The 131,404-nt window shown below is 46.9% G+C and overlaps 8 protein-coding genes, 1 long non-coding RNA gene and 1 other non-coding gene across 19 annotated transcripts; 6 read left to right on the forward strand and 4 right to left on the reverse strand.

Moving 5' to 3' along the window:
• Positions 1-2,423: 2,423 nt before the first annotated feature.
• Positions 2,424-63,356, reverse strand: LOC128064758 (uncharacterized). 2 transcript variants are annotated; one of them, XR_008201016.1, is made up of 3 exons: positions 63,307-63,356; positions 60,637-60,717; positions 2,424-2,674 (listed from the first exon to the last, which is right to left on the reverse strand). It is a non-coding gene; the product is annotated as an uncharacterized LOC128064758 (long non-coding RNA). The 2 variants fall into 2 exon arrangements; XR_008201017.1 differs by lacking the exon at positions 2,424-2,674 and adding an exon at positions 48,990-49,259 and having other exon boundaries at positions 63,307-63,342.
• Positions 13,894-13,965, forward strand: TRNAC-GCA (transfer RNA cysteine (anticodon GCA)). The gene has a single exon. It is a non-coding gene; the product is annotated as a tRNA-Cys (tRNA).
• Positions 48,312-61,003, forward strand: LOC128064757 (polyunsaturated fatty acid lipoxygenase ALOX12). Its single transcript, XM_052657690.1, has 14 exons — positions 48,312-48,446; positions 49,024-49,225; positions 50,535-50,616; positions 50,720-50,842; positions 50,960-51,063; positions 51,321-51,481; positions 52,312-52,455; positions 53,244-53,453; positions 57,227-57,313; positions 57,519-57,688; positions 58,189-58,310; positions 60,312-60,412; positions 60,534-60,704; positions 60,824-61,003. The coding sequence occupies exons 1-14, from the start codon at positions 48,312-48,314 to the stop codon at positions 61,001-61,003; spliced, it is 1,992 nt and encodes a 663-aa protein (XP_052513650.1).
• Positions 63,357-63,643: 287 nt separating the features above from the next.
• RNASEK (ribonuclease K) lies at positions 63,644-65,375 on the forward strand. Its single transcript, XM_052658195.1, has 3 exons — positions 63,644-63,837; positions 64,536-64,612; positions 64,987-65,375. Exons 1-3 carry the CDS (start codon positions 63,760-63,762, stop codon positions 65,126-65,128), a joined length of 297 nt encoding a protein of 98 aa, XP_052514155.1. The 5' UTR covers positions 63,644-63,759; the 3' UTR covers positions 65,129-65,375.
• Positions 65,376-65,615: 240 nt separating this feature from the next.
• Positions 65,616-68,413, forward strand: C19H17orf49 (chromosome 19 C17orf49 homolog). 3 transcript variants are annotated; one of them, XM_052658351.1, is made up of 6 exons: positions 65,616-65,720; positions 65,906-66,000; positions 66,634-66,735; positions 67,411-67,601; positions 67,829-67,933; positions 68,141-68,413. In XM_052658351.1, the coding sequence occupies exons 1-6, from the start codon at positions 65,700-65,702 to the stop codon at positions 68,203-68,205; spliced, it is 579 nt and encodes a 192-aa protein (XP_052514311.1). In that variant the 5' UTR covers positions 65,616-65,699; the 3' UTR covers positions 68,206-68,413. The 3 variants fall into 3 exon arrangements, with proteins under 3 accessions (XP_052514311.1, XP_052514312.1, XP_052514314.1); XM_052658352.1 differs by having other exon boundaries at positions 68,145-68,413; XM_052658354.1 differs by lacking the exon at positions 66,634-66,735.
• A 5,883-nt stretch (positions 68,414-74,296) lies between these two features.
• Positions 74,297-80,082, forward strand: BCL6B (BCL6B transcription repressor). 2 transcript variants are annotated; one of them, XM_052657989.1, is made up of 9 exons: positions 74,297-74,332; positions 74,876-75,066; positions 75,297-75,518; positions 75,629-75,973; positions 76,234-76,358; positions 77,112-77,276; positions 77,357-77,487; positions 77,602-77,739; positions 78,140-80,082. In XM_052657989.1, exons 2-9 carry the CDS (start codon positions 74,888-74,890, stop codon positions 78,254-78,256), a joined length of 1,422 nt encoding a protein of 473 aa, XP_052513949.1. In that variant the 5' UTR covers positions 74,297-74,332; positions 74,876-74,887; the 3' UTR covers positions 78,257-80,082. The 2 variants fall into 2 exon arrangements, with proteins under 2 accessions (XP_052513949.1, XP_052513951.1); XM_052657991.1 differs by lacking the exon at positions 77,112-77,276.
• Positions 80,083-82,688: 2,606 nt separating this feature from the next.
• On the forward strand, positions 82,689-86,169 carry SLC16A13 (solute carrier family 16 member 13). 2 transcript variants are annotated; one of them, XM_052658496.1, is made up of 5 exons: positions 82,689-83,255; positions 83,405-83,548; positions 84,180-84,917; positions 85,602-85,838; positions 85,987-86,169. In XM_052658496.1, exons 1-4 carry the CDS (start codon positions 83,057-83,059, stop codon positions 85,799-85,801), a joined length of 1,281 nt encoding a protein of 426 aa, XP_052514456.1. In that variant the 5' UTR covers positions 82,689-83,056; the 3' UTR covers positions 85,802-85,838; positions 85,987-86,169. The 2 variants fall into 2 exon arrangements, with proteins under 2 accessions (XP_052514456.1, XP_052514455.1); XM_052658495.1 differs by having other exon boundaries at positions 85,602-86,169.
• A 637-nt stretch (positions 86,170-86,806) lies between these two features.
• SLC16A11 (solute carrier family 16 member 11) lies at positions 86,807-89,150 on the reverse strand. 3 transcript variants are annotated; one of them, XM_052658398.1, is made up of 5 exons: positions 89,021-89,150; positions 88,540-88,772; positions 88,098-88,241; positions 87,165-87,932; positions 86,807-87,070 (listed from the first exon to the last, which is right to left on the reverse strand). In XM_052658398.1, the coding sequence occupies exons 2-5, from the start codon at positions 88,691-88,693 to the stop codon at positions 86,841-86,843; spliced, it is 1,296 nt and encodes a 431-aa protein (XP_052514358.1). In that variant the 5' UTR covers positions 88,694-88,772; positions 89,021-89,150; the 3' UTR covers positions 86,807-86,840. The 3 variants fall into 3 exon arrangements, with proteins under 3 accessions (XP_052514358.1, XP_052514357.1, XP_052514356.1); XM_052658397.1 differs by having other exon boundaries at positions 88,565-88,772; positions 89,026-89,146; XM_052658396.1 differs by having other exon boundaries at positions 88,565-88,772; positions 89,021-89,144.
• Positions 89,151-92,960: 3,810 nt separating this feature from the next.
• LOC128064763 (C-type lectin domain family 10 member A-like) lies at positions 92,961-96,919 on the reverse strand. The gene is made up of 10 exons (XM_052657697.1): positions 96,834-96,919; positions 95,524-95,714; positions 94,806-94,919; positions 94,418-94,513; positions 94,257-94,328; positions 94,108-94,179; positions 93,857-93,943; positions 93,611-93,765; positions 93,273-93,379; positions 92,961-93,117 (listed from the first exon to the last, which is right to left on the reverse strand). Exons 2-10 carry the CDS (start codon positions 95,588-95,590, stop codon positions 92,961-92,963), a joined length of 927 nt encoding a protein of 308 aa, XP_052513657.1. The 5' UTR covers positions 95,591-95,714; positions 96,834-96,919.
• Positions 96,920-115,342: 18,423 nt separating this feature from the next.
• Positions 115,343-126,267, reverse strand: LOC128064762 (asialoglycoprotein receptor 2-like). 3 transcript variants are annotated; one of them, XM_052657695.1, is made up of 10 exons: positions 126,240-126,267; positions 125,925-125,995; positions 125,436-125,713; positions 123,962-124,081; positions 123,666-123,761; positions 122,716-122,787; positions 122,505-122,591; positions 122,257-122,402; positions 116,088-116,194; positions 115,343-115,657 (listed from the first exon to the last, which is right to left on the reverse strand). In XM_052657695.1, exons 3-10 carry the CDS (start codon positions 125,557-125,559, stop codon positions 115,561-115,563), a joined length of 849 nt encoding a protein of 282 aa, XP_052513655.1. In that variant the 5' UTR covers positions 125,560-125,713; positions 125,925-125,995; positions 126,240-126,267; the 3' UTR covers positions 115,343-115,560. The 3 variants fall into 3 exon arrangements, with proteins under 3 accessions (XP_052513655.1, XP_052513654.1, XP_052513656.1); XM_052657694.1 differs by having other exon boundaries at positions 115,540-115,838; XM_052657696.1 differs by lacking the exons at positions 125,436-125,713; positions 125,925-125,995; positions 126,240-126,267 and adding an exon at positions 124,531-124,650 and having other exon boundaries at positions 115,540-115,838.
• Positions 126,268-131,404: the final 5,137 nt, after the last annotated feature.

The raw sequence follows: 131,404 nt of genomic DNA on the forward strand, positions 1-131,404 counted from the left end.
ACCAGGAAAGCCCAAACCTGCTGTGATTTTGACTGGCATTGTCTACATGACTTTTTAAGTCTTAAGCTAACTTTGTACATTTGATATGTACCTAACCCAGTCATTTTTTATATTGCTGAATTCAATTTGTTAACATTTTGCCATTTTTACCTCTATGTTATTGAGAGAAAGGTCTATAATTTTCTTTTCTTAAGCAATCCTTCTCTGATTTTTATCAAGGTTTTAACTGCCGAGTAGAGTTATTTGGGTAGGGTTTCTCTTTTTGTTGTTGTTGCTATTTTTGGAAACATCTATCTAAGACTGGAATTATCTTTTCCTAGAATATTTTACACAACTCTAAAACTTCTAGGTCTGTTTGAGTGTGTGTGTGCGTGTGATTTTTGTTGCTGTTGTTTTGTTTGCTTGTTTGTTTTGGTAGGAAGGTTTTTAACTATATGATAACATTCTTTAATAGTTTAAAATATATTTAGGTTTTCTATTCTTGAGGAAGATTTAGTTCTACTATGGGAACTTGTCAACACTTCATCAAATTTATTATCATTTTGTATTTACAATATTGTTTTATTTACCAATTACCCTCAGCAGCAAAGGACACAAGACCAGAAATGAGAGCGTAGACCTTCCCTATGAATACCTAAAACCCAGCTGCATAGAGAACAGCATCAGTACATTAGCCCCAATCTATTCCCTTTTCAAAGACCTCAGACTACCATGATAGTTAGAAAAAGGAGAAGAAAAAGATCCATAAAATATCAGGGAACCAAAACAATGAATTAAAAAATTTAAGATAATACTTTAGGAATAAAGATACAGTTGATAGTATCAATAAAGTAAAAAACTGACTCCTTGAGAAGACCAACAAAACTGACAATCTTCTGTCAAGACTGGTCAAACATAAAAAGGATGAAAGTGTAAATAAATACTTCTAGCAATGAAAAGAATCATATTAATAGCCCTAAACCTGTTCTTCTTATAACAGTTGACATAAACAGAGATAAACGACATGGAATATCAGTCTCTGATCTGGAGATAAAGATGATGAGGGGTTTGGGGGGTGGGAAAGGAGAGGGGGGCCTTGCTAACAGAGCATGAATTTCTGGGACTCTCACTTAAAACTCTGATACACACTATTCACAACAGCTCAGTGGTAAAACAATCTGCCTGCCAATACAGGAGATGCAGGAGACTCTGGTTCGATCCCTAAGTTGGGAAGATTCCCTGGAGTAGGAAATGGCAACCTACTTCAGTATTCTTGCCTGGAAAATTCCATGAACAGAGGAGTTTGGTAGGCTGCAGTTCGTGGGGTCACAAAAGAGTCAGATATGACCAGGCGACTGGGCATAGCACAGCACATTTACAATAGCCAAGGCAAGGAAGCAACCCAAGTGCCCATTAACATATGGTTGGATTAAGAAATATCATATATATACTTTTTTTTTTCTTCCCAATATACTCAGCTGTAAGGAAAAAAGAATGGGGCCTCCCTGGCAGTTTAGTGGTTAAGAATCTGCCTTCCAATGCAGGGGACGTGGGTTTGATTCCTGGTCAGGGAAATAAGATCCTATATGCCATGGAACAACTAAGCCCGTGAGCTGCAACTACTGAGCTCACATGCTTTAGAACCTGTGAGCCACAGCTAGAGAGTCCGTGTGCCACAACAAAGCAACAAAAACAACATAATACAGTGAATAAGGTAGAAACAGACACATATGGCCCATTGAAAACCACCCACTGCTGCCAACCTTTCAACAACTCAGTCACCATCTCACCCAGCAGGAGGTGGAGTTTGAGCTTAGAACTTGCCTTCTCAGAAGGATTATAAAAGACAGTCTCAGAAATAAACTCTCAGAATTTTTTCACTGGTCGTAAGCTTTTCTGGAGAAACTCTGTGAGGTAAAGATTGAAAGAACTTGAAGACTGAGTTTCAGAAGAGGAGTGAATGAAGGAGGTTAAAGGACTGAGTCTAGGTTTATGAGTATGGGCACGACTGGGCTGGAGAGAAGAAAAATTGAGTTAGATGAACAATGGACATTTATGTGAAGAAATTAAGCAGACAATTGGACCAGGATTACTGAGACCCAAATTAAACTATCAAGACTGATTGTGGGTAGGCCAAGGACTCACGCCAGTCTTCAAATCATTTCACCAAAATAAACAAGGTCCTCCAGTACAGCACAGAAAACTATATTCAGTATCTATGATAAACCATAATGAAAAATAATATGCTAAAAATGAATGTACATATATATACAACTGAATCACTTTGCTGTACAGTAGAAATTAACACAATACTGTAAATCAACTATACTTTAAAAAAAAAAAAGCCCACTATAATCTTCCAGGAGAATCTGGTACAATCATTCTTATTTTACTGACAGAATCTGCCCAGGCATCACTGGACATAACAGGCTCTAAATCTTTGTTAATGTTGATTCCTGTATGAACTCCACATCCCTAATTTTCCCACCAATCATCTTTCTCCCCTCCTTTTATACCAGGCTCAAAACAGCTTCAGGAATCCTGGTCACATCCCTTTGATGTGACCTTGATCAGTTCTTGTCTCTTAATCCATCTGTACTCATGCAGGGCAGTACTGTTGCACCAATTCCAGGTGGGCACTCACACTGGATTCTCCGTGAATGGTTTACACTGCCGTATGTAACATGGTGGCCACCTGTAAACAGTAAGAGAAAGGGTCAAGGGTTGTAATGCTAAGTGTTCTCTTTGAGCTAGAAGCTCTAGACGAGAGGTCACCATTTTGTCTCCTCTCTACAAAGGCCCAACAGCAGCTTCTGTTATTCCACTGCTGCCCCCTAGAGGGCTCTCTATTTAAACCGTGAACAATAAACTGAAGAATTAAAACGTGTGGTTCTAGAGTGTCTCATCTTCAGACCAGGTGGATCATATTTTTCACTGTGTGGACTGGCTGAAATCGAAGCAACAATTCCAATTACTTAAAAAGAGGACCGCTGACACTTAACTGAATAGAATGTTACAGCATAAACACCAGACATGGCAAAATGAGGAAGCTCCAGCAGCAGGCTCTGTAAGTTATTAGGGATTCCTAGAGCATTCCCTCTTTTCTATCTCTGCTACAGTTACTGTGGGCTGGTTTTTGTTTTTGCTTTTGTTTTAAACCTATATTGTATAAGTAATGTTTCTTTCATTCCTTCCTAATATGGCTTATTTTTATTCTCTCACTTTGTGAAAAAAAAAAATTAAGCTCGTTTGAGATTTGCTTATTTTATTGGTTTTATTTTTAAATGTTTTATGTGTATTCTTGTTTCTCCATTTCCTACATTATCAATTTGTGTTATTTGCTTCCTCCTATTCTCTTCATGTTTAAAGCCCTCTAATAATCTAAGATAAAAACTAGGTGTGTAGGTACATGAAAACTCTCAGTACAATCTTCATAATTTTCCTGTAACTCTAAAACTAATCTTAAAGTTTATTTTAAAGATTAAAAGATTGGCAAGGGTATACAACAAACTATTTAAAACAGAAGTCATGATCTTAATAACAGACAAGGTAGAATATGAGCCAAGAAAGCAAGGTTCCTTTAGAAAGCTAAAGGGTACAACTGGCAATGAAAATATAACAATTATGAATACTGATTTACAAAATAACATAAAAGTAACCTTCATACAGCAGAAATTACAAGATAAGCAAGAAAAAAGAAACAAAAACATGCTAATAAAAAGGAGACTTTAGGGACTTTCCTGGTGGTCCAGTGGCTAAGATGCCATGTTCCCAGTGGAGGGAGGGGCCTGGACTGGATCCCTGGTCAGGGAACTAGGTCACATATGCTGCAACTAAAAGATCCTGCGTGCCGCAACTAAAACCCAGCAGTCAAACAAATAAATACATTATTTATTTTTTTTAAGAGGCTTTCATTTACTTGTGTCGTCCAATTCAAAACAAGTTATAATTTTCTAAAAAGCTAAAAACAGAGTGGCCCTAAACAATGTAATTAACATAGTAGACCTTACTGCTGCTGCTGCTGCTGCTGCTGCTAAGTTGCTTCAGTCGTGTCCGACTCTGTGCGACCCCAGAGACGGAAGCCCACCAGGCTCCCCTGTCCCTGGGATTCTCCAGGCAAGAACACTGGAGTGGGTTACCATTTCCTTCTCCAATGCATGAAAGTGAAAAGTGAAAGTGAAGTCGCTCAGTCGTGTCCGACTGTTAGCGACCCCATGGACTGCAGCCCACCAGGCTCCTCCGTCCATGGGATTTTCCAGGCAACAGTACTGGAGTGGGGTGCCATTGCCTTCTCCGAGTAAACCTTACTAATATATATCAAACATTGCATCCTGAAAGTGGAGGACACACCATTTTTTCAAGTGTCCAATAGTATTTATGAAAATTCATCATATTTAAGACTTAAGGACTATTGCAACCCCCCACCTACAGAAATAATGCACAAACTATCCTATAATCACATTGCAACAAGTGAATTTAATAAGAAAATCAAAGAGTCCTCTCTATTTGGAAGTTTAAAAATAAAACTCTCTTTCATATAATTATTGGGTCAAAAGAAAAACATACCCAAAACTAAGGAATTAATGGAAATAAAAATAACATAAAGAATATATACCAGAATCTATGAAATGCAGTTCAAGTAGTACTCAGAGGAATACTTAATCACCTTAAATACATACTTCAAAACAAAATGCAGAAATCAGAGTTCCTCTTTAAAAGTTAGAAAATAATAACAAAATAAACTAAAGGAATGCTGCAGAAATGAATAAATGAAAAAACAAATTATAATAAATTTTAGAAAACAAGAAAAGCAGAACTATCATATAAACCTAAAATACTTTTTTAAAAAGTAAATAACTCATTAGCCCAAACAAAACTGAGGAAGTGAGAAAGTGCAAATACAAAAAAGAACAAATAATGGAAGGAAATAAAGAGATAGAAGATATTTAAAATACACAGAAGGGGAAAAAGTGGAAGCAGTGACAGATTTTATTTTCCTAGGCTCCAAAACCACTGTGGACAGTGACTACAGCCAAGAAATCAAAAAACGTTTGCTTCTTGGAAGGAAAGCTATGAAAAACTAGACAATGAATTAAAAAGCAATGACATCATTTTGCAGATAAAGGTCCATATAGTCAAAGCTATGGTTTTCCCAGTAGTTATATATGGATGTGAGAGTTGGACAATAACGAAAGAATTGATGCTTTCGAATTGTGGTGCTGACTCTTGAGAGTCCCTTGGACTGCAAGGAGATCAAACCAATCAATCCTAAAGGAAATCAACCCTGAATATTAACTGCAAAGACTGATGCTGAAGCTGGAGCTCCAATACTTTGACCACCTGATTTGAATAGCTGACTCCTTGGAAAAGACCCTGATGCTGGGAAAGATTGAAGGCAAAAAAAGAAGGGGGTAGTAGAGGATGAGATAGTTAGATAGTATCACTGACTCAGCGGACACGAATCTGAGCAAATTCTAGGAAACAGTGGAGGACAGAAGAATCTGGTGTGCTGCAGTCCATGGGGTCGCAAAGAGTCATGACAACGTGAGTTAGCGACTTAGCAACAATAACAAAATACCATAACTGACTGTGCTCAACATCATGCAAATAAATTTGAATTGAATGATAACTGTTTAGTGAAATAGACTGTTTTCAGCCTGGAACTTTTCATGTATACTGTTTAGGTTTTCAGTGAGTATAAATTTCCTTTCCAGGAATTCTAAATGGTTCTTTTACATGTGCTGGTTAGCAGGGAGCTAGAGTGTTGTGGAGAAAGAGAGGCAAGTTTTCAGCCTGTGTGGTCATGCAGCCAGGAAAGGCAGGGATACACAGAGTCCAGATTTCTAGGGGAATAATTTTGTAGGGGGCATTTAACCTTGAAACACCAGCATGCAACTCCTAATCTGAGCCAATACCTTTAAAGAAAGGATAAAGTGGTCTTATGTTGGAGCACTCCCTGGCTATTCCAGAAGCCAAAGTAAACACTGTCTGGAAGAAAGCTTCTTCCACATACAAAGATCAAGCAATGCCTAGGAAATCCCTTGGACGGAGAAACCTGGCAGCTAGTCCCTGGAATCACAAAGAGTCAGACACCACTGAGCATGCAGGCAATCAATCAAATCAACAGATTCACAAAGATTATCAAATATATAAGGAAGCCAGCCACTATGAGTAAAAATCAGAAGTAGCAAGAAAAAAAAACAGTGTTCGATTCCAAGGGGATAAAGCTATTAGAAGCAACAAATACAGGGCTCCCTGCTGGCTCAGGTGTAAGGAGTGCACCTGCTAAAGCAGGAGACATGGGTTTCATCCCTAGTTTGGAAAGATCCCACATGCCTCAGAGCAACTGAACCTGTGCATCAGATCTACCCTGAGTCTGTGCTCTAGAGCCTGGGAGCTGCAAGTGCTGAGCCCACAAGCCACAGCTGCTGAAGCCTGCCTGCCCTACAGCCTGTGCTCCGGAACAGAAGAAGCCTGTGCACCGCAGCCGGAGAGTGGCCCCCGCTCACCCCAACTAGAGGAAAGCCTGCATGCAGCAATGAAGACCCAGCACATCAAATCAACAAAGAAATAAAAATCTAAAGTGACAAATATAGAATATAGAACACACATACACACAGGAAATGTTAAAGGGTAAAAATAGTTGATTTACAAATGAAAGCATATAAAAAGACGATCAAGATTGAATGGATAGATCAGGAAAACATATATTCTAGAAATAAGAAAAAACAAGATTGTTGAAATTAAAGTCTTAAAGGATGGCTTAAAAAGCAGATTTGGGACAACTGAAGAAAGGATTAGAGGATTAGAAGATTTGTCAAAAGGATATATCCAGAATATGAGAAAAATAGATATGGAAACGAAAAATATAAAAGAAAGATTTAGAGACATGGAGGATAAAATGAGAAGGTATACCATAGAAATAACTGGAGTTTTGAAAGGAAAGTATGGTCATAAGAAACAACAGAAATATTTTAGCCAACATCGGTTAACAGTATTCTAGAACAAATGAAGCATTAAAACTCACAGATCAGTGTATCCCAAAGAGGAAAAAATGAACATAAATTCATAACCAGAAACATTAAAGTAAAATTTCAGAATGCCACAGATGAAAAGGTCCTGAAAACAGCCGTAAAGAATGAAAGATCATAACCAAGGGCAAGAGTTAGCATGACAACAGAAGTCTCAGCAGCAACAACGGAAGCCAGAAAACAATGGGACTGGGTATTTATCACATTGAAAGAACACACAGGTGAACCAAGAAATGTGAACACGCCAAAACTCCAACGTGTTTTCAAACCAAAAAATAATAACAAAGAGGAAATTTACTCCTAAAAATATACTTGAAAACAACTTCTGGAGTCTTCCCTAGTGGTCCAGTGGCTAAGATTCTGGGCTCCTGGTGCAGAGGGTCAGGGTTTGATCTCTGGTCAGGGAACTAGATCCCACATGTTTGTATATCACAACTAAAAAAAGACCCTGCATGCCACAATGAATATTGAAGATCCCACATCCTGCAACTAAGACCTGGTGCAGCCAAATAAATAAATAAAGATAAATATTAAAAAAAAAGAAAAGAAACAATGGAGGCCAAAATAAGGTAGAATCATATTTCCTTAAGGGCTGAGAGAGGGAAGAAAAAACCTGTTAACTCAGAATTCTATATCCAGGAAAAAAAAAACAAACAAACAAACCTGGAGGATGATGATGAAATAAAGACATTCTCAAATGAAGAAAAACTAAGAGAATCCATTGCCAACAGAGCTGCTCCAAAAGAACTGATGAAAGAAGTTATTCAGACAGAAGGGAGATTATATGAGCAGGAAACTTGGGTCATGGGGAATAAAGAACAACAGAAATTTTAAATATCCTCTCCTAGTGAATTATTCACGACTGAAGCGACTTAGCAGTAGCAGCAGTAGTAGTGAATTATTCAACATGTTTGATGGCTGATAGCCTTAGAAAGCATCACTATGAACAAAGCTAGTGGAGGTGATGGAATTTCAGTTGAGCTGTTTCAAATCCGGAAAGATGATGCTCTGAAAGTGCTGCACTCAATATGCCAGCAAATTTGGAAAACTCAGCAGTGGCCACAGGACTGGAAAAGGTCACTTTTCATTCCAATCCCAAAGAAAGGCAATGCCAAAGAATGCTCGAACTACCGCACAATTGCACTCATCTCAAAAGTAATGCTCAAAATTCTCCAAGTCACCCTTTAGCAATATGTGAACCGTGAACTCCCTGATGTTCAAGCTGCTTTTAGAAAAGGCAGAGGAACCAGAGATCAAATTGCCAACATCCGCTGGATCATGGAAAAAGCAAGAGAGTTCCAGAAAAACATCTATTTCTGCTTTATTGACTATGCCAAAGCCTTTGACTGTGTGGATCACAATAAACTGTGGAAAATTCTGAAAGAGATGGGAATACCAGACCACCTGACCTGCCTCTTGAGAAACCTATATGCAGGTCAGGAAGCAGCAGTTAGAACTGGACATGGAACAACAGACTGGTTCCAAATAGGAAAAGGAGGACGTCAAGGCTGTATATTGTCACCCTGCTTATTTAACTTCTATGCAGAGTACATCATGAGAAACACTGGACTGGAAGAAACACAAGCTGGAATCAAGATTTCCGGGAGAAATATCAATAACTTCAGATATGCAGATGACACCACCCTTATGGCAGAAAGTGAAGAGGAACTAAAAAGCCTCTTCATGAAAGTGAAAGAGGAGAGTGAAAAAGTTGGCTTAAAGCTCAACATTCAGAAAACGAAGATCATGGCATCCAGTCCCATCACTTCATGGGAAATAGATGGGGAAACAGTGGCAGACTTTATTTTTTTGGGCTCCAAAATCACTGCAGATGGTGACTGCAGCCATGAAATTAAAAGATGCTTACTCCTTGGAAGGAAAGTTATGACTAACCTAGATAGTATCTTCAAAAGCAGAGACATTACTTTGCCGACTAAGGTCCGTCTAGTCAAGGCTATGGTTTTCCCAGTGGTCATGTATGGATGTGAGAGTTGGACTGTGAAGAAGGCTGAGCACCAAAGAATTGATGCTTTTGACCTGTGGTGTTGGAGAAGACTCTTGAGAGTCCCTTGGACTGCAAGGAGATCCAACCAGTCCATTCTGAAGATCAGTCCTGGGATTTCTTTGGAAGGAATGATGCTAAAGCTGAAACTCCAGTACTTTGGCCACCTCATGGGAAGAGTTAACTCATTGGAAAAGACTCTGATACTGGGAGGGACTGGGAGCAAGAGGAGAAGGGGACGACCAAGGATGAGATGGCTGGATGGCATCACGGACTCGATGGACGTGAGTCTGAGTGAACTCCGGGAGTTGGTAGACAGGGAGGCCTGGCGTGCTGCAATTCATGGGGTCGCAAAGAGTCGGACATGACTGAGCGACTGAACTGAAGTGAACTGAGCAAGTATTATAGTGTTACTAGGGCTTCCCAGGTGGCAGGGTGCCAAAGAATCCTCCTGCCAATGCAGGAGACATGGGCTAGATCCTGGGTCAGGAAGATCCTCTGGAGGAGGAAATGGCAACCAACTCCAGTATTCCTGCCTGGAGAATCCCGTGGAGAAAGGAGCCTGGTGGGCTACAGTCTGTGGGGTTGCAGAGTCGGACACCACTAAGTGACTGAGTGCACACACACACATTGTAACATTATAATGGGTTTTAATCTATGTAGACGTGACATAACAGGCTGACCTCTGATTCCATCTGCTTCTCTGAAAGCAACTGCTTCTCCCTCTGCTCAGCATGTCCTTTCTCTGCCATGTGGCTTCTAGTTTTTTCTGTAACTCCTGTTTCCTATGGTCATCTTGGCTTCTCTGCCTTCTCTCCATCTTTGACGCTATGGCTACTGCCTGATTCTGTCTGTGGTTTCCATACCATTGCTGCCACCACAACCATACACACTCACTTACATCATAGCGAGAGACTGGCCCTGTTCCTTCTGGTTGGGTCAGTTGTTCCACTCAAGTGTAACTCTTAGAGCCCTAGACAGCTTATGATTTGCCTGTGGCTGAACAGCAGTTTCATTTTGTGTAAAGTAAGAACACCCAGAGCTTCCCCTCAGCACAGGCTGTGGATGGGGACTATTTCCTTCTAAGGGGATGGCAGGCCTGATGGCTGCCAGGTGGAGTACAGCTGCACTAAACTGTTAGTCTGAGAACCATGTCATGCACTTTCACCCTTCTAGGCCTTTATATGGTCTATTATTTCTTTCTGGAATGTCTTTTCCTCTTCTCTGCCCAGAAAACTTTAAAACTCAGCACAAGTCACTCCTTTTCCCCGTGAGTCCTTCTTGCCCATTACACCCATTCTATTCAAGCATTTAATATGCTATTTGACCCTGTCTGTGCATTTGTCTCCCCAAGCTTTTGGGATTCAGGAGATACTTGTTGCTATTTTCATTACCAAACATGTTCATTCATACATTTAGTCAGTCATTCAACAAACACTAATCAAATGTCCACTGTGTATCAGTCACTGTATCAGGTATTGGGATGCAAATGTGAACAAGGCAGATAGACTCTCTCTCCCCTTGGAGATTAGTGTGTGTTGCACCGTGTGGCACATAGTAAATGCTCAATAACTTATTTTGAATTGAATTGCACTTGCTTATAGTTCCTCTACCAAAGAAGAACTTTTGGCAGGTAACTTTTGACCTTTCTCAGACATCAAAGCCTTACACATGCAAAGCAGTGGACAGTAAAGTGGGCCATGAGGTACCCATCTACAATTTCAAGAGGTTCTTCAAGCTTTTTTTTAATCTTCTCTTTTAGTGTTTATTTATTTGGCTGTTTCAGGTCTTGGTTGCAGCATGCAGGCTCTTCCTTGCAGTGCGAGGGGTCCTCTAGCTGTGTCGCACAGGCTTGAAAGCACTCAGGCTTAGTTACCCTGCAATATGTGGGATTCTAGTTCCCCGACCAGGGATCGAACCTGCGTCCCCTGCACTGGAAGGTGTCTTCTTAACCACTGGACCATCAGGGAAGTCCTGGTGCTTCAAACTTGACTTAATCAAAACCCAACTTGATTACACTTCCCAGTCCTTCCTTACATGTCCCACATGTCTGTAAATGACACCGTCATACACCTACTTGCCCCAGTCAAGAACCAGGGAGTCATGCTGGATCAATCACTTTGGCCATCTCTGCCTCTTCTCTGCCCTCTCTCTCTTCTTTCTCTCTCCCTACCATCACCAGTGGAACAACAGTCTTGACAATTCCACTTCCTTAGCATCTCTTTCGCCCTCCCCCATCTCTGTTCCTACTAACCCTGCCCCGTTTCTGGTCCTTATCATCTCTCACCAGCACGCCAAAGAACTTTTCTCATGGGTCTCCTGTTTCCTTTGCAACCACATCACTTATCTCTTCCTGGCCCCAACCTCATGGATTTCCCTGAAATTTCACCAGCATCCTGGAACTCTTGCTGCCTATTTGCCCAGAATGCCTACCTTCTCCCCAACTCTCCTCCATCTCTGCCAACCTGGCAGATGCCTACTCAAATTTCAAGACTCAGGACAGCTTGCTCCCCAAGAAGTCTCTTCTGTCTCCCCAACATAACCTGACCCCCCCTGCCTTGTGCTCCACATCCTACACAGAATTCATTCTTCACAGTAGTACACAGTTGAATTTATTTTTTTATCCTTTTGTTTCCCCCACCAGGCTAGGAACTCCTTGAGGGTACAAATTCCATATTTTTGATGGCTTGTGTATAATAAGGGCTTCCCAGGCAGCTCAGTAGTAAGAATGTGCCTGCCAATGCAAGGAGATGCAGGAAATGAGGGTTCTGCCCCTCGATGGGGGAGGAGTGCAGTAGGAAATGTCAACCCACTCCAGTATTCTTGCTTGGAGGATCCCATGGACAGAGGAGCCTACTGGGCTACAGTTCATAAGGTCACAAAGAATCAACATGACTGAGCACGGAAGCATATAATAGGTGCTCAGTAAACACTTTGTGAATGAATCCAGTAAACAAACAAAATACTTTCCTATCTTTATCCTTCTTTTTCTGTGAAACAAGCAACCAGTCCTGGGGAACTTCCCTGGTGATCCAGTGGTTGATAAAAATCTGCCTGCCAATTCAGGACGTGGGTTTGATCTCTGGTCCAGGAAGCTCTCACGTGCCACAGAGCAACTAAACCCAAGTGCTGCAACTAGTGAACCTACTCATCACAACTAGAAAGTAGTCCCCGTTTGCCTTCAACTAGAGAAAGCCTGCATGCAGCAGTGAAGACCCAATGCAGCTAAAAATAAATAATCAGTTCAGTTCAGTTCAGTCACTCAGTCGTGTCCGACTCTTTGCAACCCCATGAATTGCAGCATGCCAGGCCTCCCTGTCCATCACCAACTCCCGGAATTCACTCAAACTCATGTCCATCCAGTCGGTGATGCCATCCAGCCATCTCATCCTCGGTCGTCCCCTTCTCCTCCTGCCCTCAATCCCTCCCAGCATCAGAGTCTTTCCCAATGAGTCAACTCTTCACATGAGGTGGCCAAACTACTGGAGTTTCAGCTTTAGCGTCATTCCTTCCAAAGAAATCCCAGGGCTGATCTCCTTCAGAATGGACTGGTTGGATCTCCTTGCAGTCCAAGGGACTCTCAAGAGTCTTCTCCAACACCACAGTTCAAAGGCATCAATTCTTTGGCGCTCAGCTTTCTTCACAGTCCAGCTCTCACATCCATACATGACTACTGGAAAAACTATAGCCTTGACTAAATATAAATAATAAATGATATTTTAAAATTACCAGCAATGCAAAGAGGCAAGAAAATATTACCAATAATTAGAAGAAAATAAAGTCAATGGAAATAGACCAGATATGACAGAGATGATGGAATCAGAAGACAAGGGCTGTAAAACAACTACTCTAAGTATTACAATAAGATAATAAAGAGAGAATTAAAGATACAAAATAATCAAATGGTAGATCGAGAGAAGATAAATATAACTACAATAAACATTTCATGAGACACACGGACTCACAGATTTAATACCACACTCTTCTGTGCATAATAGGATAATAGAGTGATCACAGTCTCAAACATTGCTGCTGCTGCTAAATCACTTCAGTCATGTCCAACTCCATGCGACCCCACAGATGGCAGCCCACCAGGCTCCCCCATCCCTGGGATTCTCCAGGCAAGAACACTAGAGTGGGTTGCCATTTCCTTTTCCAATCAAAAATTGCTAGTGGGGATGTAAATAGATATCATCCTTCTGAAGGGCAATTTGGTAACATCTAACAAGATCATGGGAAATAGATGGAGAAACAGTGTCAGACTTTATTTTTGGGGGCTCCAAAGTCACTGCAGATGGTGACTGCAGCCATGAAATTAAAAGAGGCTTACTCCTCGGAAGAAAAGTTATGCCCAACCTAGATAGCATATTCAAAAGCAGAGACATTACTTTGCCAACAAAGGTCCGTCTAGTCAAGGTTATGGTTTTTCCAGTGGTCATGTATGGATGTGAGAGTTGGACTGTGAAGAAGGCTGAGCACCAAAGAATTGATGCTTTTGAACTGTGGTGTTGGAGAAGACTCTTGAGAGTCCCTTGGACTGCAAGGAGATCCAACCGGTCCATTCTGAAGGAGATCAGCCCTGGGATTTCTTTGGAAGGAATGATGCTAAAGCTGAAGCTCCAGTACTTTAGCCACCTCATGTGAAGAGTTGACTCACTGGAAAAGACCCTGATGCTGGGAGGAATTGAGGGCAGGAGGAGAAGGGGACGACCGAGGATGAGATGGCTGGATGGCATCACGGACTCGATGGACATGAGTCTGAGTGAACTCCGGGAGTTGGTGATGGACAGGGAGGCCTGGCGTGTTGCGATTCATAGGGTCGCAAAGAGTCGGACACGACTGAGCAACTGAACTGAACTGAACTGAACAAGATCACAGGCTTCCTGGGTAGCTCAGACGGTAAAGCATCTGTCTGCAATGCAGGAGACCCAGGTTCGATCCCTGGGTCAGGAAGATCCCCTGGAGAAGGAAACGGTAACCCACTCCAGTACTCTTCCCTGGAAAATTCCATGGATGGAGGAGCCTGGTGGGCTACAGTTCATGGGGTTGCAAAGAGTTGGACACAACTGAGCAACTTCACTTCTTCAACAAAATCACTAGTGCATCTACCCTTTGAACCAGCAGTAATGTTTCTGAGAATTCATTATTCAAATCTACTTGCACACAGGCAAAATAATGTGAGGGGAAGGTTAATCATCTCCTTGTTTGCTTTAGCAAAAGACTGGGGGAAAACTTTAAATGTCCATCATTAGATGAGTGGTTAAGTACATCATAGTAAATTTATTCAATGGAATGTTCTACAGTTGTAAAAAGAATGATGAAGTACTCTGTTCTGATATAGAAAGATCTTCAAAATACAAATTTAAAAGCCAAAATTAAGAATGGAGTGTTTAGTATGCTCTCTTTACATGTATTCATTTTGCTGGCTTGTTCATGAGAAACTCTAAATCATATGAGAAATGAATACCATGGTCTCCAGGAAAGATGTGTGTAGGAACCAGAAAGATTGGAACAGGAAGAAGGTTTTCATTCTCTACCTTTCTATTTATTCTAAAAATGAATTGAAGTGAAACTAAAGCAATTATAGGTTCTTGGAGACCATAGGTATTAGTACTATCTTATAGGAAAAGATTTGTCTTTAGGGGTCCGGAAACAACAATATACATGACCTTTTCCCCATTAATTCTTCTCCTGGAAATTTACTCTCCAGAAGGAATTCAATAGGGACTTCCTGGGTGGTCCAGTGGTTATGAATCTGCCTTCCAATCAATGCAGGGGATGGGGGTTCGATCCCTGATGGAGGAACTAAGATCCCACATGCCACACGGCCAAAAAAAAAAAAAGTTGAACTCATAGAAACAAAGAATAGAATGGTATTTGCTAGGGGCTGGGGGATATATATATCTAATGTATAACACAGTGACTATAGTTGATAATGCTGCATTGTATGACTGAAATTTATTAAGAGAATAGAACTTTAGTGTTTGCACCAAAACAAATTTGTTGTTGTTGTTGAGCAGCTCAGTCGTGTCTTACTCTTTGTGACCCCAAGGACTGCAGCACACAGGGCTCCTCTGTCCTCCACTATCCACGGAGTTTGCTCAAATTCATGTCCATTGAGTTGGTGATGCTATCTAACCATCTCATCCTTTGCCGTTCCCTTCTCCTTTTCCCAATAAATAAATAAGTGATAAATATGTGAGATGATGGATGTGTTAACTCAATTGTGGGAATCACTTCACAATATACATGCATAATCAAATCATTACAGTGTACACTTTAAATCTATTAATGTTAAAATTTTATTTATCAATTATATTTCAATAAAGCTGGAAAAAATATTTGGGAGCCAAAGTACTTTTATGGGGGTAGCCACCTCCGTATCCTCTGATATAGCTTATTGTACATGTGTACCACTCTCTCATTTACTTTCTAAATATGGCATGCTAGAGATTTTTCTTCATGCCAAAACAACATTGCAGAAAATGTAGGTAATGTGAATGAACAAAAGAGAAGAAAAAATAATGTGAAAATCACCCAAAATTATACCACCCAGTGATGTCACCTTTTTGTACACTTCTTTTCCATGTAACCAGGGAGGAGCCCTACAGTGCATACTCCTCCTTCTAAAACAATTTCCCCTCTTACAGCCCCCGCTAATGCTGCCTTAGTTTATACCACATAACTCCATCCCACAGGTCACCAGGATTAGACATCCTCCCTGTATTAGTCAGGGTTTAGTCAGGAAAGCAGACGCCACCCTGGGTTTTTCAAACCAAATAAAGGAAATTGGTTCCACAGGAAATGGAAAAGCTGAGAAGCCAAACACAGGATGGTGAGGAGACTGAAGGTTAGCAACTGGCCAGAAACAACTGCTGCTCTAGGCAGAAGGGACAGCAGGAGAAGGAGGTTTTATCAGAGCACAGAGTTCGGGGCCAGTCAGAAGGAGTCAGAACCAAGGAGGGGGATTTCCAGGGAGCTGGAATCACAGAGGCTGGGTCTGTTTGTTGGGGAGAGGAGACTTCTTGGGAAAGAAGTAGCCACAGTCAAGGACCTCACAGGAAGAGAGAAAGAGCGGGAACTATCCCAGCCTTTTCCCTCCTCTTGTTCTCTAACCATCTGTCTTCTCTTGGCCGAACTTACCTAGAAGGCTCTGGGCTAAGGAGCCTGAGGACTGATGGGGAAGGGGACCAGGGAAGGGCATGGGTGAGTACAAATAGGCAACTGGCCAGCAATTATCTAAAAGCAGCCAATCAACCGGTTAGCCACACATCACCTATGTAGTATTCTTTTTTTTTTAGTTAATTAATTAATTTTGGCTGCACCAAGTCTGGAGAAGGCAATGGCGACCCACTCCAGTATTCTTACCTGGAAAATCCCATGGGTGGAGGAGCCTGATAGGCTGCAGACCATGGGGTCGCTAAGAGTCAGACACGACTGAGCGACTTCACTTTCACTCTTCACTTTCATGCACTGGAGAAGGACATGGCAACCCACTCCGGTGTTCTTGCCTGGAGAATCCCAGGGACGGGGGAGCCTGGTGGGCTGCCGTCTATGGGGTCGCACAGAGTCGGACACGACTGAAGCGACTTAGCAGCAGCAGCAGCAGCACCGAATCTCAGCTGCAGCTTGCAGGATCTTCCATCCTCCTTGTGGCATGTGGGATCTTTAGTTGCAGCGTGTGAACTCTTAATTCCCACACCAGGGATTGAACCCAGGCTCCCTGCATTGAGATCACGGAGTCTTAGCCACTGGACCACCAGAGAAATCCTACCTATATAGCATTCTTACCAAAAAGGTTTAAGCTGAATCTAATCAAGAGGAAATAATCAGGCAAATCAAATTGAAAGAAATTGTGCAAAACAGCTGGCCTAGTCTCTCCAGGAAGTCAATGTCACAAAAGATGAAAAATAGCCAGAGAACTTGTCTAAACTAAAGGACACTGGGGAGACATGAAAACTAGTTTCTGTGTGAGCTCATTATTTGAATACTGGATCCAAAAAAATCATATGTCAATTGTGGAAATATGAATCTGAGTAGCAGATTAGATTACATTGTTTATAATTGCTAAACTTCTTGGTGTGACTGTTTGACTGTGGTTATGCAGGAGAATGCCCTTGATCTCAGGAGATATATACCAAAGTATTTGATATCTTCAACTGACTGCATATGTATATACATGGAGAAAGAAAGTGTGATCAAGCAAATGTAGCAAATGATAAAATCAGTGACTCTAAGGAAAGGGTCTATAGACTTGCAATGTACTATATATGCGACTATTCCAAAAACTGAACGGCTTTCAAACTAAAAACTTGAGAAAAAAAATAGGCTTTGACCAGTGGCATAAGGAGAAAAAGATGAACTGAACCAATCAGTTCTTAGGAATTAGAACCTAAAAGCATAAAAAGAAACTGCTGGCTCCAAGGGAAGTAGGTACGCTGCAGATGTGGCTGGCTGGTGGGGTGGCAGATCCCACCTTTGAGGAAGAAAATGAAGAAACTGGAGGAGGTACATCAGATGGACAGGGTAAAAGAAAGAGATTTTTTTCTAAAGAATTAAGGTGTATGATGTATGGGTTTGGAGATGACCAGAATCCTTATACTGAATCAGTAGATATTCTTGAAGATCTTGTCAGAGTTCATCACTGAAATGACTCATAAGGCAAAGTCAGTTGGAGGAAGTCATGGTCGGGTACAAGTTGAAGATATCATCTTCTTGATTCAAAAGGATCCAAGAAAGTTTGCTAGGGTTAAAGACTTGCTTACTATGAATGACGATTTGGAACATGCCAGAAAAGCATTTGATGAAGCAAACTATGGATCTTGACACCTATTGTACTTTCTGAAGCTTCACTATCTTCTGGGGAAACTATACTTAGTAACTATATTTTCCACAGTAAGGTCCAGATACCTAACCATGTGAATGAAAAACAGAGAACCACAAAGTTTTCAGGCTTTATTTTCACATCTTCAATTTTAGAGTGATATGTGAGCCTTTAATTGCCTACCATTATATTACCATACTTGAATTACTTATTGGATTTTAATGACCACATGTAAGTCTAAGTATCTTTCGTTTGCAAACCATTCAGTTTCTTCTGACTCTTGACCATGTCGATGAATTAATATTTATATATGCCATTAATCATATTGTGCCATTGTAGGTTGTACTGCAGCTGTTTAATATGTGAAATCTAAATGGCACCTTTGACTTTGATAGCTAAGATGTATTTCATGTATTTCTAAAGTTTTTAGACTACAGTAGTGTAAGTTATTAAAAGGTAGTGAAATGGTTTGTGTTTCTTTTAAGGAGAAAATGATATTAGAAAATACAGCCTTTTGTAGGAATGTTTGTTTGCCTTAAGATAATTTAATACTCTTCTTTAGATAACAAGAGTGATTTAATTTTAATTTTTTATTTTTTGAGAAACTAAAAATTTCCTATGAATGTTTCTGTGTTGGAAGACTTACTGGATTAAAAATCTCTGGGGTTTATAATACACTATTCGTTAGATTTTAAAAGAACTCATTTCCCCAAGTCAGATTAAAACTTCTGAAAGTGCTTTCAGTAGCAGGAATGGTATTGCTGAAAAAGTTGATGGCAGGTAAGCATTTGGGGTTTCATTAACGTATTTGTTAGTATTTATTTATTGTGAAAATGTGTACTTGACTAAAACCATGTGTGGCTGTGGAAACCACTTTTGTAGTTCAGGATATACAAATTTTGTGTGTATTTGGCTCATTGTATTATTCCTGCACTTAGCTTAAAGTAAGGATTAAAATTGCATTTAAAGGGATCACTGGATACTACTCTTTGTGAAACTGAATATTTTGTGTGTCACTTATAAACATTATCTATGAGTCAGTACTTAGGAAGATTTCACTTTCTTAACCTATTAATATAAGGAATAAAGTATGAAAAATTAAAAAGATTACTTAAAAAAAAAGAAACTGCTAGTTAGCAATAAAGTTGTACGTGACAGAAAAACACAGCTGGATTTAAATGAAAGAAAATGAAAGTTGCTCAGTCATGTTCAACTGTTTGTGACCCCATGGACTGTATCCCACCAAGGATTGTCCAGGGATTGTCCACTGGATTGTCTAGGCAAGAATACTGGAGTGGGTTGCCATTCCCTTTTCTAGGGGATCTTCCTGACCCAGGGCCATCTGAGCCACCTGGGAAATCCAGCACAACAGCAAACTAGGGAATTCCCCAACAGTCCAGCAGTTAAGACTGTACTTCTGCAGCAGGGCAGCAGATTGAATCCCTGGTTGGAGAACTAAGATCCTGCATGCTGCAAGGGCAAAAACAGAAACCAAATAAAAGGCCCCAACAAACTAAAATTATATGCAAATCAAAATTATGAGGTGGGAGAATGCTACATAGCACTGTTTGAAAAACAGCAGCCAAGTATTCCTCCCATCTCTGTAGCACATGCCACTTCCCCCATCAGGAGGTGAAGTCTATTTCTCCTCTCTGATATGAACTTGTTTGGCCAAAGATATGCAGCAGAAGTGACACAGTGCCAGCTCTGGACCTAGAGCTGAAGGCGCCTGACTGCTTTATTCCTCTTGGAGCCTTGAGTCACCGTGTAAAGAAGCCCTGCTGGAGAGACTGGTCCAGCCAGCTCCCAGCTATTCTAGACACCCTAGCTGAGAAGCCACACTTGTCAGTGAAGCCAGCATCATCCTCCAGCCCCAGTCAAGCTGACCCAGCCAACACCTGACAAAGCAAGGATGAGCTGTCCCTGTCAACCCCTTCTTAAATCACAGTATATGAGCCAATAAATAAATGGCTATTGTTGTTTTAAGCTAAAGAATTTGGGGGAGGTTTACTATGTAGCCAATAGGGAACAGAGTAGACAATCAAGGACACAGAGATGCCTATAAGGAGAGTGAAAAAATTCCTGAGTTTTATCATTCTAGGTCATTCCACAGGTAGACACAAAACAACCCCCACTCCTTTCTTGAATTAAATTAAGCAGGGAGGGATGGATTGGGAGTTTGGGATTAGCAGATGAAAACTATTATATAGAGAATGGTCCCAAAGTATAGCACAGGGAACTATATGTGATAAACCATAATGGAAAATAACATGAAAAATGTATATATATATATAACTGAATCAATTTGCTGTACAGCAAAAATTAACACAACAATGTAAATCAACTATACTTCAGTGAGTTTTTTTTTAATGCATTAAGCAGGTCTCTGTTCTCTGTAATAGAATGAGCCAGACACAAATGTCCCCTCCTATCTTTTCTCTTTGCAAATGTTCTCATTTTTCAAAGAGTCTGATGAATAGCTCTTAGTTGTGCTTGTCCCCACTCATTTCCTTATTTATTAACAGCACCTGAGTTTTTCAACAGTTTGTTGTGAAATGCATCATCAAATAAAAGGGGGGATAAAATCATTCATGCAACCTAAATATAATTATAGTGTAAACAACCATCCACTAAATTTGAGATATAAAACAAAGCCAGTCTTTCCAAACTCTCTGTTTACTCCTCTTCTCTACCTCCCAGCACTAAACACTGTGATGATTTCTGCATTGATCATTTTTTCTCTTCATTTTTCCACCTAGACATTTTTCCCTAAACATGACTTAGTTTTGAAAATCTGAGTAGCAAGCACCAGTGAAGGAGGGTAAGGAAAGGGTGATGCTGCAACTGTTGAAGGAGATGAACTCAACTGTCTCTAGGTCATTGTCTGGGCTTCAGCTTCCTTGAGCATTTACGAGAGACTTTTATAGGAAAATCATGAGTAAGATGATGAGTAACACTGGGCATGGGGCTCAGCACCGTTGAGACGTGAGCCAGTGCCACAGCATGGGCCAGTGTTTAGGTGTTCAGCCAGAACACAGTCAGAAGGAAAGGCTGTTCTGTATCTTCTGTTCATCAGGACGTGCCCTCCAATTCTTCCAAGAGGTCAAAGCAGAGCATTTCTAGACACTATCCACAGCAGGTCAGGCAGCAGGGCATGCAAGAGTGATCAGCGGATTGATGAAGTTCAGAGAAAAATTTGGGCCAGACTCTCCGGGCATTTTGTCCTTGATTTACAAGTCTGTATGAGAGTGGGGTAGGGGGGCAATGGTGGTGGTGGCCCTCCACCATGTTGTCTCTCTCTGGGGTTGTACTGCTTCAATCTGTTTCCTTCCGAATCTAGTGCATAGCTGTCATCCTCAGATTCCTTTCACCTTTCTCCCATGTCAGATTCCTATTTATGGTATTCCATGCTGGAGGAGGAAATGAAAAACTACTCTAGTATATTTGCCTGGAGAATCCCATGGGCAGAGGAGCCTGGCGGGCTACAGTCCATGGGGTCACACAGACTTGGACATGACTGAGTGGCTGAGCTTGTATGCACACCTTCCTCTTGGTATATTCTCTTGTTCAAAAAGCATAGCTTCCAGTAGCTTCTTCAGAAAGCATGCATGGGAGGGAAATGCATCCTTGAAATCTTGCCTATCTGAAAATGTCTTTATTTACCCTCAAATTTGACTGATGACTTAGTTAAGTGGAGAATTCTAGATTGGAAATCATTCTGCTTTGATATTTTTTAAAGATTTGCTTTATTAATTTTTTAGCTGAGCTGGGTCTTCATTGTGGTGAATGGGTTTTCTCTAGTTGCAGTGTGTGGGCTCAGTAGCCCCTCAGCATGTGGAATCCTAGTTCCCCAACCAGGGATTGAACCCAAGTCCCCTGTATTGGAAGGTGTATTCTTAACTCCTGGACCACCAGGGTAAGTCCCTGCTTCAGTATTTTGAAGGCATTGCTCTGCTGTTTCCAGGGTTATTCACTGAAGTATGAAAAGTCAAACCTAATTCCTGATCTCCATCTCTTTTTCTCTCTCAAAGATTTTTAAATCTCTTTGACCCTGTGTCCTGAAATTTCATGATGCTGTGTCCGGCTGGGTGGGACTCTTTTCATCCTTTTTTCTGAGCAGTCAAAGGACCCTTCAGTCTGGAAACTCATGTCCTCGAGCTTGGTAAATTTTTCTGTACTGTTCTACTGATGGCTCAGACAGTAAAGAATCTGCCTGCAATGTGGGAGGTCTGGGTGTGATCCCTGGGCTGGGAAGATCCTCTGGAGAAGGGAAAGGCTACCCACTCCAGTATTCTGGCCTGGAGAATTCCATGGACTATACAGTCGGAAAGAGTTGGACATGACTGAGCGACTTTCACTTTCACTTTTATTGGTGACTACCTCCTTCAAATGTTCTCTGTTCTGTCTAGAGCTCCTGTTATTCAGATATTGAACCTCCCAGGCTTATACTCTAATATTCTCATCTTTTCTCTCCTATCCATCTCTTCATCTTCTTCAGGATTTTTTCAAGTTTATCTTCCAACTCTTCTATTACTTTTTTTCAGGTCTATTATCCTGCCTTAATTTTTAAGGCTCTTTTTTATTCTCTTAATATTTATAATTATATAATCCTGTTCTTACAACAGGCCTCCCAGGTGGTTCAGTGGTAAAGAATCTGCCTGCCAATTCAGGAGACACAGGAGACTCAGGTTTGATCCCTGGATCAGGAAGATCCCCTGGAGAAGGAAATGGCAATCCGCTCCAGTATTCTTGCCAGGAAAATTCCCTCAGAGGAGCCTGGTGGGCTATAGTCCATGGGGTCACAAAGAGTTGGAGACAACTGAGTGAGCATGCATACGTGTTCTTACATCATGAATTCGATATATTCTCTTATCTTTAGGAATTTATTAGTGAGAGATTTTTAATGTATTTATACCCCTGTACCCTGTGTGGTTGTTTTGCTGTGTTTTTTCTTTTGTTTTTAACTCTTATCTTCAATGTCAGAAGCAGGATCTGATTCTTTTGCAGGGAACTTTCTTCCACTCACATTTTCAACCCATACAAGTTGACTTACCATTTGCTAATTCTTTTGTCCTGAATAATATACTTAACTTGCCTGGGCTTTAGTTTCTTCATCACTTAAATGAAGATGATGATAGAATCTATTTTATTGGGTTGTCGAGGATTAAGTAAAATAATACAGAGGACACAGATTAAGTGCCTTTTCAAGCTTGGGAAGTCTAAATTGTCCAAGGTTACACATCTAATCATAGAAAACTCAGACTCAGATTTATGATTTGACACATAATTAGTACTCCATAAATTTTGCTATTATGTAATAATAGTTTAGAAGAGAGGAGCACACGATCCAAGCCTGGCCAAAGAGATTCAGCACTGGGATGGTTACTGGAATGATTTGAAAGGAAAGACTCTTTTCTTATTAGGTTATTAAATTGATAAAACACCATCCCAGAGCTGCTACTAGCCTTCTGTGATGGTTAATGTTTTATGTCAAACTGACTATGCACTGGATGCCCAGGTAGCTGGTTGAACCTTATTTCTGGGTGGTCCATGAAGATGTTTCCAGAAGAGACTAGCATTTGAATGAGTGGGCTGAGTAAAGCAGAAGGCCTTCCCCAATGTGGGTGGCTTTATCCAATCCACTGAGGGCTGACTAAAACAAAAAGGTGTGAAGAGGCTGCACTCTGCCTGACTATCTAAATAGCCCTCAAGCACTCCTAGTCCCCAAGCCTTCAAACTCAGACTAGAACCTATGCCATCAGCTCTCCAGCTCTCTGGCCTCTGATGCACCATCGGCTCTCTTTGGTCTCCAGCTTACAGACGGCAGATTATGGGACTTCTCAGCCTCCATAATCACATGGGCCAGCACCTTATAATAAATCTCTTTCTAGTATTCATAGTCACATATAATTTACAACAATATATAATTTAAGATTCCCTAATTTATACAGATAAATATCCGGGGACCATGTAGGAATGGATAATAAGGGTGTGAGATGATAGTGGAAGGAACATAAAATTGATCAGGCCAAATATATTGCCATGGGCTCACTAAGCAGAGATTCTGCATTTAGTCTACAGCTTGGGAAGTTAGAAAGGGCTCTGACAGTTAGGTTGATTGGCTGAAATACGGGCCAAGAGGGGTGGGGGGGGTGGTGGCGCAGTGAGTGAACTAGAAATGCTGAACCCACCTTGGTTAAATGTGGAGGAAAGGATTCAAAGGATTGGGGAGATGGGAATGTTACAGGGGATCTGTCATTTATGGCTTAGCCACCTGGGAGGGTCTGGAAGACAGCACCACCGCTACTGTAAGAAGCAAACTTGTGAGGGGAGCCTCCTCAGAGCCTGGAGGAGCTCTGAGATCGCTCTTCCCGATAGGCTAGACCTCCCAGGGGGAACTGCAGCCAATGAACTGGGAAACCTAAAGGTGATGGGAATAGGAGACCCGGGTTCAATCCCTGGGTCAGGAAGACCCCCTCGAGAAGGAAATGGCAACCCACTCCAGTATTTTCGCCTGGGAAATCCCATGGACAGAGGAGCCTGGCGGGTTACAATCCAGGGGGTCGCATAAGAGTCAGACACGACTTAGTGACTGAACGACAACAACAAAAGGCGACAGGGGTAACTGGATTCCAGAACGGTGAAGGCCAGGTTGTAGCACGCAACTCCCCAAAGGCAAGAGGGGCTTGATTGCCATAATGGACAGCAGAGTCAAAGTATTAATCAGACTCTCACTGACCTAGTTGGATGGTTGATGATGGTGTTCCAGAAGTGAAACAGATAGGAAGCCTATTAAACTTGATTTGTGTAAGCGAAAGAATTCCAGGTCAAGTGAACAAAATGTAACTAGAATAATGGTTCAACAGTCAATTCCCAGACTTGGGCCAGTTTACAGACCCAGAACCCCATGAATGAAGGGGAGGCCAGTCCCCTTGAGGAAAGAGCCTGGTATGCTACCCAAAATTTATGCTGTTGATCTTTCTCCCAGCCTTCCCCTAAGGGGACCTATAGCTTTTACCAGAGTAACTGTGCATCGGTGGAAAGGAAACAACCAGACCTTTCAAGACTTTGGGGCATTGGCTCTGAACTGAAGTTAATTCCAGGAGACCCAAAATGTCATTATGAACCCACCAGTTAGAGGAGAGCCTAATGTAAGACAGGAGATCAATGGAGTTTTAACTCAGGTCTGTCTCATAGAGGTTCAGGGATCCTTGAGCCCATCTTGTAGTTATTTCCTCAGTTCCAGAATGCTTAATTGCAATAAATATGCTCAGAAGCTAGCAGAACCCCCTCACTGGTTCCCTGAAACTGTGAAATGCTAGCTAATATGGTGGGAAAGGCCACGTGGAAGCCCCCAGAGCTGCCTCTATGTAGGAAGGTAGTAAACCAAAAGCAATACTGCATTCCTGGAGGCATCACAGAGATCAGTGCTACCATCACGGATGTCAAGGATAAAGGGGTGTTGATTCCCACCACATCCCCATTCAACCTGCTTTTCTGGTCTGTGCAGAAGACAGATGGGTCCTGGAGAATAACAGTGGATTATCATAAGCTTAACCAGGTGATAACTCTGATAGCAGCTACCGTACCAGAGGTGGTTCCTTTGACTGAGCAAAGTAACACATCTCCTGGCACCTCACCTGCAGCTACTCATCTGGCAAATGCCTTTTTCTTCACCTCATCAAGCAGTCTGCTTTAGGTGGCACTGCCAATAATAGACCTTTACTGTCCTACCTCAGGGATATTTCACCTCTCTAGCCTAATGTCATAATTTAGTTCATAGGAATCTTGATCACCTTTCCCTGGGGCTTCCCTGGTGACTCAGACATAAAGAATCTGCCGGCAATGTGGGAGACCCAGGTTCAATCCCTGGGTTGGAAAAATCCCCTGGAGAAAGGGATTTTATCCCTTTATGGTAACTCTCTCTGGTATTCTTGCCTGGTATCCCATGGACAGAAGAGCCTGGCAAGCTACAGTCCATGGGGTTGCAAAAAGTCGGATACGACTGAGCAACTAACACTTCACACACTTCCTTTCCACAAGCTATCACTCTGGTGCACTACACTGACATTATTCTAATCAGACTAATGACTAGAGCACTAGTAAGCAAGAAGTAGCAACTACTCCACATTTGGTAAGACTCTTGCCCACCAGAAGGTGGGAAATAAACCCAACAAAAATTCAGTGAGTAGAAGGTAGTTATCAATACCAGCCACATGGCTAGTCAGAGTAATGAGGATTGTTAACTCATAGAGGTTTCCTTCTTATTTTGTTATGATTGTGTGTGAGTTATCTTTTCTTTCCTCTCTTATTTCCTTATCATGCAACATAAGATGTGCTGACTTGAGACCATAGTATTTAAGTATTGTTAATTCTACATCATACCGTTTAAGTTAGAGGATAACAAGGAGAGTAAACATCACTCAGGGGCTTTACCTCCTCTTCTGAGGAAGGGGCTAGTGCATTTTCTGTTGTATTGTGGCCGGTGGAATTAAACCTTTGTTATTCTTTACTTGGAGATTAGTATGGTTTAAGAAGATACACATGAGCGTCAGCTTAACAGAGGGTGGACGTGTGATGGTTCATTTTATGTGTCAACTGGATTGGGCCACAGGGGTGCCCAGACAGCTGGCTACAAATTATTTCTGGGTGTGTTTGCCTGAAGGTGTTCCAAGAGGAGATTAGCTTTTTGAGTTCTCGGACTGAGGAAAGAAGACGGCCCTCCCCAGTGTGGGTGGGGCTCATCAAATCCACTGAGAGCCCAATAGAACAAAATGCTGGAGGAAGGCTGCATTCACATTCCACCTGATCCTTTAGGTCAGGACTTCAATCTTTTGCTTTCAGCAGTTCGCGTTCTTGGGCTTCAGACTCAGCCTAGAGTCTGTACTGTCAGCTCTCTGGCTGTCAGCCTTTGAATTACACCATCAGCTTTCTGGGTCCCCTTGGCTCTGTTTATCTGGAGAAAACTGACTAATACACTCTCTTTAACAGCTCTCAAGGAGAGTCTATGTAAAAGTAAAACCAACACAAAATAAGAATTAAGAGATGGAAACAGATTACTCATGATGATGTGAGTCCCCAGATCCAACCTGCCTGAGGTATTACGTGCCCTGACTTTCTAGTACTATGAATCAATACATTTCTTTCTCTGAAGCCACTTTTAGTTGAGTTTTCATCACTTGCACAGACAAATTGCAACACAATGAGAACATACCATTTTGAACTTATGTATTTCACTTAACATATCATTACCATATTTTCATGTTATTAAAATTATACTCCAACATTATTTTCTTTGAAGATGTTTGCTCCTTGGAAGGAAAGTTATGACAAACCTAGACAGCATCTTAAAAAGCAAAAACATCACTTTGCCAACAAAGGTCCATATAGTCAAAGCTATAGTTTTTCCAGCAGTTATGTATGGATGTTAGTTGGACCATAAAGAAAGCTGAGTGCCAAAGAATTGATGCTTTTGAGCTGTGGTGCTGGAGAAGACTCTTGAGAGTCCCTAGCAAGGAGATCAAACTAGTCAATCCAAAAGGAAATCAACCCTGAATATTCATTGGAAGGACTGATGCTGAAGCTGGAGTTCCGATACTTTGGCCACCTATTGTGAAGACCCAACTCATTGGGAAAGACTGATGCTGGGAAAGACTGAAGGAAAAGGAGTAGGGTGCTGCAGAGGATGAGATAGTTAGATAGCATCACTGACTCAATGGACATGAATTTGAGCAAACTCCCAGAGATAGTGGAGGACAGGGAAGCCTGGCGTGCTGCCATCCGTGGGGTCGCAGAGAGCCGGACACGACTTAGTGACTCAACAGTAACAACAAATCAGAACTAAGAGACACTCAACAATTTCCACACAAGTTTTAACCCTCACTGGTGAGATACTTTTTTTTTCCCCTAACCCTTTCAAGTATTTTTGAGGCTCCATCTTCCTGAAGATTGCCTCCAGACTCAGGAGGAACAAGCAGGTAAATCCTTCAAACAGACAGAAATGATAGTGGTGATGGCCACCTAACTCCACGTGTGAACATCCATCCATGACTGTTCTGTTACTGAAGACGGGTGTGGTGGGGTGGGGGGGCCAGGGCAGGTTCAAGGAAAACTCCCTCTTATTCTTGAATAGCAACAAAAAGTTTAAGTAAGCAAATTCAAAAGCAGAGACATTACTTTGCCGACTAAGGTCCGTCTAGTCAAGGCTATGGTTTTTCCAGTGGTCATGTATGGATGTGAGAGTTGGACTGTGAAGAAGGCTGAGTGCCGAAGAATTGATGATTTTGAACTGTGGTGCTGGAGAAGACTCTTGAGAGTCCCTTGGACTGCAAGGAGATCCAACCAGTCCATTCTGAAGGAGATCAACCCTGGGATTTCTTTGGAAGGAATGATGCTAAAGCTGAAGCTCCAGTACTTTGGCCACCTCATGCAAAGAGTTGACTCATTGGAAAAGACTTTGATGCTGGGAGGGATTGGGGGCAGGAGGAGAAGGGGACGACTGAGGATGAGATGGCTGGATGGCATCACTGACTCGATGGACATGAGTCTGAGTGAACTCCGGGAGTTGGTGATGGACAGGGAGTCCTGGTGTGCTGCGATTCATGGGGTCGGACTGAGCGACTGAACTGAACCGAACTGAAGCAAAGCTGAACAGGATTTATATTCAAAGAGCTCAAGTAGGAATTCTGCAACAAAGTTCTTCCTTTGTTGCGACATTTATCTTTTGCAAGGAGGGTAGAACTTTGTGGTTATTTGTTTAATATGTAGTCTGTCATCGCCATCTTTTTCTCTGGAAAGGAAAAAAAACAATTTTATGACTAATGTCAGAGAGTTTTTCTGCTTATAAACAGGATTTTAAACAGTGTTTCCTGAGAGTCATAGAGTAGGAATATTTTGAGTACGGGTCATACAAATCCACTTGAACTAGCTTAGATTTGTGAAGGAAACTGTATTTTAAGTACCTGGAGTTAGCCACAGAACTCAAGGGCAGAGATCTGGCTGGTCCTCAAAAACAGGCTCAAAAGAGTCTGGAATCAGGGATTAGATGCTTCCGGAGACACCTGAAGTCCTGTTTATCTCATCAGTCTGAAGTCTCAGCCTTCCAAATTCCTGGGAAGGATTGGCCAGCCACAGTCAGGTACTTATCTCTAAAGCAATCAACCTCACCCAAGAAAAGGGTATGAACCTGAGGATTGGGGGAGGTCAAATTCCCAGAAACCTGCTATTGGGAGAGTCCCTAAACCTCACAGAAGAAAAAGCTTGTAGTTCAGTCGCTAAGTTGTGTCCAACTCTGTGACCCCATGGACTGCAGCACACCAAGCTTCCCTGTCCTTCACAAATCTCCTGGAGTTTGCTCAAACTCATGTCCATTGAGTTGGTAATGCCATCCAACCATCTCATCTTCTGCAGCCCCCTACTCCTTTTGCCTTCAATCTTTCCCAGCATCAGGGTCTTTTCCAAAAAAAAAAAAAAAAAAAAACTTAGAGGAGGGGAAAAAAATAGGGAAGGGGAAGACTTCCTGATTTGATCAAATATTCTAGACACTCCCTTTCGGGTGGAGGAGGCTGGATTGAGTCCTGGCATCCTGGCTATTTCCTTATTTAGCAACCAGGTGCAGGCAGTGCCCCGTGGGTCAGGATTCTGGCCATGGCCATCTTCTCTTCACATAACCATCCTTGGCAAAGTTCATCTATTTCCAATGCCTTGAAACACCATCTTTATGTTGACTGTTATTGTTCTGTTTCTCAGTAGTGTCCAAATTTTGCAACCATGGACTACAGCATGCCAGGCTCCCATGTCCTTCACTATCTTTCAGAGTTTGTTCAATTCATGTCCCACCGAATTGGTGTTGCCATCCAACCAATTCATCTTCGGTCGTCCCCTTCTCCTCCTGCCCTCAATCTTTCCCAGCATCATCAGGGTCTTTTCCAATGAGTTGGCTCCTCGCATCAGGTGGCCAAAGTATTGGAGCTTCAGCTTCAGCATCAGTCCTTCTAATGAATATTCAGGGCTGATTTTCTTTAGGATTGACTGGTTTGATCTTCTTGCTGTCCAAGGGACTCTCAAGAGTCTTCTCCAGCACCACAATTCTTTCAACTGATGAAAGCATCAATTCTTCGGCTCTCAGCCTTCTTTATGGTCCAACTCTCACATTTGTACATGCCTATTGGGAAAACCATAGCTTTGACTATACAGACCTTTGTTGGCAAAATGGTGTCTCTGTTTTTTAATATGCTGTCTACGTTTGTCATAGCTTTCCTTCCAAGAGGAGTCTTTTAACTTCATGGCTGCAGTCACTGTCCACGGTGATTTTGGTGCCCAAAATTTTGACAGCAGAGTCATCCATACAGCAGAGCATAAGCCTAGAGGCACTGGGAGCCAACACATACGGAAGCCTTCTGGGAATGGATCCAGCCATAAGAACCCTAAATAATTCAGATCAATTGCCTTTGGTGTGGTAAATGAATCAGATGCAGGTCAGAGGGGGTGGGCAAAGGTCGACAAATTAGGGTCCTGCTGCAATAGCCCAGACAACTTCAACAGGGAAAAAGATCATGGAGATGCAGGGATACTAAAGAATTCAAGAGACATTTAAGAGAGAAAATCAACAAGGCTTGCAAAAGGGGAGGAGACAAGAGTAACTTCTAGATTTTGACATGCATAACTAATATCTGATGAAAATGATTCTGAGGTTGGGAACACTGGAATAGGATTAGGTTTTGGGAGGAAGATCATGAGTTCAGGCTGAATGTGTTGAGACTGATAAGTCTTTTAATAGTGAAAAGATGATACACAGCAGGCAACTGTGTACAGGGAACCTCGGTGGAGAGGTGTGGGCTGGAGGTATAAATGTAATCTTGTTAAAATTAATTTATTTGTAATTGGAAGATAACTGCTTTACAATATTGTGTTGGTTTCTGCCATATATCAACATGAATCAGCCGTAGGTATATATATGTCTTCTCCCTCTTGAACCTCCCTCCCACCTCCCACCCTATCCCATCCCTCTAGGTTATCACAGAGCACTGGTTTGAGCTCCCTGTGTCATACAGTAAATTTCCACTGCCTATCTAATTTTACATACGGTAACATGTGTGTTTCAATGCTACTCTCTCAATTCATCCCACCCTCTCCCTTCCCCTTCCCCAAGTCTGTTCTCTATGTCTGCATCTCCACTGCTACCCTGCAAATAGATTCATCTGTACCATCTTTCTAGATTCCATATGTATGTGTTAATACATGATATTTGTCTTGCTCTTTCTGACTTACTTCATTCTGTATAATAGGCTCTAGGTTCATCCACCTTATTAGAACTGAGTCAAATACATTCCTTTTTATGGCTGAGTAATATTCCATTGTGTATATATACCACAATTTCTTTATCCATTTATCCGTTGATGGATGTCTAGGTTGCTCCCATGTCCTAGCTACTCTAAATAGTGCTGCGATAAACACTGGGGTGGCATGTGTCTTTTTAAATTATGGGTTTCCTCAGGGCATAGGCCCAGTAGTGGGATTGTTGGGTCATATGGTAGTTTTATTCCTAGTTTTTTAAGGAATCTCTATACTATGCTCTATAGTAACTGTATCAGTTGCTGGGGGGTGTGGAGTAAAGGGAACATGCTTGCACTGTTGGTGGGAATTCGAACTAAACGTAATCTTAATCCTTGTCACCATGCAGTGCTCTAGTCCAGCCCCAGCTTCCATCATAGCCTCCTGACGGTGTTGCCTAATCCACTGGTCTCCAGTCTACTGACATGGAAACTTCAGTGAATGGTTCAGAATGTCACTCCCCAGTATGGGATCCTTTCCATTAATTTCATGATAGAATTTCCCAGCAGGGCACAGATTCCTGGGATTTGCCTGACTACATCAGACTGGACACAACAGAAGGTCAGATAATAATCAACCTGACACTGGTATAAAAGGGCAGGATTCAATAGGACACAATCAAAAATCTCTTTATTCCTTTCTTTAAAAAAAATATGTATATACAGGGCTTCCCTCATGACTCAGTAGAAAAGAATCAGCCTGCCAATGCAGGAGACACGGGTTCGATCTCTGGTCTAGGAAGATCGCGCATGCCGTGGAGCAACTGAGCCCGTGCACCACAACTACTGAGCCTGTGGTCTAGGAGCCGGAAGCCCAACTACTGGGCCCACTCGATGGTGCCCTAGTGCCAGTGCTCCGCAACAGGAGAAGCCACTGCGATGAGAAGCCCACACACCACAACCAGAGAGTAGCCCTTGCTCTCCAGAATAAGAGAAAGCCTGTGCAGCAATAAAGACCCAGTCCAGTCAAAAACAAATTTAAAAATTATTTTCAAATATGTATATATAAATCCCATTTTGTTTTTAATTTTATTATTTTAAAATTATTTTTATTTATTTGGCTGTGCCAGTTCTTAGTTGCAGCATGAGAACTCTTATTAATGGTTGCACCATGTGAGATCTAGTTCCCTGACCAGGGATTGAATCTGGGCCCCCTGCATTGGGAGGACAAAGTCTTAGCCACTGAACCACCAGGGAATCCCCAAATCTCTTTCTTCTTAACCCTCCACTGTTCTCAGATCTGCTGTGTAGCATCTCCCTTCTGGACCTCTGGATTATATTACCACCTGTAGCTTTCTTTTAAATTGGTATCAAAATATAAGATACATATAGAAAAGTATACATATCATGTATATACAGTCCAGTGAATTTTCACAAACTGAATAGACTTACATAAGTAGCATCTGAGATCCTATAGCCCGTTGTGTTACTTTGGCTGTTCGAATTATGATAATTTCAGATATTAAAAGGCCTAGTCTAATCTATTACTAAATTTGCATTTCTCATCCAATTCAAAGTATATTCACTTCCTCCCAGTTCAGGTTTGAGACTCAGAAACCCCACAAAAAGGAAAATGGAGGGAGTAGTCTATAACTTTAAATATTTTCTTTCTGGTTTTTCCCTTCCTTCCTCTCCCCTACCTATACTACTCTGGCTTCTCCAGAATCAGGATGAGGAAAAGGATGAAAGGTGAAAGAGCAAAGATCAGGTGCCTCTCTGCTTACCTCCCCAATCTCCAGATGGTGTAAGTAAGATTATCCCAAGAATTCTTTCTCCACACTTTCCTCATATCCAGGAAGCAGCACAAGGCAGCCTCCTTTTTGTGATTCAACCAGCACCCACTTAGGAAGGAGAGGGGGGATCCTCTTGGAAAGCACCCTAAGTCTTACTTTTATTTTTTGGCTGGCCGCACCATACAACATGTGAGATCTTAGTTCCCCGGCCAGGGACCCAACCTGCACCCCCTGCTTTGGAAGCATGGAGTCTTAACCACTGGATTCCATACCACCTAACTTGGCTACACTGAGCCACCAATTCTTCAAAAAAACGACTGCACACTTTCTTCCTGATTAACACCTTTCTTCTGTTAAATATAGATTGGAATAGAAGAATTACAGTTCATAAGTACAAAAGCAAGGACAGAACATCACCATTTTGTAATCCTTGATGAAGGATTACAGATCTAGGTAACAGCCCTAACAATTAGTAAAATCATTAGGCAAATGGTCAACATAGTGGATCAAGCTGATAACCTACCCTATTATTACATATTAATATATGTTAATTTATGGAATAGCAACATATATAGTGTGTGTGTGTTTGGTTGCTAGCAGTATATTGGCATAAGGATAAATGTATAAATCACTGGAATAGAGTACAGATATAGACCCATATATATACAGTTAATTGATCATGAACAAAGATTCTGACATAATTTAGGACAGGTTTTTCAACAAAAGATTAGTCTTCTCAACAAAAAGTCCTGGAATAATTGGATGTGTGTGCATGCTCAGTCATGTCCGACTCTTTGCAACTCCATGGACTGTAACCCGCCAGGCTCCTCTGTCCACGGAATTTTCCAGGCAAGAATACTGGAGCAGGTTTCCATTTCCTTCTCCAGAGGATATTCCCGACCCAGGGATCAAACCTGTGTCTCTTGCGTCTCCTGCACTGGCAGGCAGATTCTTCACCACTGAGCCACCTGGGAAGCCCAGAATAATTGGATATCCTTATGCAACCCATTTTAGTATTCTTGCCTGGAGAATTCCATGGATAGAGAAGCCTGGTAGGCTACAGTCCATGGGGTCACAAAGAGTCAAACATGACTAAGCAACTAGCACACGCACACACACACACACACACACACATGATGCAAAAGAACGGATCTCAACCCTTACCTCATACCATACACAAAAACAACTCAAAATAAGTCATAAGTTTCAGTAATAACTGAAACTATAATATGTTTAGACAAAAACGGAGGAGAATTTTTTAGTGTTGATTTGGGTAAAGTTTTCTTAGGTAAGACAAAAAATGTATCAACTATGAAAGAAAAAAAAAACTGATAAATTAGACTTCATCAAAAACTTCAAAAGACACTATTAAGACAATGAAGATGCCACCGCTGAGACCAAGATGACCACAAGAGTCGCAGCCTTCCTTAAGAATGTCTGGGCCAAGGAAGCAGTGCTAGCGGCATCCTTCTCCCTTGGGGGCCTGGCTGTAATTCTGCCTGCACTCAGTCCCTACACCGAGTGCTCATTCACCATCAACCAGGCCACACCCTACAACTACCCAGGGAGAGGCCCCCTCCTCTGTGGCACCAAATAAATATGTGAAAACCACACACACACACACACACACACACACACAAAAGACAAGGAAGAGACATGCCATAGACTGGGAGAAAATATCTATAAAACATGTACCTAATAAAAGAATTGCATCCAGAATATATAAAGAACTTTTACAATTCCATAATAAGACAAACAACACAATAAAACAAAATAGGTCAAATATTTTAACAGCCACATAACCAAAGAGGACATATGAATGGCACACAAGCATATGAAAGGGTGTTCAAGATCATCAGTCACCAGGGAAATGCAAATTAAAACTGGAATGACTAAACCTTAAAAGACTGTCAATACCAAATGTCGATGAGGACGCAGAGCAACTGGAACATTGCTGGTGGGAAAGTCAAATGGTACGACTACTTTGGAAAACAATTGCAGTTTCTTATAAAGTTAGACGTATAATTACCATATGACTCAGCAATTTTACCCCATGTGTTTATCCAAGATAAATGAAAACATGTGTCCACACAAACCCTTGATGATGTATATTCATAAAAGCATTAAATCATGTTCAAAGCAGAATTATTCATAAAGCCCCAAATTGGAAACAATCCAAACATACATGGACAAGTAACTGAATAAACCAACTGTGGTATTTCTATAGAATAGATTACTACTCAGGAAAAAAAAAGTGTCAAAAAAAAGGAACAAATTGAAGATGAAATAGATACACTTCCTCCTCTACTTCCCACTAAGTACAGCTAAAAACTATGAACATCATACATAAAAAAAATTAAGACTCTAAAAGGTAGAGATAATAAGACAGACAACCTAGGGACCTTGGGAACAACATGGCAGTGAGTTTCCTGGGTTTTCGTTTTGCCTCACATAGCTCAGTCTGGACGCTGGAGAAGCTACCAACCTGGAACACCAATGGGCACAAACAAAATAATCCCCAAGAAATCTATCTGGTCAAAAGAATAGAAAAGGGGCAAATCAGCAAGACAAAAACCTCCTTCCTTCCTTCCTATTCCAGCCAGACACCATGGGAAGAACCATAGCCCCATCACCACTGATATCAGCTGAATGGGGAGCCCAGACTTCCACTCTTTTTCTTTGTTTTAAACATTCATTACTTATTTATTTAGCTGCACCTGGATCTAGTAGCAGCACATGGGGTCTTCAGCCTTTGTTGCAGCATGTGGGTTCTGCAGTTATGGCACACAGGATGTTTATTTTAGTTGTGGCCTGTGAACTCTCAGGTGCGGCTTGTAGGAGCCAGTTCCCTGACTAGGGATCGAATCCAGGGCCCCTGCACTGGAAACATGGGGTCTTAGCCTCTGGACCACCAGGGAAGTCCCCAGACTTCCATTCTTGCCTGGCTGTAACAAGGTACCTCTAAGGTACTGCTGGGGTGGTATGGGAGAAGATGTGGTAGAGATCTAGGACTTTCATCCCTACTTGGAGCCTCCCTTCACAAGGTGATCACAGACTCCCATTCCTACCCAGTGATAACAAGGTGCTACTCCCACTCCCCACCAGACTCAGAGGAGGCCAAGGGCATTGATAGAGTAGATTAAAAAACATGACTCAGCTAGACGCAAGAACACTATGCTGAGTGAGAAAAAAAATAAGCCAGTCTCAAAAGGCCATATACTGTTCATTCCATTTGTATAATATTCTAGAAATGACAAAATTACAGAGATGGAGAATAGAATCGGTGGTTGCCAAGGATCAGGGATGTTGAGGGGAGGAGGGAGAATGTGAAACCAGGGAGGATGCATGCCTGTGTGCTCAGTCATATCTGACTCTTTGTGATCAAACCCTAGCATCTCCTGCATTGGCAGGCGGATTCTTTACACTACATCACCGGGGAAGCCCTGAAACTGGGAGACCTCTGGGTTAAGGGAACAGTTATGTATCTCACTTGCAGTAGTGGTTACAATGATAAAGAATCCTCCTGCAATGTGGGAGACCTGGGTTCAATCCCTGGGTTGGGAAGATCCCCTGGAGAAGAGAAAGGCTACCCACTCCAGTATCCTGGCCTGGAGAATTCCACAGATTGTACAGTCCATGGGGTCGCAAGGAGTCAGACACGACTGAGCGACTTTCACTATATACACCTATTGTGCCAGTGTTAATTTCTGGGTTTTGATCTTGTACTATAATTAACATTAAGGACCTCTTTGCAGTTTCCTGTGAAACTATAAATATTTCAAAATAAAAGTTTTTAAAAAATGAATGAACTAATGATACCCATAATAAAGTAGAAATCACAAAGACATAATGTTGAGTGGATAAAAATATGATTCCATTTATATAACTCTAGAAAAGAGAAATCTAATCTATAGTGACTGAAAGCAAACCAGTGGTTGCCTGGGGCTAAGGAGGTTGACAGGTGTGGGGCACAAAAGAACATTTTAGGTTAATAAAAATGTTCCATATATTTATGTGGTCACAGATAGAAGGTCAAAGCTCATGGGAATTTACACTTAAAATGAATGCGTTTTATTGTACCTAAACTATTCCTCACTAAAGCTGATTTAAGATCACAATAAATGAAAGAAGGTTATCAAATCAAAGAAAAAAGAAAATATTTTAATGTACAGTAAGATTAAATTTTATTTTCATTATAAAATATGGCATTTTTTGGCCATTTGAGTATAAGATGGATGAGAAAGTCACATCTAATTTTAATACCCAATATTTACATAAAAGCCTTGCTAATACTGACACTTTGCATAGATTTTCCAGGTAGTATTCGGACATTGTATACCCTCAGATCATCCTCAAAGACTGAGAGCTGGAGCCTTCAAGGCACATGGGTTGATCAATTACTTCACTAGCTATGTATGGTGTAGGCCACCTGAAGCCAGAAAGTGACCACAGTTGCACAAATATAATGGAGGGAAAGCGATTTTTCAGTGTAAGGGTTGCTTGATATAATTCAGTCTGATTACAAGAGAGAGAGGGTAAGATCTAGCCACCGCCTGAAACAGTCAACTTAGTACACAGAAGTACAGAGTCACTACCATATAACCCCAGAGAGAACCCTCAATTTAAAACTTTTCTAAAAAACGGCAAATTATTGATGACAAAATCTCTACACTACCTTCACAGTTTTCCTGTAAATCTAAAACTATTATAAAATTAAAGTTTACCTTTTAAAAAGAACTTATTCCTTTATAAAATAACCCACTGAACTTTATATACAAATACTGTTGACGCTGCGACCTGAGCAGGAGTTGTGACATTTTTGAAACATGAATCGGTGAAACCTTCATGACGTCACCGGCTATACATGCTGCTTTTTGATGTTAGGTGGAGACCACAAAAGTGCTCATAGATGCATGCTCTAGAGTGGATTTGTGGAAGAGAGAAAACTGCACTCAAAATACACCCCCCAAAACCTATCAGTTAACTATTGCTGCTGCTCATAAAAATGCTTTTAGATGCCAGGAACGATGGAAAAGATAACCAATACTAATATAAAACTAACCTAAACTTGTTGACCAGTGGACAGCTGCTCTCTGCCTACTGATGAAAAGATCTGGAACAATAACTGTGAACAAATACAAATTGAATGAGAGAAACCACGTTAAGGAGACCTACTTTTTTCTTTACTGAAGTATGGTTCATTTACAATGTTATGTTAATTTCTGCTACACAGCAAAGTGATTCACTTATACATAAAATGTATTCATTTTCATATTCTTTCCCATTAAGGTTTATCAGAGGATACTGAATATAGTTCTCTGTGCTATGCAGTAGGGCAGTGTTGTTTATCCATCCTATAAATACTAGCTTGCTTCTAACCCCAAACTCCTAGTCCTTCCCTCTCCCACCCCCACTCTTGGCAGCCACAAGCCTATTCTCCATGTCTGTGAGTCTATTTCTGTTTTGTAAATACACTCATTCGTAAGGAGACTTACTTTAAAGTAGCTCATCCGGGCCAGCTGGTGGACAGAACTGTCCTGCCACCCCTCCAAAGCTAGAGAGGTAGGCACTGGGACAAAACCCACTCCCCTCAAAAAAATACCTACCACAGTTGTTCAGAAGGAAAAAAAAACCACCCAGAATTTCTACTGCCAATTATATATAAGAGGAAAGAGGAAATATTAAATAGTGACTCAAAGTGAAAATATAAGGCCAGTCACTGGGCAGTCTTCCCATAGCCAAATGCAATGCCTTTTAAACTAACTGACTCACCCAAAGAGTTTCTAGAAATAGGAAAAAAGTCAGGAGATGCCAGGTTCCCACCCCTGAGAGGAGAAAGTCCCAGCAATTAAGAAAAGAGTACCAGGACTTCCCTGGTGATCCAGTGGCTAAGACTCCAAGCTTCCACTGCAGGGGGCCTGGTTCGATCCCTGGTCAGGGACCTAGATCCCACTTGGCACAACGGTGAGTTTGCATACCAAAATGAAGATCAAAGATCCTGTGCACCACAACTAAAGACCTGGCACAGCCAAATAAATAAATAAAAATAAATATTTAAAAAGGAAGAGTACAACTTAGAAAAGGACCCTAGAAAGAGAGTGAGAAATCCATATCCAAACCCACTTATACATATTCCAGGCTGCCTGGAGAGAATGGCACTCACAGGCTAACATCATGTTCTAAGTCACTATCTCTTGAACTCAGTCCACAGGTGCCCAGGTGCTCCAGCCTACAGACTGTCACTGCCCTGCACTTCACATTATTAGCATTCTTTGTATCCATGTATCAGAAAGTCAATTCAAAGCGGCTTTTAAAAAAAAGGAAAAGACATTGATTGGTTCCTGTAATCTGAAAAGCCAGGAGCAATCTGACCTCAAATGTGGCTGAATGATGGGGTTCAAACAATACCGTCAGGATTCAGTCTCTCCTGCCATGATTCAGCTTTGCTTTCCTGGACGTGGGCTACATTCTCTGTTAGGTTTTTTTAAGTGGAGGCCACTGCCGTCAACAGGGCTATAGTCTGCAAGTTTGGGAGCCACCGTGGAAACACAGAGACTTCATTTTTTCCATTTTCATCCAAGTCCCAGAAGCAAGCATCTTTGGCTCTGATTAGCCCAGCTTGGGTCATGTGTCCACTTCTTAAGCAATCACTGCCCAGGAGGATATGTTACTGTCGTTGACTGGTGTTCAATGGGTCACTTACTAATAGACAAGGATCAAAATCATTAGGCAACCTGAGATTCACCAACAATCCACATCTGAGTAAGAGCAACAACAGTCAACACACACACAACACCCAGGCCTCTCTGGCAGACTGAGCAGTCTTTCAGAGTTTGTTCTCCTCAAGATAATAATAATAAGCATTATACTTTAAAAAGCTTCCCTGAGGAGTCTGGAATTATTATGAGCTGCTGCTGCTGCTAAGTCACTTCAGTCGTGTCCTACTCTGTGCAACCCCATAGATGGCAGCCCACCAGGCTCCCCCGTCCCTGGGGTTCTCCAGGAAAGAACACTGGAGTGGGTTGCCATTTCCTTCTCCAATGTATGAAAGTGAAAAGTGAAAGTGAAGACACTCAGTCGTGTCCGACTCTTAGCGACCCCATGGACTGCAGCCTACCAGGCTCCTCCATCCATGGGATTCTCCAGGCAAGAGTACTGGAGTGGGTTGCCATTGCCTGAGCTAATATATGTAAAAAGCACTTACAAGAATGTCTGACCCAATGTAAATACTACAGAATTGTTAATTATCATCATGGAAGAAGGATCCTGGAGAAGGAAAAATATCATAACAAGCAGGATGGAGGTACAGAACAGTTTAAGTACTGAAAGGAGGGACTTCCCTTGTGGTCCAGTGGTTGAGACTTCACACTTCCACTGTAGGGAGCACGGGTTTGATCCCTGGTTGGAGAACTGAGATCCTGCATGCCACGGAATGGTGTGGCCAAAAAAAAACTGAAAGGAGTGTGACCTAATTTTGTAACAAACTGGTAAAGCAGGATATATTGGTTAAACTACTTTTTGCTTCTTTGATCCAGAGTTTGCCACAAGATTGTTTTAAAATATGTTTCAGTCATCTCTACAAGGGGATTTGGGAGCAAATAAATACTCAATACTGATTACAGGATGGTGGACTGATAGATGCTGGAGTCCACCCTCCTACAGCAAACTCTACCCATAATGGAAATGAATCTGAAAAAAAAAAAAACGTGCACACACACACACCTAGATCACGCTGCTGTACACCTGAAACTAACACAACACTGTACATCAACTAAAGTTCAATTAAAAAAAGAATAAACAAAATAATGGATGATTTTTTAAAAAGTCAAATGGCTCCAGGGTATGTGTGGAGCAATCAGCTCAGGTCCCCAGAAAGGCTCAGAAATTAGAGTTCCAACGATCCCTGAAGACAGGGGTGCAGGTTAAGACTGAACACAGTAAGACTGACTGAAAATCTGTATGAAAAGCAAACAGCCTCCATTAATCCCTGGGTTAATGAGCTGGGGCTCAAGTTCTTCAGAGAGAAATTTCTGGTGGCACAAATGATGGCAAAAAAATTTCAGAATACATGGAGATAGCTAATATTAAGTCTTTCAACTGATCCTGTCTTTATTTAAAATTTTGATATTTTGTCAACTGTTAATTTTTTGCACTAATTTTTATTTTTTTCAAATAGTGCATTAAAATACTATTTACCTTGATAACCGGGTTTTGAGGCACCCAAGCTAAGTGTCTCACTTGCCTCTCTCTAGTCTTCACCTAGGTTACTGCCTTTTCAAACCTTTAGTACAAATCTGTTACAAGGAACAGCTTTGGATTAGTGATCGCTTTTAAACATGGTCCAACACAGGGTGGAGCGGAGATTCATCAGCAGTGGACAAGACAACAAAATCATCTAGAAATCAGTGTGACTAAGAAATCTGGGGCGTTCCTGGTGGCTCACTGGTAAAGAATCCACTTGCCAATGCAGGAGGCACAGGTTCAGTCCTCGGTCTGGGAAGATCCCACATGCTGAGGAGCAACAAGGCCCATGTGCCACGACTTCTGAGCAAGCCTGTGCTCGAGAGCCCAGGAGCTGCACCTACTGAGCTCAGGTGCTGCAAACACTGAAGCCCACATGTTCTACAGCCCATGTTTTGCAACAAGAGAAGCTACTGCAATGAGAAACCAGTGCGCTGCAGCTAGAGAAAACCCCGTGCAGCAATGAAGACCCAGCATAGCCAAAAATAAATAAATAAGATTATTTTTTAAAAAAAGAAATTTGAATACATAGAATTAGAACAAAGAGTTTAGGCTGGTTTTGGGTATTGGCAGGGATCCCAGAGAAGGGGTGGAATTTCTGTGTTCCCTATACCCTCTGATGAACCCCACAACTCATTTGTCCCTTAATCTTTGTCTCCAAGATGGAGTGAGAAGCCTGAGATGCCACGGGTCTGGGCTTGCAGTTCAGTCCCGAGAAGAGAGTCGAAGGGTTTGAGACTGGATCCCTGAGGAACAGAGATAAGCAGTGGGGGCTGGAGAAAGGCCCAGGATTAACCTTACAACGTCTTTACAGAAATGTTGAGAAAAGTCAGTGTCAGAACAAGTAAATCCAAGTAGTTTCAAGACCTCAACCTAGTGGAAAGGGATTCTGAGATGCCTTTCTTGATAAAAGGTTTACATAAAATGCTAATTGGTAACATAAAAGTGAGGCTCCCTGCCTGCTCTACCAGTGATGCTGGGGAGATAACGATGAGGGAGGGGCTCACATCAGCCTCTGCCAGACGGAGTCTCAGGATAATGTTCTGGATGATTCCAATCTTTGATTTTTCTTGCATTAGCAACCAAGCAGTGAGTACTGCTAGGGGTATCACACCCCAAGTCATGTTTCTCTACCTTTTTTCTGTGATTGCCCCCTTACAAAGCCTTTACCGTCGTGTATCTGCTTATGGCCCTCTAAGGGCCATAAGCCATAATAGAATCTATGATGTTGTGGCTCCACCCATGAGAATGCATGGCTTGTAGCCAGTTCCTCCCCACACTTTCTGGATTTTATATCCCCCTCAGGGTCTTCCCCTCATCATTTACACTCTTGTTTCTCCACATCTCAACCTTTCCACCCACCTCCAGCCATGGCCCCCTCTCTGTTCCCTGCCTGGCCCTCTTTCTTTCTTTCAGGAAATTCTGGTTTAATTGAAATGGGGTGTAAATGAAAGGCCTTGTGCTACACTGTTAGGTTTAGAATTTTAGATGATTTACTTTAAAAAAAATTTTAAGGGTAATACATTGTAAATAAGTTTTATTTTTATTTTAGTTTCTGGCTATGTGGCATGAGGGATTTAGGACCCTGACCGGGGATGGAACCCATGCCCCACGAAATGGAAGCATGGAGTCTTAACCACTAGACCACCAGGGAAGCGCCAGCCTTATTTCTTGGAGGGCATGCTGCACTCTGATCTGCATTCTGTCTCCTTCTCTCTACTGAACCTGTTCTCCGTAATATCACAAATGAACTCCAAGCCCCCGACCTCAACACATACTCTTCCACCCAGCAATCTCCATGTCAAAGAAACCTTACCAGCATGTGCCTAGAAGATAGCAAAACTGGACACTATGTTTCACCACAACTCTTCCTAACCAGCCGGATTTTAAATGGTTGTGAATATTGAGTAACATTACTCTGCCCAATCCTTAGTGGTCCTAACTTAAGATCCCTTGGAACAACAGGACTTGTCTCCACTGTGTACAAACCTATGGACTCTCTCCAGCCTCTCCAGGGTACAACTTGCAACTTTTAATCATCATAAACATTAAGAACAGCCCCTTTCAAGCAGTCAGAAATCCCTGACTTAGGCTCCTCCCTGAATAATTCAGTTAATGTCTTCGCTAGTGTGTTCTTCTGCCTGACAAAAAAAGACACTTAATTTTGTTGACTGTTTTTATCTGTTCATTTTATTTTGTTCTTGTTTTTTTAATGGTGGTCTTTCACCCTTTGTAACTTTTCTTGAACTTTAACCCATAAAAATAAAGCCACCAAGTATATAAGGATATAAATACAAACATGCTCTCTATAACATTCATCAAATGTCTAAAAAGTGTAAACTGAATGATCACTGGCAGAGGAATGGTTAAAACCAACGTGGAGCACCATGTAGCTGTTAAAGAAAAAGTCCAAGGAGTTCCCTGGTTGTCCAGTGGTTAGGACTACATACTTCCACCGCAGTGGGGTATGCGTTCAACCCCTGGTCAGGGAATTCAGATCCCACGTGCCAATGGCCTGGCCAAAAAAGAATGAGTCCAGGGTATAACTACAGAACCACAGAGATGTCCATGAGAGAGAGCTCTTAAATGAGGAAGAAGTATACAGTATGGCACAGATTTGTTAAACAACAAAAAACAGCCACTCCTAGAAGCGTACTCATGATTGAAGATGATTCTATGCAACCCACAGAAACCTGAGCAGACTCTCTTTGGGCTTGACTTGGGGATACTTGTTGGGATCAAGGCAGCAGAGGTGGTGGGGACAGGTGGCAAGGCACCAAGAATCTGCCAGCTTTCTTCTCTCTGAATGGACATAGCTCCCTGGGAGTAAACCTTCTTTGACTCTCCTCTGAGCCTTGAGCATTCCCTCACCAGCACCCGTTTGAGGTCCCACAAAGGCTCTTCCCTCTTAGTCCCATCCCAAAACTCCCTTTGTAGGCAGAGATGGTGGATGAGAACGAGGGGGCAAATATGCCTCATGGACCAAGACTCTACCTGGAAGAAAAGAGATTGAGACTGAATTCTTTTTCACACTGTTTGATATGAATAAAGTTCTCTCTGAATGTTGAGAAGGTTCCAACAGAGATCCACTGGCAGGAAAGAACCCTAAAGTTCTCCAAAGGGAAGCCCCTGTGAGCAAAGTCATCTGGTCAAATGACCAGGCTCAGCATCAAGACTCAAGGTTTAAGGGGTTGAGGCTGGACAGGGGCCCTGACCCTGGCCCCTGGTACCACAGTCACTCTGGGAGACCCTCTGTGAGCTAAGAGCTGGGAAGCCCAAGTGTGGGTCACTCTTGTGGCCTGTGCAGCAGGCCCATGCAGCACTAGAAATGACCCATCAGATGGTGCAGGAACAACGTTTCCCTAGTGCCACCAGTGAACAAGAACAGAAGTGAGTACCACACTCAGAGAGGGGAGGTGCTGGGCTTCCTGCACACTGGGAAGGGGTACTCAAATTACCAACTGGAAAAATATGTGATATAAAGTCTACCCTCAAATCAGAGCCTATATTTAAAGTTACATAGTTTATAATGCTGTGTTTGTATGTCCAATTTGTCCTCAAGGAATAAACACAAACTTCTGTAGTCCTGTACCAAATATGGGCTCCAAACACTCATGGAGTGGGGACAGTGGGGTGACCCTCTAGCCAACTGAAGTCTAAGCCACACTGGTACAGGAGATGAGAAGAGAATGAAATTGCTCTTGTGTTCAGAACACTTAAACAAGACTTTTTGGCTATGAAATGCAAGGTCCATCCCCCTCGCCCACAGTCCCTGGGGAAGTATCTAATGAGAGAAGCTTTGACCAAGAAGCTAAATTGTCCTGCAAAGAGTGGTGGTAGAAAAGTGAGACAGAAAGCAGGACCCTGGGGATCTGGAAGAAGAGGAGAGTTCAGCTTTGGGGTGCACATATGGGCTTCCCTACTGCAAAACCCAGCCCCTGGTCCTTCCTGTGGTAAACAGAAGAGCAAATGGTAACTGTAAGGACCAGTAAACATTTTAAAATAAGAAGCTTAATTCTCCCTGTTGAAAATAAGAGACTTCTTCCAACCTTTTCTTTTATTTTACTATTTATTTATTTGGCTGCGTCAGGTCTTAGTTGAGGCACAGGCAAATTTTCGACCTTCATTGCTGCATGTGGGCTGTTCAGCATGAGACCTCTTAGCTGTGGCATGTGAGGTCTAGTCCCCTGTCCAGGGATGGAACCCGGACTCCCTGCATTGGGAGTGTGGAGTCGCAGCCACTGGACTCACCAGGGAAGTATCTCCAATCCCTTCCTTAGAGCATTAATGTTAGACAACTTGTAAGTTCTTTCTCTGTCTCTTTGAAATGTATGGGAATCTTTTTAGAAGCTAAACCAGTCTCTTGCAGCTTTATGACCCAGGAATGTCTCTCTCCTAAGGCCCTGGCAGTCATCTCTTTGAAATGGAAAAATCAGGAGAGAGAGCACCCCTACCTCCCAGTTTCTGTGAGAGGACAGGACCCTAACTGAGGTGAGCACCTTGCTCTGAGATGCAAAACTACCTCCTGTCATAAAGATATGAGGATATTGGTTTTCCTGTGATTAACCCTATTAATAACACCAAGGATCACCAATCACCAGGTTAAGTTAGGATGAACGGTGTGTGACAAATGGTGCTCTCAAGCCTCTTACTTGAGAACTAGTTACTGTTTATCTTGAGAACATGTGTAAAGGCTGCATCTGTTTGGCACTATAACAGGACGGGATTACTTTATCTTTACAATCTCTTAGCAGATGGCCTGTGACGCACATCACATTCTGGTAATGCTTATTCAAGTATAAAACTATTTTCTTTCCTCCACTGCCTTTGTGGAGAGCTTTTCCTGGGTTGGGAAATCTTGTTTTTCATTATATTTCCCAATATAATGCATGAGCTGAAAAAGAAAAAAAAATAAGTGAGAAGGTTTTGAGGAGTAAGACATCTAAATGGAAAGGATGTGGAAAAATAGTATGGGGTGAGGAGAGGCAGAGAAAGTTCTAGAAACACTGATGCTGACATTCAATTGAAAACTGTTTCCAGAATGTAAGTAATAGAATAATAGCAATGAACACATAAGGAGACTACTGCCAGGTATTGTTCTGTTTTAAACATTAACTTATTAGCATATGTAGTAGCTTGGATTATTGTTCTTAATTATCCATCCCCACTTCCACCCTACCTCTGAGTATGCTCCAGCAGGCAGAAAAGGTGTCACTGAACAGCAGAGAAGCAGGCTGAAGTATGGACTAGTCTTGGAAGTATCACACAAACTTTCTTTTTAGGTAAAAGTGACACTTGAAGGGCACGTGCGGAAAGGCCAGGTTCAGCTACTACAAAAGATGGGGAATGTGAGCCACACTATTTGGATATTACAGGATACCCCAAACTGGAGGAAACTGGGGGCCAGCAGACACCAGCCCGGAGCGCTGAGGATGCAGTAGGCGGGAGTGGGCCCAGAAGATAAGGGGAAGGGCACCCAGTAAGGATCAGACACTTCTGTAAGGTCTGGAGGCTGGAAGGTAGGACTGGAATCCCTCTTACGCCCACCAAAGACCAACATGTTGGGTCATTTTTGAGGGTCTGGCTCATGAAAGCAGGTTTACCCTGCCCTGGCCTAGCCCAGGCTGCCAACCACGTCCACTGTGAGCCAAATGCTTATAAAGACTAGGGCCAAGAAGACTTGGGTAGGGACCAGCAAGAGGCTTCCTGGGTGGGTGCTAAAGCTTGAGTCCTGAATCCTCCTCCTGACAAAGTCCCACCGCTGCTCCCTGGTTCCCCAGTTTCTCGCTCTGAGTGCCAAAAACGACCAGGAGACAGTGGGGGTGGGGGGATGTGTTTCAAGTGGGATAAAGACAAGGGGGAAGATGAAAGTAGAACTTCATGACTAATAAGAACTTTACACCTGAGTCTTTTAGCAGAAAATTGGATTCTTGTGGGGCAAGCAAGCACCAGGGTCAGTGAGGCCAGAATAAAAATGTACCTGGAACATATAGAAGAGAAAGAGGCTGCATTCATTCTGGAGGGACAAAGTCCATGGGAATCGCCCAAGGATGCTGGGTCCCTAAGTGGCTCCACATTGCACCCTCACACCTGGGTCCCTAACATTCTCTGCACCCACTGTGAAGACAGGAGAAAAGGAAGCACTCACTGCCCTGCCTCAGTTAGGCCTCCCTCAGTATCTGAAGGGGTTGGCAGGTGGCGCTAGCGGTAAAGAACTCATCTGCTAATGCAGGAAACATAAAGTGATGCGGGTTGGATCCCTGGGTCCGGAAGACCCCCTGGAGAAGAAAATGGCAACCCGCTTCAGTATTCTTGCCTGGAGAATCCCTGGGACAGAGGAGCCTGGTGGGCTATAGTCCCTAGGGTCCCAAAGAGTCAGACACGACTGAAGCGACTTAACATGCATAGCATGCAATATCTGACGTGTATGTGTGTGTGTGGGGGGGGGGGGGGGGGTGTCCTAACCCAGCCATGTTTGACGAGGTTGGGGGTGGGGTGAGGGGCAAGTCTCTCAGCCGTTACTTTTCCAAGTTTTAGGCAACCTGGGGAAACTCTGGTCATTTATTGAAGGACTGCGCCCAAATCAGGTAGCAATCAGAAACTGAAGACTGACTGGGCTGCACTGGGTCCGGAGAAGCCCACTCTCCAGGAATGCCCCAGCGCAGCCACCCAGGTCGACCTTCCAGGGCTCGGCCCACGGTCTTCCCCAGGTCCCAGCCCACAAAAGCAGGGACTTTCTCCTCCGTTTGGAAGACCGACACACTCCGTCTTCCTTCGAGCTCCCCAAAAGTCCCGCCGACCTCGGGGAGTGTCCTCGTCCTGCTCCCTTCAACGCCGAGGCCCCTGACCTCCTCGGGAGGAGGAGAAACCCGGGCACATCCGTCCTCTCGGCTTCCCCCGGGCCGCGGTCCCTTTATCTCCCTCGCAGCTGCGCTCGGGCCGGGAGGCGCGGCTCTTCCCCACAGCCGGCTCTGCGGCGGCTCGCAGGTTCGGGCTAGTCTGGGGCGGAGACTGGGAACGCCAGAATGTGGTGAGGAGGGCGGGGACGCGAGCCCATCTTTAAAGGCCCGGGACCGGCCCTGAGGCGCCTGGACACCTGCCGGCGGCCCCGGGCGGCCTCGAGAAGCGCGCACGAACCCGGCTTCCCTCGCTTCAGCCGCCGGGGCGGCCATGGGCCGCTACCGCATCCTCGTGGCCACCGGGGCCTCGCTCTTCGCCGGCTCGCACAACCGCGTGCAGCTGTGGCTGGTCGGGGCGCGCGGGGAAACGGAGCTGGAGCTGCAGCTGCGGCCGGTGCGGGGCCAGGTCAGCGGGCGAGCCGGGACGCGGGAGGCCGGCGAGGGGGCGGGATAGGGGGCGAAACGACGGCAGGACCGTGTCCGCTGGGGCTTTCAGGTGTTGGGCCGCCGGTGCCTGGGCGGAGGGGATCGGGAGCCAGGGTCCAGGCAGGGCGCATACCCTTCTCGCTCCCCGACGGCCCTGGTCCTCACAGCCTCCAACTCCTTCTTCAAGTGACCCGTGCCAGTGTCAGTAATAGGATCTGAAGTCAAGCAGGATGCTCCTAGTAAGGAGGGCGCGGGGGGAGCTCAATTAAAGGACCGATTGAGGTGCTGATGCTCAGACATCAATTCAAGACACTGCGAGCCACACGCCGGGCTCCCTCATTCTGCCGGTGCGATAGGGGTGAGACCCACCGCGCAAGCGTTCGGAGGCAGAACGAGGAATGCTGTATTTGGAGGCCTTGCCAACCGAGGCTCCACAAAGGTCCCCTCCTCTCTTGTCCACCCCCCCCCCCCCCCACCGCATTACTTACCCCCCACCCACCCCGGCAAAATGGCCTTTCCTGGAACCCTGCTACTGTCTCTGGGTTTTGGTCCCACAGAAGGAGGAGTTTGAGCACGAAGTTCCGGGGGACCTGGGGCCTTTGCAGTTCGTGAAGTTGCGCAAACACCACTCCCTGGTGGACGACGCGTGGTTCTGCGACCGCATCACGGTGCAGGGCCCTGGAGCCTGCGAGGAGGCCGCGTTCCCGTGCTATCGCTGGGTGCAGGGTGACGGCGTGCTGTGCCTGCCAGAGGCCACCGGTGAGGGGCAGTGTCGAGAGGAGGGGTGTAGGTCCTGGAGAACAGATGGGAAAGGAGGGGGGTTGGAGCTGAGAAAGGTCAGAGGGCCTTGAGGAAAGTGAGCGTTCAGCAAGTTAAATGTGGGGAAGGCAGGACACTGGAAAGTTATAAAATACCAAATTTATACACAGGAAAAAAAAAAGCTGCAAGTGGAGCTGGACAGGGACATAAGTTCACGTGTAAATCCCACCCTCCAAGAAGATGAGGGCAGGGGATGGGAGTCGCAGCGATGATGGGAAACAGAAGCACCGAAAGTGCCGAAGTAAAAGCAGACAGGAGATCTGTATGGGATGAGGAACAAGTTGGGGCAGGGCAGGTACAGGTAGCATGTGGGATAGCGGATGGAGGCGACCCTGAGAGGAGACAGTGTGGGAAATAATAAACAATGTGACTGGGAGAGCTGGTTTGGTTGGAAAAACACGGAAGCAAACCATGAGGGACAGGGTGCACACTGACAGCGGGCAGGGGTGAATGAGGACAACCAATACAGAATCTGTTATCATGGGAAATAGTAAGAGAGATGATCACGGAGGAAAATGCAGGCCAGGGCAAGTAAGGATAGAAAGACATCACTTTGACACTGGTGAATAAACATGCAGCTAAGAGCAGGAACAAGGTGATAATAGACTCTGAGGGTCTCAGCAGAGTGAAGTCAGAGAAAGAAAGCAAAGAGCTGTTCCTCATAGCTTTCCAGACGGCTGAGGTGTGGCAGGTGAGGTTCAGCACATATGAAATTAACCAAGGCAATATATAGAAGAAAACAGGTAAGGACATATGGGTGACTAAGACTTTACCCCCCCCACCCTTTTTTTTTTTTTTTTTGGCTGCACTGCTCAGCATGTGGGATTTTAGTTCCCCAGCCAGGGATTGAACCCGTGCCCCCCGCAATGGACTTGCAGAGTCTTAACCACTGGACTGCAAGGGATTCACAAGATTTTATCACCTTAATTACAGTGATTTTTCCAACAATAGATACTGATGAAATAGGATCAAGCGGGGAAAGGCGAGTTAACGGACAAGAAAAGATGTCAAACATGAGATTGTCTCAAGGCAAGAAATGAGGGTTGAGATTAACAAAACCCAGAGTACACAGTTGGCAATGACAAGGTAAATGTGTCTCAGAAATCAATGGAGTGATGCAAGGCCAGAGATAAAAGCAACAGAGCAGAACTGAACACAGGGCCCATGACTGCTGAAAGGAAGATGAAGACAAGCGGGGGAGAGCCCAGGACCACACAGACTGTGGCCAACTGTCTTAACATCTCCACAGCCCGCCTGGCAGGAAACAATGCATTGGATGTGTTCCAGAGACATCGAGAGAAGGAGCTGAAAGAAAGACATAAGATATACCGGTGACCACCCACCCACAGGGCCTCTCAGTGGTACCCCCTTCCCTGACCCCACCCCCACTACTGACCTGGGCACCCTTCCTGAAGCCTTGTCCCCATTTCCTAGGTGGGCCACCTGGAAGGAAGGGTTACCCCTGACAATAGCTGCAGGCTGTGAGGACGATCTACCTGCAAATATGAGATTCCATGAGGAGAAGAGGCTGGACTTTGAGTGGACACTGAAGGCAGGGTGAGAACAGGCCTGGAGTTCAGAGTGGTGAAAGGGCCGGGAGATCTAAAAAATGGTGGTAGATGGTGAGGGGCTGAGGGATGGGCGAGTGGGTTCACACCTTGATTCCTGTCCTAGGGCTCTGGAGATGGTCCTCAAACGTGTTTACACCCTCCTGAGCTCCTGGACCAGTCTGGAGGATTTTGATCTCATCTTCTGGGGCCAGAAGAGCCCCCTGGCTGGTCAGTGGTTCCCCAGGTCTCTATAACCTGTTGATGGCCTCTCCTGATGTCCCGACCTTCACACTCCACAGTCCCTCATAAGTGTTTCATAGATGAGACTATATTGTGCTGGGTCATTTCTCAGAGGCCTCAAGATGAAAAGATAGGGACTGGATATGGGGTGGTCACATGCCTATATTGCTGGGGTAGGGCCTGGAAGAGGGACATCCCGAGTGTGTAAACCTCCTCCTCCACTCCACTCCACCCCGACCCCACAGAGAAGGTTCACCAGCGCTGGCAGGACGATGAGTTGTTTGGCTACCAGTTTCTCAATGGCGCCAACCCCATGCTGTTGAGACGCTGCACCTCTCTGCCTTCCCGGCTGGTGCTGCCCTCGGGGATGGAGGAGCTACGGGCCCAGCTGGAGAGAGAACTCCAGGTATCCCTCCCACCCTGCACTGTTCTCACCTTGGCAGTGCAGCCAGAAGTGATGAAGGGGAGGGACCAAAGATGAGTTGAGGAAGGGAGGCTGTGGTAACCCTTGGTCCAGACTCCAGTGCTGGAAAAAACTAGAGGTGATACAGTATGTGGGGAAAACTCTGAGGAGCTCCTAGCATGGAGGAGAAGCAGGATGGATCCCCAGGGTACAGACAGGCTCAGTGGTGTTACCAGGGACAGTGTCGTCTCCTGGTTGATGTCAGTGCCCTGGACACCAGTGTCCAAAGGGAGGAAGAAAGATGGAAAATGTGCCATCAGCAGGGGAGAACTGTGGAGGTTACCTGGGTTTGGAGGAGGTGAGCTGCATATGAGGATGATGAGCGAGGCCAGATGTGAGCGTGTCATGGGCATGTGTGCACTGGACTGGGCAGCAGTGCTGGCAGCGGATTCCTTGACACAGGAGGTGAGTTTTGGAGAGGGAGTGAAAGAGCGTCTGCTGAGCTGGTAACAGCTGAACATAGGGAGCAGGTCACTGCAGGATGGTGGGGTAAGGGCCTGGCCATCTGGACAAGGGGCCAGCGTGCACACTGGACTAGGCAGGCCCATTTTGAAATCGGATGTGCACAAGACGTCTACCTTCACTAGGCTGTTTGTCACTTAAAATGAGAGGAATCAGGCCAGATGCTCTGGTTCTGCCAATAAGACTCCGTAACTGACACAGGATGATGGCAAGAATCAAGATAAATATCTTGAAATGTGTTCCCCCTTTGCCCCTGCCCTCTCGGGTTAGACTTTAAACTCAAAGGATGGATACATTCCTCCTTTCCCCAGAACGGTTCCCTGTTTGAGGCTGATTTCATCCTCCTGGACGGAATTCCAGCCAACGTGATCCGAGGAGAGAAGCAGTACCTGGCTGCCCCCCTCGTCATGCTCAAGATGGACCCCAGTGGAAAGCTGCTACCCATGGCCATCCAGGTGAGGTGCCCCAGGCACCCCCTCCCAACTCTGCTGCTGTTCACCTCCACCTCTGCACCTGAGGACCCAGCCCCTTGCTCCCAAGCTCCATCCTCACACAGTGAGACCTGTCCTCATGTCACTCTGCTTACAGCCCAGTTTTTCCTGACTTGCCCAACTGGAAGGACTTGTTCAAGAGTCATAATGGCCTTTTGGAGTTCTCATCCTATACCCAGTGGTTCTCGAACTGCAGTGTGCCTCAGAATGACCTAGAGGGCTTGTTAAAACAGTTTGCTGGGTCCCAGCCTGAGATTTTCTGATTCAGTCTGTCTGGGATGGGGACTGAGAATTTGCTTTTCTAAGTTCCAAAGTGACGTGGATGCTTCAAGATTGGAAACACATTTTAAGAGTCACTAATTAATCCCTCAGTCCACTCTCTTTTCTCCCACTGTTCTCAATAGTCAGTTTAACAAACCCTGTCAATTATCTCATACACCCAGCTTCCCCTTCCATCTCCCACCATAACTCAGACCCCCATAACGTTTCTCCCAAACCACCATCAGGACCTCCTCACTGGACTCCCTGCATTCAGACCCCCTGCATTCACCCTGAAGACCATGATGGGTGCACGGTGCCACAGCAGTAAGAGGCAGGGTGGAAGGGGCCTCATTCTTCCTCCTCCTAATCCTCTAGATTACAGCCTCCTGGGTGGCAAAAATCGTACTTACTCATCTGTTTCCCCAAGATGGCTGACCATAAGGTCACACAGAAAGTGGGAATTCAATGAAGGCTTAATTTCTTTTTCCCAGATCCAGCCTCCCAGCCCCATCTCCCCAACCCCACCACTGTTCCTGCCCTCGGATCCTCCACTCGCCTGGCTCCTGGCAAAGACCTGGGTCCGAAATTCAGATTTCCAACTGCATCAGCTCCAATACCATTTGCTCAACACCCATCTGCTGGCTGAGGTCATTGCCGTGGCCACCATGAGGTGCCTCCCAGGGCTGCACCCTGTCTTCAAGGTACCACCTCTACCCTCCACGTCCTACTTCATTCAGACCCCAAAGAAAGGAAACAGGCCAATATCATATGATACTGCATGTGTGCATGCTAAGTTGCTTCAGTCATTTCTGACTCTTTGCAGCCCTACGGACTATAGCCCACCACGCTCCTCTGTCCATGGGATTCTCCAGGCAAGAATACTGGAGTGGGTTGCCATGCCTTCCTCTGGGGGACTTTCCTGAACCAGGACTTTTACATCTCCTGCACTGGCAGGCAGGTTCTTTATCACTAGCACCACCTGGGAAGCCCCATCATATGATATTATAGCAGGAAAAAATTTTTATCACTTTGTAAAAGAAGGGAGAACAGAAGGAAAAAGACTGTATCAATATTTTGAGACTTGTGTTTTAATTGAGTCACTTAACATTTCTTCAGGACATATTACAAAGGAACCCTCTGAAATTCTCAGATCTGACAATCTAGCAATGGGCCGAGAGTATAGCCAGAATATTGCCAGTAAAACAAAAGCCTTGTTCCTGCCTTAGTAGATTTATGATTTAGCCAGAAAGACACATGGTGCCCACAAGAACTACCCAGAGAACAATACCTGGACCTAGAATTTGAAATCACGAGACAGCTGGTAAACACTAGAATATTGATGGAGAACGTTCCACCCCAACTGAGAGTGCTAAGTAGGAACAGAGCAATAGGCGAGGAGAGCGGCCCAACAGGGTGCTTATCCCAGCCCAAGAGAGAAATGGAGAAAGACATGTGTTGGCAAGGTGGTGACAAGAATTAAAAAAAAAAAAAAAATCAAGGACTTTCCTGGCTGTCCACTGGTTAAGACACCACACTTCCACTGCAGGGGGTACAGGTTCAATCCCTGGTCTGGGAATTAAGATCCCACATGCCACATGGCTCTAATCATCAGACTTGGGGAAGGGAAGGAACAGTAGCTGCAGCAAGCCTGGGTATCAGAGCAGAGACAGAAAAGTCAGAGGTCTATGCTTCTACAACACTCAAGAGCCCAAGGGTGGGTGTGGGAGACTGACCTAGAAATTCTGTAATTTTATAAAAGAGTGAGCTCAGCATCTACTGCTCAGCTGACAGCAGCAACATAAGGCTCATGCTTGCTTTAAAATGTCCTCAAAATCTTGATGACATTTTAGATATAGGGAACAAGGCAAAAGGGACAAACCTGCATACGAACATATGCATATGAAACAAGCATATGAACCAGAGCAATTGTCAGAAACAGGAAAGCCAGGAAAGAAGACAGCTGGGAAGTGAAGATGAGATTCAGTTTGAGGTTCATGGAATTGGAAGTGTTGGCAGGACACACAGGTGAGCACCTGGCAGGGAGAAGGACTGAACTGTACTTCAGCCGGGGGCCCGCCAGGTCCCTGAAAGCCTGGCCAGCAGTAGCTGTGGCCTCTTGGGAGGCTGGGGAGGCACCGACAAGATGGAGTCCAGTGTGATGAGCAGAATCTTGGATTTTACTCATCTCATGGTGCTCCTGCACCACTATCTTCTGCTCACCTTGGATAGGCTAAGCCTCTTTTCACACTGAAAATATCTCCCCTTTACGAGTTGAGCCCTGTGCCCACCTGTCTCCACTCCCAGAGCAAAATCATGTCAAAGAGCTGCACTGTTATCAGCACACACAGGAGAGCCAAGCCGGCCAATGTCCCAGTGGTGATCTGTGCAGGCTCTGGATTCAGACTGCCAAGGCCTTTGTACAGGTGTGAGCTCAGTGTCCTCATGTCTTAAAGGGGACAAAAGGAACACCATCGTGGGGCTGCTAAAGGATAAAATGACCTAATAGCATGACACAGGCTAAAAGCTAGAAAAAAATTAGTTCTTGCAATTTTTGTTATTATTACCTTTAGGGGGCGGGGAGCTGGGCTGGGTCTTCATTGCTGTGCACAGGTTTTCTCTAGTTTTGGTGAGTGGGGGCCACTTTCCAGTTATGGTGCGTGGGCTTCTCACTGCAGTGGCTTCTCTTGTTGTGGAGAACGGGCTCTAGGGCAAGTGGGCTTCAGGAGTTGCAGCTTGTGGGCTCTAGAGCTCAGGCTCAGTAGACGGCTTAGCTGTCCCCCTGACATGTAGGGTCTTAGTTCTTGGACCAGGGATCAAACCAGTGTCCCTGAATTGGCAGGCAGATTGTTAACCACTGGACCATAGAGGAGGTCCCGATTATTATTAAGAATTGTTTGTCCTCGGGCTTCTCCTCTCAAGTGGATGTTGGGCTTTCTATGACACTCAGCAACTTTCATGAACTTTCTGAAGTTTCAGCCCAATGTAAGCTGCTTTGACCTGCTGACCCCATAGTTCTCTCTGGCTCATTCTGTCTCCAGCAACAACTACTTAGATAAATACCAACCCTTTGTGAAATCTGTACATAAACTGGGTGGAAATGAAAACAAAATAGTCTGAGATAAAAAGAAATGCATGGAAGATCAGGTGGCCTTTTTTAATAGCTAAGGAAAAGTTATTTCTTGAAAAGCTTGCAAAATAGAGGGAATCTAACTGCCTAATTTGGGGTGGGAGGAGATTTGATGACAGCCTCTCTGCTGCCCTGGTGGCTCAGCTGGGAAAGAATTTGCCTGCAATGCAGGAGTCCTGGGTTCGATCCCTGGGTTGGGAAGATCCCGTGGAGAAGGGAACAGCGACCCACTCCAGTATTCAGGCCTGGAGAATTTCATGGACTGTATAGTCCGTGAGGTCGCAAAGAGTCAGACATGACTGAGCGACTTTCACTTCACCTCTGCTGCTTACACAGGTGACAAAGTATGGCTCCTCCTCACTGAAGGTACCCAACTCTACCCCTCAAAACCTGACAGTGAAGCAACCAGGGGATAGAGGTGTGACTTTGGAAATGAGCAGAGAGACTAATTTAAACTGTGAGGATGACAGAGTATAAAAGCAAATCAGCTGTGGAGTAGGAAATGGCAACCCACTCCAGTATTCTTGCCTGGAAAATCCCATGGACAGAGGAGCCAGGTGGGCTACGGTCCATGGGGTCGAAAACAGTTAGACATGACTAAGTGACTGAGCACATCAGCACATACTATGATTTAAAATGGTTGTTTTCTTTTGTATTCCTACTAGAAGAGTCTGGGACTTCCAATGCTTCCATATCCTTGCCAATATGTTTAGTCTCTTTAAATTCTGACCTTATTAATAAATGTGTAATATTTTTAAAAAAGCAAATTAGGGGCCCTGGTGGTCCAGTGGTTAAGACTCCTGCATTGTAAACCCTTGCTTACAATGCAGGGGCTGCAGGTTTGATCCCTGGTCAGGGAACTAAGATCCCACATGCCACACAGCCAAAGAGGGGAAGAAAAAAAGTAAAAGCAAATCAAAAGGGGCTGATTCTCAAAGGCCACCTACACTCCAGGTGGAAATCATCAAGATAAATAACAGCTGCTACTCAAGGGCATCACTCATGTAAGCATCACTGTAGCCTCCTAAGACAAAAAACAAAAGACCCTATAATTAGCCACCGTTATCACATGAGGATAGGAGATGAGAAAGGTCAACACTTAGAGGGTCCTATACCTTGGACAAATATAAAATGACTGCTGAAGTGAAAGCCAGGTCAGCGTGGCTGGAGAGGATGATGACTCACAGAGGTGACAAGATCATGAGATGGCATGATCATAGAAACAGGAAGAGACCAGCCTGTCAAGGGAGGAAAGCGCCAAGAGAAGAGAAGGCCATCATGCTGCCTACAAGGAAGGACCTGAGCATGTCCCCCATAATCGACCCCCTCTATTCTCCCCCATCCCAGCTCCTGATGCCACACATCCGCTACACGATGGAAATCAACACCAGGGCACGGACTCAGCTCATCTCAGATGGAGGCATATTTGATAAAGTAAGTGGGGCTGCATCACTGCCTGACTTTCTACCATCTCTTGCCACTTTGAAGATCCCAGACCAACCTGGATAAATGTCCTGACCCTTAAACCTATGAGCCCTTTATATCCATGTCTCTAAAACGTGAAAACCCCACATCTGAAAACCCCTTATATACTGTGCACTGGCTTCTTCCTCAAGGCCTTGCATCTCTCTTGTCCCAGGCTGTGAGCACCGGTGGAGGGGGCCATGTGCACTTGCTCCGCCGGGCCCTGGCTCAGCTGACCTACCGCTCCCTCTGTCCTCTTGACGATCTGGCTGATCGCCACCTGCTGGGAACCCCAGGTGCTCTCTACGCCTGTGATGCTTTACGGCTCTGGGAAATCACTGCTCGGTGGGTGAGGGCGAAGCCAAGAAAGGAGTCGGTGGAGGGGTGAGATGGGGAGAAGGCGAGTGGGGCTCTGGTCCCAAGGTCAGCATGGGGCAGAAGGAATATGAAAACAAGAAGGTCCAGACAGGAGAAGCAGAGGAAGGGATCCTGGGGAGAGATGAGGAAGGAGTGATGGGTGGGGTCTGAGGAGCAGACTGGGGACAGAGAGCATAGATTGGGAAAGCTGTGGATGCAAAGGCTGAGGGACCTGGACAAATCAGCGGTTTTGTTAGAAAGAAAGGCTTTCAACAATGTCTGGGAATGCCTAGAACTAAGGACCCACGTGTCCTTCCTCTCTAGGCTATTTTGTAGAAACAGCTAGGAGTGACCCAAAAGGCAGGCCTAGAAGACTCTATACTCAGACACAGCAACAGTCAGCTGGCCAGAGACCATGGAAAAGTGTAGAGGTCAGAGGCCGGAGCCTTCTCCTCTTAAGGAGCTCACCTCCCTTCTCCCCGGGGCAGGTATGTGGAGGGGATTGTCCACCTCTTCTACCACGGGGATGACGTTGTAAAAGGGGACCCTGAGCTGCAAGCCTGGTGTCGGGAGATCACTGAGGTGGGGCTGCGCCAGGCCCAGGAGCGAGGTGAGATCCCTCCCAGAGATGGGAGCTCCTCAGACACTCTGCCCAGAGCAGAGTCTGAGTTCAGTACCCCGCCCGCTCATCACACCCTCTGCCCTCCACACTTCAAACATCTTAATACCATTTCTACCTCCTAAGACTCAGGACAATTCCCAATGCCCATGGATCAGCCTCCTCAAAGACCCTGGCCATCATCCTTCACTTTCACCCCCTCCCCTAACCTGCCACAGCATGGCACCCCCCAGGAACAGTGGGGGATCTTCCCAAGCCCTGCTGGGGTTCACGTTCTCTCCTCGTGGCTGTCTATACCTTCCTGAGGATATAAATGGGAAGAGTTTTCCACCAAAGTCCATGATGACCCCTTCTGTTTTCCCTCTTCTCCTGCCTCCCACTGTCCAGCACAAACAAAGAAAGTCCAAGCCAACTGCACAATGACCACAGTGCAAGGTCATTTCTAGATGTAAACACAATGTTCTACAGGCTTTGTATCAACCCTGAAGTCAGTGCCCCCTTGGGGCTCATGTCGCTTTGGCCGATCCAGCCTCCCCCACAATCAAGTCACTGCCTTTATCACCCCTACTGGCATTCTACCCTCTGGGGAAGAAGCAGCCTTTCTTGGCTCTTCCTGGCTTCCTCCTCCTCTAACACACATGGACCAGCATGGCCTGCTCCAAATCTTCCTTCCGTCCCTGTACCTCACATTTCACACTGACATCTCGGCCTCTGTGAGGCAACTACAGATATTTACTGGGGAGCCGCTATGGCCAGCCTCTGGGGGTGCCGTGAGCACTAGTCTGACACTCGCCCTCAAGAGGGAGCGTCCCTCTGGAGCATCAGTGGCTGCACCACCCCCCTTCCAGGACCAAACTTTCTCTGCAGGCTCCCGGGAGACCCCTCCTCCTCTCCTTGGCCATCTTTTCCCCAACCAGCATCTACATTTGGAAAATGAAAACAAACATCCACATGTCAACTTTAGCCTCCAATAAGTGCTTCTCATTCTCTCTTCATCCACTCTCCCTCAATTCTCACAGCTCATTTTTGCCTCATTTTCTCAGCAGACATTTTAGAAAAAAATGTGCTAAAATAAAAAGAAACCTGAGATTAGCAGTTAGGAACCCAAGTTCAAGGTCAGCCTCTGCCTTTTCCCAATTACCACAGTCCTGTTGTTTGTTTAGCTGCTCAGTCGTGTCCAACTCTTATGAGATGGCCCAGTCTGTAGCTCACCAGGCTCCTCTGTCCATAGGATTTCCCAGGCAAGGATACCAGAGTGGGTTGACATTTCCTTCACCACGGGATCTTCGCCACCCAGTGAACTGAACCCATGAACCCACATCTGCATCGGCAGGTGGATTCTTTATCACTGAGCCACCAGGAAAGCTCTTCTACAAGCAGTTTAATCTCTTTTGTCTTTGATTTTTTTTAATCTATAAAAAGGGAGTGTTACATTTGTTCACCTTAACTGGCAGGATTACTGGGACTCTGAGCCCCCACCTCCACCATAAATTGAGTGGCTTGAGCATAATCTTTGCAGAAAGCCTCTCTTGCCTGTGACATTGTAAATCTATAACTTTGCTTATCTTTCATATTATAAATTAGATACCTGCAATTCCCTGTCTGAAAACAGAAGGGAACATCCCTAAATTCTCAACTGTTTTTTGAGGCAAAGGGTTTCTGATCACTCAAACCTTTTCAGCACCCCCCCCCACCCTTCCAAAATAACAATAATTGCTTATTGGAAGACTTATTCCATACCAGGTGATTAACTCATTTATAAAGTAGGTATCACTCACATTTTACAGGTCAAGAAATTGAGGTTCAGAGAGGTTAAGTAACCCAACTGTATTACTTGAGTCTGAGTTGAAGCCCACGTCTGATGCAAATATACTTGAACAAATGAACTAAACAAACATCCATCAATTCCAAAATCTAGACATCTGAAGACATCGGCCTTTATTTCTCTCCTCTCAGACTGTAGCCTCTAAATCCTGTTCCTTTTCTGCCCAGGTTTCCCTGTCTCCTTCCAGTCCCAGAATCAACTCTGCCATTTCCTTACCATGTGTGTCTTCACGTGCACTGCTCAGCATGGGGCCATCAACCAGGGCCAGGTATGGAGCGCTGAAAGCCCAGATCCCTGAAGGCAAGTGTTTGGACTTGGGATGCCCATGGGAGAGACGGCGGTTCAAACCCTAAGTACTAGGATCCTAGGGTTGCAGTTTCTTCCCCCAGCTGGACTGGTATGCCTGGGTCCCTAATGCCCCATGCACAATGCGGATGCCCCCACCCACCACCAAGGAAGATGTGACAATGGCCACCGTGATGGGCTCACTACCTGATGTCCGACAAGCCTGTCTTCAAATGGCCATCACGTGGCATCTGGGTCGCCGCCAGCCAGACATGGTAAGAGAGGACTCTGGGGAAATGGAAATGACAGTTGGAAGGGAACAGCAGAGTAGGGCAAGGTTCTAGGTGTGTCTGCCTTTGAACTCAAAACTGACTGATCCTTTGTTCTTTCTTAGGTGCCTCTGGGGCATCACAAAGAAAAGTATTTCTCAGACCCCAAGGCCAAGTCTGTACTAAATCAATTCCAAACAGATCTGGAAAACTTGGAAAGGGAAATTACAGCCCGCAATGAGCAACTTGACCTGCCCTATGAATACCTAAAGCCCAGCCACATAGAAAACAGCGTCACTATTTGAGCTCTAGGGCGCCCCCCATGGGCAGACTGCAGATCAGCTATGGGACTGACAATTCCATCTTGAGTTTCAGTTCAGTTCAGTTTAGTTCAATCCCTCAGTCGTGTCCGACTCTGCAACCCCATGAACTGCGGCACGCCAGGCCTCCCTGTCCATCACCAACTCCCGGAGTTCACTCAGACTCACGTCAATCGAGTCGGTGATGCCATCCAGCCATCTCATCCTCTGTCGTCCCCTTCTCCTGCCCCCAATCCCTCCCAGCATCAGAGTCTTTTCCAATGAGTCAACTCTGTGTTGCTGTTCACTTGCTAAGTCGCGCCTGACACTTTGCAACCCCCTGGACTGTAGCACACCAGGCTCCTCTGTCCTCCACTATCTCCCAGAGTATGCTCAAATTCATCCTGCTGCTGAGGTTATTTCCTTTCCCAATTAAACCACCTACATCTGTATCCTATGAGCCCAAGGGCCTTTGCAGGCGTGCAAGCTGAGTCACTCAGTCATGTCCAACTCTTATGCGACCCCCATGGACTGTAGCCCACCAGGGTCCTCTGTCCATGGGATTCTCCAGGCAAGAATACTGAAGTGGGTCACCATTTCCTATTCCAGGGGATCTTCTCAATACAGAGATCAAACCTGCATCTCCCGCACTGGCAGTTGGATTCTTTACCATTGCACCACCTGGGAAGCCCCTAAGGAAAGGGTCTGATAATATGTTAGGTTTTGGAGGCCACACTGACTCTTGTCACAGCTATTCAATTCTCCTGTTGTAGCACAAAAGCAGCCACAGGCAACGTGTAAATCAATGTGACTATGTTCCAATAAAACTTTATTTACGGACAATGAAATATGAACTTCTTGTGTCACAGAATATTCTCTGTTCAGTTTAGTCAACCATTTTAAAATGTAAAAAACACAACAACAAAACCCTGTGGATTTTCGCCCTCAGGGGCAGTACCTGCACCAGGGTGCCCCTGCAGCAGCCTGAGGTACTGACCTTATCTGAGAAACATCCAGAGAATGCTAGGGAGTGGGGGGGATGGTAAGGGAGGGAGGGCGGGGAAGATTTCTTGGAGAAACCGACAACCTCAATTCATCCTCCTTTCCCAGAAGCTTGACTTCACGCTTGGTGGCCAACTTAAAAATTCCTGACTCTACCTTGGCAGCTTTCCCTCCACCCGTTTCTCCTATTCATACACCTACCCCAAAGTCCCTGCATGAGAATGGTGCTTCTAAGGCAAAAGAAAAACTTTCACTCCAAAATGATGTCCTTCCAGACAGTCTCAAACAAAAGAGACACAAAATACAAGTCTGAAGGTCACTTCCTCAGGAGCTTCAGTGCCCTGGGGTCTCTAAGTGTTTCCCAAGTTCCAAGTTCTCTTTCAGGATCCTTTAAAGAACAATATGTACAAAATAAAGGGGAAAATATCACAAAGTTATGCTAACCACTGGCAGTGTCTGTCTGGTTCTGGGGTCTTGGGATCAAAATGACCCCTCTCAATTATACTATGACCACTGCCCTCACTAGAAAAGGTACAAAAAACTCAGTGAAAAATTATGTTCTTCAAACACCACTATTTCCCTGAATAATGTCTATAGACCTGTTTTTCACCAGTGCTGCTGCTGCTAAGTCGCTTCAGTCGTGTCTGACTCAGCGACCCCATGGACTGCAGCCCTCCAGGCTCCTCCGTCCCTGGGATTCTCCAGGCCAGAGTACTGGAGTGGGGTGCCATTGCCTTCTCCGTTTCACCAGTGAGGTATACAAAATTTTTCTTTGGAAGGTATATAATCTATTCATATCTTTAAAATCTTGGACTCTATCATGTTCAAACTTTCCGTTTTCTCGCTTACAGTAAGGAAGAAAACTGACATTTCTGTGCACTTATTGCCTTCTCCAGCACACTTGGCAGGGCCACTCACCTTAACAGTTTGTTCACTGAGTCCGCTTCCCCTGGACTTTTCCTAACGCCCATATTTTTCCTGGATTTGGTATCCAAAACTCTTCAGTATTCCATGTTTGGTAACAAAACGTTACTTAAGGATTTCCAAAGCCAAGAACTCTCAGCAATTTTAAAGCGTTCTAGCCACGACAGCACGCCTGGGCTTGGGAAGGGGTTGCCATCTCCTTTTACCGTGTCAGAGTGTCTATTTCAAACGGTATGGATGAGTAGAGAGGAGACAGAGGCGTTCTCTCGGTGTAAATCTATCTCAATTACCATTTTCCCAGCGCAGAACACCACTCAAGACTAAGGTATCTGAGACCAAAATGACATAATCCTCGGCTGCTGACAGCCCATCGCCAAGTTTACCTGGAGCTCCGCCAGAGATAAACGCTGTTCCAAGACGGGGCTACCCATTCTTCCTCGTCACGTGACTTGACAAACTTGGTCACGTGATACCCTGGCTCCTCCCATTCCAAACTAGAGAGGGGGTAGCCAAGAAACCGGAGGACTTTGCTCCTACAAAACTCGCGCCCCAGTTATTGATTCATATTGGTCAATAATGGACTCTAATTTGAGAAACACCGCCCTTCCCCTCGGAAGTCCCGAGAGGACCCGGAGGCTCCAGAGTTCTCCGCCTGGTGCCTCCCCCCCGGCCCGATGGTTGAGGCCGGAGGCCACGCCCCCTCGTTCTCCCTCCGTACTCTACGTCCTCCGCAGCTCGAGCCCTCAAGTCCCCCTCTCTTTTCCGAGCTCCTAGGGCCTTCCTCTCACCGATATCCTATCTGGCCCATATCTAGGCGATTCCCAACTCCTTTCTTCATGGCGTCGCTTCTGTGCTGTGGGCCCAAGCTGGCCGCCTGCGGCATCGTCCTCAGCGCCTGGGGAGTGATCATGTTGGTGAGGGGACTGCCGGGCGACTACCGGAGAGAGGGCCTGAGGGGCTCAATGTCGGAGGGCTGGAAGGCTAGGAGACTCCAGGCCTTGAAAAGCAGCAAACAGGCTGGGGGGGTGGGGGGTGGTTGATTAGCCTCTGGAGAATAAGACAGAACTGGATTGAGAAATGAGGATTTGGAGGGGAGAGGGGAAGCTGGAGCTTGGAATGGGAGCCGGGGCTGGTAAATCTGGAGTGTACCCTCAAGGTAAGAGGAAGGAGATCTAGGTTCTTGAGAGATCCTTGAGCTGAATAGAGGGCAGTGGGGAGAGGGACCGCTTGTTCCCGAAATGGATAGGTAGGCCTTATTTCCTCAGGACTCTACCCGCTCTACTAAAGGGAGAAATAATATGGAGAAGTGCCGATTCCCTCTACCCCCCTCTTCGCCCTGTCCCGTGATAATGACGCCTCCAGAGAGGAGGATAACCAGGGTTCCTGGGTTGTTCACTATTCCTGCCCTTGCCCCAACCACGTCTTCTCTGTGTCACCATTCAAGCTCTATTCCAGGTGACCGGATTCCAGATCCGGGAACAACCATCCCTAATCCCAGCTCATTCTGGTAATTCCCAGACCCAGATGTGGCAACATTCGAAGTGGGAGGAGTTCAGGCAGCGACCAGGTCAGTTGCCTGAGTTAAAACAACCTACCCTTTCTCTTTTTTCAGATAATGCTCGGAATCTTTTTCAATGTCCATTCTGCTGTGTTAATTGAAGACGTCCCCTTCACGGAGAAAGATTTTGAGTAAGTGGAGAGGCAGGGGATGTGGTCAGAATTGGGGGCGGAGAATCGCAGGAGGCGAGACACTTGGGCCGCGGTGGCTGGGAAACTGGGTGCTCTCTCTAGCACCCAGGAACAGTCTTGGGAGTCAGACCTCAGAGACCATCCTAAACCACCGCTTTAGATGTGGCTGTTAAGAATTTTACTGGACTTCTCTGTGCCTCCGTCCACCCCTGCAAAGTGGATGCTATAACAGAACTCTCCCCCAAAGGGTTATGAAGATTGAATAAGATAATACACGTTAAAGCGTTTAGAACGGTACAGGGCACATAGTAAGTGTTCCGTAAATGTGTGCTGTTAATGTTTCTGATATTTCTCTGCCTAATCCCCACCCCTAGGAATGGCCCCCAGAACATATACAACCTTTACGAGCAAGTCAGCTACAACTGTTTCATCGCGGCGGGCCTTTACCTCCTCCTCGGAGGCTTCTCTTTCTGTCAAGTTCGGCTCAATAAGCGCAAGGAATACATGGTGCGCTAGAGCACGGTCGCGCTCCCCCTCTCCAGCCCCCTCCTCTATTTAAAGACTCTCCCCACCAGGTCACAGCCCCCTGCCTCCCATTCTGGTGCCCTCTGCGGACTAGGTTTTCTTGGCGAGAGACTCAATCCCTTGTTCTCCAATCTCTGGCGCCCGGCTTCTGTGGAGGGAGGTTGGGGTTGGCCGTTCCCTATCCCTCCGGCCCTCTCGCCTCGTCCCGTTCCACAATAAAGAGAAACTGCTCTCTTAAGACTTGTGTGTGTGTCTGGGTTAGGAGGCGGGTACCCGGGCTAGAGGTCGGTCTCCAAATAGGGAATCCCGACCCCTCGACGGAAGTGGAGTGAAACCGGGCCGGAAGTGAGGCGGTGTCTTCCACTCTCCTTCCCGCGCGCCGAGGCGGCCTAAGTAACCGCGGCTGGTGAGGCCGTGAGCGCCCGAACTGGAGCCAATCAGCTGCGGGAAGGGGCGGGACTTCCTGCGCGGGGGCTGGAGCCGTTGCACCGCCTTGCTGTTCGCGGTCCCGGCTCCGAGGTAGCGGCGGCGGCGGCGTCTCCGTGAGGAGGCGCGCGGGGCCATGACGTCAGCGTCCACAAAGGTTCGACCTCCCTCGCGGACAGCGCTCCCTGGCGGCCACGGGAGGGCGGGCCCCCCAGTTGGCTCGCGGCTCTTCCGTCCCGGGCGGGGGGCGGGCGGGAGTCCAACCTGGGGTGGGGCTAGGGGCTCCGGGCGGGACGGCGCGGGGCTGTGCGCCGGCCCCCCGTAACGCTGCCCCGCCCCCAGGTCGGAGAGATCTTCTCCGCGGCGGGCGCCGCCTTCACGAAGCTCGGAGAGCTGACGATGCAGCTGCATCCCGTGGCCGATTCTTCCCCCGCGGGGTACGTGAGCCCGGGCTGGGGACCTGGACGCTGAGATCAGACGCTGGGACTTGATCACAGACACCGACACTCTCTAGGGCAGGGACAGATGTTAGTTTCCCTTCGTGCCTGGCACAGCGCAGAGTAGATCTTAATAAATGATTATTGAATGAATGAATGACAGATAAACCACAGACTGAGGCTCGTAATCTGGACTCATTTTACAATTCTGTCCTGCTGCGCATTGGCAGAGCATAGACCATCACCACTACCCATTCACCCCAAATCATGTGGGATTCCGTCAGATTGCAACAGATTGTGTTTAGGGGGCCTGTTGGTAAGACACCCCCCCCCCCCCACTTGTTGAATTAGTTTCAGTGGGCTGTTTACAGCAGCTGTTTCACGTTGATGGGGGAGCCGTTTTCTTCTAAGGTTGTTGCATTATCGTTTGGATGGGGGTCCTCAGGGTTCCCACAGGGCCTTAAGAATTTTTTTGCTTTTTTTGTTTGTTTGTTTTTTAAAGAGGACCTCTTTATGGAAGGGGCCCCGGACATTGCAGGGAGGAGGCTGGTTGCTGTGGAATGCGTAGCCTGTGGGCTGGCTCCACATCCCTCCTCCTCCCACTTTCGCTATTCCCCTCTCCCCTTCTGACAGTGCCAAGTGGACGGAGACGGAGATAGAGATGCTGAGGGCTGCTGTGAAGCGATTTGGGGACGATCTTAATCACATCAGCTGTGTCATCAAGGAACGGACAGTGTGAGGGAGGGCTGGCTGGCAGAGAAAGGGCGGGTGGGCAGCTTTCTTCCTCCATACCCATTTGTTCCATCTTCCTCAAACTCCCTTCCAGCTCAACATCTTTCCTACTCTGTGAGTCCCTTGAGAACTGAAAGAATAAAAGAATTGTCACAATTGGTCAGAAGTTACTAAAATGCTGTGGTCATCAGGACCTTACATGAATTTAATTTTAGGTTACCCAGTAGTTTAAGATACCCAATAGTTGAATTTGCTAGTAGGAATTCCCTGGTTATTTATACAGATCTTTTGAACACTCCTGTGGTGTTTCCAGGGATATTATGATCCTGAACTAGTCGATCAGGATCTGTTAATAAGTTTCAATCTACCTGTAGGTCACCCAGGCTTACCTGGTAGTCTTCCACGTCCATACATCTCTCCCAAAAGAGAATTAGGGTGTGGGCCTTTCCCACTCCTCAGCTGAGGGACTCCACTCTTCATGCTCCATTTGCCCTCATTGGCTGCAAAGCTTCCAGGAAAACAAGAACCCTAGCAAAGGTCGTTGAGGCCCTCACCTGGATTCCTATGAAGGGGCTCCCCAGTGTTCCTTCAGAGTGGCCCATCTCCCCTGCCCCCACCCCCTTATTCTCTCAGCCTTTTTTATGACTCCCTTCCTAACTTGCTCTCTCGTCTCTTTAGGGCTCAAATAAAGGCCACCGTGAAACGAAAGGTGTATGAAGATTCTGGTATCCCCCTTCCAGCCGATTCACCCAAGAAAGGGCCCAAGAAGGTGGCATCTGGTGTATTGTCGCCTCCTCCAACTGCTCCTCCACCAAGCAGCTCCAGTGTCCCTGAGGCCGGGGGTCCCCCCATAAAGAAACAGAAGGCTGGTGAGGGCTGTGGAGTTGCTGCCTGGGGATTAGATGTCCCATCCGCGGTTCAGTGAGAGAATTGGGCTTTGGTCAGAGGACAGATCTCTTTTCCTCTCCCAGTGAAGGTTCCAGAAACTGGCTGGGGTGGGGAAGGGAGGGAAGGAGAAGTTGAAACTTTGGGAAGTGGGTGGGGTGGGGGGAGAACTATCAGGGAACCTAGAACCTAGCTTGTGCCCCCCTCCCAGATGTGACACTCAGTGCTCTGAACGACTCGGACGCCAACAGTGACCTGGTGGATATTGAGGGGCTAGGAGAAACTCCTCCAGCCAAGAAACTCAACTTCGACCAGGGTAGGAGTCCTCTTCCTCCCACAACAGCTGAAGGGATGGGGAATGGTAGGGAGGGTCTCAGCAGGAGCCCCCTCCCGTGAACTGGGGAAGAGAAAGTTCCCTGCTATGCATGCAGGGGTCAGGTCTGTAAGGAGCCAGGTGCTCTGGGGAAACGGGAGTCCTACTTGGGACTCGCTCCATCTCGGCCCATTTTACTTCCTGTTCCAGACAGCCTGACCCTGGATTCTGGCCTTCTGTTGACCTCCGCTGATCCTCCTCTGCTCTCATGCTGAGCCTTCCACCTCTGACCCCTCTCACTGTTCACCCTGGACCTGTGGATTGCTTGGGACTCTGAGCAAGGCCTGCATGTGACAGGGTGGAAAGGCTGCCAGGGGCAGCCCACCTTGCTGTTGCTGTATGAGCATCTGCACCCCAACCCCTGGGTCCCCCCCACAACTGATGGACGTTTTTATACAGAAAACAATAAAGATCTCCCTCTCAGCCTGGTGCTTTCCGCCTGACATTACGGGAGTATGGGGGACACTTCTCTCTCAGCTTAGCCCCCGGGGCTTAGCCCCTCCTCGGCAGCTCTCACCACCCTGCCTGGAGCAGCACAGCCAATATTGGCAGGCTCTCTTCCCAGTACCAACATTTCTGTGCTGCTAGAGCCAGGGGAGCTGGGCGTGGGCAACAAAGACTCCACTTTGCTCTCTGGAGGCAGCATGTACTCCGGGGTCTCTGGCAGCCAGTACTCCTGAGACTGCCCTGGGGACTTCAGAAGGGCAGCTTCCAGGGCTTTCACACCTCCCATTCCCCGCCCCACCCCACCCCACCTCCCACCTCACCAGAAGGCCCCAGATGTTTTCTGTGTCGCTTCTCCAGGGTGGCCTCCCGGGCCAAGCCTCAGCGGCGCCTCCCCCACCCTCGCTCTAACACCACAGTGTGGTTTGGACGTGGCCACAGTGCCGTACAAACCACAGTGTGCTGCTGGGGCGGGAGCAGGACTGGGGTGGGTTGAGAGAAAGGGAGCACAAGACAGTGCTGTGAAGACCCCACCACCACCAAGGGTGGGGAGACACAGAAGACTGAAAGGCAAACATGGCCCCAAGAAGGGTTGGGGAAAGCAAGAAACTAGAGCTAGGAGCTGAGCAGGCCACTGAAGGGAGAGGGGCCTATGGGGTGAGCTTACAGTGTAGTAAGACTGGAACCATCTTCCCTGTAGGAACTCTGCTCAAGGGATCCCCAGGGTGTGGGGAGGTGGGATCTGAGGAAATAGGGAATGACTGTGGGGGACCAACAGACTGCCTCTCGACTCAGCAAGGGCAGGGACCCAAGGCTTCCTGTGTCCGTTCCTCCCCTCCCTGGGTCAGAACCCAAGAGAAAGCAAGGAAAGACAGAAGGCCAAGGACAGCAGTGTTGGGAGTTGGCAGTCCAGAGGTGGTGGGGCCGGAAGATGGTTGGGAGAGGGGGGCCGGAAGTCGCCCTGGGCCCTGGGCCTGCCACAAGATGGAGGCCCAAGGCAGGAAATGGAGGCCAGGGGGAAAGGGGAGCAGCAGGGCCCAAGAAGAGGGCCTTCGGGACCTGGGGGCCAGGTATTCAACCCTCAGGACTGTCCCCATTCCTCATGGCCCCCCAGGACCCAAGGCCCACCCCCCACGACAACCCCTACCAGCCTATTCACCAGGCCCAGGAAGGCGGGCCCACCCCAGAAAGCCACGTTTAAGCTGACAAACATGCCTCTCCCCACCCCCACCCTAGGCCTTCCCTCAGCCTTTTTCTCCTGTCCAGGACTTGATTTTTAAAAAACACCCCCCAGAAAGCAAAATCCAAGGGCCAAAATCCCTTCCGCAAATCAAAATAATATCCTCTAAAACCCAAAAGTTATCCTCCCTTTACCACCCCCCCTTCCGACACACCCCCCAAAACTCTTAGCAATCAAAAAGATCTAAGATGGTGGTGTAAGCAGTCTTTTTAGGCCCCGGGGGATGCCAGACCCCCTCAGATGAGACCCCTATCTGTCCCACATCAAATTCTGCCAAGGCTTCCTGCTCCTCACACCCCTCTCCATAACCCCAAAACTGAACAGCTGCCCCCAGCTCCCATCCTCGGCAGAGCCTTTGTGGGGATGGATGAAACAAATCAAACACTGTACTAACGGCTGGGGATGTTGGGGGGCCCTCTGGTCTCAGTCTTTGGTTTCCATCTAGGGGACTACAGTTTCGGGGTGTAAGAGAAAGCCTCTTCAATCATCCCCCCAATTTCAAGACTGACAAAGCCCAACCCCACCCGAGCACGCACCTCCAAACCTCCCCCCCAACCGCCACGTCTCTCCTGAAAACAGGGGACACTTTCCTCCCCACTTACCTCAGCTACTCTCCCCTGAGATCCTGGTCCCCTATTTTGAAGGGAACAAAATTTGGGGTGCATCCCTTACATTTGGGGTGCAGGAGAAAGGAGCCGCCCCAGTCGCATCGCTGGCCTCCTTCCTCTCGGCTGGCTCAGGGAGTGGGGAGTGCCCTAGGGAGGGGGGACCCCCACAAGAGAGCACAGGAGGGGGTTCCTCCACTTCCAGTCAGAATTGGGGACACCCCCCCCCCAAACCCGTCCCAGCCCATCCGTCTCCAACTCGGCGGGAGAGGCAGCTGCAGTGCCCCAGTCAGATTCCCCCAACACTACATTCCTCACCCCATCTAGAGGGGTCCCGGGGGCCCCAAAAAATCCCAAAAAAATCTAGGATGTTGGCAGGACGGTCCTGGACTAGCTCCCCAAATTTGGGGTCCTCAGATCCCCCCATTTTTTCAGGAAAATTCCGTCTTTCACCTGCCTCCCGCCAGCCCTGCTCTGTCCCGATGCCAATTTTGGAAGTCACTCCCTCCTTCCTCCTCCCGTCTCTCCAGGCCCCCCCGCTCGGGGGCTAGGGTCCAGGACACCTGGCTTCCAGGCCGGGGGAGGGGGGCACTCCTCGAAGGGCTAGGGGCCAGGAGGTCAAGCTCATAGCCCCAGTCTTAGGGAAGCAGGAAAGCCCGATCCTCCCTTCCCCTCCCCCCTAGCTGGTCTCCGTGGTGGTTTAGGAAAGCCTGGAGGATTGGAATCTGCCATTGCTGTTGCACAGGCAGTTTTTTTTTCCTTGGGTTGGGGGGGTGGGCGGTGGGAGGGAGAGAGGGGAGGAGAGCCGAAGAGAGCAGGGACCGGGGTGTGCAGAGCTGGCCTGGCTTACCCCCCAGCCCCTGCTGCCGTGGGGAACCCCCCCTCATCTCACCCACACTCCAAGTCCTCTGTCTGCTTTCTGTTTGGGGCTCTTATCCTAGAAAATCAGGGTACAGATTCACCTCCTCGTACCTCATCACCACCTCTCCTTGCCACAATTTCAACAGCACTGCCCTAGTCAGGAGTGTCCACTTGACCACAAGACACCCCACTTCCCCCCACTTTTCCCTAAGTCGAGGTGTGTGCCCTTAATAAATTGGGGTTCAGAATCTGAAACCACCTTTTCTCCCTCAGATCTATCCAGGCCACATAAAAATAAGAGGAGATACGCTCCCTTTCCAAATTTCTTCCATCAAATCTTGGGCATATTTGGAGGTTCACTAAAAAGACTTCTAGACTCTAGGGTGAGAGGGAGCTAAAAGCAAAGGATATCCCAAACCATTATCATAGTCCAAATTAAGTGAACCCTAAAATCAATCTCATGTCATGATCCACCACTCAGCTTCAACAGATGCACCAAAGAGTGGCAAAACACCCCAAAATAAGGACACCCCAAAGCTTTAGTCTCCTACCCTCAGCCCTCACCTTGTTTCCCCCTGGAAAAAGCCTCCTGGCTCTCATGCATACATAGAAATATCCCCCTCCTCAAAGTAAGCTTGCACAACATTCAAATATAAAGCCTTGCTCCCCGGCAAGGACCCACAATCACAAAAGGCCTTCAAACTTGCTCCCAGGTTCCTATTATGTTCCACCTCAAGCTAATAAAAACCCCAAATTGAATTTCATGTCCCCCCAAATATAATCTGAACCTCAACATTTATCTGGTACCCCATCAGACTGTACCCTAAAAGCACCATGATTACTGTACTTGAAATCAGATTGTCCACATACACCAATGACTATGAATCCCCTACACCAAATTTTCATCCATCACCAAAGAACACCTAGCTGATTGTGGGTGTAAGAATCCCCAGAACTAATATAGCTTCAAAATCAGCTCCATGAAAGTGTTAGTCACTCAGTCATGCCCAACTCTTTGCAATCCCATGGACTAAAACCCACCAGGCTCCTCTGTCCATGGGATTTTCCAGCCAAGGATACTGGAGTGGGTTGCTATTTCCTTCTCCATGGGATCTTCCCAACCCAGGGATTGAACCTAGGTCTCCTACACTGCAGGCAGATTCTTTATCGACGGAGCCACCAGGAAGCCCAATGTAGCTTCAAAATCAGCTCCATACCTCAGACTTACTACTGGCCCTCAACCCTGAATCCAGCCCTCAGGGCCCAGAATGATGAGTAACTCAACACCCCACATCTGACAGATAGACCTGATATCAAAGGAGCTGCAGGTCTAACTCCCACCTCCAACTGGCCAGAGACCAAAGTAACCCTCATTTGCAGAAGCCACCACACCATCTTGAATCCCTAGTTCCCCATTCCCAATGTCTCAGCAGTTCTTTCCTGCACCCAAACAAAGACATCCTCAGTTCTGAAGAGGAGGGCCCCATGTCTCTATATGCAGCTCCACGGATTATGGCCAGTCATTATTGGGCAATTGTAGACGTTCCTGAGCCCAAATGCAAGTCCTGCTTGGCAGCTAGACTCAGCTCTGTTATCCAAATGAACCTCATCTCCCCAAACAAAATATGAGGGTGTGACCCATGCCTATCTCCCAGATCAGGGACTTAAATTGGGGTTATCAGCCCCTTCTGCCCTCTCTCCCTTGTTACCCTGAGACCCTCGCTTTCCTCTTCTGTCTGTTCAGTGCATCTAACTTTTACATTCAGTTCAGTTCAGTCGCTCAGTCGTGTCCGACTCTTTGCGACCCCATGAATCACAGCATGCCAGGCCTCCCTGTCCATCACCAACTCCCGGAGTTTACCCAAACTCATGTCCATCGAGTCGGTGATGCCATCCAGCCATTACATTAATGTTTACCAAAAAAAAAAATCACCTCTAAATACAGATAATAGCATCGAGGTTAATAAAAAATCCTGGGCTCCCATGGCTCAGACCCTCGGCTCTTTGTCCCATTCATTTTCCTGGTTCCCAAAGCCCGCGGATTTCTCACCCCAGGCAGGAACCCCAGGTTCAGAGGGAAGTCACTTCTGTCGCCTAACTCTCCCTCCCTCCGCCCAACCCTGGTCCCCTGGACAAAGTAAATGCGAGCAAAGAGGGGGAGAATGACCGCCCAGACCTAATCCATCCTTCGCCCCCGGCTGAATGGACCCCCAGCCGAGTGGAGACGAAGGGCGCGGCGAGGCTAGTGCTCTTCTGCCCCCTCGTGGAAGGAGCTGAACATTGCCGAGCTTCGCCTGCTTGCCGCGCTGGACCGCGGCGTCCCGCCAGCCTCTAAAGCGTCGCCGACGGGCGGGTGCTCAAGGCCCTAAAGAGCTGGGACTGGGGGAGGGCGAGCGGGCTTTGGGCGGGAATCTGCCTCTCTGGATCCCTAAAAGGATTCAGAAGAGCGTCGGGAGCTAAAAGTTCGGACCCTAGGTCTCTTGAGCGTCTCTCGGCCGCCACCCGGGGCTTTCCCCACCTCCTCGAGGGGAAGCAGCTGGCGGAGCCGTCCGGTCGCAGGACAATGGAAGGAAACGAACTAGAAATCATATCCGCCCCCTCCCTATCGCGCCCGGTCAGAGCCCCTCTTTTGCAGGCCCCGCTAGAGGAGCCTGTTGAATGACCACACCCTCCCTGTCTGAGACCCCACGGGAGCCCACTGTCTCCTCCCCAAACCCGGTGTTTCTTTGGGCTCCCCTCAATCTCCCTTAATACCGTACATTGCAGGGGCGGGGGTCTGCTGTATTCACTCCTGTAACAGGCTCCTTTCTAAAGCCAACACATCAATTTTCGCTGTCCCGGGTCCCCCGACGACCTAAGTCACCCAACGACTTAGTCACCCAAGTTTCCCATCTCAACATCCCCAACCTCCTCCCCAATGCCAATGTCCCACCCTCGGTTCCACTTTCAGTGGCCCAAGACCCCTTACGTTACGACCACCCAAGCGTTTCCGAGGTCCCGCCCTGGAGCCGGAGACCCCGCCCCGGGTTCGCCATCTGGAGAGCGAGGGAGGAAGGAAGGATACAGACCCAGGCGTTCACCCCACCTCCACCCCCGCCCCCGACATCCCGGCCAGATAAAGGTGCCGAGGCCAAGAGGGGAGAGAGACCCCGCCCCCTTGAGAAGAGAAGCTGAAGCCCCTGCAGGACGGGGGTAAGAACCAGAGACTGAGGGAGGCAGACTCCTGGGTCCCTAGAGAGTCGGGGCTTGTTGATGGTAGGAAGACCGAGGCCCATTTTTGGGCTAAACTAGGGATCCAGGACTAGAGAGTGGAATTTCGTGGTTCGGGGAAGGGAGCTTGGATTGGGATATGGAGGGATGAGGACCACAGGTCGTCTGGGGTCTCCAGGCAGGATCGTACACCTGAGACCAGGCGCGCGGTGAGGCAGAGGGGAAATGGGGATACTGGAAGGGCATTGGGAGTCTAAGTAAGGGCGCTGCGGACTGGATTCCCAACGCTTGCCATCGACGCAGCGGTGTGGGACACTTCAACTCGCTCCAAGCGCTGTGGAATCTTAGAGGAGGAAATCGGACGATACTGAGGTTGAGGGCTGACAGAACGAGATGAATTAAGTAAAACTGCGTGAGCCGGGGCCGGGGGCTTTCCCCTGCACCTCAGGAGGAAGAGGCAAACTGTGGAAGGGAAACCGTCTTGGGACGACAAGGATCCCTGAGCCCTTTCCTTGGCACCCGCAGGCCTCCGTCGCTATGGGTTCCACCGCTACCCCGGAGGGAGCGCTGGGCTATGTCCGCGAGTTTACTCGCCACTCCTCCGACGTGCTCGGCAATCTAAATGAGCTGCGCCTGCGCGGGATCCTCACTGACGTCACGCTGCTGGTTGGCGGGCAACCCCTTCGAGCTCACAAGGCAGTTCTTATTGCCTGCAGGTTCGAGGGGTGGCTCAAGGAGTGGGGTATGGAAAAGGGGGCGGAGCTATAAGGTCTTTGGGAGGACCCGGAAGCCAAGCCTTCCACAAACAGGAGGCGGAGCGACAGGGAATTGAGGGCGGGGTGAGAGCTAGGGAGGCGGGGCTTCGTGTAGGGGCGGTGCTTTCGACGGGGTCAAGTTCCCCCTTGGTTCCCCAGCCCCTAACTCGACATATCTTCCCTCTCTCCAGTGGCTTCTTCTATTCAATTTTCCGAGGCCGTGCAGGAGTGGGGGTAGACATGCTCTCCCTGCCCGGGGGCCCCGAAGCCGGAGGCTTCGCTCCCCTTCTGGACTTCATGTACACTTCGCGCCTACGTCTCTCTCCCGCCACCGCACCAGCAGTCCTCGCGGCCGCCACCTACTTGCAGATGGAGCATGTGGTCCAGGCATGCCACCGCTTCATCCAGGCCAGGTGAGGGAGCCCCAACTTGGTGTTCCTCGTGGGTGAAATGGCATCCCAGGTGTCAAGGGCAGAGGCCAAGATTAGGAAACAGCACTAATGTCCATCGCACTTTTTCTCAGCTATGAACCTCTGGGCATATCTCTGCGGCCCCTGGAGGCAGAACCCCCCACGCCACCAACGGCCCCTCCACCAGGCAGTCCCAGGCGTTCGGAGGGGCACCCTGACCCACCTACTGAGTCTCGCAGCTGCAGTCAAGGGCCCCCCAGTCCACACAGCCCAGACCCCAAGGCCTGCAACTGGAAAAAATACAAGTTCATCATACTGAACTCTCAGGCCTCCCAAGCAGGGAGCCTGGCCGGGGAGAGTTCTGGTCAACTTTGCTCCCAGCTCCCCAGTGGAGATGAGGCTTCCAGCAGCAGCAGCAGCAGCAGTGAAGAAGGACCCATTTCCAGTCCCCAGAGCAGGTACAGAAACTGGAAACCACCCCACCCCACCCCAACCCCAGCATTTGTAGCAGTAGCCTCAGCTCAAGAGGCACAACCATTGGGCTTGGATGATCAGTAACAGGAAGTGAGAGAGTGGGCTTCACCTTAGGGAGCTGGCCAGAGGCCAGGCTTACTTGGTGAGGTGGGCCCGTGGCAATACAACTGGATAGGGTACATTGGTCAATACCCTATCATATGATGTCTCCTAACCATTTTTCTGGGCCTTGACATCTGCCTAGGCTTTCTCCAACTGCTGCCACTATGCAGTTCAAATGTGGGGCTCCAGTCAATACCCCTCATCGGCTCACACCCCAGGCTCCAGAGACCACTGGGTCACCTTCTGGGAGGGCTCATCCACCACCAGGTAAGAGCCTCTCCTTCTACCCTCTTGGCTTTTCTCCTGTGGCTACTCAAGGCCAGTTGGGGCCAAAAGACCACAGGGAAGGCCTAGTCCATTTTCAAATTAGAATCACCTGGAGAGCTTCTTTAAATCCCATTGCCCAGGTCACACCCCATGGATCAGAATGTCTGCAAGTGGAATCCAGGCATCAGTATTTTTTTAAAGCTTCCTATAAGCAGCAGTGTTTGGCAACTTCTGGCATGTTCCCATCCAGGGCTGAGTGGTCAGCCCAGGGCTGGCAAAGCCTCTCTGGCAAGCTGTCATCCAGGCTGGTGCAAGAGAGAAGAGAGGGGGTACTTCCCTGGTGGTCCAGTGGCTAAAACTTCATGCTCCCAATGCAGAGAGTCTGGGTTCAATCCCTGGTCAAAGAACTAGATCCCACATGCCTCCACTGAGACTGATGCAGCCAAAGAAATAAATATTGTTAAATAAAAAAAAATAAGAGAGTGAGAGAGAAAGAGAAACAGAAACTTCCACCCATAAGTAGGGGCCTCCACCTCCTACCACCACTATTGGAGTGATTAGCAGAATACTCTCAAATTATAAAGACATAGAGACAGATCCTGGCTTGTCCTCTCAAATAACCATGTGACCCAGAGCAGGTCAAATGAGCCTCAGCAGCCTTAACAGTAAATTGGAGGCAAAACAAAACCAAACCTGCTACCCTGTGGTCTGAGAATTCACTGGTATTGTTGTCATGACTCACCCCGTCCCCAGGAGGTGAATTTTTCAGCTGCCAGAACTGTGAGGCTGTGGCTGGGTGCTCATCGGGGCTGGACCCCGTGGCTTCTGGGGATGAGGACAAGCCCTACAAGTGTCAGCTCTGCCGGTCTGCCTTCCGCTATAAGGGCAACCTGGCCAGTCACCGCACGGTGCACACAGGTAGGGGAGGAGCAGGGAGAGGACCCTGGCCTTGGTGCCCACTGCTGTTCTCCTTGACCTCCCTTCCTCCCCGCCTCCAGGGGAAAAGCCCTACCACTGCTCCATCTGCGGAGCCCGCTTTAACCGGCCGGCTAACCTGAAAACGCATAGCCGCATCCATTCGGGAGAGAAGCCCTATAAGTGCGACACATGCGGCTCGCGCTTTGTACAGGTACGACAGTTTCAGAGCCTGATCGCAGGCAAATTTGCGAGAGGGCGAGGTGGGCCGAATGGGGAGGGTTCCGTCCCTTCCAGGGGCGCGGCCTGAGATTCCCTCCTTCCCCAGGTAGCGCATCTGCGCGCGCACGTGCTGATCCACACCGGGGAGAAGCCCTATCCTTGCCCCACCTGCGGGACTCGCTTCCGCCACCTACAGACCCTGAAGAGTCACGTTCGCATCCATACCGGAGAGAAGCCTTACCACGTGAGTCCCCGACCTGGCCTAGCCCAAAGCCTTGGAATTACCTCCTGTTTACCGACGAGCGGGGCTCTGAAAGGAGCGGGCCTGGAGGCTTTAGATCGAGGCTAGGTGGGCGGTGTCCTTGTAAGAAAGGGGTGGGACCGAGGTAGGGGTGGCAGGTATGGAAGTTAGGCTCCTGGACGGGGCGTAGTCCTGGAGAGGAGGTAACAGGTGTAAAGACGCTTTGCTGAAGGGGGCCTCCTAGGCCTTCCCCAGAGGATTAGGGAGGATGTGGGGACTCAAGGGGCTTCCCTGTATCTCCCAGAGCTTCTCTCAGGTGGAGCGCTGGGCGGTTCTCCCTCGCTCAACATCTGAAAGGTGGTCGTGGGTGGGGAAGAGACCTGATCTGGCTGTCATCCTACAGTGCGACCCCTGCGGTCTGCATTTCCGGCACAAGAGTCAACTTCGGCTACATCTGCGCCAGAAACACGGAGCTGCTACCAACACCAAAGTGCACTACCACATTCTAGGGAGGCCCTAGCCGAGTGCCGCCCCGGCCCCACTCCCTTCCCGGAAGACGGAAAGCTGCGGCTCACGCCTGCGTTCGCTGCCAGGCTTGGGCGTGGGGGTGTGCGAGGCCCCTGGATATCAGCGACGGCCACCACCTTTAATTTCTCACTGTGGGGAGCAGGGGTGGGAGATTCTGGCCTGATCTGCCTCTGTTTTGCTGGTCAAAACCTCTTCCCCGCAATCGATATTGTTTCTGAGCAGAGAACAAGCTAGGAGCTGGAGGAGCGGAGAGACTGGAAGCCTGATTTCCTTAAGGAATCAGGCCTCCACCTGCAGCCCCTGTCTCATTTGATTTATCTGTAAATATAATTTATTGAGGCTTCTGGGTGGCACCAGGGCCTTCATACTATTGCATTTACCATGTCCCTCTTCTACAAGTGTGATCAAAAGTGACCTGAAACTCGGAATGAGAGGTCACAGCTCTGCTGGCAGAGATTAGCACTTGGCTGCCTCCTTTGGCTTGAGTGTTTTATATTATTATTGTCTTAACTTTTATCTTTAGAATTGTTCTTTTCCCACTTGCTTGCTGGTTTGTTTAAAATGGAGGAAAGGGTTCCCTGTGCCCTGCCCCTTCAATTCTAGGTCTGGAACCTTTATTTGTTCTAAGGCAGCTCTCGGAACATGTGGGTTTGTGGAATTGGGTCAGGAACCCTCTCGAATATTCTGAATATTGTAGGTTTTCTAGCAGGCTAGCACTGGATATAGACTTTTTCTGTCCTTCAAGGAAACTATGATGAAGTGGGGGTAATATATACCTCCTGGAGGCAGTGATTGTGGGGCCTTTGTCAGTCCTGGAAGTTGGGGGATGACTTGAGAGACTTTCTCTTAGGCCCCTGACTGTCCTATTAGTCTGGCCACCTAAGTTTGGCTCCATGGTAGTTTTGGCTATCTGATAGAACTCACCCAGGAGCTTGAGTTGAGCCCACAATCCTCCCATTAGGGCCTGTTCTTACACGAAGTTGCTCCCTCTATGCAGGAGAGATCTGCAGTTCCATATCAAAAATGATGCAATCTTTTCTGAGTCTGCCCAGTCTCTAAGAATGCAATGACCTAGGGGAGAATTATCTTGAGTTAAGACTATGACCTTTCCTTTACTGCAGAGCCATCTGGGTTAGAATGTTCCTTGGGGGTTCTACGTGAGATGACCTCTTCTTCCTTTAGTAGATATTTGGACATCTTCTGGCAAGTGTCCAGATTTCAGAGATTTCTTTGCCTCTAGAAGTCACAGGTGCTTGGTAACTTTCTTACCTTAGAAAAGCTGAGTCTGTGACATGGTCTTCCCGTCACTACATTGCTGTCTGGAACCAGTGAAAGCACTAGAACCTTCCACAAGGACAGAAAAGGGGCTGAGTTCCATTATGGATTTGCTGTAGTTGGGATTATGATCGAGATTAGTGTTGGGATTAAAGCTTTAAAAGACTGACTGATGGACCATCTAGTTGACCAAGTATCCCATAGGATTAAGAGGTTGTTTGAGGGACATAGTCTCTGGTGTAGGCCAAGTAGGTAGAAAGTTAGAAATGGATTGCCTCTTAACTGTGTGGAGCATCTAGAATGTTAGATGATACTCTGAAGTATTACAGTCCTGCCCCTGTTGCTCTGGGGCCTGTTGGTTTTAGGGACATGGGGTAGAGGGTAAGAAGCACTTTGAATTTGTGGGATGGAGCTTCCTCAAGACAGGTCAGTCCTAGTGGCTGTCACTTGGGGACTGGTTAGAAAGCTACTCTTTTCCCTCTTTCCCTCTTAACCTCAGTGCAGAATTGAAGGAGGGAGGGAAAGCAGAGGAAAGAGTTGAGAAGAAACTATATATATATATATATATATATATATTTTTTTTTTTTAAGCAGATTGGATGGGCAGGTGGAGAGTGCCAAGGGGTGGAGATGTTAGATCTTGCAAGATCAGAATCATGGAATAAAGAAGCCTCTCTGTGCTGCCTGTTGTGTCCTGGGTTCTTGCCTGTGGCGATCTGGGGACTGGGGAGAGATGGTTCTTCCTCATGGATACCATCTTGGATTCTGTGCCCATCCCACTGTCCCATCCATTTTAAGTGGCCCTTGTTCTCCCCTTCCCTGCCCTTGCCTTCCGGCTCATTGTGTAGGAACCAGTGACTTCATGAAGTCTCTCCGGAGCCACCTGCATCCTGCTGCTCTGAAGTCACTTCCTGCCTGAGATGTGGAGGTAGCAGGGAGAAACCAGGAAGCCACAAATAATACCAAGATGCTGGGGGATGCATCTGTGCAGGGGAACTTGATGCTTGGGACACCCCCTAGCACCACGGAAAATGGTTAGGACTTGGGTCCCCTAAGGACAACAGATGCTAGAGGTGGCGGTGCGAAGACCATGTGTTTAGAGCCAGTGTGCCAGCGCTACCCGTCCCCCAGCAGCGATGTCTTGGAATCCATCCAGTGCCTAGTACTCGATTCTCTTCCACCCTTTCTCTTGTCCTGTGTGTCTTGGTGCACAGCTTTGTTCTGCCCAGAGGGTGAAGGGTCACCAATTCTGATAAATTACCTCCCTCTTGGACTTAAATTCCTCATCTGTGAAATAAGTCCATTAACATGGATGGAATAATTTCCTTCCAACATTTATAGTTTGTGGTTGTGTGTCTCAGTCTTTTAAAACCCGTGACATGGGTTAGATGTTTTTTAAGCACAAAACAAACTAAAGGAAAACCTCCCTTCCCTTCCCTCTATGGCTTATCCCCTGTTTAAAATAAGACTTGCTAATATTACTTATCTCCTGCTTCATGTGCATGCTAAGTCACTTCAATCATGTCTGACTCTTTGTGACCCTATGGACTATAACCCACCAGACTCCTCTGTCCACAGGAGAGATTCTGGGGTTCTCCAGGAAAGAATACTAGAGTAGACTGCCATGCCCTCCTCCAGGGGATCTTCCTGACCCAGAGATCTAAGCCACATCTCTAACATCTCCTGCACTGGCAGGCAAGTTCTTTACCACTAATGCCACCTGGGAAGCCCAAGGCATTTTAGTGTATAGATTTTCTAATTCAACCCCCTGACAACCTAAAAGTAGGAACTATTACTAGCCTCAGTTTACAAGTCGGGAGACCAACTGAGAGATTCAGCATCTTGGCCACGTTAATAAGTGATGAAGCCAGGATTGGAACTACAATTTGATTCTACAGACTGTGCTCTTAACTGTTATGTTATATAGCCACACCAACTTCTACATCTTTGATATAGTCCCTACCGGTCAAAGTTCTGACTCCACTTACAAAAAAAAAGGAGAGAGAGAGAAAGAAAGAAAAAAAACTTTTTGGGTATGACTATTTTTATTTCCCACATACAAAAAAGTATAAGGCTCAATATGCTTTTTAAAATTACACAGCCGTCCTCCCCACCCCAGCCCCACTTGTCTGACCCCTTGAGCTCAGATTTCAAAGTCAGTGTTTTAAGGAGCTTGAAGCCAAATCATTAGTGCTACATAAGGCTGGAGGAACTGGGTACTGGTTGGGAAGAAAGGGCTGATTGTACCAGTGGTCATGGCTTGTCTCTTTTAGTCTATCCCATCATGGGATCGAAAAATGTGGTTCAGTTCAGTTCAGTCGCTCAGTCGTGTCCGGCTCTTTGCGACCCCATGAATCGCAGCACGCCAGGGCTGCCTGTCCATCACCAACTCTCGGAATTCACTCAGACTCACGTCCATCGAGTCAGTGATGCCATCCAGCCGTCTCATCCTCTGTCATCCCCTTCTCCTCCTGCCCCCAGTAGGAAGTGGTTGTTACCAGAGGGCAGAGGGAAAGTTTCCAGCCCCACTGAAGACGGGTGCTGGTGCGGCTCTGAGTGACTTCACAGATGCACTTCCTCTGCCCAGTTATTTTTGGTCTCTGTGACCTGCAGGTTTCCTGTTAGTGGGAACAGAAGGGACAGGAACAAGTTCCCATTACAGAAATATATGCCAGGAATCCAACAGCCCATTCTCCTCTTTCCTTGGCCTCTCAACCCTCTCCATCCAGGCATCTAGATTTAATCTTATCTCATAATCGCTCTACGCCCCCTACCCCCGCCCCGCGTTTCAAATCCTGGACCCCTTACTAAATATGTTTTCCTCTCCTGAACCAGCTTATCCACCACCAACCCCCACGGACTCCTTACGTGCGCATCTCTGTGCAGAAGCCGGATCAAATTAGCCCACTAGGTGGACAGGGGACCGAAGCTGCAGCAGTGCACACTCCTGGGTCACGTGGGGCCCAACTATTTGGCCTCCGAAAGTCCTCTCTCCACGCATGCGCCCCATTCGTTGTCTAGTACAGGACGGGTTCTAAACTCCGCCCCGCCCCTCTGGCTCCGCCCCCTGCTGAGGAGTCCCGAGTCCTTATTGGTGAGCTTCGGACAGGGATGCAGACCCTGGCTGGCCAGGTGTAACACTTTCAATGATAAAATGGATAATCCACCTGGAGACGGGCGCACCTCAGGGGTGGGGCCCAGTTCAGCCCCCTCCCCAGTCTGTCCCGCCCAGGCCTCGACTCCAGATTTGAAGCCAGCGGAGCCACGCCCCCCGGCGCTGAACGTGGGGGCCAGCTCGGGCCTAGTCTCCCCATTATAATCGCCCCCACTAGGGGAGAAGCGCAGGCGTCTCACGCAGCCTCTCTGCAGCTTTCAAGCCCTCGTTGGTACTTTCCTCTCTGCCACCCTCGCCTCTCCGGCGCGGCCCCGAGCTGTCCGGCTGGGTGGGTGGGCAGAGGTGGAACGACCCGAGCTCCGCTCCCGAAGGGGCTTACAGAGGCAGCCCTGTTACCACCCAGATGGCTTACAGGGCCGAGCCCCCCGACGGGGGCTGGGGATGGATGGTGGTGCTCTCAGCGTTCTTCCAGTCGGCGCTGGTGTTCGGGGTGCTCCGTTCCTTCGGCGTCTTCTTTGTGGAATTTGTGGCGGTGTTTGAAGAGCCGGCCGCGCGAGTCTCCTGGATCGCCTCCATAGGAATCGCGGTGCAGCAGTTCGGGAGTGAGTGCTGCGCCTAGGTCCGGAATCCTGTGTCCCTCGACCCTCGGAAGGGAGTGGGGGATGCGGGGACAGTAAAGGACTTGGGGAGGGGAAGTGGTGCTGGAGAAGGACGCCTGAGATTTTCTCGCAGAAATCTTCCTCTTCTCCAGGTCCAGTGGGCAGTGTGCTGAGCACGAAGTTCGGTCCCAGGCCCGTGGTGATGACCGGGGGTATCCTGGCTGCACTGGGGATGCTGCTCGCCTCCTTTGCTACCTCCTTGACCCACCTGTACCTGAGTATTGGGTTGCTCTCAGGTGAGACCCTGAGCAGGGCCAGTGAGTCAAAACCTGAGTCTTTTTGGCCTCAGGACTTTTACCTTCTTCCTGCTCCTTCCTAAAGACAGGGGACTCTCTCAGAGAAAGTTTTAGCTAGCACCTCTGCCTGGAAGGGAATTCTTAACAGAGGTAACTAAAGTGATAAACAGGTTAGGGGAAATCAGGAAATTCAAAGATTCAAGGCAAGAACTGGTGGAACTGGAATGTAAAGGAATGAATTACTGTAAAGTTGTGTAAGATACTGTGGCCGTAAAATAAACATCATTATCCTATTTACAGATGCGGAAAGTCTTTAAAGCTTATGCAATCTGGCAAATGAAGTTCACACAGCCAGCAATGGTAGAGCCCAGGTCTAACTCCAAAGTTCTGTGGTAGTGACTTTACAAACAGTGTCTGTAAGCTTCCAGAGTCTGCTAAGCTATATTACCTCCATTTTGCAGATGAGATTGAAGTCAGGAGGTTAAGGTACACAAGGTCATACAGCTAGAAAGTATCGAACCAGGGTTGTGATTTAGGCCTGTGCTCCACTTTGTTGCTGGGCAGTGTTGGGATGACTGGGTGTTTGAATTCCTTAAGGGGTCCTCAACCCCCACTTCTTCCTTTTTGACAGGATCTGGCTGGGCCTTGACCTTCACTCCAACCCTGGCCTGCCTGTCCCGTTACTTCTCTCGCCGGCGATCCCTGGCCACCGGGCTGGCACTGACGGGCGTGGGCCTCTCCTCCTTTGCTTTTGCCCCACTCTTCCAATGGCTGCTCAACCACTATGCCTGGCGGGGGGCCCTACTGCTGGTGTCCGCCCTCTCCCTTCACTTAGTGGCCTGCGGTGCTCTTCTCCGTCCACTCTCCCTAGCTGAGGACCCTGTCGTGGGTGGCCCTGGGGCCCAGATCACCTCCCTCCTGTGTCACGGCCCCTTCCTCCGTTACACCATTGCCATCACCCTGATCAACACTGGCTACTTCATTCCCTACGTGCACCTGGTGGCCCATCTTCGGGACCTGGGTTGGGACCCACTGCCCGCTGCCTTCCTCCTCTCGGTGGCGGCTATTTCTGACCTTGTGGGGCGTGTGGCTTCTGGGTGGCTAGGCGATGCTGTCCCAGGGCCTGTGGCAAGACTCCTGATGCTCTGGACCACCCTGACTGGGGTGATACTGGCCCTGTACCCTGTGGCTGAGGTGCCCACTAGCTTGGTGGCCCTGACTGTGGCCTATGGCTTCACATCGGGGGCCCTGACCCCAGTGGCCTTCTCCGTGCTGCCTGAACTGGTGGGGACTGGAAAGATATACTGTGGCCTGGGACTGGTACAGATGGTAGAAAGCATCGGGGGGCTTCTGGGGGCTCCTCTGTCAGGTAAGGGGAATAGGATTTCCAGGTGGGCCATGGCTGCTGTGTTTTACCATGCGGGGGGGTGGGGGGGAGGGGAATAGACATAGCATATGTTAATACTGCCCTCTGCCATGGAAGATGCACAGCCCATATAGTCAATCACAGCAGCCTTGAAACAGGTCTGGGGGAAAGAAACTGGGGCTGTGGAAAGATTAAGAGGACCTCTGAGGCACCCTTGGCAGTGTACCTACAGCTGGGGTTTTCAGAGGATTCCGCCAGACATAGCATGCTAGTGCCTGCCTTTTCCCTTGGCCCACTGGGCCCCAGCCCAGGGGCCTGAGCCCTCTGGTCGAAGTTCCCCACGCTTCAGAAGCCAGACCCTTCAGACCCTTAATGTTGTCCTCTAACTATTAACTGAAGGCATGGAAGAGAAAGAAAGGCACAGGTGTGGCTGACTCAATCTGTATCCCCAAATCTGGGGATGCCCTAAACTGGCTAGTTTGGCAGTCCTTTCTGAAGGCAGGAAGGTGGTTGAAGTGACATTTTGAGGGCCCTTGGGAAACCAGAGTTCTCACGCTCACCCAGTCTGAACTCTTCCAAGATGATGGGTTAAGGATCATTTTCATCCCTCCACCCCAAAATGTGTCAGAGCCATCAGTCCCAGGAAACAGATCACCCATGTGTATTCTTTTTCTCTTTTGAACCTAGGCTACCTCCGGGATGTGACAGGCAACTACACAGCTTCTTTTGTGGTAGCTGGGGCCTTCCTTCTGGCAGGAAGTGGAGTTCTCATCACTTTGCCCCACTTCTTCTGCTTCTCAGCTCCTACCTCCAAGCCCCAGGACCTTGTAACAGAGGCACTGGATACCAAAGTCCCCCTGCCTGAGGAGGGGCTGGGAGAGGATTGAACTCCAAGAAGGGGCAGACAGACCCACAAAACAAGAGGTTGGTGGCTCCAGGTCTTCTCCTGCCCCATCTTGGCACCCAGAGAACCACAATGCCTTAAGCATCTTGATCTGCACCCCCTCCCTGCCCCTCAGAGCAGGCGTGGGGCTCCTGCAATGTGTGTGCCAACCCTTTTTATTTTCTCGAGGATTCTTGTCTCTTGTTTGCTCCCACAACTTTTTCTGAAGGATCCAGGAGTTCAGCCTGCTCCACTGAGCTGTGAATCAACTGTGGAAAATCAAAGGCCAAGATACTTATCATAGTTTTTTTTACATGTGATCTCTAATGTTGCCCTCCTTGGAAAAGATCTGTCTTTGGGATAAAACTGAATAAGAAAACTGGAAAAAAAAATAATAATAATAAATAAATAAAAATTAAAAAAAAGAAAACTGGACAAAACTCAGAACCTCAGAAAGTGCTTGGGCCCATAAGCCTGAGTGGGCTGAATAGGGTCAAACTGGGGAGTGGAGGGGAGGTATCCAGGACCTCTGGTGACCCAGAGCATTTAACCCTGGAGTCTGCTCTCTGGACCACAGTTTCTCCCACTTGCCCACAGACTTCCCTCTTTCCCACTCTCCCCTGTAACTTAGAAATTAAGAAAATGGTGTGAGATGTGGGGGAGGGGTGCTAGTTTGGAAGGGAGAGATAAAGCTAAGAGAGAAGTCTGAGATGCTTGTATTTTCCTCAGGCCAGTAAAGGGGGACTGAAATGCAGAAAGACTTATCTGGGAAATGAGGATGGGGCAGCTAGCACTCATGAGCACCCCTCTGCCTCCAACAAACCTGAAGCAGACAGACAGGGAGTGCCTCAAAGGTTTCCTGTTATAATGGCAAAGAGAAATGGACTGACAGGATAAACACCCCGCCTGCCATGGCTCAGGGGGATCCTGTTCCCATCAACCAGCTTCTCTGGATATCTTAAGCAGACTGTTTGCAGCGTAGATTGCCTAACAATTGGAGCTTGCAGGAAAAGCAGATAAAAAGTCTTTATTGGGGGAGGGGCTCAACAAGTGGTGTCCAGAGTGGAGTGAGGGTCTCCTGGGGAGAGCAGGGCAACCTGAGGGACCGGGAGCAGCTCCCCCATCTCAGGGGGTGGAGTTCCTGGACGTGAGGCCGGACGGCAGGAGGGCAGCGCCTTGGGCAGCCCCAAATAGACGAAGCTGCCAGAGAGGACGAAAGAGCCGCACGTGAGGAAGGAGGCGGTGAAGTCTCCGGTCTCATCCCTTAGGAAGCCTGAGAGGAGAGGGAAAGGAACTTAGAGGCCTGGGTCCCCAGATGCAGGTGGGGGGTGAGGGTGGCGAGCGGATCTGCTGGCTCTGGCCCTTACCTGATAGGGGAGGGCCTAGAAGCCCCCCGAGGCTCAGCAGCAGCATCACCAGACCGGTGGCCTGTACCACATTTCCGATGCCCACCAGCTCCGGGAGCACACAGAAAATCAACGGGGCGTAACTTCCGGCGCTCAGGCCGTAGACCCCAGCCGCTGCCAGCAGGGGGCCCCCCCAGCTGTCCTCGTTCCCCACCACGGGCACCAATCCCACCGCCAGCAGCCCCAGGCCTGTCAGAGCCCCGAATACCGTCAGCAACCGCGGGAGGGGCACCCAACCCTGGTCCGCCAGCCACCCGCAGAGGAGCCGAGCGCCGATATCCCCCACCGCAGCCGCCGCCACCACCAGCGCTGCCCCATACCCGCCCAGGCCCCGATCTAAAGCGTGAGGAGCCAAGTGCACGTAGGGGATGAAGTAACCGACCCCCACTAAGGCCGTTCCTAGTGTCAAAACTAGGAAGGCCCGGTGTCTGAAGAGACCGAGGCCGAGGGCAGCTAGAGGGCTTCGGGGCAGGGCCAGGGGGTCTCCAGGAAGCGCCAGGGGTCGTAGCAGGGCGCCACAGGGGGTGAGGTGGAGGGTGACGGCTCCGAGGAGGAGCAGGGAGCCCCGCCAGCCAAAATTATCAAGGAGGAGCTGCAAAGCAGGCGCCAGGAGCAGCGAGGAGGCCCCGTTGCCCGTGAGTGCCAGCCCCACGGCCAAGACTCGACGGCGGGAGAAGTAACGGGAGACAGTCCCCAGGGCAGGGGCGAACACCAGCGCCCAGCCGGAGCCTGTGAATGGATAGCACCGGGTAAAGACAGAAACCAGGGTTGCCAGGCCCTGCCATCCTAGCTCCGTTTCTCGCAGGAGGCCCTCGCCCTCTCGGCTTCCCTACCCGACAAGCTTCTATCTCCACCATCACCCCCTTAAGAACCCGGGTATCCCTCTCCCCTCACCAGCAAGGACGCCCAGGCCAAGGTAGAGGTGCAGCAGACTGTGGGCGAAAGCCGAGAAGACGAAGCCGAGCGAGGTGAGGACGCCCCCAACCATCACGACGGGGCGCGCCCCCCAGCGGGTGCTCAGGGCACTGCCTACTGGGCCTGGAAGGGGGCGGAGTCAAGGGAAGGCACGCCCCCTGGACCCCCAAACTCGCTCGAACAGTTCTCATTGGCTGTTTTCCTGGCCTAAACTTCTCCCCCGCCTTAGAGCAACACCACCACCGCCACCCTGCCCCGCTTCATCTCAAGCCCCACTCAATTCTAGAACTTAGAATTTTAAATTCGACCTAGGTCTGAAGGTCGAACTCTAAGGGTCGACTTTTCTTAGGTTGTTTGTTAACTAGTCAAGTGTGTCCTCTACCACTGCTCTCACGGCACTTCCCCCCACCCCAGTTCCTACCTCCCACCTCGGGGCCCCTCCTCACTGGCTGCCTGCTGCACTGCCAGGGCCAGGGCGCTGACCCAAGCCGTCTCCTGAGCGTTTCGGTCAAAATACTCCGCGAAGTCAGGGAAGGCGAGGCCCAGGGAGCGTAACACCCCGTAGGAGAGCCCATTCACCGCGAACCCTGCGGCCGCCACCACCCAGCCCCAGCCCCCGTCCGGGGGTCCGGTTGGCTTGGGGGTCATCACCTCCTGGGGAAGGTGGAACATCTATCAGAGAAGTCGCCACGTCTGTGTCTCCTTTATGGATCTTAGCATACCTGAGATCCAGCCCTGAGCACAACAGGACGGAGGCGGGGGGGGGGGGGGGGGGTGGGCGGGACGGGCCGGTGTTCAGGCCTAGGGCTAGAACTCCAGGTCCGCGCCGTACAAGAGCGGGATAACAGCCAGATCCCCCAATTCTGAGACTCCCCCTCCCACACACACCAGGTTCCCCTTACCCGACCTCTCTGGGCAGTCCGGGGGAGGGGAAGGGAGAAGAAAGGCTCGGCCCGGTTTTCTCCCCACTTCCCCAGAGGGCGGGGCCTTAGAGGGGAGCAAATGCAGAGATGGAGCCCAACTTGGACCGGCTCTCAAGGTAAACAGAGAGCGCCACAGGGCGCCTGAGCCACCTGGGACGCGCGGGCGGGGAGATGGGGAGTGTCGAGGGCGGAGGCGAGCTGAGACAGCCAATCCACCGAGCCGAGTCCCACGGCGATTGAATTATCCATTTACACCCCCAATCCCGAGGAAGGGAGGGGCGAGGAATGAACACCTCCCCGCTCATGCCCACGCACCTGCAGCTGGCTGCGCACCCGGGAGATGCATGGATTGCAATCGCCAGCCTCCCCAACGTTGGTAGGCAACGCACGGAAATAGCGGTGTCCTCCCAAAGCCTGAGGGGATGAGTAGCTCCAACGTTCTCAGGGAACGTTGCTGGAGAACCTGGTAAACCTCGGGTGTCAAATCAGACCAGTACATCTTGCGTGCTCAACGACAATACGCCCTCCAGGACAGAGCGGAAGGAAGAGGACTTCCTTGTGATGGGCCAGGGACATATACACATCATGTTGCATCTTCACAATCACCCTGTGAAAAGGTGTTCCCTCCATTTTACAGATGAAGTCACTGAGACTTAGAGAAGTTAAGTGATTTGCCCGAGTCGCCAAACTTAAAAGAAAGAAAGAAAGAAAGAAAAATATTTGAGTCTGGGTCTGTCCAACTGTGGAACCATCCAAGAACAGACCTACTACTGAAATAGAATCTACCACCACGGAGGGAAACGGCCTGGAGACAATTTGATGCCAAACTGACCTGGAAATTGTAGATTGATTCTGAGCTAGGGGTTTCTGGGGCTAGAAAGGATTCTTGGGATCAGAATCCCTGAAGATTTAGATGGGAATTTTAAAAACAAAGTAAGAAATCCGAAAATTGAACCCAGGTATTGATTTCTTGGAAAAACTTCTCCTTTTTACATTAAGATTGATTTACTTTGAATCAAGGGTTTTGTTCTCTCCTTTATTAAACATCAGAGAAAACCTGGCAGTTTACATTACTGTTTGGCCGACAGCCACATGGTGGCAGTGTTTCCTAATTGTTGAGAAACTCTCTGCAAATAAAAAACAGCACTATTCATGCCTGGAGAATCCCATGGACAGAGGAACCTGGAAGGCTACGGTCCATGGCGTTGAAAAGAGTCAGACGCAACCAATGACTGAGCACACACACACGTTTTACTGTGTAAGAATTACATCTCAATAAAGCTGATTTTTAAGGTTAAAGAAATCTTAGATTGGTGAGGATGTAGAAAGAAAGAAACACTTAGCGCTGTGGATGGAAATGTAAACTGGTATAGCCAGCATATAGAAGTGCCTCAAAAAATTAAAAGTAGAACTGCCGTGCTGTGCTGTGCTTAGTCTCTCAATCATGTCTGACTCTGCAACCACATGAACTGTAGTCCAGCAGGTTCTTCTGTCCATGGGGATTCTCCAGGCAAGAATACTAGAGTGGGTTACCATGCCCTCCTCCAGGGGATCTTCCCAATCCAGCGATAGAACCCAGGTCTCCTTCATTGCAGGCAGATTCTGTACAGGCTACCAAAGGGGTATCTGCACTTATGTCTTGATTGGAGCATCATTCACAATAGTCAAGATATGGCAAGAACCTAAGTGTCTATCAATGAATGAATGGATAAAGAATAATATAATACTCCATTAGTTTGTTGTCCAGTGGCTAAGTCTTGTCCAACTCTTTGTGACCCCATGGACTGAAGCATGTCAGGCTTCCATGTCCTTCACTCTCTCCCAGAGTTTGCTCAAAATTTTGTCCATTGAGTCAGTGATGCTATCCAACCATCTCATCCTCTTTCACCCCCTTCTCCTCCTGCCCTCAATCTTTCCCAGTTTCAGGGTCTTTTCCAATAACTCAGCTCTTCACATCAGGTGGCCAAAGTATTAGAGCTTCAGCTTCAGCATCAGTCCTTCCAATAAATATTCAGGATTGATTTCCTTTAGGATTGACAGGTTTGATCTCCTTGGCCAACGGACTCTCAAGACTCTTCTCCAACACCACAATTTGAAAGTATCAGTTCTTTGGTGCTCAGCCTTCTTTATGATCCAACTCTCACGTTTATACTTGACTACTAGAAAATAGTATATATGATCTATATATCATATATACCTATATATAATATTCTACCATATAGCCAATATATATTGTGCATGCTGAGGAGCTTCAGTCATGTCTGACTTTTTGCGACCCTATGGACTGTAGCCCAACAGGCTCCTCTCCATGGGAATCTCCAGGCAAAAATACTGGAGTAGATTACCATGTCCTTCAGGGGATCTTCCCAACCCAGGGATGGAACCTGCATCTCTTACGTCTTGTGCATTGGCAAATGGATTCTTTACCACTAGTGTCACCCAGGAAACCCATTTCCAATATATACATAAAGGTATGTATAAAATGACAGCATATTTTTCAGCCTTGTGAAAGAAGGAAACCCTGCTATTTGCAACAACATAAATGGAACTCAAGAGCATTTATAGCAAGTAATATAAGCCAGATAGAGAAGGACAATACAATGTGGTATCACTTATCTGCAGAATCATTAAAAAAAGACAGAAAGTGGAAAAGTGGTTGCCAGGGGCTGGGGGTTGGAAGGGAATAGGAAGAGGTTGGTAAAAGGGAACAAACTTTCAGTTATAAGATGAATAAGGTCTAAGAATCTAACATTAAAAAAACATGGTAACCATAGTTGATAACACTGTATTGTATATCAACACCAATATACAATATCCTTTTGGGCCACACCAAAAGTCATCTCTACTCTTTAAGTGATGCATTTTATTATGTAAGGATTACACTTCAGTAAAATTGATTTTTCAGGTTAAAAAAAAACCTTAGGTTGGTGAGGATGTAGAGAAAAAGAAACATCTATGCACTCTTGGTGGGAATGTAAATTGGTACAGCCAGTATGGAAAGCATATGGAAATGTCTCAAAAAATGAAAAATAGAACTACCATATGATCCAGTAATTCCACTTCTGGGTTTATATCCAAAGGAAATTGAAACAGGATATCAAAGAGATACCAGCACTCCCGTGTTTATTGGAGCATCGTTCACCATAATCAAGATATGGAAACAGCCTAAGTGTCTATCAGTGGATGAAGGGATAAAGAATAATATAATATTCTATCATATATACATATATAAACTCCATCATGTATATATAATGACAGAATATTATTCAGCCTTGACAAAGAAGGAAATCCTGCCATATGCAACAATATGAATTGAACTAAAGGGTATTTATATCAAGTAATATAAGCCAGACAGAGAAAGACAGTACTGCGTGATATCACTTATCTGCAGAATCATTAAAAAAAAAAGTCAGGAAAAAAAATTAAAAGTGCAAAAGTCGTTGCCAGTGGCTGGAGTTTGAGGGGAATAGGAAGAGTTTGGTAAAAGGGAACAAGCTTTCAGCTATAAAAGTCTTATAGCTGAGAATCTAACATAAAACGTGGTGACCATAGTTGATAGCACTATTTTATCATTGAAATTTGCTGAGAGTAGAACTTAAGTATTCTCACCTAGGAAAAATAATAAACGTGAGGTTATGGATATGTTCATTAACTAGATGCGAGAATCCTCTCACAAAGTATATATGTATCAAAGCCTGATATTTAAATATCTTACAATTTCATATGTCAATTATACCTCAATAAAGCAGAAATTTTTTAAAAATACCTTAGGAACTCTAGATAGTCTTTTCAAAGTTAAGGGGAAAAAAAGAACCTCAAATCAATGGCAGTGCTCTAATCTCCCAGGGTTTATTGCTCTCCTACAAGGAGAAGGGTCCCCCTTCCCCACCCTGCCATTTCCCAGGCAGGGGCCACTCTCTTAGTTGCCTTTGCTCAGTCCAGCCTCGCAGATCCAGCGGTAGGGTCTTTGGCAGGCATCGTCATTCCACTTGCCATCAGGGTAGAAATGGGCACAGTCCTCACCCCCACCCAGCCCATGCCCATGAAAGTCATCCGGCTGGCCTGGCTTCCAATTCCTGGTTGGGGAGGGGGAGGGTTGGTGTGAGAGGAAAACAGCCAGCTAGGAAGAACAGATAGAACAGAATCCAGGTTGGAGAGAAGGGGCTGTGGGCCAGACCCTGGAGGAGCAGAGCTGAAGAAGGAAGAAGGTACAGAAAGCCAAGGCACTCACTTGATGTTGGTCTCATAGTCCGACCCATCCACCCATTTCCAGACTCCATCCTGATCACTGAGGCCCATCCAGGTGAAGTAAGGACGTAGGTTGGCCTGGATAAAATCCTGGGACGAAAGAAGGGCAGCGGTGACTTCCCCCCCACCCCAAGGCCAGCTCCTTGGACTATCAGTTCTGAACTTCATGGGTTCATTAAAGCCATGGAGGAAATTCAGGGTGTTGATCCCAATGCCGGAACCAGTGGAATCTCAGACTCTGGCTTAGATTGCAGTGGTTGCTAAAACTCCCCAGGTGATGCCAATGAGACCAGTCTTGGGACCTGAGCTTGAGGGGCTCACCTGTTCATCTCTGGAGTTGATGACTACCAGGTGGGCATTTTTCAGTTGGCAGTCTTTCTCAGCTTCTGGCCAGGGCTTCACCAAGGAAGAGAACCAGTAGCAGCGGCCTTCATGCTCCACCCAGTTGGTGGGACAGCAGGCTGTGTTTTGAGAGCCTAAGGGGCCGGGGTTGGGGGAGTGGCTGAGATGCTGCCCAGGGGGACGTGGGCAGGAACTGGCTCCAGGCATGCCCCGCACAGCTCTTACAATTGCTCTTGAGAGCATCCATCTTGCAGGTCAGGGAGTTCAGGTTCTTGACCAGCTGCTGGACTTGAAGGAGCATTTCAGAATCACCTGGGATGCACACAGATGGGCAGTGGGTACAGTGTCCTGGGTGTGGCTTCTGCTCCATGAGTCCCTGGAGACTGGGGGTCCATGCCCAGGACCCAGCCTAGGAACCCCCCTGCCCTGCCCTCCCACACACCTCATGCCCAGGTAGAAGGCAGTAAGGGCCTGACCTGCTTTGAGTTCTTCCAGTTGCTTCTCCAGCCTGTTCTCCAGAGAAAGCACCTCGTCATTCAAGCTACGGGCTGGAGGGGAGGGCACTCAGCACCCTGTTACTGCTCCCATCCCCCACCTCTCCACACCCTCTCCCTGAGGGTCTCACCAGCTTGCAGTTCTTGCTTGTGACTTTCCACCTCAGCTTTCAGTGACGTTATCATTTCTTGCAAGTTGCCACCTGGAGGATTCAGGGACTCAGGAGTCAGCCTCCACCCCTGCTCCACCCCACCCCACCTCAATCCAGAGCCCCTTTCATGCCAGGCTCACCCTGGGAGTTCAGTGCCTGGACCTCGGCCATACTGTTTGAAGTGAAGTTACTGAAACTTGTTCTCAGGGTCTGCAGGTCACTCTGAAACTTGAAATCTGATCAGGAGGATGGGACAATCAGTGCTAAGGGTTGTCAGGCCCTCTCTATGCCAGCATTGGGCTCCTAACATGCATCATCTCATGGGTCCCTTCAGTGATCCCACCCAAAAGGAGAGGTCCTATACTGCAAGTGAGGCAATTAAGGCTCAGAGAGAGGACATAATTTGACAACATTCCCCAGCTGACAAGTGACAGAATCAGCAGTCATCCTCATCCAATCACTCTTGCATTCAGCATCCCCACCACACCTCGTTATTTCTCTCTTCCTTGCCCATCACGTGCCACTCACTTTGGTATCCCATCACACAGATGCTGGCCAGCAGGAGGCTGAGGCCCAGGGAGAGCAGGAGGAGGCAAGGGCTGGAGAGGAGCCGCTTCAGAAAGGTCTGGGAAGAAAACAGCACTGCAGGAGGACAGGGTGTCAGGGGGAGGGGGTCCAGGTGGTGGGACAGACGGGGCTGAGGATGGCGCCACAGGGACCTCTCAGGGACGAGGCCGGTGCAGCTCATGCTGGTGGGAGGCCGGATGAGAACTGGGGGACCAGGGGTGTCCAGGTCTCTGACTCCTCATGGACCAGCCCAAGTGCTCAGATACAGGGGCCCCTCACATGCCTGGGGATATGTGTACACAAAGACACACAGACAGAGGACCATCGCGATGTGTAAGGTCCTCTCATTGGAGTTGGGGAGGTAGCAGGAGGACCCAGAGAGAGCGAGGGGCAGCCCACACTCTAAGCCCACAAGGCAAGCTTACACTCAAGGGCAAAAACACATTAGAAAGACAGTTTACGCTTTTGCCCTTCCTCAGCACACAGGAAGTCAGGCCCACTATGGATCTTGAATTCGCTTCATACTGGCTCCCCCAGAGGCTGGGCCCTGACCCCCTTCAGAGTGGGGGACCCCACCAGGACACATGGTAGAGGTGCAGACATGACACATTTGACAGCAGAAAGCCTTCTAAACATATTAAGAAGAGGCTTAGCAAAGACTGTTTCCCCTTTCCTTTACCTTCTGTAAACCTCTGGCTCTTTTTCTCACTCTCCAAGTACTGAAGGTCTTCGTACTTCACTGACATGTTTGGACCAACACGGTCTCTGAGACTGTTGGAGCAGAAGTGGAGGCCGAGGCAGTAGGCAGGCCGGGGCAGGAGCTGGATTAAAGGGGGAACGCAGGGACCAGGGAGGAGCTGCAAGGCAGGGCTGGAGATGAGAAAAGAGTGAGGTTTGAAAAGGAACACATGGTGAAGGCTAGGAATGGGGAAGGGCTTGGGTTTGCAGCTGAGGTCAGAGGTGGGGTCAGGGATGAGGTTTGAGCTAGGGTCAGGTTGAGTCTGGAGTGATGGTGGAGGTGAAGTTGGAGCTAAATGCATTGCTAGGACTAGGTCTGATGTTGGGGCTGGATCCGAGGTTGCATCTCCTACTAGGATCAGTACTCATGCTGGGGTCAGTACTGGGATCAGTACTCATGTTGAAGCCATGAATGGAGATAGACATAGGCTTGGTGCTGAAGTTGAAAATAGGACAGAGTTGAGGTTCAAGCTTTCGGGGGATGGGGGAGAGGGGCAGGCTGGTGTTAAGAGTCAAGCTAACTTGGGAATTTTCTGGCAGTCCAATGGTTAAGGCTCCATGCTTCCACTTCACAGGGCAGGAGTTTCATCCCTAGTTCCTAGGACCCTGTGTGTCCTGCTGGGCTGCCCCCAAGGTTTTTTTTTTAATGATGTAAGAACTCTGGGGGTGAAGCTGCCGCTGGGGTTGGTATGGGGTTTGAGATGTGGCTGGAGTAGGGGCTGAAGACAGGGCTAGAACCAGGCTAGGGAAGGGGTTGACTGTAAGTATCAGTTTGTGACCAAGGTTGTAGCTGCCCTGCTGCTGCTAAGTCGCTTCAGTCGTGTCCGACTCTGTGCGACCCCATAGACGGCAGCCCATCAGGCTCCCCCGTCCCTGGGAGTCTCCAGGCAAGAACACTGGAGTGGGTTGCCATTTCCTTCTCCAATGCATGAAAGTGAAAAGTGAAAGTGAAGTCGCTCAGTCGTGCCCGACTTTTAGCGACCCTATGGACTGCAGCCCACCAGGCTCCTCCATCCATGGGATTTTCCAGGCAACAGTACTGGAGTGGGGTGCCATTGCCTTCTCCCTAATTTAATCCAAATCCAATGAAGGGAATAGAGTTGAAAATCTCCCATGAGTCATTAAATCCCCAACCTGCCCCCTTATATATCTTACCATTCAGTTCCACCAAAGACCCATGGTCCCTTCTCCCTGCTTTCTCTGACATCCTCCCTGCCCTTTTAGTCTCACATGCATCCCTAGCCCCTTTACCTGTGAGAAGTCAAGAGGCTGTGATTCTTGAGTTCTTTGTGCAGCAATGACCAGAGTTGGAAAAAACGAAATCCTGGACAGTTGGGATGGGGGTGGCCGATGGAAGAGTCACCTGAGTGGAGACCTGCTCGTCTTTGTGTCTGAATGACCAAGAGTCTATAAACTGGGAAACTCCCATTTCCTCAATTTGAGGCAGTAACTAATAAGAAGGAATTGAAATCAAAACTCAGGCAGAGGTGGCGTGTGTAGGGCAGCTGGACTTTTTTAGACCTCCAGTGACTTCCTTAATTTTACTATTTGGCAGTGGAACATTGGATCAGAAGGAACCAGAGTTCCAGTGTTGCTCTTCCTCTGTCCCACACCTCCTTTCATTTCCTTGATGTGAACATCTCGGAATTGTTGACATCTCCATCATTGCAAACCCAGGTCCAGAGGAGCCCTTTGCTCTACTCTTGCTCAGTCCTGACCCAGGGCCCCTGACATCTTCCTCTGGGGCCTCAGCCAGCAAGCTCCCTGAGTTCTGGCCAGCTCTCCTTGTTATCAAGTCCAAGCTTGCTCTGATCACTAAATGACAGGGACAAGGTGTTGAGGCAAGGAAAAGGACTTTATTCAGAAAGCAGGCACTGGACTTCCAGAAGATGGCAGAATAATGTGTCAAAATAACCATCTTCTTTTATAGACCACAGATGGGGTCAGGAAAGGGGTGAGGAAACAAAGTAAAAAGGCTATTTAGTCTTGCAAATATCTCCTAGAATGGCAAACCTCAGGCAGGGATGTGTTGATTTTTCTTTCCTTCCATCCACAGATGGACAGGGTCCTGAACACTTTAACAGTCAGGCAGAGGGGCAGATGCTCTGAGGCAGGTCTTTACGTATGATTATAATAACAAAATCCAACTCAGAGAAACAGTTCCAACATGGAGTGAGAATTGGCTTTTCCCTGCTACATCTTCATTTCGTTTGAATGGAGGGAAGAGGTGGTGGAGAATAGGACCCCCTGGCTGGAATGGAAAGGGAGGATCCAGGAGAAAGAATAGAATTTATTGAGCATCAAATCTGTGATGAGGATTGTGCCAGACATTTGCATTAACCATTCAATTCCCACCAGATTGTTGGGAGGAATTTTGGATGAAGAATTTAGGCTCAGAACCATCCTGTGACTTGCCCAAGATCACTCGCCTGGTAAGCATAAGAGCCAGAATTCCAGCCTAGGGCTGCCCCACACCCTAGCCTGGGCTCTCTCTGAATATACTATTTTCATGAAAGGGGTTCAGTTTAATACTGTCAGCTCTCTAAATCCCTCTAAGGGGTTTTCCCTGAATTCACACATACAATCTTTTCATAGGAAAGATTATTAGTATCTTAAAAGGGGAAAAAGGAAAGCAAATACATTTCAGATTCTATTTTCTAGTTAAATGGGATTGTGCTCTGATAATTGCATTTTAAAACTCATTTAACATTTTATTAAGACTATTTGGCCGCATCAGTTCATAAAATGTGCTTTATTTCTTTTTTAACTTCATCTCATTTCATAAGCTGTGCCATAATTTATTGACTAAGCTTTTTCCCTTATGATAAACATTTAGGTTTTTTCCAGTATGCTTTTGCTTTCTTGCTTTGCATTTCTTCGGTGTTTGGATTAGTATCTGTTACAGGCTGGGTTTTTGGAATCAATGTGGAGACTGAGTATGGGGTACAGTTTAGTTATTAGGGATCAGCACCTGTGAAAGGAGGGGAAAGAAGGTGGTGGTAGAGGGAGAAGTTAGAGCTACAAAGACCCCACAAAGCTTCAGCACATCCGACAGGGGCTTCTAGGGGTTCAGACTGCACTGGCTGTCAGAGCTGCCCACTGCTTCATGGAAATGGGGCCTTTATTACCTGATCTCTCTCAGCTAGCTGATACGGCTATCACAGCAGGGATGGGGCCTCAGGGGAAGTGGCTGTGTTGTGTGTACAGGTTACACAGCCCATGACTGGGCACCAAGTCCTTTTTGGAAGTGAGGTCTGGCTGTCTTATCTCTGTGTCTACCACAGTACTGCTTTACATTCACACATTAATTGGGGGATAATCAAATTGTTGCTTTATTGTATCTTTCCCACAAAGAACATTGTATGTTTCTCCATTCATTTATCCAAGTGGTAGGGACAGAATGAAGGGACAAAATATGTGATTAAATAGTTAATCCCACTAAGGGTTTGTAATTAGAAAAATATGGGAGACCCCCATAAGTTAATGATTACTCAAGGTTTGCTTAATAACAGAACCATGCAACAGAAGCACGGGACATGCCCCAAAACAATAAAACAATGGTTGCATAAGACCTACATAGTGAGTGCCCAGTGAACTCAGTCAGTTAATGATCCCTAGTACATGTTCTCTAAATACACAAAAAACAATAATTTGTGGGTCTAGCTTGACCACACAGGGACAGGGAAACTCCCCTGCTCAACTTGGAGGAGGAGCTGATGAGGGAAGCATGATGTCTACTCAAGAAAGACAAAGACGGGTTTCCCCCTCCGCTGCTTTCCCTTCGATTAAAAAACTGCAGCCCACTAAGTTTTCAGGGTGCAGCATTTCTTGCCCACCTGACTGTGGGCCCCTAAGTATCCTAGTCTAATAAATAGCTTATCTGCCACTTTGCTCTTGCTGAACTCTGCTCTGAACTGAGACATAAAGGACTACAATAGTGGAGCTCTTGGGACCCCGCCTGAAATGACACCAATCGGTTTCACAAGCATTCATCCATCCATTCAAAAATATTTATTGGGTGTTAATAAAAGAAAATGTCACATATGGAGGTATGGGAAAGTCATTCTGGCTTTTTTATGAGCTAACTTGAATTGTATGCCAAGTTATGACAATGTGTTTGTGAACTATCAAATACACATTGTGCATCCACTTTAATTATTTAGAGGGAAGAACACACTGACCAGAAGTAAAGAATGTCCATGTCAAAAATAAAGATGAAATTCTCCTCTTCCTGGGATGCCAATGCTGCTCCTCCTTTGACCATAAGACTCCCTTCCCAGGTGCCAAGGCCATGCTTCTTACTGTGTATGTTTTGGTCTGGTTGTTTTTAAAATCTGGAAGAAACATATTTCTGAATTATTTAATGTTCTGACACAATAGAAAACTGTGCTGAAACTCTGGACCAGTTAATTTCTCAGAGAAATCTGAGAAGTTGGCTTCGGGGCTATAGTCCTCAGCTAGGCTCAAAGAGAATTCTTTTCTATTCTTATTATGGCTTATTGATTATTTTCATCAACAGTGTCTACAATATGCCAGGCCCCCTCCTTCAGAGGAGACATCCTGCAGAAGTAAACAAACAGATAAGAAAGGACCTGGTCACAGAGCTTATATTCTAGTGGGTGACAGATAAACAGAATAAGTGAGTAAAACACATATAATGTCACACAGTGATAAATGCTAAGGAAGACAATATAGGCAAGGAGATGGGTACAATAAGGTCAATTTTTAACAGGCTGTCATGACTAGGATGTCAAGAACAACCTTACTGAGGGACTTCCCTGGTGGTCCAATGGTTAAGAATCCACCTTCCAAGGCAGGGAACAGGGGTTCAATCCCTGGTTGGGGAATTAAGATCCCACATGCCTTGGGGGGCAGCTAAGCCTGCAGCAACAAACGATCCTGATGCAATAAGAAATAAATACTTTTTTTTATTTTTCAAAAGAATAATCTTAGTGAGAAGTTGATATCCAAGCAAAGGCCCAAAGGAGGTGAGGGAGAAGTAGATGACACTCAGCTAGGAAACCTGGAGCTCCAACTCTTCAGGGCCTGTAGGCTATTGTCACAGATTTGACTTAGAGGGGCAGGCTTTGTGGGGGTGAGAGCAGAGGAGTGAGTGGGCTGATTTACATTTTAACTGTGACAATGTGACTCTTGCGAATTTTGTGAAAAGGGACCAGAGTTGGGTTGGGGGGCAGGGAAGAGAGATAAATTAGGAGCTTGGGATGACCATACGTACACACTGCTACATAGTGGCTCAGCTGGTAAAGAATCTACCTGCAATGTGGGAGACCTGGGTTCGACCCCTGGGTTGGGAGGATCCCCTGGAGAAGGGAAAGGATACCCACTCCAACATTCTGACCTGGAGAATTCCATGGACTGTATAGACCATGGGGGTCGCAAAGAGTTGGACACAATGAGCGACTTTCATTTTCACATATAAAATAGATAACTAAAAAGAACTTCCAGTATCACACAGGAAACTACTCAACATTCTGTAGTAACCTATATGGGTAACAAATCTGAAAAAGAATGAATATATATACAGCATATGTATAACTGAATCACTTCACTGTACACCTGAAACTAACACAATGTAAATCAACTAGACTCCAATAAAACTGAGAAAAAACTATTGTAATATCTGGATGAGAGGTGATGGTGGTTTGTGCATGGTGCTGGTGAAAAACATTTTGATTCTGAACACATTGTGAAGGTAGAATTGATGGGATTTTTTGCTGATAAATTGTATGTGGATCTCACCCACAGATGAAGCAGTTCTCCTTCTATGCCTCTAAATAAATGAAACTTTGAGCATTTTCCATAAATTGCTAACTCTCTAGGAAAAACAGCTTTCCCCCTGGCTATGCGATGCTGATGCCTTAAGATCTGTCATGACATTTTGTGAATAGGATAATCATTGAGAGAAGTTCTGTTTTGCCATCAGGAGCAGACTGATAAAAATGTGTTAAATCTGATAATTGTGCAGAATTTTTCTTTGGATATGTGGTGTGATTTACTTGATAAGGTTGCCCTACCAAAGTCTGATTCCCTTACAATTTTTTTTTTTTTAGTTTCAGCACAGCAGTTTAATTTATATCCCTCTTACTCATTCCTTGTAAATATATTTATTATCCATATTGCTATTTAATTTTTCTCAAAAACTGTTACACAGAGGCTTGTATTGTTTACGTATCAATCATGGCACAGGTCTGAAACAGACACTTGTCCCTGTCCTCCTGGGAACCCACACACAAAAGAACCAACAGATGAAAACTTAGTCAAATATGCTGTTGAAACCATTTACCTCAGACTGGGACTCGAACCCAGCCAAAACCCAGTTTGGGTTTCAAATCCATGTGGCTGGGACTCAAGCCCAGCCAAAACCCTGCTTGAGACTTTAACCCACATGGCTAGACTCAGACCTAGCCAAAACCCACGGTACCTGGTTTCAGGACCTAATGAAGCTTGGGTTCTTGATGTCTCACCATAGAAAGAATTCAGCGAGAGACAAAATGATAGGTAAGAAGTGGATTTATTCAGATACAGAGAGAAGCACACTCCACAGAGTGTGGGCCATCTCAGAGGACAAGTACGGTGAGGAAATGTAGCATGGTTATTTTTTATAAGCTGGGCAATTTCATATGCTAATGAGTCAATCCTAACGGACTGACAAACCAGTCAATCATAAAGGAAATCAGTCCTGACTATTCATTGGAAGGACTGATGCTAAAGCTGAAATCCCAATACTTTGGCCACCTGATTTGTAGAACTGACTCATTGGAAAAGACCCTGATGCTGGGAAAGATTGAAGGTGGGAGGAGAAGGGGACGACAGAGGATGAGATGGGTGGATGGCATCACCGACTTGATGGACATGAGTTTGAGTAAACTCCAGCAGTTGGTGATGGACAGGGATGCTTGGCGTGCTGCAGTCCATGGGGTCTCAGAGTTGGACATGACTGAGTGATTGAACTAAGTGAGTGGGAGGATTATTCCAACTATTTTTGGGAGGGGGTGGAGATCTCCAGGATTTGGGCCACTGACCACTCCTTGGTCTCTTAACAGTGGCTTGGAACTGTCAAGGGACCTCTGAGTGTGTCATTTCATTTGCTGTCATTTCTAGTCTTCTCTGCCATCTCGGTCCCATTTGATTCTAATTGGTTTATGTTGTGCCCTTGGTCTATGTCATTCTTTCAAAAGTTGTGCCCTGCCCCTTTCCCTCCTGTTACACTTTCAGTGATCCAGATAATGTTCTTTCTTTGATCTGAGGTGGGATTTAATTTTTTTAGAGTAAGAAAAGATTAAATATAGGGACTTCCTTGGTAGTCCAGTGGCTAAGACTCTGTGCTCACAATGCAGGGGCATGAATTTAATCCCTGATCAGGGAACTAGACCCCACTTGGCACAACTAAGAGTTCCACAGCCACAACTAAAGACCCCGGATATTGCGATGTTAGGCAAATTAAGGGGAGGAAGTCTTGTCCAGGCTTCAGAAACAGGAGAGCAGGCCCTTGACCTTGCTTCTGATCTGCCTGGACACTGTCCAGTTACTGCCTGGATTCCATGCCTGCCCTCAAGCACAGCACTTGAGATAAGAAAGGGAGTGGGTCTTGGAATTCTAGGGCCCCTGGAGTCTGGCCTTCAGCTCAGGGTTTAATGAAATCCTAAGACTCACAAGATAAAACACACCACATTGTAACAAGGGTAAAGTGAAACCAGTGCTGCATTTTGCAAGCAAACTGTTGATGGTATCAGTTTGCAGCCTGTGATTACAAGCGGGAGCCCCTGAAACTGCAATTTGAAGTCTCAACCCATGGAGTGGACGCACTGCCCGGGACGTTTTCCCAATTAAGATTCCAGATTGCTGTTACTTGGGGCTTCCCAGAGCTGTTACTCTGAAAGTTGAAATTCATAAGAACACATCCACAGCCTCCCTGCACTTTTCTCGCCTCTCTCAAATAGCACTCCAGGATCCCAACAAAGTTTGCAGCTTAACTACGGGCTTCCCAGGTGGCACAGCGGTAAAGAACCTGTTTGCAGTGCAGGAGATGCAGGAGACTTGGGTTCAGACTCTGGGTTGGGAAGATCCCCTGGAGAAGAAAATGGCAACCCATTCCAGTATTCTTGCCAGGAATATCCCTTGGACAAAGGAGCCTGACAGGCTACCGTCCATGGGGTTGCAAAGAGTTGGACATGACTGAAGCAACTGAGCACATTGGGCTAAGAGGAGGTGAAGAAGCAGTCCTCTCCCCTGTATGATTCTCTGGCTACACGCACGAATTCCCTCAAAATCATCTCAACTCCCTACTTTTCACTTACAAAGTCTGGTAAGGAGAATGGTTTCTTTTTTATCACCTCTTAGTAAGTCCTGACTCCATGTCTTCTGCCCCTCCCTGAGTTTCCTTTCCAGGTTTATTGAGATATAATTGACATGTCATGGGGTCGCAAAGAGTTGGACATGACTGACAGTCTGAACTGACTGAACTGAACTGAAGATTGTGTAAGTTTTGGAAAAAACTCTGATGCTGGGAGGGATTGGGGGCAGGAGGAGAAGCGGACGACCGAGGATGAGATGGCTGGATGGCATCACGGACTCGATGGACGTGAGTCTGAGTGAACTCCGGGAGATGGTGATGGACAGGGAGGCCTGGCGTGCTGCGATTCATGGGGTCCCAAAGAGTCGGACACGACTGAGTGACTGAACTGAACTGAACTGAAGGTATACAATATGTTGATTTAATATATTTATAAGTTGTAAAATGACTATCTCCACAGTATTACCTACCACTTCCAGCCCATTTCATATTTACCATTTCTTTTTTGTGTGTGTGGTGAGAATAGTTAAGAACTCCTCTGTTAGCAACATCTAGGTATATGATATAATATCATTAGATATGATCACCATGCTGTACATTAGATTCCCCAAACTTGTGAATCTTATCACGGAAGTTTGTGCCTTTTGACCTATGTCTCCCCATTTCCCCCATGCCTCAGTTCTTCTCGGCTTTAAATGTATTAATTAAAGCATTTGTCAATAATCATTCTCACTTTGCAGAATTCAACGAAAGTTCTTTCAAAACAGGAAAAGCATCACTTACCTTCCTATTTCAAATGGCCTTGCCCTGTCTCTCAGTTCCTTAATTGGGCTTGCCAAATTTTTATTTATCCCATTAGTCTTTTCAGAAGTGAGATTTTTGGAATTACCTGGTGGTCCAGTAGCTAAGACTCTGCACTCCTAATACAGGGAGCCTGGGTTAGATCTCTGGTCAGGAAGCTAGATCCCACGTGCCACAACTAAGACCCTATGCAGCCAAAAAGAAAAAGACGTGAGATTTTCTTAAAAGGATAAACAAGCCACAGATTTGGAGAAAATGCTTACAATCCACATCTTCAACTAAAGGCTGGTATCTAGAATAAATAAAGAATTCTAAAGACTCAAAAATAAAGGAAAGAAAATCCAACTAGAAAATGGGCAAAAGACATGAAGAGACATTGTGTCAAGAGGATATACAGATGGACAATAAACACTTAAAAAGATGCACAATATTAGCCATCAGTTCAGATCAGTCACTCAGTCGTGTCCGACTCTTTGGGACCCCGTGAACTGCAGCACGCCAGGCCTCCCTGTCCATCACCAACACCCGGAGTTCACCCAAACTATGTCCATCTAGTCGGTGATGCCATCCAGCCATCTCATCCTCTGTCGTCCCCTTCTCCTCCTGCCCCCAATCCCTCCCAGCATCAGAGTCTTTTCCAATGAGTCAACTCTTCACTTGAGGTGGCCAAAGTATTGGAGTTTCAGCTTTAGCATCATTCCTTCCAAAGAAATCCCAGGGCTGATCTCCTTTAGAATGGACTGGTTGGATCTCCTTGCAGTCCAAGGGACTCTCAAGAGTCTTCTCCAACACTACAGTTCAAAAGCATCAATTCTTCGGCGCTCAGCTTTCTTCACAGTCCAACTCTTACATCCATACATGACCACTGGAAAAACCATAGCCTTGACTAGATGGACCTTTGTTGGCAAAGTAATGTCTCTGCTTTTGAATATACTATCTAGGTTAGTCATAACTTTCCTTCCAAGGAGTAAGCCTCTTTTAATTTCATGGCTGCAGTCACCATCTGCAGTGATTTTGGAGCCCCAAAAAATAAAGTCTGACACTGTTTCCACTGTTTCCCCATCTATTTCCCATGAAGTGATGAGACCAGATGCCATGATCTTCGTTTTCTGAATGTTGAGCTTTAAGCCAACTTTTTCACCCTCCTCTTTCACTTTCATCAAGAGGCTTTTTAGTTCCTTTTCACTTTCTGCCATAAGGGTGGTGTCATCTGCATATCTGAGGTTATTGATATTTCTCCCAGCAATCTTGATTCCAGCTTGTGCTTCTTCCAGCCCAGCATTTCTCACGATGTACTCTGCATAGAAGTTAAATAATCAGGGTAACAATATACAGCCTTGACGTCCTCCTTTTCCTATTTGGAACCAGTCTGTTGTTCCATGTCCAGTTCTAACTGTTGCTTCCTAACTTGCATATTAGTTTCTCAAGAGGCGGGTCAGGTGGTCTGGTATTCCCATCTCTTTCAGAATTTTCCACAGTTTCTTGTGATCCACACAGTCAAAGGCTTTGGCATAGTCAATAAAGCAGAAATAGATGTTTTTCTGGAACTCTCTTGCTTTTTCCATGATCCAGCGGATGTTGGCAATTTGATCTCTGGTTCCTCTGCCTTTTCTAAAACCAGCTTGAACAGCTGGAAGTTCACGGTTCACGTATTGCTGAAGCCTGGCTTGGAGAATTTTGAGCATTACTTTACTAGCGTGTGAGATGAGTGCAATTGTGCGGTAGTTTGAGCATTCTTTGGCATTGCCTTTCTTTGGGATTGGAATGAAAACTGACCTTTTCCAGTCCTGTGGCCACTGCTGAGTTTTCCAAATTTGTTGGCATATTGAGTGCAGCACTTTCACAGCATCATCTTTTAGGATTTGAAATAGCTCAACTGGAATTCCATCACCTCCACTAGCTTTGTTCATAGTGATGCTTTCTAAGGCCCACCTGACTTCACATTCCAGGATGTCTGGCTCTAGGTGAGTGATCACACCAGCGTGATTATCTTAGTCATGATGATCTTTTTTCTACAGTTCTTCCATGTGTTCTTGCTGCCTCTTCTTAATATCTTCTGCTTCTGTTAGGTCCATATCATTTCTGTCCTTTATCGAGCCCATCTTTGCATGAAATGTTCCCTTGGTATCTCTGATTTTCTTGACACGATTTCTAGTCTTTCCCATACTGTTGTTTTCCTCTATTTCTTTGCATTCATCACTGAGGAAGGCTTTCTTATCTCTCCTTGCTTTTCTCTGGAACTGTGCATTCAGATGCTTATATCTTTCCTTTTCTCCTTTGCTTTTTGCTTCTCTTCTTTTCACAGCCATTTGTAAGGCCTCCTCAGACAGCCATTTTGCTTTTTGCATTTCTTTTCCATGGGGATAGTCTTGATCCCTGTCTCCTGAACAATGTCACAAATCTCTGTCCATAGTTCATCAGGCAGTCTGTCTATCAGATCTAGTCCCTTAAATCTATTTCTCACTTCCACTGTATAATATAAGGAATTTGATTTAGGTCATACCTGAAAAACATCTATTTCTGCTTTATTGACTATGCCAAAGCCTTTGACTGTGTGGATCACAAGAAACTGGAAAATTCTGAAAGAGATGGGAATACCAGACCACCTAACATGCCTCTTGAGAAATCTGTATGCAGGTCAGGAAGCAACAGTTAGAACTGGACATGGAACAACAGACTGGTTCCAAACAGGAAAAGGAGGACGTCAAGGCTGTATATTGTCACCCTGCTTACTTAACTTCTATGCAGAGTACATCATGAGAAACGCTGGACTGGAAGAAACACAAGCTGGAATCAAGATTGCTGGGAGAAATATCAATAACTTCAGATATGCAGATGACACCACCCTTATGGCAGAAAGTGAAGAGGAACTAAAAAGCCTCTTGATGAAAGTGAAAGAGGAGAGTGAAAAAGTTGGCTTAAAGCTCAACATTCAGAAAACGAAGATCATGGCATCTGGTCTCATCACTTCATGGGAAATAGATGGGGAAACAGTGGAAACAGTGTCAGACTTTATTTTTTGGGGCTCCAAAATCACTGCAGATGGTGACTGCAGCCATGAAATTAAAAGAGGCTTACTCCTTGGAAGAAAAGTTATGACCAACCTAGATAGTATATTCAAAAGCAGAGACATTACTTTGCCGACTAAGGTCCATCTAGTCAAGGCTATAGTTATTCCAGTGATCATGTATGGATGTAAGAGTTGGACTGTGAAGAAAGCTGAGCGCCGAAGAATTGATGCTTTTGGACTGTGGTGTTGGAGAAGACTCTTGAGAGTCCCTTGGACTGCAAGGAGATCCAACCAGTCCATTCTAAAGGAGATCAGCCCTGGGATTTCTTTGGAAGGAATGATGCTAAAGCTGAAGCTCCAGTACTTTGGCCACCTCATGCAAAGAGTTGACTCATTGGAAAAGACTCTGATGCTGGGAGGGATTGGGGGCAGGAGGAGAAGGGGACGACAGAGGATGAGATGGCTGGATGGCATCACGGACTCAATGGACGTTAGTTTGAGTGAACTCCGGGAGTTGGTGATGGACAGGAGGCCTGGCATGCTGCGATTCATGGGGTTGCAAAGAGTCGGACACGACGGAACGACTGAACTGAACTGAACTGAACTGAATGGTCATACCTGAAGTGGTTTTCCCTACTTTCTTCAATTTAAGTCTGAATTTGGCAATAAGGAGTTCATGATCTGAGCCACAGTCAGCTCCCGGTCTTGTTTTTGCTGACTGTATAGAGCTTCTCCATCTTTGGCTACAAAGAATATAATCAATCTGATTTTGGTGTTGACCATCTGGTGATGTCCATGTACAGAGTCTTCTCTTGTGTTGTTGGAAGAGGGTGTTTGCTATGACCAGTGCGTTCTCTTGGCAAAACTCTATTAGACTTTGTCCTGCTTCATTTCGTATTCCAAGGCCAAATTTGCCTGTTACTCCAGGTGTTCCTTGACTTCCTACTTTTACATTCCAGTCCCCTATAATGAAATTAGTCATCAGATAATTGCAAATTAAAACCACAGTAATATATTACCTCACACCTATCAGAATGGTTAAAATTCTTTTTAAAAATAGTGTGTGCATGCTAAGTTACCTCAGTTGTGTCTGACTGTGTGACCCCATGGACTGTAGCTCATGAGGCTCCTCTGTCCATGGAATTCTCTAGGCAAGAATATTGGATTGGGTTGCCATTTCCTTCTCAGGGGATCTTCCAGACCCCAGGATTGAATCCATATCTTTCAAATCTCCTGCATTGGCCGACAGGTTGTTTACCACTAGCACCACCTGGAAAGCTCAAAGCAATTGACACCTCCGGAGGCACCGCTGGGATTAAAAAATAGTGATAGCAACCAAATGCAGGTGGGGATGTGGACAAACCTCTCTGGAGGTTTCCATAGGAACCCCAAGGACAATGGGCAGGGCAGAGCACAGCATGGGACACAGGAGCAGAACTCGAGGAAATAGCATCAGTACCTTCATGATGGCCCCAAGGACCACCAAGCGCCTGGCTCTCAGCCACGCATCCCTTACACCATATCTTTCCTCTCTCCCAGATGAAAGAAGCCTGGAGAGAGCTGAGTGTAATGACTGTGAGCCCCCCACTGAGGCTTCAGTGGTGATTTTCAGACCCTTGGGATAAAGGGAACATCACAGAGTGGGGGAGGAATTTCCTGTCCAAGAGATCAGGCCTAGCATAGGGTCAGCTCTCACTACAGCACATTGCAAGTGGAAAACGTGGGAAATGGTGACAGATCATTTTCAACCTAGAATTCCATATTCCCACAAATGATCAGTCCCACTCTTCTATCCCAAAAGAGTGCATTCCTTTCCCAGGAAGCTACTGGAGGGGATGCTTCAACAGAACAGAGGAATAAACCAAGAAGGAGCACATGGATCCAGGGAAGAGAGGATCCAGCCCAGAAGAAGGAGACGGTCCAGGGATTTCTCAGGAGGACTGGGAAGTCCCAGGAAAACTGCTGGCAGGGGGAGGGGAACAGAAGAGGGGGCCAAAGTTACAGAAGTGGGTCCAGAGGAAGTCTATGGGGGCTTGAACGCAAGGGGCCAGCTGGAGGCCCCTCACAACGTCTCTGAGGCCATGATCACAGTTGTTTTTATATAATTATGAAAATGACTAACTGATTATTGACTTAGCCACTGAACAACCACAACAACATATATAATAGTCAGTTCTTTGCAACCTTATGGACTACAGCGCGCCAGGCTTCCCTGTCCTTCATTATCTCCCAGAGTTTGCTCAAACTCATGTCCATTGAGTCAGTGATGCCATCCAACCATCTCATCCTCTGTTGCCCCCTTCTCCTCTTGCCCTCAATCTTTCCCAACATCAGGGTCTTTTCCAATGAGTCAGCTCTTCGCATCAGGTTGCCAAAAGATTGGAGCTTCAGCTTCAGCATTCGCCCTTCCAATGAAGATTCAGGGTTGATTTCCTTTAGGATTGACTGGTTTCATCTCCTTGCTGTCCAAAGGACAATATAATATATATAATAATGTATATTATATATATAATATAATCAGTTAGGATGACCACCATCACTTTCCACTTCAGTTTCCCCTCCGTCACATCTTCCTCTGTGTCAGGTGGCATTTTTTTTAATCCAAGCAAGAAATTGGGTTGGAAAAACAGGTTTGGCTTGAGTGGAGAGGGACCTTGTTATTTGCTTTACAGTCAATTTATCCTTAGGGTTGGCCCACCTACCCAGTCATGGCTTTTGGGGGTACTGTTGGCACCCATTGTGTAGACTCCCTTGGGGGTGAATGAAGGTGAGCCATGAGCCTCCCTCAAGCACTGGCATCAGTAGCAAAGAAGAAATATGCTGGAAGAAACCCTCAATGATCTTTCTCTTCTGAAAATCTCCTTACAATACCTTTGTCACAGGCAGAAGGAAATAATAAGTACGCAGCCAAAAAGCGGGGGAGGCGGGGAGAATGGATTTCACAGGTGTGTTGGAAGGTTATTAAAAATGTTCTATCAGTTGTCTGGATTTTGTGATGTTCGTAGTAGCTTTCAGCTTTTGTGTTTTCTTTTCTAATTTAAGGAAATAGTACCTTTTATGCTTAATTTTGTATTCATAATTTTGCATCTTTTCCTAAGGAGGGCGCCCCAAACTGTGTACATTTCATGCCCTGTAAAACTTGGATTCACCCTGATGGTTCTTGGAAAAGAGTACAACTGAAGTGCTGGAGACATGACCAGATCACGTGTGCAGAAAATTACGTTGTCAGGCTTTTTACAGTTAAGAAAGACTTAGTAATTGATTCGCAGAATCTGAAGCAAGATTTTCAAGTATTCACTTCAGAAGAAACAAATGTTGTTCAGAAAAGGAAATGTAAGCATATTATACTGCTTGGCTCAGCGATTAACAATATTGCCACAGCCCTAACCGACACAGATTCTGAATTAGGATTCAAGTAAAACCTGTTATAGACTAAATTGGAAAATTATACCTATCTACAAGATAAAAAGTGACTGGATAATGTCTACAATTGATAAATAAAGAGATATCAATTTGTGTGTGTTATTTGAAAGTACAAATGTCTAAGGGAAATAGCTAAAATACTGAAAATGGTTTCTCAGAACAGCAGGAATGGCTGAAGAAAAAAAACAGGGTCTGGTAACTGCTTCTAGCCCTACAAGACTGTAAATTGTATGTATTATTTCTGTCATAAGTTTTTAAATTCAATGACAATTATGTACATTTTGAAGGAGAAGTCCTAGAAAAATTTGCAACTGAAAATTGGGAAGTCTTGACCCAGAACAAGCTTAGATGCAAAAATTGCTTGAAGTATTAGATGTGAAAACAAAAACAGCAACTACTTGCCCACCACAGAGGATGATTTAATAACATCTGGCACATCTATCGGAGAAGGCGATGGCAGCCCACTCCAGTACTCTTGCCTGAAAAATCCCATGGATGGAGGAGCCTGGTAGGCTGCAGTCCATGGGGTTGCTAAGAGTGGGACATGACTGAGCAACTTCACTTTCACTTTTCACTTTCATGCACTGGAGAAGGAAATGGCAACCCACTCCAGTGTTCTTGCCTGGAGAATCCCAGGGACCGGGGAGCCTGGTGGGCTGCCGTCTATGGGGTCGCACAGAGTCGGACACGACTGAAGCGACTTAGCAGCAGCAGCAGCAGCAGCGCCCCATCTATATTTTGGAATTCTCTAGCCCAGCTGAATTCAATGAAGTAAAACCTCTCAGGGAACAGCATAGACTGGATCAATGTCCATAGGACACGGAAAAGCGAAAAAAGCTAACTACGTCACGATACGTGGTATTGCATATGGGCACAACACGCAGGAAACTCCCTACAGAAACCCTGAAATGGTTCATTTTTATGTGTCAGCTTGACTGGGTCACAGATGGTGGGTCCAACATTATTCTGGGTGTGTCTGTGAGGGTGTTTGGGGATGAGATTGACAGAGTCATTTCCTAGGCAGGTTGATAAGAAGTCTAGGGGGCCCCAAGGAGAGAGGGGTCTGGAATTCTCAAGGAGGAGGAAAGGACAAACTTCTTTTCCTTCTCTACATTCCTTAGGATTATAGAACAACAATGTATTCTGCCTGAGGACAGTCTCTGGATTAAACCTTCTGGCTAATTCTGTTATCTTAAAATGTAAATTATGGGAGTAGGTCTGGTGAGGTCTTTACAACCTCCAGACATTCTTTGGATTCACTGGAGAGTATACAACTTCACTGCTCACACTAACAAGGGGTACTTTTTCTGCCCCCTTCTAATGCCTATGTCAGAAGCTTTCTCTATCTCCTTTATACTTTAATAAAACTTTATTACACAAAAGCTCTGAGCGATCAAGCCTCGTCTCTGGCCCCGGATTGAATTCTTCTCCTCCGGGGGCCAAGAATCTCGGTGTCGTGATTCAACAACAACCTTTCAAGATGAACATTTGAATTGCGAAAGCAGATTGCTCCCCCTAACATGGGCTGGCTTCATCCACACCACTGAAGCCCTGAATAGATCAAAAAGGCCGGTCCTCTTAAGGTAAGAGAGAGTTCTTCCTGTCTGGCCCTCTCCAAACTGGGACATTGTGTCGGGAGCCGGGAGCCGAGCCGCGTTAGGCATTACTGACAAAATAGAGGCACGGCCCTAAACCCCTCCCTTTGTTCTGTAGGCATGGACCTGGAATGAAGGAGTTAGATTTTGTGATTCTGACTTGTTTTTTCCTTTCCTCGGCTGAGTTGACTGAAGAGACTATTAAGGTGCTTATTGTTTTTGAGAGGCGCAGGAGAAGGCATAAAGCCTTCTGCAGCTGTGCTCAAAGAATAATTCAGAAAGTTAATCACTGACATTTGTTCAAGGACTTTTACAAAAAAGTGTTCCAGGGTGAGCACAGAGGCCGCAGCTTGAGACCATGGGAGGAATTCCTATCTGAAGCCTATTTGTGAGATAAGTGTTTATGGCAAAGGAGTTTGCTGAATTTAGGGCTTAGGAATAATTAAAATAGTTAGAAGCTAAAGATTTAAGGATTGCTGTAATGTTACAATATTCTACTATAGCTTATAAAAATTAGGGACGTTAGAGATATTATTAGCTAGAAGCCCTTTCTAAGAAATAGTGAACTTAGGATACTAGCGGCAAACAGGACTTAGAAAGATAAGAAATAAACTGAGGAATGTGGTATGCAGCCCAGACATTAGCATGAGTTACAGTGTATTCACAAGGACACATGAGAAAAAGTAGATAAGAGAATCGCTGAGGAAGGAACTCCTTTTGAGGGGCAACAATAATTTTTGGAGAAAAATAAATCTGGGCCAATGGGAACTAAAAATATCAAACCTCTGACCTAATGCTTTTGTAAAAGCATAAAAGAGAATCATAAGCTTGAAATAAACAGGCAGTCCAAGAAAACTGAGAGGCTGCCTCAGTTTCTCTTGCCAACACCGCCCACCCCTTCAGGCCGAATCCCTGGCTGCTGGAGCTGGACTCCGGCAACATCGGTTGTTTTCCTACCTGCAGACTCAGGTGGAGACATTGATTCTTCCTGGGTCTTGAGCCTTTAGATTCAGACTGCATCTTACTCTGATGGATTCTGGAGGTTTCCAGATCACCGACTCATCTGCAGAACTTATCCATACTCCCATGAGCCAATATATCTCCTATTGGTACACCAAGATGCCATTGGTTCTGTTTCTGTGGAGACCCTTGACTAATACAATATCCATGAAATGGTTAACTCTGGGTAGAAGTAGGAGTGGTAAGGGGAGGACACGCGGTGTGTGCGTATATGCAAAACATTTTTTACTACTAGTTTATACTACTTTTGTAAATAAAAATAAAACCAAAAAACCTAATCGCTTCAAGACTCGTTTAAGGTTGGTCGTAGTGATCTTGGAAAGTCCAGTTTACCCACTGTGGAGACTGTTGGAGACACCCTTTACTGGAGAGCCATCTAGGTCAGTCTGGGGTCTTTTCAATCCTGCTTCTCTTAGCAAACTTTTTCACTGGCCTTTGCCAGCCCAGTTCACAGTTCCCAGACTGACAGGGGTGTTCTTTGGAACAGATGTTCAGTGGAGCAGGGGTGTTCTTTGAAACCTCTTTTGCAGTGAAGCCCTCAGGGCAGACTCTGTGGCCCCAGCCACACTGGCTCCACCCCCACCCCATGCCAGCCCCACCAGTGCCATCCAGGGGCCCCTCTGTGCCCATCTCTGGCCTGTGTGCTTTAAGATTAGGTGTTAAACATACAGCGTTGGTTACCAGGGCTTGGTGGGGGAGAGGGAGACAATGGTGAAAGGGTACATGCTTCCAGTTTTAAGAGGAATAAGTTCTGGGAATCTAAAGTACAGCACAATTATTATAGTTAATAATACTATATATGTAGTTGAAGGTTGCTAAGACAGTAAATGTTAAATGTCCACACTGCAATAAATGGTAATTGTTTAACATGAAGGAGGTGTTAAATAAAGCTATGGTGGTTAAAAGAAAAAAAAATTAGGTATCAAGCCTTATTTTATATCCCAGGATATGTTCCAGTGTCTCCTGGTTTACAGCCTATGGGAACTTGAATGGAATTTATATCTTACTGTTATGTGAAAACTGTTTAACTATTAATTATGTTGAATTGGTTCATAGTGCTTTTCAGGTTTGCTAGAGTCTTTTACTTTTCTGTCTATTCAGTTTATTAATTTTTGAGACTTTGATATTGAAACTCCAATTAAAAATCTTTAAATACTTAAAAAAATAATTTGTAGTATATAGTGAAACTATATATAACTTTGTTCTGTATTTTCCAAGTCTCTTATAAATGTGTTATCATACTTCCATAATTCAAAAAATTAAAAATAAAATATTAAAAAAATAAAACAGCAAATTACCAAACAAATAAGCAAATAAAAATATAAAGCTTCATAGGTAGGGGAGCATAAAAAAAAAGATTAAGTATCAGGGACAGCTGTCCAACACTTGAGCTCTCTCTTCGAGACCTTCTCCCTCCCTCTTCTTTGAATCCTACACTTCCCAGTTCCAAATAACCAGTCCACACGAAGTTTCAAGTATTGGTCCTTTTCCTACTCCCTGATGGCTCAGCAGGTAAAGAATCTGTCTGCCATGCAAGAGACACAGGAGACGTGGGTTCGATCCCTGGGTTGGGGAGAACCCCCTGGAGAAGGAAACGGCAACCCACTCCAGTATTCTTGCCTGGGAAATCCGAAGAGCCTGCCAGGCTACCACCCAATGGGTCATAAAGAGTTGTGCATGACAAAGTGACTAAGCGCAAGTTACACACTACTCCACTGAGGAAGCTGAAAATTATAATAATAATAATCACAGTGAATTTCAGAAGAAGGCAGGAGCAGTCTCCCCAGGGTCAGAGCTTCTTCAGCGCCCCCGCTTCTATCCCTCTTCAAGCTCTCCCCATGCTTCTGAAGACTCTCCTCTCCTTCCTTTCTTCAAAATGCCCAGGCAGGGGGGTTTGCAGGTTGGAGGTCTGCTGGAGGCAGGGGGAGGTGGGCGGCTAGATGGTGATGTTCCGCTTCATCTCACACACCCAGCGTTTCACTTGCTGGCAGAAATCGTCATTCCAGAGCCCATCCCGTCTGATCTCTGCACAGTCCTCGCTGGCCCCCAGCTCGTGCCCCCGCCAGTTATCGGGCTGAGCGGGATCCCAGTTCCTAGGAAGGCAGGACAGAGCTCCGCTCCAGATGGCCCCCACATCCCAACAACCCTCACTCCCCACCTCAGAAATGCATGGCTTTTTCAGGGAGCCGTGACTGCAGTCTTGGGAGCTGAGAATCTGGGTGAGGGGGGAGATGGTGGGAGAATTTGGTCCCCGAGGGACGAGTGGGAGTGTCCTGGGGGCAGAGACCAGATGGCCATCCCCAGGACAAATTAATGGGGAGAGACAAGGAGAAGCCACTTACTTGTAGCTGTGCCTGTAGTCTGTGCCGTCCACCCATTTCCAGGAGCCATCACTGTCGGTGAGACCTATCCAGATTCTAAAGGGGTTTGAGTGTTGTACAACGAACTTCTGGAAAACAGGCGGGAGGGAAGTTTCTAGTCCCTTGTGCCTCCATGCAGGTCTTAGCTGTGTCTCCCTCACCCCACCCCTCAGTCTGATCTGTCCCCACCTCGAAGCAACAGCACCCAATACAAGTTCCTGGCTTTTTCTTCTGCAACCATATCTATTATTTAGTGAACATTTACTGGGCTAAACATTGTACTAATTGCTTTACAAGGATTATCTTATTTCATCCCCATAAAGCTCTGTAAATTGGACACCCTAATGATTACACTTTACACGTGAGATTAAGGAACTGAGGGTATCTGTGGAGCCCAGGGTAACAACTCAGTGCCTGAGTTGGTGACCCTTGTCCCCTGACCTGGCCTCCCACTTCATTCCTAACTCACAGCTGCTAGACCCCTATTCTAATCTTCCTGTCTTGTGCCCACAACCTCAAACTCTTGGATCCTGACCCCTGCCACCCTCAGGGTGACCCAATGACCCAGTAAAGATCTGGGTTTTACTTGCCTTTCAGGCACACTTATCTGCTCCTACTTCTATATACAGGTTTCCCTCGTGGCTCAGATAGTAAAGAATCTGCCTGCAGTGCGGGAGACCTGGGTTCAATCCCTGTCTTGGAAACACCCCCTGGAGAAGGCAACAGAACTTCAGTATTCTTGCCTGGAGAATCCCATGGACAGGAGCATGGCAGGCTACAGTCCACAGGGTCGCAAAGAGTCAGATGCAACTAAGCAACTTTCACTTTCACTTCACTTCTACATACAGCTGTCATTTCTGTTGTTCTGTAGGCCCTACAGCTTCTAAGCTTGGACCCACTGCTCAGAGCTCTGTTATGACTTGGCTACAGGGGCTCTGGCAGTCTGGCTGAAAATAAGAAGATGCCCTATATGTGAGGAGCAGCCAAGCTGTCCAGCTGGTGGGGGTGGGACAAAAGTGGTCTTTGAGATAGCTTCCCAGGATCCATGCATACCTCCTAAGAGGAAGTGGCTTTCTCTTAAGAGATATGGCTCTTTCTGAGGCCTTAAGAGGGAGGCCTTGTGTGCTGCAATTCATGGGGTCGCAAAGAGTTGGACACGACTGAGCGACTGAACTGAATCTTAAGCCCCCTGGCTTGGGAGGGCAGCAGCATAGGGTGTGGTCACCTTGTTTTTTGAAGGAAACATGAATATGTAGCAATTTCCTTTGATAGCATATGAAGGGTCTCCAACTGCATCTGGAGGAAAATTTCCTAATTCCACTCTCCCTTGCTAGACACCTAACTAAAACTGCAGTTAGTCACCTCATCTGAAGGCAGATACAGCAGCATTCTTGAATTCTAGACTCCTGCAAATAGGTCAATATCCTGGGCATGAAGGGACAGCTCTCAAGGGCTCGTAGGGCTATTCCCCAAATTCAGGAGGGTCAATGGACCTGGAGGGAAAATGCCTGGAGGCAAGATATTCCCTTTGCTGCTGCCCACCGCCCCAGTCCCCTCTTCATCACCACAAGAAGCTGAGTAACTGAATGGACAACACAAAGCATCAATATCCAGCCTCTGTGTTGAAGACTGAGTGTGTGTGAGCATGTGGGTGCTCAGTCATGTCCGACTTTTGGTGACCTCATGGTCTGTAGCCCACCAGGCTCCTCTGTCCATGGAATTTTCTGGGCAAGAGTACTGGAGTAGGTTGTCATTTTCTACTCCAGAAGATCTTCCCCACCCAGAGACTGAACCCGCATCTCCTGCATTGTCAGGCAGATTCTTTACCACTGCGCCATCTGGGAAACCCAGGTGAAGACTGAGGGGAGGGATGAAATAGTGTCAGATGATCAGAAAAGATAGTCCATGAGAACATGTCTGCCCTATTCATGAGTAAATAACAGGCAAGAAAGAATTCAGCCCACTCAAAGAAGGAGCATGAGGGAGTTTTATCATGGAAACTGAGAAAAAATAAAAAGGATGGAAAGGAAGAGGAGGAAGAAAAAAGCACTGTGATATCAAGAAGAGAGGTGAAAAATATACTTTGTAAAGAAAGCATGTTTCTAAACCTAAGAAGCTATTGGAGAACAGCTTATATCCTCAGAAACATTAAAGAGATAAACGACATAAAACTACAAAAGAAGAATCAAAGAAGAAAGATAACAATGATAAAGAGAAGAAAGTGAAGAGAAAATTTTGAGCTACATTAAAAAAAAAGAAAAAATCAAGTATAAGATACAAAAGACAGGCTTGAGAAAAGAGCCCAGAGAACAAAGAAGAGAGAAAGAAGGTGAAGTGAAGTCACTCAGTCGCATCTGACTCTTTTTGTGATCCCATGGACTGTAGCCTACCAGGCTCCTCAGTCCATGGAATTTTCCAGGCAAGAGTACTGGAGTGGGTTGCCGTTTCCTTCTCTAGGGGATCTTCCCAACCCAGGGATCGAACCCGGGTCTCCTGCACTGCAGGCAGACGCTTTACAGTCTGAGCCACCAGGGAAGCCCAATATTTCTTTGAGCCCCTTTTTTGGGGCGGGGGAGGCAAGAGTACTGGAGTGGGTTGCTCCCTTCTCCAGGAGATCTTCCTGACCCAGGGACTGAACCCAGGTCTCCCGCGCTGTAGGCAGATGCTTTAAAACAGTAACAAGATGAAGGCTATGGAGGGTAGACAATGGAGATCATTTTGAATGGTGTGCTCCAGAGGAAAAGAGAACAAATGGGCAAGAAAAACTATTCAAATAAATGGCTTAAGAAAATTTTCCAAAACATATGAAAATCTAACTTTATGTGTTAAAAGAGCTCTCCTAGCCTCAGAGCAAAAATATAGAGAATCTACAACACTGAGATATATCTGAGATTAATGGAATCCAAAGAAAAACTATTTGCACACACATGTGAGGAATGTGGGAGAGAGATGAGCAAGGCATTATGAACTTCAAAGTTGCTAACAGACTAGTTCTGAATTGTTCTCAATTAAAAAGAAATGATAATTATGTGACATGGTAAAGGTAAGAGCTGCTGCTGCTGCTGCTAAGTCGCTTCAGTTGTGTCCGACTCTGTGCGACCCCATAGACGGCAGCCCATCAGGCTCCCCCGTCCCTGGGATTCTCCAGGCAAGAACACTGGAGTGGGTTGCCATTTCCTTCTCCAATGCATGAAAGTGAAAAGTGAAAGTGAAGTCGCTCAGTCATGTCCGACTCTTAGCGACCCCATGGATTGCAGCCTTCCAGGCTCCTCCGTCCATGGGATTTTCCAGGCAAGAGTACTGGAGTGGGGTGCCATCGCATTCTCCGAAGGTAAGAGCTAACACTACTTTATTCATCATATTGCAATATACAAACCAGGGTGTTGTGCACCTCAAACTTACAGTGTTACATGTCAATGACATCTCAATTTTAAAAGAGAGAAAAGATTGAGGTGTGAGAAGAAGTGTACTGGTTTCCTCATCTTTCATATAAAAGTTATATAAATTCTTTTATTTTTTAAAGCCAAGAAGTTTCAGCCCATTATTTAGAGTTATGACAGTAATTAATAGTGTAGCTAAAAACAAGCCACATTTAGTCCAAAATAACACAGTGGAGAAAACAAAAAGAATACATCTCACATAGCAAATGGGAGAAAATAAAAGAAGCATATAAAACAGAAAAAAAGTAGTTGGATTAAAGATATCTATTTTAAAATAAATGCAAGTGTGAGAGCCCAGAAATAAACCCACACACCTACAGTCAATTAATCTACGACAAAGGCGGCAAAAATATACAATGGAGAAAAGACAGTCTCTTCAACACGGTGGTGTTGGGAAAACTGGACAGCTACATGTAAATCAATGAAATTAGAATACTCCCCCACATCATATATAAAAATAAACTCAAAATGGTTTAAAAACCTAAATATAAGACATGACACCCTAAAACTCCTAGAAGAGAACATAGGCAAAATATTCTGGGACATAAATCACAGCCGTATTTTCTTAGATCAGTCTCCCAAGGCAAAAGAAATAAAAGCAAAAATAAACAAATGGGACCTAATCAAACTTGAAAGCTTTTGCACAGCAAAGAAAACTATCAACAGAACAAAAAGACCACTTATGGAATGGAAGAAAATATTTGCAAATGATGCAATTGACAAGGGGTTAATATTCAAAATATAAAAACACCTCATACAACTCAACATCAAAAAAAACAACTCAACAAAAAAAATTGGCAGAAGACCTAACAGACATTTCTCCAAAGAAGACATAGAGATGGCCAGCAGGCACATGAAAAGATGCTCAACATGGCTAACTACTAGAGAAATGCAAATCAAAATCACAATGAGGATTTACCTCACATAGGTCAGAATAGTGAAAGTGAAGTCACTCAGTTGTGTCCGACTCTTTGTGATCCCATGGCCATGGGATTCTCCAGACAGGAATACTGGAGTGGGTTGCCATTTCCTTCTCCAGAGAATCTTCCCAGCACAGGGATCAAACCCAGGTCTCCTGCATCGCAGGCAGACTCTTTACTGTCTGAGCTACCAGGGGTCAGAATGGCCATTATCAAAAAATCTACAAATAATAAGTGCTGGAGAGGGTGTGGAGAAAAGAGAACCCTACTCTACTCTTGGTGGGACCGTGAACAGCCTGGAGGTTCCTTAAAAAACTAAAACTAGAGACTTCCCTGGGGGTTCAGTAGTTAAGACTCCGAGTTTCCACCACAGCGGGCAGACAGGGTTTTGATCCATGGTGGGAAACTGAGATCCCACAAGCTGAAAAGCAGCTAAACCTGTGCAGAGAAACTATCGAATCTGTGCACTTACACAGAGAGAATCCGGACACCACAATGAAAGAGACTTTATGATGCAGTGAAGATCCTGTGTGCCCCTAAGACCCAATGCAACCAAATATTTTTTAAATAAATAAAATAAAACAACTTATATACAACCTATAGGAGAAATACCTTAAGGGTGGCTAAACAACAGAGTAGCATCATTTATGGGGGGGGTGGGGGTGCCTAAAAAATTCTCAATACTCAGGATGAATCTAAGATTAATTAAATCAGAACCTTTGAGTGCAAGACCAAGTGTGAATATGTTTTAAACTCCTCGAGAGGTTACAATACACTGCAATGGCTGAGAATCATTTATCTAAAACAGAGACTCAAAATGGTTGGAAATAAGAGGGATGGAGAGAGATACACGAAGCAAATCTAAGTGAAAAGAAATCAAGGACCAGTCCCTTCATATCACATGAAGACGAATTCAAGGCAAAAAGCATTAATCAGGACACTGATGTTCATTTCACCATGATAAAGGTACCATCCCATCCTCCATAAAGTTGTAGGTGGCATGAACTTGTGAGCCAAATCACAGACTGAGTCTTAGGTTGATTCACACGAAACTTTATAGGCCAATACTGCGAATATTGGCAACTTCAACCTGATCAGTAAAGTAAAATATGTCTGTAATCCATATATATATATATATCTACCCTCACCTCAAAGAGGGGATAACAAGAGTGCCTGCTCCATAGGGTTGTGAGGGCTAAAGCAATGGTTATATGAAAGTGCCTGACACAGAGTAAGGGCTCAGTAAATGTTATCATTAATACCCTCATTTGCCCTAACATGTCCCACTTGTTCGAATGGGTTGAGTCTTCCCTCTGGACTTTGGAGTTGTGATCTAGTGGCAGCAGTGGGCAGGGAGACTTGGGGTGCTTTGGAGGGACCCAGTAACTCACGCCAGGCACGTTCCTGGGAATCCCACTCACTCTGTCCCTTTCACCCAAAGACCCATCACGTTCCCCAGGCCAGCACAGAGCAAGCAGGGACTGTCAGCGCCTCCACAGTGTTCTCCACCGAAGTCCTGGCCCTTTAGTTCATCCTGCCACTCATTCTGTCTCCTGCCCTGTTCCTCATCACCTGGTCTCCTGGCTCCTATCCTTTGCCCTGGCTCCTGGATGTAATCTCCCACCTCTTAGAATCAATGGCTGCTCCATCATGAACCTCCCAGAGCGGGGATGGATTTCCGCTTCTGGATTCTCCTCAGGTCAGAAAAAAAATAACAAAACAAGCCTGACCCAGCCTCCCAGTTTGCGTTCCCAAGGTTTCCTCCTGCCTTTGGGAAGGTTGTGGTTTCACCTGCTCCTCTCTGGAGTTGACGACCACCAGGTGGGCATTCTCCAGCTGGCAGTACTTCTCAGCCTCGAGCCAGGGCTTCCCCAAGCGAGAGAACCAGTAGCAGCTGCCATCATATTCCACCCAGTTCACTGGGCAGCATTCTGTGCCTGAGGGGGTTGGAGGGACAGACGACGATAAGATCCAGCTGGAGGGGACGGGCAGAGGGATTGGAGATGCTCACCCCCCACCCCGCCCCACCACATCCCTACCGTTGCTCTGGAAGTATGCCATCTGACAAGTTAGTGTGCGCAGATCGGTGGGGAAGTGCTTCAGATGGAGCAGCAAAGTGGCGTGATCTAAGGGTCAGAGTGGTGGCAAGGGTGTGGTAGGCCGTGTGCATGGCCCACAGACCAGCACTCCAGCGTCTGGCTGGGGAGATACACTAGCACACACACGCACACTCGAGAGGGAGTCTCTGACCTGCTTTCAGGTCTTCCTGCTGCTTTTCCAGCTTGGTTTCCAGCAGTCTCACCTTGTCACTGGCGAAGCCTCCTGCAACAGAGGAAAGCTAACCTGTCTCCCCTCCGCTCTGCCTCCCCAACATTTCTCCACCCTCATGCCACTGACGCGTCAGCCCAGGCCACCATCACCTTGGCCTGGGATGTTACATGCTCTGCCCTCTGGGCTCCCCAGCCCCACCCACTCTTCTCCTGGCTGCACGGTGGTATTCTGAAGCACAACCTGCTCAGGCCACTCACCCCCCTGTTAAATCCTTCCCGTAGCTCCCTGTGTTCTCAAAGTAAAGCCCCGCGAGTTAGCGCAGCTTGCCTGCATGGTCTGGCCCCGACCCACCTCTCTAGCCCACCCTTGGCCCAGCCCTCCAGCCACACTGGAAATGTTGAGAGTCCAGGACATGCAGTGGTCTTCCTCACGCCCCGGTCATCAGACTCTGCTCTCTACCTGGTTCCCACCTCCATCTTCTACTCTAACCCTTACTCATCCTTCAGGGACCCTCGGCTCAGGAAGCAGCATCCTTGGAACCCTTGCCTGGCTTCTCAGGTTGGGTTATCTGCCCTAGTCTGTGCTTCCTTCCCAGTACCCCTAAACACTCCCCTATTGCACCCAGCATGCATGCACGTGTGTTTAGTCAGTCATGTCCGACTTTTTGCAACCCCATGGACTGTAGCCTGCCAGGCTCCTCCATCCTTGGGATTCTCCAGGCAAGGGTACTGGAGTGCGTAGCCATCCCCTTCTCCAGGGGATCTTTCTGAACCAGGGATTGAACCCAGCTCTCATGTATTGCAAGCAGACTCTTTACTGTCTGAGCCACCAGGGAAGCCAGCACGGAGCCCAGCCAACCCTAGCTGCTAAGCCAGCCCCTCAACCACCCAGCACATCCCAGTCCCTCCCCTCGGGGCTCGCCCAGTCACCGTGGGAGCTGAGATTCAGGATGTCCATCAGGGTGCTCGACGAGAAGTTGCTGAAAGTGTCCTGTAGGGTCTGCAGCTCCCCTTGCAGCTGTGCTCCTTGTCAGGAGACAAAACAGGACACAGTGGATCGCACACTGTCCCACCTGACCGCCCTCACACTGTCCGCGGAATGGTCCCCTCCCCCGCCCCAGCACTGCCTCCTCACTGCCTCCATCTCTTCCCTATCGTGGCTCTCACCGGCCCCAGCACTGCCCGAATCCCCGCTCCCATCACTGCCCCACCCCTGCGACCCTCACTTTGGGACCCTGTCACGCAGATGGCCACCAGCAGCAGGACATTGAAGACCAGGACAAACAGACTAAGGCGGAACTTGGAGCAGAGACGCTGCAGCACGAGAGGCTGGGGAGGAGGCATCCCTGCAAGAGAAGGGGTGTCAGGGCAAGGGGCGTTGGAGGCAGGGGGCCAGAGAGCCAACCTCACGGAGCATCAGAGGAGCAGAGCCTGAGGAAGTACAGCCTAGCGGGGCAAGGGCAGGTGGAGAAAGTAGATTCCGAGATGAAAAACACCCTGGATAAAATTAACAGATGAGACAGGCATACGTCTCAGTGAACTTGGAGGCATAGCAACAACAACTGTATAAAAAGAAACACCAGGAAAGAAAAGAATCCCACACTCCATAAAATAGCAAGAGCACCAATGAGCTGTGGGATCGCTAATATATGCATAATTGATGGAAAGGGGAGATGGAGAGGCAGAAAGAAAATTTTTTGAGGAAACAATAGCCAGTGTATCTCCAAATCTTCTGAAAAACTCTGGGAAGAGTGGAAGCTGCTCCCAGGTGAGCAGGTGCCAGCTGTCAACCCACTTGCAGGTGGCAGAGGCTGGCTGATGTTTGCACCCCTCAGGCACACTCTGCCACGCTGCCCACCCCGCTTCTTTCAGGCGAGCCCCCTGTCCCGTGAAATCCAAAACCGCTGGACTCTCTCCAAGCCTCCTGCTGAAACACGAATCCTCTCATTCTCAGAAGATCCAACAATATCCAAAGTTACTTTTGTGTGTTCACTACCTACCAGGCAGCTGGTGGGACCTGAAGGGGCAGAGGGGTGTAGGTGGGTGTGGCCTCTGCCCACGCAGCCTGTTGAAAAGGCTTGTGGACCTGCTGCCGGGGAAAGGAGAAGCCTGGTGGGACAGCAGGTTTCTCCCCTGCCCAGCTCTCACCCTCAGCTGCAACAGGGGCAGTTCTTCCACCCTCAGGCAGGAGGGAGTCCCTCCTCCCAGCCCAGGCTAACCAGTCCCCCTCCTTGAGCTTTGACCCCCAACCCCTCCTGGTCTCCACAGAGCTTCACTCCATCACCAGCACCCACACCTGACACCCCCTCCTGCATCCCGGCTCCCGCCCTTCATCTTGGAAATGGCTCAGTTCTTTCTTGCCTGAAAACTTTCTCCTAGACACTTGGGGACTTTGGTCAAGATTTGCTAGAGAAAGATTCAGGTAGGGGGCTTGGAGGGGAGTGGGGATCTTCCAGAATTTCTCTGTGCCCTTTCCCTCCAACACTCACCCTTCCCCTCCCGCCACCACACACAGCACATACTGGTCAGATTGGAAGGAAGAGGGGAGACCCCTTTCCTGGGGCCCTGGGGGTGGAGAAGGGGATGACATCAGAGGACAGTCCCTGGTCACAGGGTGAATGTGACAAAGGCCTCGGAGGGACAGAGAGTAACCAGGAGCTAGACTAGGGTAGAGCAGAGCCCCAGATACCGGACACTTGCCTTTCCAGAATGGTTCTTCTCTCCCGGGGCTGTGTCCACGAGTGTCTGGGCCCTCGCCTCTGCCAAGCTGATGGTCGTTCTCCTCAGAGTCCAGCTGCTGGATGTCCTGGAAGTCCCTGGCCATGCTGGGTCCTGGGTGTAGCTGGACCCTGCCTGGGCTCAGGGATGCTTTAGGGCTGGGACTGAGTTGGGGCTGATGCTCGTGCTAAGATGCTAATTGAGGTGGAGGCTGATGGATGTAGGCTCAGGGTGGGTCTAGGCGATGGCTTGGGTTGGATCTGAGGTTGGAGGGGAGATGGAAGCTGAAATTCTGCTGGGTCCCATTCCCTCTCAGGAGACCGCCTGGGCCTCGAGCCTCCCTTCCACACATGCCAATCACCCCACAACTTCCCATCAACCGCGCCCCCCCCCCCCACTGTCTCTGAACCAGGGTCTGTCTAATCCCAGACATCCCCAGGCTTGCCTGCCTCCCCAGTGACCTCAGTTTACCTGTTCAAGGTCTAGAAGGCTGCCCAGGATGCAGGAGAGCTTGAACCAGGAGAACTGGGGGCCAGGTGGTGCTGGAAGAGAGGAGGGAAGGGGTGAGCACTAGTTCAGGGAAGGGCCCTGAACCCGTATGCCTGAACGTCCAAGCGCTTCTAACTTGGCATCTCCTGCCCCTGGGACTTTGGACAGTAAACAGAGTGGAAACTGAGTTGGAGACTCAGTCAATATGTGGTGGGGGCAGAGGGCAGGACTGTGTCTCTGTCCTTCACAGAGAAGGGGTCTCCTGGCCTGTCCCTTCTACCCTCAGAAGCTAGTCACCTCACTCTTCTCAGCACATCTGGGAGGAGGGCCCGCCGGGAGGAACCAGGGTGCAACTGGCTAGTTCCTCTCTGCCCCACTCCCCTTTCACTTCCTGCCTGAGATTCCCAGAATTGTTAGTCAGACAACCCTGCCCAGGATTGGAGGGGCCACTTCTGTACTCTTGCCCAATCTGGCATCTGAGCCAAGGCCTCACGTCCTGTAGGCTCAGCCATTAGGCTTCCCAGCTTTGGGCCAACTGGCTTCACTCTCCATGGGAGTAAAGCCCCTCAGAGACCGGAAATTCAGGGAGGACGGAGAAGAGGGAAGAGCATCCAGAAAGTAGCGGATAGGAGAGGTTCAACCTTGTAAATAAGCCCCTTCTGTTGCCTGGGTGGCTCAGTGGCAAAGAATCTGCCTGCGATGCAGGAGACATGAGTTTGATCCCTGGGTCAGGAAGATCCCTTGGAGGAGGAAAGGGCAATCCACCCCAGTATTCTTGCCTGAGAAATCCCATGGACAGAGGAGCCTGGTGGGCCACAGTCCATGGGGTCACAAAGAGTCAGACAAGACTGAGCGACTGATTGGCCCTCTCGTGGCCCTGGCTCCAGAAGCCGTGGGCCTCACATCCAGGCACGGCGCTAAATGACCCACAGACGTGCTCTCTGGTAACTTTCAGGACACGTCGCAACAGATCGCTTCACTTCTGCTGTTCCCACTTCACAGAGGAGGGAATAACCTGGAGGAGACTAAGTGACTTGACTGTGTAGCAGGGGTTGGGGCAGGGGTGGTGGGTGGTGGGGACTGTTGGATGCAAAACCGATCGAGGGAAAATGCCATCCCATCAGACTGGGGGCTCTTCACAGTCCTGTGAGGAAGACAGGGCTTCACGAACCGAAAAATCAGAGTTCAGTTGGTAAAGAATCCGCCTGCAGTGAGGGAGACCTGGGTTTGATCCCTGGGTTGGGAAGATCCCCTGGAGAAGGGAAAGGCTAGCCACTCCAGTATTCTGGCCTGGAGAATCCCATGGAGATTATGAGGTTGCGAAGAGTCGAATACGACTGAGCGACTTTCACTTTCACCATCTACACGTGCACTAACAACAACTTGGGAGAGAAAACCCAGTTTTCATTCCTGATTTTATATACATATATACACATCAGTTATTTGGCTGCACTGGGCCTTCATTATGGCATGAGGGCTCTTCAGTTGCAGCATGTGGGATCCAGTTCCCTGACACCATATGGAGACAGAGAAAACACAGAGAAGAACCGAGGACCCCACATGTGAACAAAGCCTTCTGGGAGCTTCCAGTCTAGCCAACAGCTCAATGCATCCAAGAGTATGACCCTAGCCAAGACCACATGGTCTACCTGGCCTAGCTCTTCATGGCACCCAGAGAATCTTGAGAAATAAATACAATTGACCCTTGAATGGTGCAGGGATTAGGGACACCGAACCTCTCCCTGCAGTTGAAAACTCGAGTATGACTTTACAATACCCTTTGTATCCCCTGATCAGCGTCTGCACATGATGTAACACATTTTTTTGTGGAAAAAAATATGCTTATAAAGTAAAACTGTGCAGTTCAAACCCATTGTGTTCAAGGGTCAACTGTAGTTGTTTGTTTTAAGTCAATGAAGCTTTGGGTTAGACGGTTATGCATCAATAGGTAACTGAAATAAAATATATTCTTAAGTATGCATCCTTATCAAATATATGGCATAGTTTGTGTGCCTATTTTTTAGATAGATAAGTGAAGCTTTCATACATCTCATTTGTTCCTGACTTTTTCACCCAAGAATAAATGTTTCAGATCTATCCGTGTTGCTATTTGTACATCTGGTTTGTTGCTATGAACCTCTGCACAGTATTCAATGGTGCGTATCCATCACTGTATATTTACCCAGTCCCCAAATGAGGAACACCCAACTACTGCAAGGGACACATTATGTCCCCATGAGGACCTAGGTGAGACTATGTCTCAGGACTATATCCAAGACTGAAATTGCCAAGTCACAGAATATTCTCACACTTAATTTAATGCATACACACACACCGTTTTTTTTCATCAGTGAGATCCTATTCACAATACTCTTTTTCAGTACAGTTTTTATTCCCTTTCATTTCTCACTTGCCTCATGCTCCTTGTCCACTCACTGCATCCTCCATCCCTACCCCTCCTGTGATATTAATGGTCTTTCTGTTTCATCTCTGCTATCAATGCTTCATCAAGTTCCCACGTGGAGCTTGGTGGGAATTTCCCTGTGAACCATATCCAGGAGTGAAAGTGTCACTTCACAAAGGATTCTCAAGCTTAATTTCACCTGAGTCCAGCCAGGCTATACCTCTTCCAGAACGGCCGTGCCCATTGACACTCCCATCACCAGCATATGAGGGCTCCCTCTTTTGTGTCATCCTTCTCAACACTTGTTACTATGCAGCTTCTCACCACCCTGATGACATCTCGCTGCTCTTCTATGCTACATTTCTGGTTAATAGAGGGTTTGAACGTTTCTCCACCTGTTTTCTATTTGTCCAGATTTCCTCTTGTATGGACAGCTTTTCCACATCCTTTATCCATTTTTCTATTGGGTTTCCTGGATTCACTTTGCTGATTGGAGGCATATCTTGTATATTCTAGATACATGTTCAGAAAACAAGGTCTTTTGAAAATTAAAAACAATTTTTTTGTTGTTAAAGCCAAAATAATTAATAAAAGTGCTGGAAGATAAAAATCAGGAAATCATTCCAAAAAAGGGACAAAGTTGTTTGTTTGTTTGTTTTTTTAATGAGAGAACAGCTAAACTGAGGGCATTTTTTTACCCCCTGGCCTCATGTTTCCATGTATACTTCCTGCTAGGGAACTCTCCAGGCCTTTCTCCAGACATCCCCACCACACCTCCCCAGGAGAGGAAGCTTGCCTGTGGGGCTCTCTTTGGTTCTTTCTGCTCAGCCAGTGATCTGTGTTCTGCCAGGTGACACTGAGCCTGCCCCTGCAGAGAAAACCTGCTTTGCCCAGCTCTGTCTGTGACTAGGTAAACATGTCTGTCTAACTCTTGGATGAAATATTAACAAGTCATTTTGATTTAAGGGGCTTCCCTGTAGCTCAGCTGATAAAGAATCTGCCTGCAATGCAGGAAACCCCAGTTTGATTCCTGGATCGGGAAGATCCCCTGGAGAAGGGAAAGGCTACCCACTCCAGTATTCTTGCCTGGAGAATTCCATGGACTATACAGTCCACGGTCTCGCAAAAAGTTGGGCATGACTGAGCGACTTTCACTTTCACTTGATTTAAGGTTTGAAGCCAAGTCCACCTTAACTGTGTATCAGCAAGAAAGCTAGCAACTTGACATCATTTATCTGTCTACTGTGTCTTGGTTCTCAATTGGTTTCAAACTTCAGAGGAAAAGAAAGCACCCCCCCCCCTTTTTCACCAGCCTTGTTAAATCTCCACGAATAATATAAAAGATCAATTGATCCCCAACATCCAATTAATAGTTCTAGAAGATACAGAAGGAGGTAAAAGGGAGAAAGTTACCAAAGAAATAATACAAGATTGTTACTTAGAATGAAAAGCATGAGGCTCCAAATTTAAATAACCTACTAATTGCCCAGCTTTTCATTAAAGAATGACCAAAGGACATAACTGTGAAATTTCAGAATACCAGCAATAAAGATTCTAAAAGCTACTGGAGGCAGGGGGGAAAATCACCTATAAAGAAACAAGAACTGGAACAGATTCTGCTTTCCACTTGTTACACTCAACATCAGGAGACAGGACAATGCCTTCCAATATGCAAGGGAAATTTTTTTCAACCTAGATTTGTCACTGCAAATGACCATTGACATGAAAAAACAGGGGGAAAAAAAGAGAGAGAGAAACTTTTCAAGGACTTCCCTGGTGGTTAAGACTCCATGCTCTCAGTGCTGGGGGCCTGGGTTGAATCCCTGGTCAGGGAACTAAATCCTGCATGTAGTAACTAAGACCCAGCACAGCCAAATAAATAAATTAAATAAATAAATACAATTTTTAAAAACTTAAAAAAGAACTTTCAGACATTCCAGGGCTCAGAATACTTATATCATATTTCTACTATGTTTACAAGTACCATAGAAAGTGAAGAAATAATCCAGAAACAAGATACATAAAAGAATATCTCAGTATGGGACTTTCTGTTATTATTAAATAAAATTTTATTAAACTCTTTCTGTATTTCTGTCTACAAGTTGACTTTTTGTCTTAGAATGCGAACTAGTGAAATTTGAGAGCCTGGACTTAAAAATGCAAGTCATAATAATAAATTTAAGAGATCTAAGGAAGAGATGGAGGACTTCCCAGGTGGCTTAGTGATAAAGAATCCACCCGCCAATGCAGGAAACACGGGTTCAATCCCTGGTCAGAGAGGATACTACATGCAGCTAAACCCTGTGCGCCACACTACTGAGCCTGTGCTCTGGAGCTGGGGAACCTCAACCCCTGAAGCCCTTGCATCCTAGCGCCCGGGCTCTGCAACAAGAGAAGCCACCCCAATGAGAAGCCGAGCACCACAACTAGAGAGTAGCCCCCACAAGCCGCAACTAGAGAAAAACTCACACAGCAACGAAGACCCAGCACAGCCAAAAATAACTAAATAAATGTGGTCAGTCTTATTAAAAAAAAAAAAAAAAGATACTTTAACAGGCTTTCAAAGTCACTTCAGTATTTTGGTTTACTTTCGCCACTTAAGCAGCTAGGTTTTTCTTTCCTTTTGCTATTATATTCCCAACATTCAGGATAGTAGCGCCACCTGGTGGTCATACCTGCATGATGCACGTGTCTTCGAGGAGGGAGACTGCCAGCGACCTGGGCCTTATTCTTTTAACTTCTTCAGTACAGTTCAGTTCAGTTCAGTTCAGTCGCTCAGTCGTGTCCGACTCTTTGCGTCCCCATGAATCTCAGCACGCCAGCCCTCCCTGTCTATCATCAACTCCCGGAGTTCATCCAAACTCACATCCATCAAGTCGGTGATGCCATCCAGCCATCTCATCCTCTGTCATCCCGTTCTCCTCCTGCCCCCAATCCCTCCCAGCATCAGAGTCTTTTCCAATGAGTCAACTCTTTGCATCAGGTGGCCAAAGTATTGGAGTTTCAGCTTTAGCATCAGTCCTTCCAGAGAACACCCAGGACTGACCTCCTTTAGAAA

Source organism: Budorcas taxicolor, chromosome 19 (genome assembly GCF_023091745.1).
Source record: "Budorcas taxicolor isolate Tak-1 chromosome 19, Takin1.1, whole genome shotgun sequence".
NCBI lineage: Eukaryota > Metazoa > Chordata > Mammalia > Artiodactyla > Bovidae > Budorcas > Budorcas taxicolor.

What these genes read in the sequence shown, in the direction of transcription:
- LOC128064757 (XM_052657690.1), top strand. Translation starts at nt 48,312, where the DNA reads ATGGGCCGCTACCGCATCCTCGTGGCCACCGGGGCCTCGCTCTTCGCC. An exon ending in AGCTGGAGAGAGAACTCCAG is followed by an intron (nt 51,482 to 52,311) that starts GTATCCCTCCCA and finishes TCCTTTCCCCAG; the next exon opens with AACGGTTCCCTGTTTGAGGC. An exon ending in GCGCCAGGCCCAGGAGCGAG is followed by an intron (nt 58,311 to 60,311) that starts GTGAGATCCCTC and finishes TTTTCTGCCCAG; the next exon opens with GTTTCCCTGTCTCCTTCCAG.
- RNASEK (XM_052658195.1), top strand. Translation starts at nt 63,760, where the DNA reads ATGGCGTCGCTTCTGTGCTGTGGGCCCAAGCTGGCCGCCTGCGGCATC. An exon ending in CCTGGGGAGTGATCATGTTG is followed by an intron (nt 63,838 to 64,535) that starts GTGAGGGGACTG and finishes CTCTTTTTTCAG; the next exon opens with ATAATGCTCGGAATCTTTTT. An exon ending in TTCACGGAGAAAGATTTTGA is followed by an intron (nt 64,613 to 64,986) that starts GTAAGTGGAGAG and finishes CCCCACCCCTAG; the next exon opens with GAATGGCCCCCAGAACATAT.
- C19H17orf49 (XM_052658351.1), top strand. Translation starts at nt 65,700, where the DNA reads ATGACGTCAGCGTCCACAAAG. An exon ending in TGACGTCAGCGTCCACAAAG is followed by an intron (nt 65,721 to 65,905) that starts GTTCGACCTCCC and finishes CCCCGCCCCCAG; the next exon opens with GTCGGAGAGATCTTCTCCGC. An exon ending in GAAACTCAACTTCGACCAGG is followed by an intron (nt 67,934 to 68,140) that starts GTAGGAGTCCTC and finishes TTCCTGTTCCAG; the next exon opens with ACAGCCTGACCCTGGATTCT.
- BCL6B (XM_052657989.1), top strand. Translation starts at nt 74,888, where the DNA reads ATGGGTTCCACCGCTACCCCGGAGGGAGCGCTGGGCTATGTCCGCGAG. An exon ending in CACCGCTTCATCCAGGCCAG is followed by an intron (nt 75,519 to 75,628) that starts GTGAGGGAGCCC and finishes ACTTTTTCTCAG; the next exon opens with CTATGAACCTCTGGGCATAT. An exon ending in TCACCGCACGGTGCACACAG is followed by an intron (nt 77,277 to 77,356) that starts GTAGGGGAGGAG and finishes CCCCGCCTCCAG; the next exon opens with GGGAAAAGCCCTACCACTGC.
- SLC16A13 (XM_052658495.1), top strand. Translation starts at nt 83,057, where the DNA reads ATGGCTTACAGGGCCGAGCCCCCCGACGGGGGCTGGGGATGGATGGTG. An exon ending in CGCGGTGCAGCAGTTCGGGA is followed by an intron (nt 83,256 to 83,404) that starts GTGAGTGCTGCG and finishes CCTCTTCTCCAG; the next exon opens with GTCCAGTGGGCAGTGTGCTG. An exon ending in GAGTATTGGGTTGCTCTCAG is followed by an intron (nt 83,549 to 84,179) that starts GTGAGACCCTGA and finishes CCTTTTTGACAG; the next exon opens with GATCTGGCTGGGCCTTGACC.
- SLC16A11 (XM_052658397.1), bottom strand. Translation starts at nt 88,766, where the DNA reads ATGACCCCCAAGCCAACCGGACCCCCGGACGGGGGCTGGGGCTGGGTG. An exon ending in GGCAGTGCAGCAGGCAGCCA is followed by an intron (nt 88,242 to 88,564) that starts GTGAGGAGGGGC and finishes GCCCCCTTCCAG; the next exon opens with GCCCAGTAGGCAGTGCCCTG. An exon ending in TGGCCTGGGCGTCCTTGCTG is followed by an intron (nt 87,933 to 88,097) that starts GTGAGGGGAGAG and finishes ATCCATTCACAG; the next exon opens with GCTCCGGCTGGGCGCTGGTG.
- LOC128064763 (XM_052657697.1), bottom strand. Translation starts at nt 95,590, where the DNA reads ATGTCAGTGAAGTACGAAGACCTTCAGTACTTGGAGAGTGAGAAAAAG. An exon ending in ACTGGAAGAACTCAAAGCAG is followed by an intron (nt 93,944 to 94,107) that starts GTCAGGCCCTTA and finishes TGTGCATCCCAG; the next exon opens with GTGATTCTGAAATGCTCCTT. An exon ending in TCAACTCCAGAGATGAACAG is followed by an intron (nt 93,380 to 93,610) that starts GTGAGCCCCTCA and finishes CTTTCGTCCCAG; the next exon opens with GATTTTATCCAGGCCAACCT.
- LOC128064762 (XM_052657694.1), bottom strand. Translation starts at nt 125,559, where the DNA reads ATGGCCAGGGACTTCCAGGACATCCAGCAGCTGGACTCTGAGGAGAAC. An exon ending in GCAGGAAGACCTGAAAGCAG is followed by an intron (nt 122,592 to 122,715) that starts GTCAGAGACTCC and finishes TCTGACCCTTAG; the next exon opens with ATCACGCCACTTTGCTGCTC. An exon ending in TCAACTCCAGAGAGGAGCAG is followed by an intron (nt 116,195 to 122,256) that starts GTGAAACCACAA and finishes CCTGTTTTCCAG; the next exon opens with AAGTTCGTTGTACAACACTC.